This window comes from Trichomycterus rosablanca, chromosome 3 (assembly GCF_030014385.1).
Source record: "Trichomycterus rosablanca isolate fTriRos1 chromosome 3, fTriRos1.hap1, whole genome shotgun sequence".
NCBI classification, from domain to species: Eukaryota; Metazoa; Chordata; class Actinopteri; order Siluriformes; family Trichomycteridae; genus Trichomycterus; species Trichomycterus rosablanca.
In genome coordinates, this window is record NC_085990.1 from 13,845,854 (window position 1) to 13,990,032 (window position 144,179).

A 144,179-nucleotide genomic window follows, 5' to 3' on the forward strand; every position below is an offset into this window, starting at 1 on the left:
CCGATACCGATTCGTAGCCGATCGATCGTCCCATCTCTAGTTATGAACTAGAACATTATCTGTAAGCTGGGCCTGAACACTTTGGGTATGAACTAGAACATCATCTGTGAGCTGGTCCTAAACACTTTGGGTATGAACTAGAACATCATCTGTGAGCTGGTCCTAAACACTTTGGGTATGAACTAGAACATCATCTGTAAGCTGGACCTGCTTGTACAACAGTGTATCAGTCTTGTATCCAAATCAGTGCTTTGCCTCACTCTCTCTTTTAAATAAAAGGGCATGAACCAAGAGAAAGACCTCAAATTTTGTGGAAAGCCCTCACAAAAAGTGGAGACTGTTAAAACTGCAGGTATGAAGGCAACTCTATATTGATGCCCATGAATGAAAGACTGGTATCAGAATCAGAATGATGCGCTGCGGCAACCCCTAAATATGGAAGCAGCAAAAAAGAGAAAAAACTGAAATCCCAAGACTGCCATGAGATATGTTTCACTAACAAGTGTAAAGAACTTTTGACCCCCGGACTGTAAATGTTTGGAAGAATTGATGTGAGGACTCGGCAGCTTGATGAGTAAACATTAACATTTAATGCTGTTGCTTTCCTCTAAATACAGTTGTTTTCCACTCCGATGCATTATCTATTATTCACTACGCATACACTTACACTTGCCGACCGACCTGGGAGCTTTGTTTGCTTTTAGAAACTAAGAGGTTGAATGCTCACAAGTGACAACACGATAGAAGTGGAGGAATGAGAAGATAGCTGCAGATTTTTTTTGTGCTGTACACTGCACCTACTACATTTTTTTAGGAAATCACAGCATGTGTTCACAACAGTGATGGGCATTAATAATCTCTAATTTTTATTTAAAAACCCAGATGGAAAACCAAATAGCATTTAAATAAACAAATGACCAAACTGTTCTCATTAATAATGAATAAACAAAAATTAAGATGGTTTAACATTTATTCTCTATACTGGGAGCTCAGGTAGAACTGTGGTAAAATACTCTAGCCCACTACGACTAGGAATCGACTAGTCAGGCATCTACACAGACATTACTATAATAGTCATTGGGAGGTGCACTTATCAGTGCACTCTCAGTGCAGGTCCCAAGCCCATATAAATATAACAAGGGTTGTGTCAGGAAAGACATCCAGTGTAAAATGTGTAAAAAAGTGTCAAATCAGGTATACAGACCTAAAACTACTGGATGTGGCAACCCATGAATACAGGAGCAGAAAAAAACCCAATAATAATCTGTTTATTACATGCAGCATGTATATGTACTTTTAAACTATGTTTGAATCATTGGGAAAAATGCCTACATTTAACCTTCCAACCCCCAAAGTATTGGTCATTTGCAATATATTACATTTACTTAAATAACTTTTGTGAATCTTGAGTCTGGTTAATGAGTTTTGGATTCACCACAATGTTTTGTTGTTCACTATTGTTCATAATTTCAAGGGTTCACATAAAAACACAATGTTAGACGAGCCTTAATGCTTCCTTCAGGTATTGGGGTGGTATATATTGATACAAAAGTTCTAAAAACATTCTAGACATTGAAACATTCAACAAAGCATTCCACAATAAGAACATGATCCCAACAGTAAAACATGGTGGTGGTAGTACTATGGTGGGAATGCTTGGCTACTTTGGACCCTGAGCAATTCACCATTATTGATAAAACCATTAATTCTGCTCTTTGCCATCTAGAGCTCAAACAGAAGAGCAAGTCCACTCTGAATGGTTCAAAGAAAACAAAATTAAGGTCTTTAGAGTGGCCTAGGCAACATCTGGCCTTAAACCCTATTGAAATGCTGTAGGACCATAAAGCTTTCCCAGAAGAGTGGAGGCTTTATGGCTGTGTTGTGAGAGGAAGGGCTTATTAATAATGCCTATGGTTTTGGAACGGAATGACAAACAATCTCATGGTCAGGTGTTTGTAAATTTTTGGCAATATAGAATATTACTATACAACATAAACGATAACATAATCTGTTATGTTGTATATTAATATATATGACAGTGTATTGTAATGTAGTCTAACCCTGAATAAAATATGATTCAAAAATATAATGATTAACTACACCCATTTTGAACCCGCCCAATTTAAAACCATGAAAAAAATACATACAAAGTAAGAGAGGACGGGAAGAGGACAGAAGACAGGAGAGTAAGAGGGAGTGGGTAATGGAAGATGAGATGCCACTGGGGTATTTTGGCATGGATTGGTGACAGATCATGAGATGATGGGTGCACAGAAATGAAGGCAGAAGTGTGTACTCAGGGTTAAAGAGACGAGGGCATAATCGATGTTTAAAAGGCTTTGTTCCCGTAGGGACACCCCCCTCCTCCTCCATCACGTTCATGTGCACACACTCTTCCACTGTGGTTGCGAGTCTGTCTCTCATTTAGAAGCGAAAGCTATGCCGTCAACCACAATTCCTTATTTTTAAATGATATTAATAAAATGATATTATTATAACTATATTAACTGTATTATCAATATTGTAAGGTCAAGGCTGTTAAGGATGTTGTCTTTGATATTTACTTGTACTGGGGCAGGGGAGGAACAAACTTGGATATATTGTGTTGACGTATTATGTGGCTTTTTCTAATAATCGATATTAAAGTAACGTCAGATCTTCCATGACTTGCCATCCTCCTTATTCTCAACAAGTTTGTTTGAATTATCAGAACTGTTTGGTATCTGCTTAGGTTCCCGTGTTTATGCTAAACCCCAAACATTAAATAATTCTCACTTTTTAACCAAGTGGATCCAGAAGATGTTTTAAGGTCATCAGGGGCTTCAAGTGAAATAAAGTGATATTTTTTTTCTGAAACAGATGTTGAGCTTACTGTATTTATTTATGGATACAGTAATCATTATTATTATTAAGTTAAACAAACATGTTTCACATGTTTCATTGTCTGACTTTCAAACAGTTTGGAGGGCGGAATGGTGGCTAAGTGGGTAGCACTGTCGCCTCACAGCAAGAAGCTCCTGGGTTCGATCCCCAGGATGGGCGGTCCGGGTCCTTTCTGTGTGGAGTTTGCATGTTCCTGTGTGTCTGCGTGGGTTTACTCCGGGTGCTCCGGTTTCCTCCGGTGTTCGATATAACCTTGTGAACTGATGAACCTGATGAACTGATGGAGTGTAATGAGTAACTATCGTTCCTGTCATGAACGTAACCAAAGTATAAAACATGACGTTAAAATCCTAATAAACAAACAAACAAACGAACATTTTGGTGCCAGTAGTGCCTTTTGTGCCAGGCCAATTGCTGAGAGACACCTTTTTTAATTGATTCCCAGTCTTGTTAATTCAGTCAGGTTTCAATTTCTAAAGAAAAACTGCTATGAATTTGGGATTTGGTAAACTCTACACAGCTAGCTGCCCTTGGGATCAAGGTGGAACTAAAATTTGGATGTGCCTTAGAACCATAAGTGCCTTAGACATTAAGTGATATTAAAAAACACTGGAACGCATCCATTGGCTGGTACGGTTCTGAGATCAGTAATCCACAGCCATAAATCTTGTTTTATGGTTGTTTTTGACCAGACAAGTTAATAACTGCTTGCATAACCCTTAGCGTTTTATTTGGAAATGAAGAATAATAAGTACAACATTCCACCGGATCTCCCTTTTGCTTTTATGTTTTTAATCGACATCTGCACTTTTATTTTATGAACATGAAAGCCAGCGACATCTAAAAACTTTTAGCCAAGCAGCGCAAACGCTATTATGCTAAATCCACAGATAAAGAATCATTATTTATTTGTTTAACATTTTCATAAATCACTCTATGGACAAAAGTATTGAGACATGACATCCGTTCTATCTACTTAATTTATGTTTCAGCCACTAACAGGTATAATAAATACATCATATAAAGGTAATTTTTTGCTTCCAACTTGGCAGCTACAGTTTAGGGAAGGCTCCCTCTGCACAAAGCAAGATGTATCATTTATTTATTAGAATTTTTACGTCATGTTTTACACACTTGGTTAAATTCATGACAGAAACGGTAGTTACTGGTTACACATACTTCATCAGTTCACAAGTTTAATGTCAAACAAAGTCGTGGACAATTTTGTATCTCCAATTAACCTCACTTACATGTCTTTGGACTGTGGGAGGAAACCGGAGCTCCCGAAGAAAACCCACTCAGACACGGGGAGAACATGCAAACTCCACACAGAAAAGACACAGACCAGCCCACCAGGGGATCGAACACAGGACCTACCTACTGAGCCACCGTGCCACCTGCAAGATTTATGGAGGCATGAAATAAATCTCCAGTCGCCTGCACAGAGCCCTGACCTTAGCCTCACTGAACAGCTTTGGAATTAACTGGAACATCAAATGAGGCTGTCATGACCTACATCGGTAAATGAATTGGCACAAATTCCCACAGACATAGACAAGTCATGTAAGAAGCCTTCTCAGATGACTGGCTGTTGTTATAGCTAAAAAGATCATATCACTATTAAATGTCTATATTATATTATTAACACTATTTGTTGTTGAAATAGGATGTCCAACAAGTGTCTAAATACTTTTGGCCATATAGTGTTTGGAAGCCAAGCAGAATAAGGAAGAAAGTGCAGTAGATGTTTACAGTCAATACTTTGAGACTAGCTTGAAAGCATTTGGACAGTCAGGTGATATGATGTGACAGTTGTGATGTGATACATGCTGTAAACTGATTAGTCAGTCCGGCCCATGTTTTATTTTCCATTCATTTTATTGTCACGTACCACTGCTCAACCCTAGTCAGGGTCACAGATGATCCAGTATTCCCCAGAATCACTACAGTTAACGCAGCAACACATTCCAGACAGAACGCCAATTAGTAAAAGGTGCATCTGAAACACCAGACCCTAAAGCATGATATATAGATATGTGTAGTGTGGGTAACAAACAGCACCCTCTGTATCTGGGTTCAAACCTTACCTCTGGTTACTGTTAGATCTCTTTCGATGGGCTTCTTTCAGGTACTCGAGTACACACCCTTAACACACACACATTCCAAGATAAAAACAGCCTGCAAATATGTGTGTAGGCCAATAAAAGAGGGTGGCAGAGGAACAGCAGTGAGCTGTGGGTTACACAAAATGCCCCCTAGCAAGTGCTAAAAAGTATGTAATGAATATACATAATTAAAATAACATTCTAGTGATGGCACAGCTGGCAGTGTAGATGCTGCACAACAACATGGGTCCTGGGGACCTTGCACCTTCCAGGTACTCGGGTTTCAATCCACCTCCCAAAAACATGTGGAAGCTGCAGTAATTTACCCCTAGGTGTGAGTAAATGCTATAGATTGGCACAAGACGTAATTCTGCCTTGCACCCAGTGTCTTTGGGTGGGGCAGGACCCTGATCATGATAAAATGGTTATTTAGTTAAGATGTAAGATGCATAAAGGAATCAGTAGTAATTAATTAATTCATGCTTTTTGCAATTACTTAAGTGCAGGGAAAAATGATTCATTTTCCTGATTCATATGTGTGATTCATTTTCCTGAGTGTCCTTGTGTAAAGTCCTGAAAACATGCTGCCAGTTTTAACACTTCTGCCCTAGATGCGCACACACACTCACTCAGATTCAGATCTCTCTCTTTCTCGCTCTCTCACACTCACACACACACGCTGATGGATTGCATAGCAATACTGGCAGGGACAAACCAGTTCAAAGTTCAAAAGGGAATCATGATGTTAGAATACTGGTTTCGCATGCGGGAGGGAGAGGGAGAAAGAGCGAGAAACCGAGAGGGCACACAAAGTTTTAAACGTGTTCTCACATTCCTAACTTGAAGAGGAAAGGGGTAAAAAATAAGTAAAGGGGGAGGGGGGAGGGAGAGAAACGGAGAGAGGATTGGAGGGAGGGGGTTAAGATGGCGCCAGACAACATTTGAATTCCCGGCAGTCGACCACACACACACACACACACACACACACACACACTTTCTAGGATGGTATCCGTTACGTTGAAAGAACACAGGAGTGTATGGTAACTTCCCCTTCGGTGATATTATTAGAATAATGTTCTCATATACCACACACCCTTCACCATCCCAAATGTGCCCTACACACCCTTAACACACACACATTCCCAGATAAAAACAGCCTGCAAATATGCCAAGTGTGTCGGCCCATGAAAGAGGGTGACAGAGGAACAGCAGTGAGCTGTGGGTTACACTAAATGCCCCCTAACAAGTGCAAAATAGTATTCAACTCCACTCATTTAAAAAAATCTGTTGATGGCACGGTTGGCAGTGTAGATGCTGCATAACAACATGGGTCCTTGGGACCTGGGTTTGAACAATGGCTCTGGTCAGTGTATTTCTGTGTCTTTTGTAAGATAAAATAGTGGCTCTAAAAGGACCCTAGGTGAGTAAGTAAGATGCCTTGTAATATATTGGTAACCTATGCCAGGGTGAATTCCTGCCTTGCGCCTAGTGTTTTCGGGTGGTGCTGGACCTACCACAACCCTGACCGGGATGAAAAGGTTAGTGAAAATAAATAAACAAATGAATGAATTTTCCTGAGTATGAACTTGGGCTGTTGATGGGCTTTTTTCACCCTTTGTGAGGTCTATCAGTATGACAATCACAAATGAACTCTACATAAGTCTGAGCTTGGTTTAGCCTATGAGTAAAATAAATGTGGGCAGAAACTACATCTGCACTGCCTAGACCAGGCCAACCTTCTACACAAACTAAAGCACTTGTTAGAAAGGCTACTGGTACACCTATCACATAAAAACAAAGCTGTAAGTTGTACGAGTTGTAAGCGGCTATATCTAAAGGCGATGTTTGTTTATTAGTTACTTTCAAAGGGCTTAATTAATGGAAGGGTTGCAGAAGAAGCTTTAACTGAAAGAATCTGTAAAATCTCACTTGTGGCTTGCTCAAAGATCAGAGTGAAAGTATGAATCTAACAAGCCTGGTAACACTGGTAACATTCCCACTTTGAAATATAGTGGTGGGAGCATCAGGTAACAGGGATAATTTTGAGATGCAGTGACTAGCAGTGACTAGATTAAGATTAAACAATTCTAGAAATACAACATGATGTCAGATATATACAAATCCCAGGCTGGGACACTGTTCGTTTGAAAAAAGAGGTCGAGAGTTAAATATAGTTCAAGATGCTGGTTAACTACAAACCAGCATATATAGGGCGAGAGGCCCCTGTTCGCAGGGAACGTGGCACCCCTAGAACTGTGCGCGCTTTAACACACTGCAGGTGTTACACTGAGTCACTTTCATGACAATCCACACACTCACACAGCACCGTACGCAGCTCTTGCGTTCACCGACAGCAGACTAAATTTCTTTAGTCTAGACGACGGAACCCAAACATGGAAAAGGCAAGAAGCGGAGCCTTCAACAAGGTTATGCCTGTGCAGCACGTGTCCCCTGGGAACCGAGTCTTTCCATGAAAGAAGTGTAATTTGCACGCTGATGCATGTGTGTGTGAAAGAAGTGTGTGAAATGTGTGTGTGTGTGCGCGCGTGTATGGGTGCAAAGCTTTTCCTGGAACAAGTAATGCAGCACAGGCTGGAGTGATTTAAGCTCTACCAGGAATGTAGGAGGTCCATGCTTTGGAGCAAAACAAATTAGTGTGCGTGTGTGTGCGCATGCACCATGTGTTTGCCATGTTTGATGAACCATAAAATGTCTGTTCCATCATTGGTTGTCAATACTAAAGCCATTCCTTTACAATAACAATCACAAAGTTGTATGCCAACGCTTTCGGGAATGTCTGGCCAAGTAAACACAACCTCTGCAGCAAACTGTCCAAAACAAAATAAATACTGCAAACTCATAATGCTCATTCCTGTTCTTTTTTCCCCAAAATGTTAGTATTGTGCTAAGGAATTGTCAGCTGATTTCAATTTCAAAGCATACTAAATTCTGTGACCTGGTGCTAACACTTAACCATGGGTACCTTTAAGCAGCTGACTTATGATTTGAAAATGAAGCTAATTCAGGGGAACTGTGTGAGCAAAGGTAAGTTTTGAAATACCAAGAAAGGCAACACCAAAACCCCATAACAGCCTAGACCTAAAGCAAAGTTAAGCAGACACAGGGTGGTTATGCACAATAAACTGCCTCGATGAGTCATCGGAAGGAAACCTTACAGCGACCTAATCATAAAAGTCATGCAAAAACCCATCTTGCCAACACTTAAACATGATGAATTCGCTAGAACCCACTGCATAAGATGACATCACGTATTTGCTTGTAGAGATATTAACCATGACTTAAAACAGCTCAACATAGCATCACTTTTGAATGCCAGATTTGGGCGTTTAAGTAAGTCCGTAACCTAGAACTGCTCGGCTCAATTGTAAGTCAATGTAAATAAAAGTCTGTCTACCGAATACTTAAACGTTGTTGCTTCGTGTGTTTAAAAGCAAACCAACATTCACTACCTACCAATATCAAACCTGAGCAGCTTTAATTAAAGTCATTTTGGAATCATGGAACCACATGTGGTTTTCAAGCCCCAGTCGGCATACCCTTGCTTTAACATATGGTCCTGTTAATCTATGGCTACAGTGTTTATAATAATAAGTGTGTGCACGTGTTCAGGCGTGAGGCACGTTTGGAGACAATTAACTACCAGTCCTGAGGTAGAAAAAAAAAAAAACTCTCCACCGGGACAGAAATGGCTGATATGGCTAAGTACTTCCATACACAGTTTCACTTAGTTTTGCTTGATCTGAAGTACAAAATCAGCAGTTCGTGTCCCTCCATTGCTTTAGTTCTACAACACACACTCAAAACATTTTGTTTCATTTTCATAAAGCCTGATGATGTGAGACACAGTAGAAATAGAAAAGTGGGACATAAAATTAAAAGCAGGAAAAAAGTGAGCCTTATCAAGAGTGACTTACAATTATGAGCAATTGAGGGTTAAGGGGCTTACTCAGGGACCCAACAGTGGCAACTAGGGAGTGGTGGGGCTTGAACCAGCGACCCTCTGATTACTAGCCCCTGAGCTACCACTGCCAGTGCAACAGTTATGTTTTAATGGTTTGGTACGAATGCCTACTATGATGTCCAATCAGCTTGTGAGTAATAACTAGTACTCAGTCAAAATGCCGGAGGTAAAATGAGTCCCTATTGGCTTGTTTTACGTCCCAAACATTTTGGAGATTATCCAGGTTTTCACGTTTTTACAAATGCTACACAAGAACTAAAGTTTTTTAAGTCTAGAGATGGTTTCTGTCTCTAGTCTTACGCAAAAAGTGGCAGGTAATTTTGTGCATAGTTCCTTTCACCTTCCAGAACCAGGTGTAAAGTATCCACAGCACTGCAGCTGGCAGCAGTCACAAGTTTGCAAATGGTAAATTTACTATTTTATCTCAAGCTTTTTAACAGATTAATAGTATTATTTTCACCAGTTTATGAAGGTTTTTAAACTGTGTAACTAGCAAAATGCTATTAGTTACTGTAAATCAGTAGACATTATTAGACATTTCAGCCACGTTAGGCTGCACCTTCTCACTGCCGTAATGCTTCATTCGACTTCTAGAAATTGTAAGATGGGGCCACAGATTTGCGTCATTTATTGTCCACATTTTTAGACAAAACAACTAAATATGTAAATACTACAGTAATCTCAGATGTCCAACGCAGCACTGGCCCTGAGTCTCTGAGCTATGTTTCTTTGCTTTTGACTGTTTGACGCTCCCCATAAGAGAAAAGTGCAGTACAAAAGCAACCGTGCTGTTCTAAGTACATTCAACCCCAGTCCTCTCCATAAAGCCATTAGCCTACATTGCAGTTTCCACCCTGAAAAAAACCCAAATGTCCAGCTCAGCTGATCTCTGAACTAGGTTACGTCTCATCAAGCCTAACAGTTGATAAAGCTTGATATGTGGATGAAATCACTTGATATACATACAGACAGGTAATAAAAACCATCTGAGTAAGGCATTGGATCAACGCAAGCCACCAAAGCTGTTTCAGTTTTAGCTTTAAAATACTACTGGCTATTCTTCCGAAATATATTCCCTCAGTTGTTTTTTGAAGGGGACAGCAGTGTCAAACATGTTGGTTCAAAATCTACAGTATTTCTATGGGTCAGGATTTGCTGACCGTAAAAGTCATACCATAAAAACTATCATTTTTATACTCACTAAAGAATTTTGTAAACATTATATGGATGAGCTTTAATCCCAGAAGAGCCCACTCCCATCAGAATAATGTTCCATCATAATGACTGTTCAGAAAAAAGCTTTTTAATGACTTTTTTACTCTAAAGTAGACGAGTAGACTCAAACCATGCCAGTAAAATCCCCCCTCTAGCATAACAAAGCCACCAAACTCTCTTACTGCATGGATCAAGCATTTAGCCCTTTTTAGCCTGTTCTCTTGGTGTATGACTCATGTACCAACTCTTTAAGAATAAAGGATGAATTCTGATTATATACAGTGTATCACAAAAGTGAGTACACCCCTCACATTTCTGCAGATATTTAAGTATATCTTTTCATGGGACAACACTGACAAAATGACACTTTGACACAATGAAAAGTAGTCTGTGTGCAGCTTATATAACAGTGTAAATTTATTCTTCCCTCAAAATAACTCAATATACAGCCATTAATGTCTAAACCACCAGCAACAAAAGTGAGTACACCCCTAAAAGACTACACCCCTAAATGTCCAAATTGAGCACTGCTTGTCATTTTCCCTCCAAAATGTCATGTGATTTGTTAGTGTTACTAGGTCTCAGGTGTGCATAGGGAGCAGGTGTGTTCAATTTAGTAGTACAGCTCTCACACTCTCTCATACTGGTCACTGAAAGTTCCAACATGGCACCTCATGGCAAAGAACTCTGAGGATCTTAAAAGACGAATTGTTGCGCTACATGAAGATGGCCAAGGCTACAAGAAGATTGCCAACACCCTGAAACTGAGCTGCAGCACAGTGGCCAAGATCATCCAGCGTTTTAAAAGAGCAGGATCCACTCAGAACAGACCTTGCATGTGGTTGTCCAAAGAAGCTGAGTGCACATGCTCAGCGTCACATCCAACTGCTGTCTTTGAAAGATAGGCGCAGAAGTGCTGTCAGCATTGCTGCAGAGATTGAAAAGGTGGGGGGTCAGCCTGTCAGTGCTCAGACCATACGCCGCACACTACATCAAATTGGTCTGCATGGCTGTCACCCCAGAAGGAAGCCTCTTCTGAAGTCTCTACACAAGAAAGCCCACAAACAGTTTGCTGAAGACATGTCAACAAAGGACATGGATTACTGGAACCATGTCCTATGGTCTGATGAGACCAAGATTAATTTGTTTGGTTCAGATGGTCTCAAGCATGTGTGGCGGCAATCAGGTGAGGAGTACAAAGATAAGTGTGTCATGCCTACAGTCAAGCATGGTGGTGGGAATGCCATGGTCTGGGGCTGCATGAGTGCAGCAGGTGTTGGGGAGTTACATTTCATTGAGGGACACATGAACTCCAATATGTACTGTGAAATACTGAAGCAGAGCATGATCCCCTCCCTCCGGAAACTGGGTCGCAGGGCAGTGTTCCAGCATGATAATGACCCCAAACACACCTTTAAGACGACCACTGCTTTATTGAAGAGGCTGAGGGTAAAGGTGATGGACTGGCCAAGCATGTCTCCAGACCTAAACCCAATAGAACATCTTTGGGGCATCCTCAAGCGGAAGGTGGAGGAGCGCAAAGTCTCGAATATCCGCCAGCTCCGTGATGTCGTCATGGAGGAGTGGAAAAGCATTCCAGTGGCAACCTGTGAAGCTCTGGTAAACTCCATGCCCAGGAGAGTTAAGGCAGTTCTGGGAAATAATGGTGGCCACACAAAATATTGACACTTCAGGAACTTTCACTAAGGGGTGTACTCACTTTTGTTGCCGGTGGTTTAGACATTAATGGCTGTATATTGAGTTATTTTGAGGGAAGAATAAATGTACACTGTTATATAAGCTGCACACAGACTACTTTTCATTGTGTCAAAGTGTCATTTTGTCAGTGTTGTCCCATGAAAAGATATACTTAAATATCTGCAGAAATGTGAGGGGTGTACTCACTTTTGTGATACACTGTATATCACCCCTCCACCACCTCATCATCAGAGATCAGTGACTTCGCTGCTTAATCATCCATTTCTTTTTGTCACTGGGATGGACATTAACATGAAGTTTTATATTTCCCCTATGGTCCACATTTGTGTCAGAAACATACAAAATCATTTCCTTCCTTTTTTATTTGTATCTCAGCATTCACACAGCAGTGATTTTGTCTCACATGGCCAAAATATGTTATACAGTGGTTGCTGCTTGTTGTGTGGTTACACTGGTAACATACAGCTACAGCTAAATCAATAGCCGTTTTCAACACATTTGCAGACGCATCTATGTTCTTTATTTACACAGCCCCCAATATAATAAACACAGCTAAAAGCATGTCCACATGATGACTTGTTTGTTTAAGTTGCCTGCTTCATGCTATTCTTTCCTGTAATGAAAAGAAGGGGTCATGGAGAGTCACTTCATACTGATGTCTGGATTGTTAACAAGGCTAAATAAAAATATATATTTATATTATATACAATGATCAGCCATAACATTAAAACCACGTCCTTGTTTTTACACTCACAGTCCATTTTATCAGCTCCACTTACCATACAAAATAACTTTTAGAACAATTACTGACTGTAGTCCATCTGTTTCTCTGCATGCTTTGTTAGCCTGCTTTCACCCTGTTCTTTAACGATCAGGACCACCACAGAGCAGGTATTATTTGGGTGGTGGATCATTCTCAGCACTGCAGTGACACTGACATGGTGGTGGTGTGTTAGTGTGTGTTGTGCTGGTATGAGTGGATAAGACACAGCAATGCTGATGGAGCAATGCTGAACACCTCAGTGTCACTGCTGGACTGAAAATAGTCCACCAACCAAAAATATCCAGCGCCCGTGGGCAGCGTCATGTGACCAGTGATGAAGGTCTAGAAGATGACCAACTCAAACAGCAGCAAAAGATGAGCGATCGTCTCTGACTTCACTCTATTAGACACTTTTACCTAGTTGGTCCACCTTGTAGATGTAGACAGTGAGTGGACACGGTATTTAAAAACTCCAGCAGCGCTGCTGTGTCTGATCCACTCATACCAGTACAACACACACTAACAAACCACCACCATGTCATTGTCACTGCATTGCTGAGAATGATCCAACACCCAGATAATACCTGCTCTGTGGTGGTCCTGTAGGACCAGGTTAAAAAGGTATGTAGAGAAACTGATGGACTTCAGTTATTGTAGAACTACAAAGTGCTCCTATATGTGAAGTGCAGAAACATATTTATATTACATATTAAGCCAATTTCACATCTATTCGGCTCTAGGCTACAGCAACAGCAGATGACATGACTGACGAAATCCACAATAATCAGTGGTATTACTATAGATGGTTAGATGCACGCTTACATTTACAACACCTTAACCCTTCAGCATGACTGGGCAGGCCATGCTGCTGTAGGCTGAATACATGACTGTTGGAACTATGAGAAATATTTGTATCAAATTACCACAATAAACCTTTAATATAACTGTACAGGCCATGATGCTGTAGACTTAATACATGACTGCATGTAAAAGCAATAGTGGAGAAATGTAAAATGTTTTTTCTATTTCATTTCCATTTCATAAGGTTAGCTGAAATGGTGGTTCAACTGGAAAACATCAGACACAAGGAATCTCTGAAAATACACTGGAGAGGGTGCCAATACATTACGGAGCTTCAGCCCCACAAACAGAGCCAGTCATGTTTATGGTAGAACATACAGCATCATATTGCTCTTCTTATCACTATAATATGTCAAAAGACATCTCCAAATCACCATGTTTCTTAAAATTTAAATCTAATTATAATTAAACATAATTAAAATAAATGTAAAATACTGTACAAGGACGTAATAAAACAAAAAAAACATTAAAACGAAATGTCTCATGTCTCTTGGAATTCGCACTGGCGGAAACCCTAATGTTTGGCATAGAGATGCACTTCAGGGGAGGGAGTTTGACCTTCTGCCCTTGCGTAGTTGGATGTCCAGCACATGACTGGTGAGTGTTTACGTATGTGTGTGTGTGTGTTAGAATGTAGCGTATGGGGAGCATCTACGCAGGGTCATGCAGTCACGGTCACAACACAAATGCATGCGCTCAGTCCCACTCTTTCCACACACACAAGGGTCTCTGTGTCTCCTGATGATCCATAAATGACACCAACACATGCTCGAGCGCTCAGTCCATGCTGCTGTAATGGGCACCCATGCGTGAGCATACCCGCTCTAACACACGCGCTGACCGTGTAACCCCGTCACAGTGCATACACATGCACCCTATTGTTCTCACCAAGGAAAAGTCATCAAAACACTATTCAACAACTGAGGATGTCCTATTAATGTGTAAACTCACAGTGGTATTTCTACTGCTTCTCAAACCTCAAACCCCAAACTTCAACACCAACCGTTATGTTTCACCTCAGCACTCGGAATCATTAGTTTTAACAGTGTAATTTATTAATCTTTTTATCTTTCTATGGAAGTGCTCGTTTTCGGCTGAATCACTTTTCAGTTGTGCACAGTATCTAATCCTGTAGTAGTCTAATCCACAGTAAACAAGTTTGTGGAAACAGTTTATGGAAGGCCGCATCATGTGTCAGCAAGACATGATTTGACAAGTTTGTTGTGAAGGAACTTAAGTGGCCTACACAAAGCCCAGACCTCAACCCGACTGAAGACCTCAGAAATACTTTTCCAACTGAATGGATACCAAATCTTACAGAAACACTTTAAACTGGGGGGACAAACTCCATCTCAGTGCCTTATGCCTAGTTCACACTACACAACTTTTGCCCTGATTTTCGCTCGGCGACTGGTCGGTGCTAGATTTGCCGGCTCAGGAGCAACTCGGCGTTCGCTTGGCGATCGAAACTCGGCTCTTAGTCGCTATGTGTGAACTAATCAACAACTCGACCCGACTGGCTCGCCGAGTGATCGCAGAGCGCAACGAGATTTCTAGCATGTCAGATATCTGATCTGAGTTGCACAACTGGCAATGAGTGCTATGTCGAACAGCCAATGAGAACGCAGGATACAGTGTGAGGGGAAACGCAGGGGAGCAGTTGTAAAAGGTGGGACAGGGGCTTAATATTTATATCAGAATTAGAGATGGGACGATCGATCGACTTTCAATCGATATCGGCCGATTTTCAATCAAAATATGCTATCGACGATCGGACGATATTTCCCAAATGTAGCCGATCCGATCACTTGATATATAAAGATCACGTTAAGTTAACAGCTCAGTGAATTGATCCAGACTTTGCGCTACAAAACACGAACCATCACATCACCATTCATCAACCATCATACAGAAACCATCATGAAAGCTCTTCACGACCTAAAATAACAGAATTAACGTTGTGCATCATACATACGATGCAATTTTGCTGACTGAAATATTTACTTTAAAAAGATAATTCAACCCGGTCACATCTGAGCCGATTCTATCAGCACATTATTCAAACTCGTGTTCAGTTTGGTAACTCGTAAGTGGTTCTTGCTTTTGATGTAAATGAGAACAGAAACGTTACAGAGCCAATCAGAGGCAAAAGTTTATTCATTACCAAATTCGTTAGTTCAGGATCATCTGCTAAACTTTTAGGGTAATCAGAACTTTTAGCTCCACAGACGGAACGAGTCTGACTCGGTGACCGCTCTGTGGTAATAGCGGTTTAATTAAGCTTTTTAATGAAGCTTTTTAATGTAAGAAAGTCACACAAAATGTTCTGTAGTAGCTGGTGTTTATTTAAAACCACAGCATTTATTAATAACAGTAAAAACGGAGAGAGAAACTTACGCGTCACATTCGACTCCTGAATCAGAATCATTTAAAGCGACACTGAACAAAGCGTTTTTTTAAAGAAACACACACACGCTGTTGCTTTCGGTTTATCTTTTAAGTTTTTTTCAGACTAAACTGGATAACATTAAACCTGTGTGTGTGTGTGTATGTGTGTGTGTGTGTGTGGTCAGTTAGACTAATAAGATATGTCTCCTGTGGGTGAAAAAAATAATTGTTTGGATACTTTATTATTTACTGCTGATTTTGCGCTAAAAATTGCATGTCATCCCCATCGAAATCGACTATCGGCCGATTGCCCTGAAAGGAGATCGGAGATCGCAATCGATGCCAAAAAACCCGATCGGTCCATCTCTAATCAGAATACATCGGCACACACACACAAGTTTTACAGTATTTCTGACCTTATCGTTCTCTACAAAACATAACACCAACATTGCAAAAATATTTATTAACCTCCAACTCACTACAGAACAATCCATGCTGTTCGCGTAGCCAGATCCACTCAGATTCATTTATTTTTTCTCTTTGATTTTACGCTGCACATCAGCGCACAAACTTTGATTGCTCGCTACTTGTTGACATGCATGTTTGGACGTGGTATCATTAAACCTTTCGTCATTTCTCAAGTTTGTTTTCGTGACAAAACGTAGTTTGGGAGACCAGAGAAGCTCGTCTGCGATTCCAGTTGGTGACAGATCGTGTAGTGTGAAACCCTCTATCACCATTCAGTCGTGTAGTGTGAAATATACACCGACTGAAAGACTCCCGAGTGCAAGAGATTCAGTCGTGTAGTGTGAACTGTACAGCGACCCGACAAATCAGAAAGTCGTGTAGTGTGAACTTGGCATTAGGGTTGAAAATGGGATGTCAAACAAGCTCATGTTCAGGTATTCACATAGTTTTGGATGTATACTACTCATTTCCAATGGCTACCAAGTAGCTAACACTGAGCCTTTTCACAGGACTGTATTGTATCATCTTTGTAACAAGCTTCGGATAAAAGCATATCCCACATGAATGAATGTGTATGTACTTTAATGTCTTTTTAATCCCGCTCTTCATCAACTTCATAAATGTTCAGTCGATTTCTACATGTCAACACATGTCCCGCTTGGTACAAAAGAGCGGCAGGACGGGACGTCCTTTTGAAAGGACTTTGATGAGAAAAGGCAGTGTGCAAATAAAGCTTACACACGCACTGCTTGTTGAAAGGGTAGATCAGCATGTAAACAGAGTGAGAGGTGAGTGCAGATAGCGAACTGGTTCCATCCAGTGAGGCAGCTGCACAGCATGCTATACAATGCGCTGCAGGTCAGGTTGCGATGAAGCTTTCTAAACAAAACGAGGAGACTCTTTATTCAAAACGAATCATAGGAACAATTACAAACAATTGAAAGACGTATGTATATAATATGTATATAATAGATAGGCCGACTAGATTTTGTGAGGCTGGTACCAAGTGCTGATTCCAAGCTGGAGCACACACACACACACACACACACACAATAATCACCTAATAAAACAAACTAAGTTTAAACTAATTAACAACTAAAACTATTATTTCATCAAACTCACAGCAGGTAGAGAAGTCTCTTAGTTTCATGATTAAATACTACATGCCTTTAGTTAAAGGGTTCATCCTGTAGGGTGAGATCTGACACATTTAGGATTAAACTCTATGCCTTACACATTCTTTTCTGGCTTTTTATTCTTCCAGTAACCATATAATTTTTATTTATTTTTGGGCAGTAGGTATATTTAAAGATTATTTCTAAGACATGATTACTTTAGTGCTGCATTCAAGTGGGTCATAAATTCTCTTTCTAGGAAACACCAATTGCCCAACTGGGAAACTGCACTTGAATTTATATCAAGTGGAGTTTGAGGTGTAACCTCCTGTGTACGGCCAAAAGTATGTTGACTAGAAAAACACACTGGTAGCAATAAACAGTAAACAGCTTTAGCAACAGAACAGGCCCATAAAAAGTGACCTTATTAGGCCTTACGACCAAATCCATGTTTGACTACTTCAACCAATTAGTAACCAACTATGATCAGAGTGTCAAACATTTGCATTACCTTTAACAAACACTGCTGGTTAATTTCACCACATAAAACAACCAAACGCTATGTAGTAATAAGGCTGGCTGCTGTAAGTGTGTTTACATAAACTAAGTGGATATTAAGGGCGGATCACACAGGAAGGAACATTTTATATGTGTCTTTTATTTATTTTATTTATGTCAAATCGCCTAAGAACACGATCTGAAATGATCACAATTGACGGCCAGCTTTCAAATCCTATATTTTTAAACACTGGCAAAGGTTCATTATTAATGACTGTTACAATGTCATCAAATCAATGTGCGTCTGCGGTTTGCTGAAGTTCCTTTAGAACATTGTAACCACAATATATACTTTACATTTTTAAATATGTTTTCACATCACTTTATGATTCTTTAATAATGTGTACATGTATTTTTTGCATTTCAAATTTATATTTTGAACAAAAAACATGCTAATTAAACACAGCTCTGGAATCTGTATATTAAAGACTCCATATATTGGCTAATATAACAGTCAGTAGCAACCTTTGTATTAGATGTTAGAATTTAAGAATTATTATTAGTACAGTATATTTTCATTTTGTCATAAGACCAGTGGAAGTACTGACTCAAACTTAAAACCAAAGCACACTCATCTTGACAGCAGGGCTGAAGAATTTAGCATAACACCTGTGTTGTAACCACATGGTGTATAAGACTGGTGCAGGCTGAAAAGGCTGAATGCTGCTGAGCCAGAATTCAGCACAGCACCCACTTTATATACATGACACTAATTTCAAAAATCCATCTATACTCCTGGAAATTAATTTCCTTAACTGACAGCATTGGTCGAACAATAACTTTGTCAGTTACTGGAAAATGACAATATATCATCTTAAATAACAATCTAAAATAATAAAAGTGCTATACACTTGTTAGTAATTTGCCAATTAACCGTCAGCCAAAATGTCAATCACAACAGGACTGTTAACAACGATTCATGCCACAAGGGCTTTTAATGAAAGCGATGGTGTTTTGTTGTTTACACACATCTTATCAGGATGCACAGGCATCAAGATAACACATTGTTATATCCACTTGTTGCCATGGGAAACTTGCGCTTTCACAGAAAACCCTTTCGCCACAAAAAGACGTCCGACCTATGTTGCTGTGGGTGTTTGAACCTGCAGGTAGGAGCGTGCTCTGATGCGATACTCGAAATCTGACAATAAGCGCGGCCACATCCTCTTCCTAGTACTGTATCACTCTCACACACACTCAGCACCTAAACTTCCTGTGGAACTATCAGGGTCACGATGTGGCCCGCTGAGGCAAAGATCGACAAAACCACAAGGTACTCGTAGTAGCTGGTGGCGGTGATGTATCGCTCACACATGAACACGGCACCGTTTGCAGCTAATCAGCATTAGGTAATGGTACTCTGATTTATTAAAAACTGCTAAAGGTTTCAGAAGGTTTTCAGGCTGAGATGTTTGACTAGTCATTGTGAACCGACCCATTCAAACTAGTAAGCCACGATTTTGTCTGGCAAACAAAAGCACTGACTACACTCTTCACAGTTCACAATGGAAAAATTCATGGCATTTATTATGACTGATTGCGTGAGACTGACTGTGCAGGTAAAATTCACTTAGAATAGCCCTATTAAATAGGTTTTCCTCAACTGTGGCACATTTAACCAAACTGTATCCAAATGTTGTATTTGTAGAAGTGGGATAAAACAGCTACTAAAGTAAATGTCCATTATAAAGTATGTCAGTTTAAGTTGGAGTGGAAACAAAACTAGAAAACTGATTACAGTAATGCTTAATTCTTTCTAGAGTTCATCAGAATTCCACTTGTGAAATTGTAGTCATTTTTAAGGCCGCTATTAACTTTACATAACTGGCAAACCTAGATTTCCCTATTGTTAAGATTCCTACAAGCAAATCACTATTTACAGATGTCACCTAATGGGTTTCTACCGAAAGTCACAGCATTTAGATTACTAACAATCACCCAAGCAAGATCAATAATAACTCAAAAACAAATATCAATATTTTCCCAATGCATGTACTTACAGTTAAGGTAATTGATTTGTATATACCCAATTAAAAAAGCAACGTTAGTAACAAGTCAAACTGTTCTACCAACATCAGTGAAGTGTCAAATCTGTTTCTTTTTCAACTGTTTCAACTTTTTCATCTGTCTGGGTAAACATACCCTTAAACTAACAAATTCTGACACAAATGAACAAATCAGAAAACAAAAGATTAAACAAATTAACAGTGTATTCAACAAATACACAAATCAGAAAATACTTTTACTTTCTCAAATAGTAAAACAGAAATGGAAGGTGCATCTGCATATTAAAGTGGATATTTAGCCAAACAGTCTGTCAAACTTAAACCTACGTAATGGAGAATAAGTCGTAAAGAAGATTTGTAGAATCATAATCAATCACATTGGATATTATTTCAGTTAAAAGCCCACAAATAAAGCACTTAATATGTTTCTATCTCTGCATGTAATTTGTTCATATGTTGTGTGTCTCAGGGTCACCCTACCTTAAAATGAATACCACAGTTCCACACAGGATTTGAAGCCAGCACTAGTGCAACTTTTAGACTGGGAACCCGTATTTACAGTAACTTGGTAGATACATTAACGCCCCAAAGTACCATTCTTGAGGTAAAGGGAATGCTAATGCGAATAACACGAAATCCTAAATAGCTCTCAATGGTGCACTATGTAGTGTGTATAAACCATTATTTTTGTACTGTGTTCATTTATGTGTAGAGCCAATTGGAATTCAGCCAGGGATTCCTAAACATCCCACACACGACACACAAGCCGACAACGTTGGATGTGAACTAGAGAGCCAGTGAACGCACCCTTAATTGTCGACTGGATCCAAAGCGGTGAAATTAAATGAAATTAATAAAGCTGCCGATTATTAGAAGTGACTAAGTTTAAACAAAGACAAAAGTAAACATGTTAAACGTTTTAAAAAGGTCTTCAAGAGATAGAATATAGCAACAATTGGTACGATAAAGTCTGAGGTAAATTAACGGTGGATGTAAGTTGGCTGACGGTTGGAATGTTTTCATTTTGAATGTTTGAATAAAGGGCTCGCGCTCGCTTCACTCATGCGCAGAAGCTGTTCAGTAGCAAAACAACAACATCCAACTATAAAACCACAAAAAATGCATCTGTTTTAGGTCACAAGTGGAAAATGTCCGTTCTCGTCATGTAATCATCTCTTGTGTGTGCTGTGCCTGCATATTTATGGCGGTTCAACAGGTAGACGCGACTGAAAATCGTTACGATGGAATCCGCAGCCTTGTAGCACCAAGCAGACACCAGACAATTCCTAAAATGCTGCAATTTCTAACGGATTGAATAGACAGTGATATACTGTCTATATATGCATATATGCTTTAAGGTAAATAAAAAGTGTAAAGTTCATCGAGGGAGTAAAGTTAGCAGGGTTACAAAGTAGGGCGCCTGCCATTTTACAGTTCATCAAGTTTGCACGAGTGCAAATGTGCATGCATGCCAGCACAGGACAGATGCATTATGCAGATGTGATGCTGAAATGTGGGATATTTAGCCGTAATCTAAGCAAATTCTGGGCGACATGTCATCTACACCAAAAACACTAACTCACATACCAAGACTGGGTAACAGAAAAGTTTGAAATCGGACAAATGTTGCTGTCACAAAGTGTCATGTACTGTGCATGTGGCAAACTTTTGACTGTTTTGGATTTTAAACCATCAAATTATTCTGAACCAAGAAAATGATAAATCCATACATATTTACAAAGGCAAATAGGAATTGTATTAATATAACATTTGTTATTAATTATGTAAGTAACTTCCAGTATTTGCACTTTTGGTGATGCTGCTATGTATTATTAATTAGACTATATTGTAGACACTACTTTAAAATGCTTGTTTTATGAACAAAAATCAAAACATTAGGTCAAATAGGCATCTAAACATTTATATGTATGGTAAACATTAAATATATTGGGATATATGCGTCAACGTAGGTTGTAAAGTTATGTTTTGTTTATTATTCTCAAAAGCAAAAATGCCACAAGTACATGATCATAACTACGTACTGTTTATTAAACGTGTTTTAATAATATTTGTGTCTTTGTTTGCACAGATGAAGCATTAAAATGTTTTTAAAAGTGACATTCGGTTCACAGTTCACTACCCCTCATGCAGTGTTTATTGTCAAACTGCACCAGCAAACTTCCATTTAAACCCAGACACGACTCTTTCTAATGACAGAGTTCCTACTTTAAGCAAGTTAAACTGCTCTAAAGTGTGAAATGACTAGTAATGGATGATTGAATGAATAAACAGTGGAAAACCTACCCGTTTCGCCCGGGGTTTTCATGTCGCCTCTGAGCGTGTCTCGTTCGGCAGAAGTCGGAGAGCAGCCGAGAGAAGCCGAAAACACCCGAAGTAACTAAACTTTGAGTATAATGTTTCACCACAGTAGCAGCGCGGCTGAGTTGACTCTGGATGGTTTTGAACCCAAGCCTGGACTTTAACAGAGTTTAGAGTGTGGAGTAGCTCAGTAGAAGTAAACGGTCGGGCCAAAGCTGGAGTTCTTCGTCCCACGGAGAGATCAATCCCGTCCCACAGAGAGACACAAACCCCGGCGCGGTGAAGCTCCTGCTTCGGTGCTGCACTTGACCGCTTTCTCAAACATTTTCTAACAGCTCGTGCTAGTTTCGTGTCCAACAAGGTGGCCGCCGACTCGCAGTAATTTAGTCAGCTTCCCACTCCCTCTTTCACACTGACTTTTTTCTTCTTCCTCCTCCCTCTATACACGCACACACGCTCACACACTATCTGTCCTCCCCCATTCTCTCTCTCTCTCTCTCTCTCTCTTTCTTTCTTTCTCTCTTTCTCTCGGGTGTCGTGTTTCTGCCGCCCACACGCATGAGGAGGCGGAGGAAAGGGGGCGGGGTCACGCTCAAGAACTCGCCCCTGAGCCACACCCCCTTTTAGGCGTCGTCGCCATGGACACCGCCAGCCCCGTACGCCCGTGGTTGCGTCATCGCATTCGCGTCCTACGGCTCCCGCCGACACGCGGTGCCGTCACGTCCGCCAACGTCAGCAACAAGCGCTTTTATCAAAGTTAGATTACACGCAATTCCCTTTGATCTCCCACTGATTAGGATCATCAGTGGTGTGTGTCATTTAATTACCTGTTTACTGTGAAATGGAAAAAAAACCCGTCATGCATCATGGTAATGCTTCTGATCATATTTTTAAGTCTCTGTTCAGTTAAAAGAATTTAACTGTAATAAATTTCTTCAGATTGCACATATTAAGTTTAATTTTGGCTCTTTTTAATTACCAGAGACTTAAAAGTTTAGATTAACTTTATTGGAAGAGAAGAAAATGCACTTATTGTTTACAACCCCAATTCAGAAAAAGTTGGGACAGAATGGAAAATGCAAATAAAAAAAATAATAAAACAGTGTTCATTACATTTACTTTGACTTTTATTTGATTGCAGACAGTTTGAACCCCAGATATTTTATGTTTTGTCTGCTGAACTTCATTTAATTTGATAATATACCTCCATTCCTGCATTTCAGGCTTGCAACCCCTTCCAAAAAAGTTGGGACGGGGGCAATTTAGGGCTAGTAATTAGGTAAAAAAAAACTAAATAATGATGTGATTCCAAACAGGTGATGTCAACAGGTGATTGTAATCATGGTTTGGTACAAAAGCAGCATCCTGGAATGTCTTTGATGAGCAAAGATGATCAGAGGATCTCCAGTTTGTCAACAAATGTGTGAGAAAATGATTGAAATGTTTAAAAACAATGAACCTCAAAGAAAGATTGGAAGTGATTCTCCCTCTACAGTGCATAATATCATTACACGATTTAAGGAATCGGGAGGATTTTCAGTGCGTAAAGGCCAAAGACGCAAGCTTAAGCTGCACTGCATCAAGAACCGCCAATCAACAATAGCTGATATAACCACATGGGCAAGGGATTACAAGCACTACAATACAGAGTTACATGCACAAATGCCAATTAAAACTTTACTGTGCAAAAAAGAAGCCTTATGTTAACCATGTCCAGAAGCGGCGTCGTCTTCTCTGGGCTCAGAGGCATGTAGGATGGACCATCACACAGTGTTAACGTGTATTGTGGTCAGATGAATCAGCATTCCAGGGTTTTTTTTTTTTGGAAAAAAATAAAATAAAACCTGACACACAAAATTGGTTTGTATCCTCGGTGCCAAAACGTCTTTTAAGTGTGGTGAAAAGTAATGGCAACATTACAAAGTGGTAAATGCTTTACTGTCCCGACTTTTTTTGGAATGTGTTGCAGGCCTGAAATGCAGGAATGAAGGTTTATTAATAAATGAAATGAAGTTGAGCAGATAAAACATGAAATATCTCCGGACATTTGCAATGAAATAAAAGTCAAAGTAAATGTAAGAAACTCTGTGTTTTTTTATTATTTGCATTTTCCATACTGTCCCAACTTCTTCTGATTTGGGGTTGTATAAACACATACACAAATAACCAAAACATCATGCCCACCCTTCTCATATGCTGTAAAACAGCTCTGACTCACAAGAAATAGACTCCACAAGACATTTGATGGAATCCTGTGTTATCTGGTAGCAGGGCATTACCATCAGGTCATTTCACTTCAATACAATACAAGCAATTAAGGGTTACAGGCCTTGCTCAGGGGCAACCAACAGTGGCAGCTTGGCAGTAGCTCAGTAGAAGTAAACGGTCGGCACAGATCAATACTGTCCTACATTGTACACTGTGCCTATTGTAGGTGCTTCGAACAGTGGAAAAAGATAAGGTTGGGAATTACATAGGTAGTGCATGGACCGTCATAAGTGCATCCTGTTGCCGTCTTTTCCACAGGTAAACAATGCGCATGTGCTTGGCCGTCCCCATAATCTTGGAGAAAACAGGGTTTGTCAGACAAGTTGACCTTCAATTTGATCTATTTCTCAGATTTCCAGTTTAGATGCCTGTGTGCCTATTGTAGGTGCTTTGAACAGTGGGCAAAGGTTAGGATGGGAGTTACAGGGGCAGTGCGTAGAACTTAGTGCATGCTGTTGCCGTCTTCTCCGCAGTTAAACAATGCACATGTGCTCGGCCGTCCCCATAATCTTGGAGAAAACAGGGTTTGTCAGACAAGTCGACATTCAGTTTGATCTATTTCTCAGATTTCCAGTTCAGATGCCTGTGTGCCTATTGTAGGTGCTTTAAACAGTAGGCAAAGGTTAGGATGGGAGTTACAGGGGCAGTGGTAGCTCAGAGGTTAAGGTACTGGACTGGTAATCAGAAGGTTGCCAAATCAAGCTTCAAGTTGAGCAAGCAAGGCCCAACTGTTACTTTGGACAAAAGCATCTGCTAAATGCTAAAATAGGGATGTAACTCTTGCTTGCCTATGCAGCCGCATACACAGAATCTTCTGCATTCAGCCCATAAACTACAGATAACTACCATCAGCCCAACATTTAATACATCCCTGACTGTCACATGCATAATTGTAATGAAACAGGATTTGCCATGCACATTTTTCCAGGATGGTGCTAATGTTGTGGCTTATCAGTGTATACACGAAACAATTCATTAATTGTTTTTCTTTGCATATCCAACAGGAAGGTTGGAGTCAACCAATTTACAGCACCTCTGCGGCCAAAGATGATGTTTATTATGTGTGTTTATGTGTTTTGTTGATTAGCTGTGTGGAATGTTATGTAATGTCATTTACCATTAATGCATGTTAGATCATGTTATGCATTTAATTGATTAATGATAGTCTGGGTTTTCTTTCCAATATTAATAAGTGACAACAGTTCAATGTACCTTGTAATTGGCACAGTCAAACTAGCCCTATTGTCATCAGTCATAATCACTAACAGAAATAGAACCTGCATTCCTAGCCTCTGTTTACTTAACTTCGCATGCATTCTTCCAGTACTTCCTTTTTTACCTCCCAGAACTGTGTGGATCGGCTTTTCTAGGTTGCCTCTAGGTGTGAGTGAGTGTAATGCCCTACCATGAACAGGGTGTATTCATGTATATTACATTGTCCATTATGTATTCCTACCCTGAGTTCAAGTGTTTCTGTTTTGGGGACCCACCACTGGACCAGGATCAAGAGAAAATAAATGAACAGAAGTGCAAAAATGACTTTTTTTTATTGCAACACAGAATGGTATCAGTGCTGGTAGTGATGGTGTCATGCAGCTCCAGGGCTCCGCAGACCTGGGTTCAATCCCAGCCTCTGGTTACTGTATGTGTGAAAGTTTTATTCATGTATTCACATGGGTTTCCTTCCACGTCTCAAAAACAGGCCAGTGTGTGGAGGAACTTTTCTAAATCGCTTCAGTGTGTGTGTGTGTGTGTGTGTGTAAGGAAATTATTATAAACATCAGTGCAGTGTCAGTTAATAACATGTATGAAAAGGGTGGCAAGGCATGGTGGCAAAGCTTGTAGAGTGATTGCTACACAGCCCCAGGGTCCTGAAGGCCTGGGTTTGATATTTGCTTAAATTAATGCCCTGATGTGTTGTCCTCTTGTCTGCATGGCGTTTCCTCTGGGTATTTCCAAAATAAATCAGCAGATGGATTAAATAAAACGTTGTAAATAAGATGTAGATAAAACAGCATATTACAGAACTATATACTGTAGTATGTTTGTATTACAGTTATTACATGCGGCAAGGGTTCTTCAAAAACTTTCAGCACTTTTTTTAAAAACTCTATTACAAATTACATCACTTTTCTACATAGTCACCTTCCGATGCATTTTTCCCAGCATTAGCAATAATGTTCTTGGTTGAGTGCGTATAGCCACTGATGCACCTCTGCTTTCACATCATCATCACATGAAAATCTTCTTCCTTTTAAAGCTTTTTTGAGCTTCCAAAAAGGTGGAAATCAGATGGCGCTAAATCCAGACTATGAGCTCGCTCTCAGTCTCTCAGACACGACCAATTACTACTCCTCCCACCCTCACCATTTCCAACCAAAATATAAAAGATCCCTCGTATTTAGCAACAATTGTTTAAGGGTGTAGCCAGAGTCCAATTATTTTAGACTTCAAAGAGGGTGTGAAAAGCATATTTACTTAAGTGATCTAAACCTACAGCAGTTTAAAGATCAATCATTTAACACTCCATCACAAATGATTAATTGGTCACAAATGCATTAATCAATCAAGTTAATCAATCAAATCAACTGTGGCCAGTTGTAGCCCAGCGGTTAAGGTATTGGACTAGAAATCAGAAGGTCACTGGTTCAAACCCCACCACTACTAGGTTGCTGCGGTTGGGCCCTTGAGCAAGGCCCTTAACCCTCAATTGCTCAGACTGTATACTGTCACACTACTGTAAGTCGCTTTGGATAAAGGCGTCTGCTAAATGCCAAAAATGTAAATGTAAAAAATATAAGTTTCTGAAACTTGCTTTTCTGCGACTAATGATTAAAACACATTAAGTTTATATCGGGGGTCAAATAAAATATGCTGGATTAAAATGTGCAGAAACAATGGGTAGAAATGTGTTGTTTGTTAATGCAATTTTTCCTTTTTGTGTGAAGTCTGCATGTTCTCCCTGTGTTTGTGCGGGTTTCCTCCGGGAGCTCTGGTTTCCTCCCACAGTTCAATGACATGCAGTCAGGCCAATTAGAGCTACTAAACTGCCCTATATGTAAATGTGTGTGTGTGTGTGTGTGTGTGTGTGTGTGTGTGCCCTGTGATGGTCTGGCAACCTGTCCGGAGTATTTCCTGCCTTGTGCCCAGTAATTCCGACCCACTGTGACCCTGAATAGGATTTATTTATTGTCTGGTAAAACAGACAATAAATAAATGAATGATTATGATGGACTGTATTTGTGATATTTTGTGCATATAAATAGGGCTAGTTTGAGAGCACCCAACAAGAAGACAGAAAGAAAGTCCAAAGTCACTTTATGCTGAGAGGAATATTTTCCAGATGATTAGATGTAATCCAAAAAGAACCAAAAACAAGTCTGCACTGAATTAGAAGCTGTTAAGAAGTTAAGCAGAGCATTTCTCTTTTTTTGCAGATTTTCAGACAACTCACAAGCAGCTGAAAAAAATATTGTTTATCTGCAAGAGGAACATTCTGTTTTAAACATTCTGTCACAGAAACGAACAGGTTCAGAAATCATTGAAATCTAAAGACTGAATAATACATTTATCCGACAAGTACAGTATATGTAAACATTGTTTTCAGCTGTTACCAAACTAAGAAAACCACTCTCACACATTACCTCCTGTAGGCTATACGGAGCCTAACTGCCAGGTTATGCTAATAAATATTAAACATTAGAAGCTGGTTATTATGAAAAACACAAGGCTGCAGACTCCTGGCAAGACTACAAAGCGGCAGAGCTGATGAAAGTTGAAATCGTTTTCAGGCACTGGTATTAAAATGCCATTGGCCGTTGGCACAAAGAGAGAAGCTAAACCCATTTGTTTAATCCTGTATAATAGGTTTATGGAAGGAACGTGCGAATGGGAGATGGCTGTAAGAACGCATGCTTGTGTGATTCCTGTACGAACATTTAAATGTGATGTTTGCTCAAGCATACACATCCTGTTTCAGTACCAATAACTACAACCATAACAATTCTCTAGTCACACATGGGAGGTGTAGCTTATTTCCTTTTGCAGATGAACTGGTGGCCTTTTCAACCCCAAATAAGATACTCATGACTGAAAATCAATCGCTGAATTTTTAGCGTGTCCAATTTTTACCCAATTGCTTTATGCTTCCTCTCTACTGGAGCTGACCCCCGCCCCGATTGAGCAGAGCGAGACTGTCACACGCCCCCTCTGACATGTGTGCAGTAGCTGACTGCATTTTTTCATCTGCACGAGGTGAGTTCATATGCCGATCAGCTCTGTGCACGGAGAGCCACACCCTGATCAACATTGTTCCTCGACTCTACGCAGACGCCATCAACCAGACAGCAGAGGTCGTAATTTGCTCAGTTATGAGGAACCCGGTCCGGCTCATCCTACCCTATGAACGACAGCCAATCGTTGTTCATGTAGCCGGATGGCAGAGCTGAGATTCAATATGATGTATTCAAAATCCCAGCTCTGGTGTGCTAGTGAGTTTTACTGCTGTGCCACCTGAGCGGCTCGCTAAACATTTTTTGATTATTTAGTTACCCAAAGACCATGCAGGCGGGGGCTATTTCCGCCAAGGTGTGAGAATATAGATTGAGTAACTAGCACTTGGGTGGCACAGCAGTACATTATGCTAGCAGACTACCTCTGAGATCCAGGGTTCGATCCAGGGTTCGAATCTCCAACGTCCGAGGCCCTCAATTGATTGGCAATGTCTAGGATAGGGGTGAATTAAGGCGTCCTCTCTCGGGTGTGTTACTGCACTGAGCCCAGTGATTCCGGGAAAATTGTATCACAACAATGACCAGGGTAAAGCTTAGTAAAACATGAAAATGAAACAAAATGAATGAGTAAATGTTTGAATGAGGCCTTTGCACACCAGAAATTCAATAGACACACAATAGCCCGAGGCAGCTAGAGATCTTAAACACCAAAAAGAGAGAGAGTATTGTAAATATTATTAGACATGTTGTATTCTTGCTCCACTGGCAGAATGATTCGTTTACAATTGATTTAAAAATCCATCAACTGGTTGTACAGGTCCTAATGGCTTGGCACCTGCATAACATTTTAAAACTTATGACAGTAATAAAGTGCCATACAGAACAATCTAAAAGCACAAGAGTAGTAAAGTGGCCTTTTAACTGCTATAATTCATCTGCATAGTTATTCATTCACTGAATTATTCAATCATCCTACACTATATCGCCAAAATCCCATGCAGTTTTTGTTTTCTAATGATTGAGTTCAGGTGTTTTAGCTTCACCTTTTACCAGCAGTTTTTTTGTTGCAATATTTTGGAAATAGCCTCCTCTGTTTCTCTTCTCTGTTCCTGGAAAAAGATGTGCTTTGACCATGCTGGTGGTTTGGTACAGAGAGATACAAAATTGTTCATGACTGTGTTTGACATTAAACTTGTGAACTGATGAACTGTGTTTGTTTATTTGGATTTTAACGTCATGTTTTACACTTTGGTTACATTCATGACAGGAATGGTAGTTACTCATTACACAAGATTCATCAGTTCACAAGTTTAATGTCAAACATGGACAATTTTGGACATGTCATGGACAATTTTGTATCTCCAATTCACCTTACTTGCATGTCTTTGGATTGTGGGAGGAAACCGGAGCTTCCTGGGGAAACCCATGCAGACACAGGGAGAACATGCAAACTCCACACAGAAAGGACCCGGACCGCCCCTCCTAAGGATTGAACTCAGGACCTTCTTGCTGTAAGGCAATAGTGCTACTCACTGAACCATCGTGCCACCTGATTATTCTTGTGTAATGAGTGACTACCTGTCTTGTCATGAATGTAACCAAAGTGTGTAAAATATGACGTTAAAATCCTAATAAATAAATAAATAAACAATATGGGACCGTTCCGTAAACTGACAAGTCTAAAGCAAAACATATGTTGGCAGATATGGGTCATGTTACATCTTGTGTAAGACTAAAACAGCATTCCACAATTAGCTCATCTTATAAATAGCCAAACATGATAGTGTGATTGAATTGGAATGCTGCCATTAATTCTGCTCTCTACCAGGAAATCCTGAGGTTAAATGCATTTATTTTATGCAGCAAAACACTGATCTGAGACACAAGAGCAAGTCCACATCTGAATGGCTTTAAAAAATGAAATAAAGGTTTTGTAGCAAGCTATCCTGATTTAAACCCTTTCTAGATGCTGAGAGTGGAGAGTTAATGGTTAATAGCTCTTCAGTGTGGCAGAATTGAAGCAACTCAGTGAAGAAAAATAAAAGAATTCCTCCACAAAGATGTGAATGTGTTCGGTTGTAGTTGTAGTTGATTTGTACATGGGTGTTGTAGGTGTTACTGAAACTTTTTTCTTTAATACATGAAATAACCATTGAAAACCCATTTTTCTAATTTCCTCATGTTTTCCTTTTTCATTTTTGTAAGAGGATCTGAAACCATTTTCTGTAACAAATATGCAAAAAATAGAGGAAATCAGGAGGGGCGCTAATGCTCTTTTACAGCCCTGCATATACAATAAAATACATCAACACTGCCATCATTCAGACATGTTAGAAAGCATGTTATAGTGTGTATAGTCGGTGCTGTGTTGTGATTGAATTTATGACACTTCAGACAGAAAGCATTTATGAGAGGAAGCCGTCATTGTCGGCTTTATTGCCCTTTTCTTGTTTTTATTTATCTTAGCGAGTGCTGAGAAGTGTGAACGAATAGTTTTGCTAAGAGAGGAAACAGATGATGCACAGACGACAATCTCAACCTAACAGGGCAGTTTGTTTGTAGGAAAATGACTGCACCCACTTCTCCCCTAGGAAAAAAGTGCCAGCTACTGTGATCGACAATTTCCCACGTTAGTGTGGCTCGTAAACACTATCAGCTCCGGCTCAGACAAGCGCTCAGTCAAGCATTTTCCTTTTTTTTTTTACACTTTGTCTCCTGGTCTGTACTGTTCCTTTGTCCAGCACTTTTGCTGACTGGCTGTATCTGTATTTATCTTTTGGTCGTTGTGGTAAAGGACACACTTCAGCAAAGGAAATGTGGTTACTGAGCTAAGAGCAAGAAGAGAAAGTGAAAGCGTAGAAAAGAGTTGGAGTAAGATGTAACTGAAAGGCATGTACAACCCCAAATCAGAAAAAGTTGGCACAGTTTGAAAAATGCAAATAAAATAAAAATGCAGTGTTCCTTACATTTACTTTGACTTTTATTTGATTGCAGACAGTTTGAACCCAAGATATTATATGTTTTGTCTGCTCAGCTTAATTTCATTTAATAATAAACATCCATTCCTGCATTTCAGGCCTGTAACACATTCCAAAAAAGTTGGTACAGGGGCAATTTAGAGTTAGTAACGAGGTGAAAAAACTAAATAATGATGAGTGATTGTAATCATGGTTTTGTACAAACGCAGCATTCAGGAAAGGCTGAGTCTTTGATGAGCAGAGATGATCAGAGGATCACCAGTTTGCCAACAAATGTGTGAGAAAATGATTTAAATGTTTACAAACAATGTACCTCAAAGAAAGATCAGACGGGATTTGCATATTTATCTCTCTACAGTGCATAATATCATTAAACGATTCAAGGAATCAGGAGGAATTTCAGTGTGTAAAGGCCAAGCGCGCAAGCTTAAACTGAATGCCCATGATGCCACTTAAAACTTTACTGTGCAAAAAAGAAGCTTTATGTTAACCATGTCCAGAAGCTGTGTCGACTTCTCTGGGCTTGGAGGTATCTAGGATGGACCATCACACAGTGGAAATGTGTATTGAGGTCAGATGAATCAGCATTCCAGGTCTAGGATCACATGTCTGGAAAAGTATAGACATGCACAGAACATACCTCAAATGTAGATTGATTCATGATTAGGAAGTGGAAGTGGAACAAATGAAGCTAGAACAATCTTATTTAGCAAACTAAAAGAAATAGAATAAAATGGTTACTATAACAACATCTGTCAGTCTGACTGAGATGTAGAAATATAGTGGTGGTCAAATACCATTACAAAAAGGCTTTACAACACAGCAAGAATCAAACCCAGGTCCTCAGGAGCCATGTTGCTTTGTGGCACCTACTCTACCAGCTGTTATACCATACCAACATATAGTAATGCAGTACTTTATGCAAGTTCTCCAAATTTTTCTATTAATCTTCGTAGAAATGCACCTATAGCCACAGTAGTAGAACATAATACAGCTGATGGCCTACCTCACCTCAGCTTACTGTTACACACACACACACACACACACACACACACCTATTCATTCAGGTTGTCACATTCTTAGCACATAAATGAGCTAGTGTTGATGTGAATAGGTGAACGGGTTAAATCTCGTGGCTCACTTGATGACATGATGACCAGGAATTACTGCTACTGGTGTTGGGTGAAATGTGTTTTAAACTTGACCTAGTTGGCTGGTGGAAATTGTTTTTTTTTCAAAAAAATATGTTTAAATCTGCTAGTTATTCTAGAGAGTTCTTTATGCATTTTGGGATTTGGAGACTTTTCCAGGGGCCCAAATGGTTAAACATTTGTAAACATTAAATTATAGATGGGTTTTTATGTTTCTTTTTACTTATGTTTTAACATAAGTCTAGGAGGCCCAGTCCATCAAAAACAGCCCCCAGAAAGTATACCTCCTCCACCAAACTTGTAAATGGAACAGCCTTGTTCAGACAAACAAAATTAACCTTAAAAACAGTCAAGTCAAGCCAACCCCCTGTTGAGCAAGCCAAGGGCAACAAAGGGAAGGAAAAACTTTCTAGTTCTAGTTAGCACTTGAGCTGCTGCAGTTTGAACAAACTGGAATTTGTTTATGGATCTACCAGAGCATCCAGAGAGCAGAGAATTGCAATAATTTAACCGAGAAGTTATCATTAACAGAAAGTATCTTATTTTAGTACTACTAAAATACTAACCATCTTAGTATTCTTGTTTTAGAAATTTTACACAGTTGAAAGAAAGCAACTCTAGTAATAGTACTAATGTGTGCATCAAAGAAGAGGTCTGAATACATTGTGATATCCAAGTTCTTTTACAACTGAGCTGGAAGTCACAGAGAAAACATTAAGGTTATTCTTATGGCCTCGGATCCAACTAGTAATACCTTAGTTATTTCTGAATTAAGAAAAAGAATGTTATACAACATCCAGTCTTTTATGTCATTTACACAATACTCAGTCTTCTAACTATGTTGATGTCATTGGGTTTGGCTGATATATACAGCTGTGTGTAGTCTGCATAACAGTGGAAATTGATTTTTATGAATAATTCCTAATAATTTCCTAATGGTAGCATGTGGAGTGTGAATAATAGAGGTCCCAATTCTGTGCCCTGTTGAACACCATACTTTACTTTTGTAGTTTCTGAGCTTCTATTGTTTACACAAACAAATTGAGCAGTCAGTCTAAGTCTAAGCACGAAGATCTGACATTAACAGATCATTAACTACCTTAATTGGTCTAAATCCTGACTGAAATATTTCTTAAATACTGTTTCTGTGCAGATTTGCACATAATTGTTTTAAATCTGCTTTTTCTAGAATGGTAGAGACAAAAGAAAGGTTTGGATTCCACCCATAATTACACGGCACAAATGGATCAATATTAAAATTTTTAATCAGGGGTTTAACAACTGCACATTTCAACAGTTTAGGTACAGAACCAAGGCTAAGGGATGCATTTATTAAGGTAAGAAAGAGCTCCAGAGTGTCAGGGAGTAAATCCATACATGACGATGACTTTGATGATTTAATCAAAGAGGTTGGTTCAGTTTAGGAGATTGGATTAAAGGAATTTAGTTGGAAAGAATTGTTAAGTAAGTCACTATCAGCATTTCAAATGAATTGCTGCTTAATAGGGTAAGTTAAAGTTTGAAGTTGTATTTTTTCTACACTGTCATTAAGGATTTTAGAAGTCATCTCTAGTACTGTTGAATTGTACTGTATATTTTTATATACTTACTGTTTGGATACTGTCACAAAAATGAATTAAGAATTGTATTTATTATTTTCTATTAAAGATTAAAAATTGGCATCCATAAGTGCATGTTTATCCTCAGTAAGCATCTTTCCATGCTATCTGACACACATTTAATTGACTGTGCTGCTATTTGCATTCCGATTTTCATGCTACTTGTTTTAGAGCATGTGTCTGGTCATTATACCACAGAAAAAAGCTTTTCTCCCTAATCATTTTAACGGGTGCTACATTATCTAAGGTTGTGCGGGATACATAATCTAAGGGTTGGGTTGCCCTGATGGTGACACAGTCATTAATTCTGGTCAGACTGTCAGTGAACGCAGCTGCAGTTGCGGATGTACTAGTGCGCTTAAATTGATGGCAATGTGGTAGGTGACTTTTATTAGTTAAACACAGTTGATATATTAAGAGAGATGTCGGGCAGCTTGGTGGCTTAGTGGGTAGCGCTGTCGCCTCACAGCAAGAAGGTCCTGGGTTTTGCAAGTTTTTCCAGTGTGGATTTCATTCAGAAGCTCTGGTTTTCTCCTACAGTCCAAAGACATGCAAGTGAGGTGAATTGGAGATACAAAATTGTCCATGACTGTGTTTAACATTAAATTTGTGAACTGATAGCTACCTGTTCTGCTATGAATGTAATCAAAGTGTGTAAAACATGACGTTAAATTCCTAATAAATAAATGAATAAGAAAGAGGTCTGAGATTGTCATTTTATGGTAAAACAACCAGGTTGTCTATGTCAATATTAAGAGTTAACATTAAGTCTAAGGTGTTTTATATTTTGAGTGATACCTATGGATTCTAAAATAGACTCAAATGCAATTTTAAGTGAATCATGCTTACTTTCATAATTTACATTTTCAGCATTTAGCAGACGCTTTTATCCAAAGCGACATACAGTACTGTGACAGTATATTGTCTGAGCAATTGAGTGTTAAGGGCCTTGCTCAGGGGCCCAACAGTGTAAAGTCTTTTTGGTTGATAGTGCTAATTCGGAAATTAAATCAACAAATTATTAAAGAATGTTACATCAATAACTAGCATTTCAAATGAGTTTGTTACACAAGTAGTTTTTACAGTAAGGTCTATATATTTGTCATAGATTGTGGCTAATCCTCCTCCATGACTATTAAGATGAGGCTTATGTACATGATGTGCTGCTTTATGAAGATAAGGAAGATATACTTTGTTTGTCATATATACATGTACAGGTGTACAGTACAATAAAATTCTTTCTTTGCATATCCCAGCTTGTTTGGAAGCTGGGGTCAGAGCGCAGGGTCAGCCATCGTACGGCACACCTGGAGCAGATAGGGTTAAGGGCCTTGCTCAAGGACCCAACAGTGAACCGCCAATCTTCCGGTTGATAGTCCAAAGCTCTACCCACTGGGCTACCACTGTCCAGCTAATTCTTATATACTTACTACAGCTAAATACTTAATACTTAAGTATTTATACCTAAATAGTTATTAGGATTAGTCCATGTTTCAGTTAGAATGAAAAAAACAAGTTCTTTATACTTCCATCCTACAGATGTCTTACACCACTGACCTATCCACAAGTTCACAGCTTTAGGTGTTTATAGGCAGTGACTCACAATGTAAGGCTCTAAAAACAATATAAATGTACAGACCGGTTAGAATGACCTGGTACCATTTGTTTCTATATGTTCATTGTGTTTTATTTCCTTTCATTCATATCCAAATGTCAAACAATTCGCAAAAGTTTACTTTAAAACAAGAGTGGCAGCTGTGTGAGGGAGGTGTCTATGGAAACCAATATGGTGTCAAGAATAGAGACGCAAAGACTGAATGACATAGCAGTGCTTTAATTAAATAAAAAGATATAACAGGAATTATTATTTTATATAATATTATAAAATAGGTTTAAATATCAGCTCTGTTTTAACTTAAATAATAAGCAGGGATATCAGACTGTGGTTCATTCTAAAATTATTTTAGATTATTTTATTCCCTTTTCATAACATTGTTAACAGTGACAAGTTAGTGGTAAACTATGCTAGCTGAAGTTTTATGAAGTGTAATTTAGTTACTTTGTTACAGTTTTACATTGGCAATGGAATCTGGTATGAGTCTGGATTGTGCTTAAGGGAAGCGGGCAGCCAGCCGGGGGCTGTTGATGATCTTTGTCATTACAGAACTTGCTTATTTTCAAACTTGGTGTGCCAACTGTCAGGCAATGTACAATACCCCATTGCTTCTAAGTCTCCTTCCATTCACCCTCCCATCACTCTGTCTTTTCCCCCTTATGCCCACATAGCCCTTCCTCCAAGGGTCATGCTTCATGGTTTCATCTTCAACTTATATTTAATGTATTGTGTTTTCACCTGCTGCCCGATGTACACTCTCTCTCTTTCTCTCGCTTTCTTTCTCAGCTGGTTTTCACACATGAGTAATAGGATTACCACATACAGCTCTGAAAAGGACAGGGGCTAGAGAGAGGGAGGAGAAACAGAGGAGGAGGAGGAGGTATGAAGGAAGTGAACGGAGGCGTGAGGCGCTGGGTAACGAAGGGAGCAATTAGAGGCCGGCCGAGAGTTTGCGGGGACATGAAGAAGGTCAGAATAGCATAGATCATGGGCAACGTAAGGGTCATTAAAACCCAGTGTCTGACAGTGTCTATAATACTCAGAGAGCGGGAGAGTGTGAGGTACTGTCTGGCTGCGTGACAGTCGCTATATTAAGCTCAGCATGTGTTGACAGTTTGTCCAGTATCTTGCTAAGGAACAAACTCTTCCTATTGGCACAGCTCACCATTTCCCCTTATAGTCTCTCTCGCTCTCTCTGGCCCGACCGAGCTTCCACCCCTTCATTCCAGAGAGTTTGCCGCTGACAGATTTGGACTTGGCTCAGGAACGGCTGTCCCAATCCCAGAGCCTTCAGGGGTCAGATCTAAGCACTATGCCCTCCCCTACCCAAGATCACCATGGTGATGCCTCTTGCTGGCACTGATGAGATGACATCTGCTTGCCTCTAGTTGCCCTCTTAATGAAAGATAAAATATTGCACCATGGAGAGTTAAACAAGGGCACAAACGCACTACAAAGTGTTGTACTACTTTATAGACTTTTGACATTTAAACCCATTGTAATGTACCATGGACAGTGTACCTGTGTTTGCTGACCTGTTATATGTTGTGTTTTAAGAATATAATTTGACCATAAAGACAAATTGTCTTTTACTTTAAAGTGGCATGTACTATGTAGTGAGTATAGTCAATCTAGCCCTCTTAATATGGGTGAAGAGAAGTCAACAGCTTTACCTTTGACCCAGCACTGTGGTATTCAGAAATCATACAAAGTTATGCAAGAACTTTTTGTTTGTGTTCCAATCAGGACCATCTGAACATGCATGTCTCATATAAGTCTCAATTTACGTTTAAGCCATTAGCAGTGGTGTTATCCAAAGCAACTTACTCTTCTCGTTTATTACAGGCCAAGCAATTAATCAATTAAGGGCCGTGCTCAGAGTCCCAATTCTAAAACTGCCCCCAAAACTGAAGGTCTTTTAAAGTCTTTGGTGATATGCTTTCATTCAGCTACAAGAACAGAAACAATGTTGGATACGATACTATGTTTATAAAAGATTGCTTTACTAAAACAAGTAAAACTCCAAATGGTTGGAGGTACCTAGTGTACCACAGTGCGAGACTGCTGAATTTATGAGAGAATTGATCAGATATACACCGATCAGCCATAACATTAAAACCACCTCCTTGTTTCTACATTCACTGTCCATTTTATCAGTTCCACTTACCAAATAGAAGCACTTTGTAGTTCTACAATTACTGACTGTAGTCCATCTGTTTCTCTGCATACTTTTTAGCCTGCTTTCACCCTGTTCTTCAATGGTCAGGACCCCCACAGGACCACTACAGAGTAGGTATTATTTGGGTGGTGGATCATTCTCAGCACTGCAGTGACACTGACATGGTGGTGGTGTGTTAGTGTGTGTTGTGCCGGTATGAGTGGATCAGACACAGCAGTGCTGCTGGAGTTTTTAAATACCGTGTCCACTCACTGTCCACTCTATTAGACACTCCTACCTAATTGGTCCACCTTGTAGATGTAAAGTCAGAGACGATCGCTCATCTATTGCTGCTGTTTGAGTTGGTCATCTTCTAGACCTTCATCAGTGGTCACAGGACGCTGCCCATGGGGCACTGTTGGCTGGATATTTTTGGTTGGTGGACTATTCTCAGTCCAGCAGTGACAGTGAGGTGTTTAAAAACTCCATCAGAAATTTCTGTCTTATCCACTCATACCAGCACAACACACACTAACACACCACCATGTCAGTGTCACTGTAGTGCTGAGAATGATTCACCACCTAAATAATACCTACTCTGTAGTGGTCCTGGGACAGTCCTGACCATTGAAGAACAGCATGAAAGGGGGCTAACAAAGCATGCAGAGAAACAGATGGACTACAATCAGTAATTGTAGAACTGCAAAGTGCTCCTATATGGTAAGTGGAGCTGATAAAATGGACAGTGAGTGTAGAAACAAAAGGTTATGGCTGATCGGTGTATGAGGGTTCTTCAAAAACTTTCCACACTTTCTAAAATCTATTTATTAAGAATTTCAAAAACAAATGACATCACTTGTATACAGTCACCTTCCAATAAATTTTTCCCAGTGTCGTACCAACTTTTTAATGCCATCAGCAAAAAATGTTTTTGGTTGAGCATGAAAATCTTCTTCCCCTTAAAGCTTCTTTGAGCGTCCAAAAAGGTGGAAATCGGATAGTGATAAATCTGGACTATAAGCTCTCTCTCAGTCTCTCAGACACGACCAACTACTACTCCTCCCGACCTCACCGGTTCCAATGGAAATATACAAGTGCGGAAACTTTTTGAAGATCCCTGGTATTTTTGTGCTGCTGCATGTTAACTGATGCATGCTTCTCGCCTCGTCTGCCTGCCTCATTCCAACTATTGGTAGCATCCTTATTAAGGTTGCAGTTGCCCAAGAAGGCACTGTATGTGAATGTAAGTAGCTATCCAGCTTGTTTAATACACTTCATTGCTGTTTGAGTTTTTGAATTACATTGTGTAAACAGTTACAATTACAGTTTTGCTAAGTATTGCCCCCACAACTGCTGTTTTTGCTCTTTCGGGGAACCCTCCAAATCAAATAATTCGAACCATGCTAACCACTAAAGCCAGGAACTTGCCAATTCGACACAGTCCATCAGAGGACTGCTGGTGGAAATCTGCACACACCAGATCCAAACTGGGCAGTTATTTAAAGCAGTGTTCCCTTGTCAGGTGAGCCATGGCAGTCATGGAAGTAATTAGATATTTAATACTTAATTGTGCTAGGCAGCATTTAGCAGACTTGGGGTAACAAGTTGGGCAAACATATTCAATTTCTGAGCTTAATAACTATGGATTCATAGATTGGTGTAGGCTAAGGGTTACTGGCTTGTAAGAATGGAAAGCTTGTTTGGCAGTTGAGCAGTTACCAACCTAGTGGGTAAGGTACTGGACTAGTAATCGAAAGGTCGCTGGATCAAGCACCACCACTTCCAGGTTGCTACTGTTGAGCACCCTTGAGCAAGGCCCTTAACCATCAATTGCTTAGACAGTATACTGTCACAGTACTGTAAGTCGCTTTGAAGAAAAGTTTCTGCTAAAATGCTGAAAATGTAAATGTATATATTTGGGATTTGAACCTAGGAGCTCTAGCACCTAAAGGCCTCATTTTAACTCATTAACAAATGCACATTCAATGCAAAATGATCTTTGGATTCAATGTAAGATGTTCCAAAAAGTGAAAATTATGTGAAGGAGACCAATCAATGGATAAATGGATTGTTGAGTTTTATAGTATCAAGGACTTACAGCCAGTGATAAAGACACCTGGATCACACCGTGTAGATGTTTAAGACCATATTAACGTGGTGGATGTAGTGTTGGTGCGTGAGGCATGGGATGTGTAAAGGGTGTGCGTGCTGTGGGCGCTCTAGTAGTTTAATGACTCATCTATTGATATGGCCTCTTCAGACGCCCCCGTTGTTTTTGAGTATTCAATGGAGACTGAGAATGAGTCTACGCTTCCATATGCTCGTGATTGGGGCTGTTTTAAATCAACAGGTCTAATATGCGAAAGGAAAGGTGTACAGAGCCTGGATGGTACATATGTTTGGATTCCACATACACGCATAACATGAGTACACCTTTGCCTTCTGGAGTAAAAGATTGACCACCTGTCAGTGCAAAGCAGGCAGCAGTCTGGCAATGGCAGATTGTGAGTGGGAGCAAAAATGACTGACGCATCTTGTGACCGATCAGTAAACAGGTCTCAGCGTGATGCTGAACGATTCAGCAAAGTTAAAGTAACTGTAGATCCCACACATGGAGGAGGCTGCAGAACATAGAAAAAAATAAGTGTGTTGTGCCCTAATCACTGTATATATTCTATATGACCAAAAGTATATGGACACCCCTTCTAGTTGCAAACATATACGTAAAATCAGCTATTTGTAATACATTTATGCATCCAGCTTGTGACAACAATAGGAAAAAGCCCCTTTCTGTTCCAGCATGACTGTGCCCCTGTGTAATGTGAGGGCCTTAAATAAACGTATTTGACCACAATGACCAGGATAAATGTGAGGCATTCAAACCCAACACCATTGTCCCTACTATAAGGCATGATGGTGGTTTTATGCTTTGTGATTGTTTGCTGCTGGTGAAACTAATAAACTACAAATAGTAAAAAAGGAAGATCACCCTTATAACGCTTAAGTATAGGAAGAAAACTGGATGTTCCAGCAGGTCAGTGACCCAAAGACACGACTTAATCACCCAAAAGTGGTTTTGGACGTGCTAAAACAGACTTAAAGTCCTGACCTCAACCGTAAGAGTCAGAGAGACGTGTTTAAAGAGCCAGTTTGTTCATGTCTAACTATGAAAATAGCTAAACAAAAACCACTTAATGGCCAAAAGTTTGTGGACACCTGACCTTGAGCATGAATATGGACCCACCTCAACCATACCCTCTTTGCTATTATAACATCTCTATTCTGGGTGGCACGGTGGCTAAGTGGGTAGCACTGTCGCCTCACAGCAAGAAGGTCCTGGGTTCGATCCCCAGGTGGGGTGGTTCGGGTCCTTTCTGTGTGGAGTTCGCATGTTCTCCCTGTGTCTATGTGGGTTTACTCCGGGTGCTCCGGTTTCCTCCCACAGTCCAAAGACATGCAAGTGAGGTGAACTGGAGACACTAAATTGTCCATGACTGTGTTCGATATAACCTTGTGTGAACTGATGCACCTTGTGTAATGAGTAACTACCGTTCCTGTCATGAATGTAACCAAAAGTGTAAAACATGACGTTAAAATCCTAATAAACAAACATCTCTATTCTTTTAGGAAGGATTTCCACAAGAGTTTAAAGTGTCTCTGAGGACATATGATATTTTACGCTTAACAATTTTACATTGTAGCTACATCTTCTGTTGTTTTACCCCGAGGTGGTTCTGACGGAAACCTGTTCACCCTCTCGAGGTTAAAGACTGCAAGTCGAGACTGCAGTGCCAACAATGCTGCTTCTACTAGATGTGACTTATTTAAAGTATCCTCCATGCCACACAAGAAGGATGGGGGTCCTTGCTGAGTCTAGTTCCTCTCAAGGTTTCTTCCTGTAATTTTAAGGGAGTTGTTTCTTGCCACTGTCGCCCTCGGCTTGCTCAACAGAGGTTTTTGGTCTGTTGTTCCTGGATTCTATAAAGTTGCTTTGAGACAATGTCCATTGTAAAAAGCGCTACATATATAAATTTTACTTGACTTGATATGTTGGAATATGAGGGGAAAAAACTCCAAGATGCCAAGCATTCATGTTGGATAAAGAAAGCCTGGGTCACAATCAACATTCCAATTCATCCTAAAGTTGTTTAATATGGTTGAGGTTATGGCTTTATGCAGGCACTAAAGTTCCTTTACAACTCATTAACCCATGTTCTATGGACCTTGTTTTCGTAAAAGATCTTTCCTAAACTGTTGCCTTAAATTTAGAAGCATATTATTCATCCTATTAGTGACAAATGTGGATAAATGTAATGTATAACTTAAGATTGAACCAAGAACTTTCTATTTCACCACACACCGTGAACATTTACAGTTCATATCTCAGACAGATTAAGGCAGAGGCAAGATCCAAGAACATTACTGTGTGCCTGCATCATGAGGGTGTTTAATTGAGCGAGGTGAACAGAACATGAGGAACACCGACTGCTCAAGACCAGATGTCTCATGACTCAGGCAGACAAAGTGAAGATGGTAAATTAAGGAGGCAGAAAAAAACGGAAAGTGAGCAAAGGAGGGAAACAGGGGGGTGAAATGATGACTAATCGGGCTTTTAACTTGCTCAAGCATTTTGGTGGAAACTCATGTTGCTGTTAGATGTAAGGTTTATCACATACCGTCATCTAGAGGTAAGACATACGTACTGCACACTTTCCCCAAATAAAATTTAAACTTTATGGTATATGATACAGACCTTCAGTGTTTTATTGTTCAAATAATCCACTTCTGGAGGTTCACAGAATCACACCACTTGTCATGGATTATTTCCCCATAACAATAACAAGGATACTGGTTACAAAATCTTCTGTAATCTTCTGTCTGGCTTATTTATTTGGTGTACATCAGGACGAAGATAGCAAATTCAAAATGCAATAGGCATGATAGGACAGTGGGTAGCTCTTTCGCCTCACAGCAAAAAGGACCTGAGTCCGATTTCCCAGCAGAGCGGCCAGGGTTCTTTCTGCATGGAGTTTGCATGTTCTGGATTTCCTCTAGGTGCTCTGATTTCCTCCCACAAGCCAAAACATGCAGTCAGGCCAACTGGAGCTACTAAAACTGTCATAAGTGTCTGTATGTGTGTGTATGTATGCCCTGCAATGGACCGCTGACCTGTCTGCGGTGTTTCCCACCTTTGCCCCAATGAATCAGACCCACTGCAACCCTGACCTTAAAAAAGGATAGATAATAAATGAATGAATGCTTTGTTTACTAGTAATGCAACAGAATTGACATTGAGTGACCGAGTGTATTTTAAAAGGAGACAATGATATATTCATAGTATTCTACCATTTTTATTTTGATGCGTGAAACACTTTCAATTACAAAAATGACTTAAAATAAACAACACTGTACAATGAACAAGCAAGTTCTTTTCTTCTTCATTTTTTTTGGTTTCAGAGATAAATACACTAAAAGGCTAACCTGTCACCATAGGGAAGAGAAGATGGGGGAGAAATCGACTGTCCACATCAAAGGAAAAGACAGAAGGGGCCACACACACACACACTCACACACTTACAAAGACACAAATGAACACACTCCTTGTATCTTTATATGTTCAATTAATTACAGTCAGATGCAAAAGTTTGGACACCCTTGGTCAGGGAAGTTAAAATTCTGCACATTTAAACGCACAGTTTCTTTTTTTATATAAGTTTTTACATTTAGTTTGTATCTTCTAATCAATGTATGTTTCAAATATATAAACACCATCCATCCTGGTAGATGAACAAGAAAATCAACAAAATATAGAATTTGCCCAGGGGTGTCCACACTTATATAAACTGCATATGAATGTAGGTTTCTCAGTCATACACGTGTGCATGTGCATACATATAAATGTACCTATGTACAGGTACACACACACACACACACACACACACACACGGAACAAGGAGCAGATCAGCATCATTTAAAAAAATCACAGACAAATCATAAACATAAAATATTTTATCATCGTCATCATTATCATCATCATAACCTTTACAAGAAGCTACGAGAAATTTTCCCCAATAACAACGAATGAATTAAAAAATATAATTTTTTTAACTCAAAATCATCATCACTGATGATTTGCTTTGGATTGATGAGGCCATCGTTTCACACACTGGGGTTGCTAGGTGAGAAAGAGAAAAGAATCTAGGGTTATCTAGAGCTGCAGAAGAAGATACATTAGTAGTCTTTGGTTTCACTAGAAGAGTTTAAGATATTTGCTCTTTTATCGGTTTTCCTTTGGACTGAAGCTGTTTTTCTACATTAAATACAAAAAAGAGAGGAAGAGAGAGGGATAGGTTACTCAGTTTTCTTTTATCTGTATTGCTTTGCTCTGTTTGGGAAGATAATGTGATGGTAAAGATCATAACCCAGTCTTAAGGGTCACTGTGGGACTGGCAAAATAATTTTTAACTTAAATTATCCAACAATGTGACAAAATCACTTAATCCTTTGGTCATATATATGCTTTCACTATCTTTTACTTACTTTCTGTCTCTCCTGATAATCATTAAAACATAGGAAGGTTTGGTAGCCTTTTGCTAAGCTAACACTATTTCATGATTATTATAGTAAATTTCACTTTTTAGGCAACATTTAATCAAACAGCTAAGAATATGATGTACATGATGTACATCAAGACTCAGGTAGTGAGTAGTAAATTCCTGTTTGTTTTAACACGCAACCTATGTAAACGTTTTACTACTGATAAGTTAGCATTCTAGCCATAAGACATCAATTTAGCAGACGCTTTTATTCAAAACTACTTACAATTGTTACTAAACACATTGTAAGCAACTGATAGTTAAGGGCATTGTTCAGGGGCCCAACAGTGGCAGCTTAGCAGTGGTGGGGACTAGCAATATATTAATCAATAGTCCAATATCTTAACCACTCTCTGTAGTTTAATTAGTTGTTTTACTACTATTACAATTATATAAAGATAGATAGATAGGAATAAGAGTCTCACTTGTTTTTACCTGTCACCAGTGCAAGGTAGTTTACTAGCAGTTAGCTAGCAAGCCAACTTCACATACTGCATACTACGTAGTATGTCAAAAAATTAATGAAACAGTTGGTATTGTCCTTATTTGACATACTACTTACATTTACGCTTGTATGTAGTCTGAGATCGGCCAAAATTATGGTTATTCTGGTTTATTTTAACAAGTTTTGTTGCTCTAGACAAAACAGCATGGCCAGTTCTAAAAATAAAATGTGTATTTTGACTAGGAATGTCCTGATCCATTTTTTGCTCTCAGATCTTATCCAAACAATCGTTGCAATTTTGTAAATTATGTTTATCTGCTAATATTGACAATTAGCCAATATTTAAATATTTAAAGATACAGCTGCATAGTTTAATCTTTAGTTACATTCAGTCGAACTGGACCCAATTCCCAAACATATGCTTAACTTTAACCAGACTGGTTCTACATTTCTAATAGCACAAACAAATGTCTGTCAGCATAACTGAATAAAATTGCCTGTACTGTGTTACTACTGCTCCAAAACATCTGTACTATGTGACTAGCATAAACACGCCAATCCTGCATTACTAGTCTGAACAGGTGGGTTTTTCTCAGTATACGGATATCCATACTGAGACTGTACAAGAGCAAACAGACATCAGTACTACTTTACCAGCATAAACAAATTTCTATACAATATTATTAACACAAACAGATGTACAGATACTACCGGATCAGATCGGGACATGTCTAATTTTGACCTATTTGGCTAGTATTAAATAAATGACTAATGAACCGATGTTAAAAGTGTACCTGTGACAAATGCAGTCTAGCAATGTAATCCAAATTGCATATATCAATACATATTCATAGATTATATTATTTCCAATTGGTGTATATATGTAGAACAGTCATTGTTACAACCGTCTTGACTGATAAATACAAAGGGTGTGTTTGTAACACATGTTGAGTCTTCCAGTGGAGTGTTTGCTTTGGTATCATTCTCTGTTGTTTCACGCCACTGAAAGACCACAAGACACCTTACACACACTCCCACCAATGAAGTTCTGTATACGTTTCAGTTTGGCAGGTTTTCAGGGCAAGCAAGCAAGATAAAAGTTACAGAGTACAGATGACACGGAGAGACACTCGTGCTGACTACTTCCTGTAGCAAAGATGCTTTGTAGGTGTACTTAGGTTGTGCACATCCTCTGGTGTGATTGAATTACTTAGATCTGATGATAATATGAGGTTGTAGACAGGGTCTGAGTCAAAGTCAGTCTCTCTCTGTTAGCATCTCTCCCTCCGGTTAAAAAAGTCACCTAGCAACAACAGTCTCAGCCTCTACCAGTCAGCAGACCCTCTGCACTATTTCCAGCCAGCCAATCAGCCATCATTATATATAATGTGGAATCAGCCAGTCACTGTACGTTTACTTGGCTTCTACTATTCTGTTGTCAGGGTACTGACCTATAGTATCTATATGTACACACAGATGTGAAGATACAGAGGTTCTACTGACTACTGAGGCAGCTTTATGGGCTGAAAGAGGGCCGATCAGCTGAGCTGAGCCGAGGTTAAAAAGACCAGAACGTTTCTTCAGTTTTTCCTCCACAATGTTCATGTTTCATTTCATGTTGGCAGAGCACTGATTACAAGGCTGAGGACAGGCTATGCATTTGACTCATCTCTGATTTGCTCTCATTATGTTCTTATGACTGGAATAAATCCTCAAGTGTCATTCTGAATCATAATTACCAGCTGGGAAATCAGACAAGAGACTTTTTTGTACTGGGACAAGTTGTATGTCCTTGTCCTACAGACATGACTCCCCTTATTTTGCAAATGTACAAATGCTTCACAGTGACGTAATTGTACAGTCAGCACTGAGTCTAATATCAAATACATTAGATTTATTTCACAGTGTCTATTGGAGGCCTTTTTTAATTGGAAATATATAAACTATGTGGCCAAAATAAAGTGGACACCGGACCATAAGCTTGTTGGACGTTCCATTTCACTACCAAGCTGCATATGTGAAAATGGCCAAACTTTTATTTTTTCTTTTAATGTCCAGATTAGTTTGTCCTCATTCTTTTGACAGTACTTATTTAAAATCTTTTCAATTATTTCTGCAGCTGTTATTATTCTGTGACTGAATGATTACATCACCACAAACACAGGGACTTCTTTGCAAGCCAGCGTGTTCCTTCCATGTGTTGCTGTTGACTTGAACAACATAAAAGCAGAAGTAGGGCAGCGGGATATTCCGCTAGCACACCAGTGCCAAGATTCTGAACTCATTGGTTCGAAACTCGGTGTTGCCACCGGTCAGTTTAATTGACAGTGCCTGCAGGGAGGGATGACCGGAATATGTGGGCAGGGTCATCAAACGCTGTGTAAGGACCCTGATTGGCAGATAGAGGCACCTGTGCAGAGTGCATGGGTGGAAAAGGGTTCTGTTAAAGGCTGCGCGCAGGTCAGAGGAGGCATGAGCAGCAATGTATTCTCCTCAACTGCAAAAAATTGGGAATCCACAGCAGTGAAACACAAATTCACTAGGCATAATATATATTATACAGTGACAGCTTCTACTTTATTTTAGACCCTTTCCTGAAGTACACATGACCAACCTAAGAAATATTTTCTCAGCATTAAAGAGTCTGGGTTTCCATTCCTATCTCACAAGAGACCACTGTTCCATGTGTTTTTAATAGGTGAAGAATTTTGTACACCACCAAATGATTCTGCTGTATGTATGTTTTGACCCAATATACTTTCAGATAGCCGCTCATGTGGCACAGCGGTAAAAAGACACGCTGCAACCAGAGCTGGATTCTGAGTACCTCGTATCTAATCCAGCTCTGCCTTACCGGTTCGAAGCTGAGTGGCTGTATAAGCAACGATTGGCCGGTTGCTCAGTTGGGGGGTGGGACAAAGAACCGGATGTGGGTCTCTCTCTGTCAGAATGCGATTACGACCTCTGCCGGCTGATTAGAGGCGCCTGCACAGAGATGAGGAAGAGTGCCCTTAGGGTGTGTCTCTCCGCATGCAACGCTAGGTGGCGCCACACTCATCAATGTGTGGGTGGCAAAAATGCATCCGGCTGCTGCCCATGTTTCGGAGGGGATATGGGTTAGCATTGATCTCCTCGGTCAGGGCAGGGTTCGGCATAGACAGAGAGGAAGCACGATGCAAATTAAACAATTGGATGTGCTAAAAGGGGGAGAAAAGGGGATAAAAATAAAAAAAATACATATATATATATATATATATATATATATATATATACTTTCAGAAACCTCACACTTTGATTCGATTTAGGACAACGAAGTATTCAGTCACAGAAAAGGAACATTTGCAAGAATTATTGAAATTCCAAAATGTCCATAACCTACAGGTTTGATTGCTGGCATTTCTAAGGGGTTAATAAGGAGTCTTGTTTTCAGAAGTATAACTTAACTGAACTGACTAAATCCTGGTTCTTGAAAGTAGACTTAGACTTTTAAACCACAAATAGCATTTCTAAGATGCACATGAATAAAGCATGAGACCTTTGTGACCTTTACCCTGTCCTGTGACCTCGCTCACAGATGCACCATTCCGCATTAAAGCATTCATAAGTTTGGTTTATCGTGAAAGAGAGTGAGGTATTTGAGGAACATTCTTTCTTCTCAACCGGATCAAATGCAGCAAAGAGAAATAAAGCAGAAAGAAAGAAATTGAGCAAAGAGCTAGAGAGAGAAAGATGGAGGTATGATTAGCCTTGCAACGTTTCTTTTCTAGTCTTCCACGGCATTGACTCTTTCTCAACAGGATCCTTCTTTAAGCCTTTTGTCTTTTATCTAATTCCCTCCATCTTTCATCTCTTCCAGTTTTTGGTTTTGTAGCTGTTTAAAGCTTTTGATTCAGGGATCAGAGCAGTGCTGCGTTCAAGATTAACAATCATGCAAACAACAAATGGTTTGTTTTAGGTGAACATCAGAGAAATGTTAGATTGAATTGGGAACAATTACTTAGGATTGTAGTTGTTCTATTAATGGCTTAATTAAGGCCAAGATCAAGAACATTCTTCAAATTTCAATACAGTGCCTTCAAAAACTATTCAGCTTTCTGACTATGTTTTCTTACCTCAGGTTACAAATTTCAGCACACTTTATTGTATTGTAGATTTAATTTTGAATATATATTAGGGCCATTAATCTACGCTTAACTCTCCATAATGACAGTTATTCATAACAATACACACTACCATTCCTATATTGAAACATATGGTGGTGGAGGCATCATGCTGTGTGAACAGGGAGACTGGGAAACCCCATTGCATGACTGTAATGAGACCTGAAGATGGCAGTTCTACAGGCTTCTACAAATGATTAAATAAAGGGTCTGAATAAGAGAATTCAGTTTTTAAAAAACTCTAAAAACATGCTTTCACTTCAGCATGGGTAATTGGGTGTACATAAGTGTTAAAGATGGCATTTGTATCAATTGAAATCAATCCATAACACAATAAAGTGTCCAAAAAGTCAAGGGGGTTGGATACTTTTTGAATCCACTCTGCGTATATAAATGTTTGTAATACTTCAGCAGCACAAACAGCACACTAGTCAATGGATACGACTTAAGAGTATATTTATGGATCAATCATGTCCAACATGACCAGCCCTTTGGATTGGTTTCAAGTAAAAAGCCTTCTCTCTTTTTTTGCATTTTTCCCCCATTACCCTCCCAATCTAGTTGTATCCAATAACTCGATTGCATTACATTTTCTCTGTACTGCTGCTGACTTCCACTCCTGTCTGAGAAGAGCCATGACTAAAACACTTCCCCTTTGACACAGCTTTTCTAACTGCTTCTTTTCATATGCATGAGGTGGGTTAATATGGACATCAGTCTCATGTATGGAGAGTCACACACTTACCCCATTATCTATTGCCTCTATGCAGGCAGCATCAATCAGCCAACAGAAGTTGTAATTGCATCAGTTATGCAAAAACCCAATGCAACCATAGAGTGAATCAAGAACACTGTAAATTAAGTCTTTAAGAGTGCAGATCTGAAAATCACAGAGTGTGAGTAATTTTGTAAATGGGAATGGGTCAGAATTGTGAACTGGTCAAATTTAAAAGTCATATCCAATAAGACCACTGGCTGAAATGTGAAAAAATAAATACAAATCTGTATGATCTGTATGTAAAATATGATTAGTTGGGTGTTGAATACTTTTTGAAGGCACATGAATTTTTTAACTTGAATCTTGGATCTTGAGACCACAAAAGTCAAGACCTGCCCCACAATGAGCTTGTAAAAATTCAGAGTAATATTTGTTGATCGCCAGTATCTAGTACAGTGCTGCTCTTCACCCTGATAGGTCATCCATTCACAGAGCCTGCCCACAGTAGATGGACTGAGGGTTACAGAGACTTCGTCCCGGTGTTGGTCTCTGGTTTTTTATGACCAGCGTTTGCATTATTTATGGATTTGGTTTTGAAAAAGTTGCCTTGGCGAGAAGAATTAAATTTCATTACAATCTGATGCCTCAAGCTAAATGCTAAAAAAAAGCATTTGGGATAAATAAATAAATAAATAAATAAATAAATAAATAAATAAATAAATAAATAAAAGAAACAAATCTTTGTACAAAATTATACGGACGACCACAAAATAGTGGGGTTAAATCCAGATCCAGAAGAGGTAACAGAAACATTCAGTTCTAAAATCAAGTCTGCAGCTTTTTTTTTTACTTTTCACTTTTTTGTCCTATACATAGCAATAAGTAAGCATTGTAACATAGATAATTTACTACAAAATCTATAGAAGTACTAAGTGATCCATTCCATCTAAAAGGTAATGTGAACAAGGTTAATGGGTCCCCTTTCCCAACCTCTAACCACCTACACTCCATCAGCGTTATAGGTGTGCAAAAGTGTAAAGAGAGATTTGATATTTGGTTAAAATTTAAAGCTTTGGCTTGTTATGTTCTACTTTAGATGCATGGTCACAGTATAACCACCTGATGGAGTCTCTAGCACAACTAGGAACAAGGAGGGGACATAAAAAAGGATATAATAATTGAGTACATTTCCCCCCAAACTATAGCACACAAACAACACGAACCAGACAGACGGAAAGAAATCAAAGAGCCAAAGGGAAGAAAAAGAAGATCCCCGACCCCAAAACAAACCAATTACTTCAATGAGGTACTTCATCAAAGCTCCCAAGACCAGGGAGGGTTTAAGTGAAGAAGAGGGTGAAAGCATCTCCAACCATCCCTGAATCCATTCATCTACGAGTCTGTTTATCTGACCACCCATATGACAATCAATGTACTAATCAGTACTGGACATCATCCCTGACCTTTAAGGGCTGGATAAAAAGATGGGGGAGATGTTTCCATTTTTGTCTTATCTGCAGCTTCGTGGCTCCTCTTCCTCAGCTCCTTCCATATTTGGCTTGGAAATATTTTTGGTTTGCTTCTGTGGACTTTGGGTACGCTGTAAAGTTTTGCTTCATGTTCGGGGTGCCAAGGATAAGGGAAACGCCCATTCCTCAAAACATTCAGCAATGTCCAATCCAGGGTTCATTGGAGGCGGGGGTGCAGCCAGGGGAAAGAGCGTTTCCGATGTCCTTTTGCATCACAATGAGAGACCCATGATGCGTTTCGATGAGTCGCTTTGGTTTTCAAGGAGCGGGTGCAGGAGAATGAGGTGAATGGAGTGATGAATGAGAGGAGGAAATGTAATCATGTGTTAAAGTGTTTAATGGAGATGACAGCATTAGGATAGATGTCAGACAATCAGACACAAATAAATATGAACTTTATGACATTCTAAGCCACAACCTGTCACAACTCTTGTTGTTAGCTCAAATAACAACAGTGTAATGATGATGATGAGAATGGTCACATGAAATGGTACAGTTAAATAATGCAAGGCTAAGGTTGTGAACCTTTTGTGGATTTCTGCAATAATTACTTACACAACAATTTCTCTTATAAAATGTGGTCTGATGCGCATACATGTCGTGATGTTAAAACACTTTCAAATTAAATTTTTTTTGCCTTCACTAAATACATCAACTCATCTCACTCAATACAAGTTGAAAAGCATATCTGAACATCTGATCTAATGACATCTTTAGAAGTCAATTGGTCAATGTGAAAATAACATGAGTTTGGAGGTGTGTATTGTAAAGCTACATTGTCCTTTAAAAGGCAAACGAGTCTGAGCCTGGTCTTTCTAAGTAAGGTCAGTTCAAAGCTTGCGATCAATGATTGCATTAAATTATTAATTAAAAAGCTTTACTCTAGAACATTAGTATGGAAAATAATCCAGATTACATGATGTGAAATTTAATAAAGTCTCTTAATAAAAGAGCCAAAGAGCCAAAACTTAACAACAAATGGGTTAAACAGATAGATAGCTGAGGTCAGAGCACAGGGTCAGCCATCGTACGGCACCCCTGGGTTAAGGGTCTTGCTCAAGGGCCCAACAGTGGCTACATGGCAGAGCTGAAGTTCAAACTCTCAACCCTTCAGTTGATAGCCCAAAGCTCTACCCACTAGGCTACCACTGTCCCTAAATAGAAGATAGGTATAGACCTGATGTTGTGGAATGACCTAAAGATAACGCACCTGATAAGCAGCTTAAGGAAACCTTAATGCTGCCATACTAGGTTTTACTAGTAATAAAATAAAATAATATACAAACTTTATTCAGCCATGGAACTGTAAATGAGTTTAATAATGAAATTATTATGTGTTTGTCTATTATTATGACTTGGATGAGGATAAGACCACGATTTTTAAGTAAATAATGCAAAATATCCAAGCAGTTCAGAGTATTTCACAAACCTTTTTAACCAAGCTTAAGATGGAATTGTACATATTCAGTTACTATGACACTGTTAAACAACAACACATTACTAATACTTGGAGATCAACATCTATGAAAGATAAAAAACAGTTAATAATAAAAAAATGACAGAGTGAGATCAAGAACATTGACATGAGGATGTTAAATGAAATGGTGTCATGGAAAATTGCTGGAACATTTGGGTGGGTCTGGTGCTGGTTGCTATTTACAAGTCCACTGGATAAAGCTTTTCCTTCCGTTATTTTTGGTTTTGGTTATTTTTTGGTATACGGGTTTTTGGTTTGGTTGTCACTGTGAGTTTTTTTTTAAAGTTTACCTCTATCACATTTTTGGTTTAAAGTTCTCCAGAGCTCAAGCCAAACTGCTGTTCTGCAGCACACAATCAGTTTTCTTTCATATTTGGCTCAAGGATCATTAAAGATCAGATTAATCCACTTATTTTCTTCCAGTCCCTGCAGTTCGTTTACTTTTTTTTGCTCTCCGGAGAAAGAAAGTGGAACAGTGGTGGCACCACTGAACCCCCTGTGTAGTTTTGTTTGTTTTTTTTGGTTTACATGTAAATCCCTCCACTTGGCTTTGTCTTGTCTTCGCCTGTCTCTTTGTCTCTCCCCTCGTCCACTTTGTAAATTTTTGGCATCATCGGAGTAAGAGAGAACAAGAGAGAGTGCAGAAGTCCAAAATCATCGCAAGTAAGAGGGACAGAGATGCTTTGGTTGAGAGCGGAAGGGTTCAGTTCCTCCTCCTGATCCTGTGATTGGCTTCCTTGAAGTGTCGCTCAATCTTGGCCCTCCACGAGATCGTGTGGGCTGTGTAGCAATTCGCTGGAAGAGCAGGAAGAAGCGGGGCTCGAGCACGGGGAGGGACTCATGCCGCCCACAAACAGTGCTATGCTGGGTTTGTGAATGGCAGGGTTGCCCAATCCGATGGCTGTGCCTGCTGCCATGGGCAACAGTGAAGGGTGGTTAAGAAAGAAGGAAGATGGGAGTCCTGACCAATGTCCTCCGGAACCACCAAGCAACACCTTGCTGGCACCTTCAAGACTGGAAATGGGGGCTTGGCCACCACTGGCTGCCAGGGCTGAAGACAAGTGAGAGAGAAGGAGTGATGAGTAAAATATATAAACTTGAATGGGTAATCAGAATAGCTACACAAGTAAAATAATCACAAACAAAACATTACATTTAATTAATAACCAAAAGTCATCAGACACCTAACATTAAAAACTAATTAATAACATCTAAGGAAATGAACAACACACCACAATGGCACAGACACTAATACACACACACATACATGCACAATGCAAAGCACAGCACAGCAGTCCATGGTTAGGATGAGATGTTCTTAATATTCTATATATACACCTTGGATTGTGGCGATTGGGTTGCTGCCACGCAGGGCTTGGTTCATTCCGGTGTTAACTCCAATCACTGTATTCCTGAGTCGCAAAGGCAAACACAGAATTGCAGATGCACACGCACACGCACACAAACAATAGAAATTGGCAATAGGTAAGAAGAATAGGGTAAAGCATTTAGACACATAGCAAAGAAATGGAAGGCATCAATAATACTTTTTTATAATTGTAAAGCGGAATTGGTTGCTGATCTCTATCAGTATTACTGCAGGACTTTTGTTTATCATTAGGAACAATCCTAATCTAGTGTGGGGGAGCTTTATAGCTTTGGTAATTATAATGTAATTTACAGTATAAAGACACTGGTGAGCCAAAACATTAGAGCTGCTCGCCTGTATACTGTCACAACAGCGCTGAATCACCATGGCATTGATTCTGCAGGACATTCAAAGAGGTCATGTGGTATCTGGTAACTAGATATTACCAGCAGGTTCTTCAAATTCTAGACTTGGCAAAGTGGATTGTCTTTGGCAGTGCATCCGTGGGTAAACAATGCATATGTGCGTGGCTGGCTAACAGGATTTGCCGGACCAGTCGATCTCATCCATTGCACCCATATCCAGTTCAGATGCATGCTTGCCAATTGTAAGCGCTTTCAATGGTAAACAGGAGTAAGCACGGGCTGAAGGGAAGGGACTCCTCATTTTTTGTCCTATTAGATATTGTGTATTATATAGATGATGAGAGTGAAGGCTAAAGATGATGCATTAAGTATTATAAGTATTTGGCTCTGGTGAGAGATTAAAATTGATTGAAAAAATGATTAATAAACCACTGTCCTGTTTATGATGGACTATCTGAGCGGCACAAGTCCAGACTACTGTGCACTGGTTACAGATGTTCAGTTTCATTATTTACTAGCCTGTGTACATAACTTAATATCGTCCACGGTGTGTTTTTTTTTCACTCTTTCACTTATTCCAGTGTGTGTTTACCTTAGATTTGTGGCAAAATCGGTGATGTAGTTAGACACGTCACCGTTCTTGTGACGCCATGAACTGTGAATGAAAAAAAGTGATATGCAAACACATTAACTTTCACTAATGTTCTAAAGATAGCAAGATTATGTTTGAATGAAACCATATTACAATTTAAACACTCCTGCATAGTAGTTTGTGCAACCTTTAACTGTCAACTTATCAGCACTAAGTCTTCTCTTATAATACTTCATCATAATACATAGTGAGATTTCATCTCTTTAGATCCTCCAGGCTTCAAGGTTACACTTTGAGCTCTGTTTTAAATGTTTAGGTCAGGGAACTGGGATCAACAATCCATTTTGGCTAATTTGGACCATTTTGGATCACATGTATGAACTATTTTTATCTCTTGGTAGTGGTAGCCCTATTTTCCTATTTTAATTTCCTGGTACTTCACAGAGTCCATTGGTTTGTGTGTCTTACCTTGTGTTCAGACTTAATGGGGTGTGAGTGGCAGGGACGGGACTGGCATCGCTGCGGGGAGATGGAGTCACAGGTGACGGGGTGGAGCTGGAGGAAGGGCCGGTGGGGGTCAACGGGCAAACAGAGGGCATAGTAGTGGCTGGCAGGAGATGCAGAGAGAAAAAAATCTTTACACTCTCAAACAATAATTGTGGGTTTATTTAACAGATTTGCTGACAAACTTGCTGACGCCTACCTGCTGTGCTGAGACTGGTCACGGCTTGGGGTGGTCCTTGACCTTGCATCTATAGAGAAGGTGAATGAAGAAAAGGATGGAAAAGAAAAAAGCAGGACTATGTTACAAGTTAACAGACTTTTTAGATATAGTTTAGAAAATACTTAGTTGTGTTTTCAGAGGTTTTGCATTCTTGGATGACAACTGCCCCCTACAGACTGGACATATTGGTTTGTTGGATGAGTGGTTGGTAGTGAGCGATCTGACTGCTGAATGTGCTGAATGTAGTACTGTGGTGTTGCTCTAACTGTGATGTGCAAAGCTAAGCTGCTTACTGAATCCTGAAACCTGGATCTTCAAACATACAGATAAGTGCACTGACTGTAATTGACTTTTTCTAGGCAATTATACTGTTCAAAGACTCCAAATCAAGTACATTATAAAGCCAAAAGTATGTGGACACATAAACTTAAGCTTGTTGAACATACCAATAGGCATTAATATGGAGTTTCCCCTTGGAAGTATAAATATAACAGGTTAAGGACAGAGTTATGTTTGCTTATACTGCTTAACCATATCTTCATGGATCTCACTATGTGCACATGGACACAGTCATACTGGAACAAAAACTTGCCTTTCCCAGACTATAATTTAAAAGCATGTCGACATATTTTTGCCCATTTGGTGTAAATACAAGCTTAATGTGCTCTGTTATGTTTGGTTTTTTTGCCCCACTCTCAGAATGCACCCTGCACTGCAATGGATCGGTGCTCTGTCCAGGGCGAATTCCACCCAGTGTTTCCAGATGTTAAATGGTCAGGATTTAAAGATTATTCATCAATTGAACTATTTGTGGTGAATTGAGGCAGTGTTGGTAAAACCATGATTTTTAAAGATATTGTCCCAGTTTATGTGTTCTTTATTCATTGACTGAGTCCGGTGCCACCCAGAAACACTTGGCAACTTATAGCAGAGTACCACTCATTTACTTATTTATACCTGGGGTAATTTAAAACAGCCAATCCACTGTTTGCAGTAAGTGTCTGGAGAAGACCCATCAAAGGACCTTCTCACAGACAGCAACCGGAGGCAAGGATCAAACCTCTGAACCCATGTTGCTGTGTGGCACTAGTTAATGTGCGTGCCAACTTTAGTTTACGTGTATGTATAACAGCAGAAAAGAATACACGTCATGCAGCCAATGAGTTATAAGGAACATTGTCTTTCAGGAGTTGGCAGAGGGGAAACATTTTAAAAGGAAACCTTCTGTAGAAAGAATGTGTTTACAATAGCATGTGACAAAGTGTCATGTGACACTGATGGATCCAATGGACTTATCATATGCTGTGAATGCCCCATGTCGTCATCTCAGTCACTTGCTAATAAATTTGCTCTGTTTAAGTGCTCATTAAGTAAAAACAACTTATAACTACTCTTATGCCATTTTCTGGTTTACATACACACACTTACATACATAGAAGTATGTAAAAATATTTTAAATAAGGCATTTTGTCAGTGACAAACAGTAGCGGCTCCTCACACCCGCAACGCCAGAAATGTGTCACCTGCTAATGTCAACGTAGGGTCAAGCAATGCAAAATAGATCAGCTCACATTCAGGATTGGTAAAGTGTGCACATGCAGGAAGAACCATTACACAGCTGTTAGTGGTGAGCATGAGGGTGTAAGGTGAGGATCAGGCTGGACCGTACCATGTGAGGGCTGTAGCATAGGGTTTTGTGCGAGACAGGCTGGGGTTGACTGGGCAGGGGAGGGGTGGCGCTGGAGGGGTTAATACGTTTCTCTTTCTGCCGGCGGTTGCAGAACCAGACGCGGATCACCTCCTTCTCCATTTTGAGCTGATCGGCGATGAGCAGGATCTCCTCTGAGGTAGGCTTCTGGTTCTAATCATGAAGAAGGTGATGCAAGATTATCAACATGTCAGTGCAAAGGATTTGTAAGACCAATATATTTATGAATATGGAAAATGAGCATATGCATCTGTTTGTATTTAATTATCACAATACAATGCATAAAATCTTTGCATATTTAGGTTTAGTTAGGAAGTAGCAATACGGAAAAGGTAATGGTTTATAACAGTAGACTGTTGTAGTCTAATGTGTAGAGCTTTGGGCTATTGAACAGAATGTTCTGAGTTTCAATCCCTGTGCAGCCAATGTTGGGCCCTTGTGCAATTCTGAATATGAAATGCAGGTTGAATAGTTTTTTTTATGATACTAAGTGTTAATTTTCTTACTGTGTTGAAACTGCGCTCCAGAGCCACACGAACGTTGGTCTCAATGCTGGTGCGTTTCTTGCGGCGACGGGAAGGCAAGCAGTCAAATCCTAGACACGGCGAGGACAGGGAGCTGGGACTCGGCAAGGTGCTGTCCATCGACATGGTTTCTGAATCAAGCAGTAACAGTACATTAGTTTACCAGATACGTCATCTGTAATTAGTACACTTCTAATTTTTAGGTGGTTGTAACATTGACACATCTAGACGCAACAACTGGTAATAACAGAGCAAAAGGCAGTGTTGACAAAACCATGATTTTTAAAGATATTGTCCCAGTTTATGTGTTCTTCATTTACTGGTTGGGTCCGGTGCCACCTGGAAACACTTAGAAATCCATCACACAGTAACACTCATTCACTCATTTACACATAGGGTAATTTAAAACAGCCAATCCACTTTTTACATGTTTTTGAAAGGTGAGAGGAAACCAGAGTATCCAGAGGAGAAAATATGGACCTTTTGATAGACAGCCAAAACCTCTGAACACATTGCTGTGTGGCACTTAGTTAATGTGTGTGCCACCTTTAGTTTACGTGTATGTATAACAGCATAAAAGAATACATGTCATGCAGCCAATGAGCTATAAGAAACATTGTCTTGCAAATTGTAACCTGTAATTAGTACACTTTTACCTTTTAGGTGGTTGTTTGTTTGTTTATTAGGATTTTAATGTCATGTTTTACACTTTGGTTACATTCATGGCAGGAACTGTAGTTACTCATTACACAAGGTTATATCGAAAACAGTCATGGACAATTTTGTATCTCCAATTCACCTCACTTGCATGTCTTTGGACTGTGGAAGGAAACCGGAGCTCCCGGAGTAAACCCATGCAGACACAGGGAGAACATGCAAACTCCACACAGAAAGGACCTGGACCACCCCACCTGGGGATCGAACCCAGGACCTTCTTGCTGTGAGGCGACAGTGCTACCCACTTAGCCACCGTGCCACCCTTAGGTGGTTATAACATTGACACATCTAGACACTACAACCGGTAATGACAGAGCAAAAGCTCTAAATGCCCATTAATTTGCATTTTAATAAACACACTTTTATTGTTTATTAGTTTTTTGTCGTCGTATAGTCTCTCCTCATGATTTTGAGTTGTTTCTATTATATACAGTGTATCACAAAAGTGAGTACACCCCTCACATTTCTGCAAATATTTCATTATATCTTTTCATGGGACAACACTATAGAAATAAAACTTGGATATAACTTAGAGTAGTCAGTGTACAACTTGTATAGCAGTGTAGATTTACTGTCTTCTGAAAATAACTCAACACACAGCCATTAATGTCTAAATGGCTGGCAACATAAGTGAGTACACCCCACAGTGAACATGTCCAAATTGTGCCCAAAGTGTAAATATTTTGTGTGACCACCATTATTATCCAGCACTGCCTTAACCCTCCTGGGCATGGAATTCACCAGAGCTGCACAGGTTGCTACTGGAATCCTCTTCCACTCCTCCATGATGACATCACGGAGCTGGTGGATGTTAGACACCTTGAACTCCTCCACCTTCCACTTGAGGATGCGCCACAGGTGCTCAATTGGGTTTAGTCCATCACCTTTACCTTCAGCTTCCTTAGCAAGGCAGTTGTCATCTTGGAGGTTGTGTTTGGGGTCGTTATCCTGTTGGAAAACTGCCAGAAGGCCCAGTTTTCGAAGGCAGGGGATCATGCTCTGTTTCAGAATGTCACAGTACATGTTGGAATTCATGTTTCCCTCAATGAACTGCAGCTCCCCAGTGCCAGCAACACTCATGCAGCCCAAGACCATGATGCTACCACCACCATGCTTGACTGTAGGCAAGATACAGTTGTCTTGGTACTTCTCACCAGGGCGCCGCCACACATGCTGGACACCATCTGAGCCAAACAAGTTTATCTTGGTCTCGTCAGACCACAGGGCATTCCAGTAATCCATGTTCTTGGACTGCTTGTCTTCAGCAAACTGTTTGCGGGCTTTCTTGAGCGTCAGCTTCCTTCTGGGATGACGACCATGCAGACTGAGTTGATGCAGTGTGCGGCGTATGGTCTGAGCACTGACAGGCTGACCTCCCACGTCTTCAACCTCTGCAGCAATGCTGGCAGCACTCATGTGTCTATTTTTTAAAGCCAACCTCTGGATATGACGCCGAACACGTTGACTCAACTTCTTTGGTCGACCCTGGCGAAGCCTGTTCCGAGTGGAACCTGTCCTGGAAAACCGCTGTATGACCTTGGCCACCATGCTGTAGCTCAGTTTCAGGGTGTTAGCAATCTTCTTATAGCCCAGGCCATCTTTGTGGAGAGCAACAATTCTATTTCTCACATCCTCAGAGAGTTCTTTGCCATGAGGTGCCATGTTGAATATCCAGTGGCCAGTATGAGAGAATTGTACCCAAAACACCAAATTTAACAGCCCTGCTCCCCATTTACACCTGGGACCTTGACACATGACACCAGGCAGGGACAACGACACATTTGGGCACAATTTGGACATGTTCACTGTGGGGTGTACTCACTTATGTTGCCAGCTATTTAGACATTAATGGCTGTGTGTTGAGTTATTTTCAGAAGACAGTAAATCTACACTGCTATACAAGCTGTACACTGACTACTCTAAGTTATATCCAAGTTTCATGTCTATAGTGTTGTCCCATGAAAAGATATAATGAAATATTTGCAGAAATGTAAGGGGTGTACTCACTTTTGTGATACACTATATATACAGTGTATCACAAAAGTGAGTACACCCCTCACATTTCTGCAGATATTTAAGTATATCTTTTCATGGGACAACACTGACAAAATGACACTTTGACACAATGAAAAGTAGTCTGTGTGCAGCTTATATAACAGTGTAAATTTATTCTTCCCTCAAAATAACTCAATATACAGCCATTAATGTCTAAACCACCGGCAACAAAAGTGAGTACACCCCTTAGTGAAAGTTCCTGAAGTGTCAATATTTTGTGTGGCCACCATTATTTCCCATAACTGCCTTAACTCTCCTGGGCATGGAGTTTACCAGAGCTTCACAGGTTGCCACTGGAATGCTTTTCCACTCCTCCATGACGACATCACGGAGCTGGCGGATATTCGAGACTTTGCGCTCCTCCACCTTCCGCTTGAGGATGCCCCAAAAATGTTCTATTGGGTTTAGGTCTGGAGACATGCTTGGCCAGTCCATCACCTTTACCCTCAGCCTCTTCAATAAAGCAGTGGTCGTCTTAGAGGTGTGTTTGGGGTCATTATCATGCTGGAACACTGCCCTGCGACCCAGTTTCCGGAGGGAGGGGATCATGCTCTGCTTCAGTATTTCACAGTACATATTGGAGTTCATGTGTCCCTCAATGAAATGTAACTCCCCAACACCTGCTGCACTCATGCAGCCCCAGACCATGGCATTCCCACCACCATGCTTGACTGTAGGCATGACACACTTATCTTTGTACTCCTCACCTGATTGCCGCCACACATGCTTGAGACCATCTGAACCAAACAAATTAATCTTGGTCTCATCAGACCATAGGACATGGTTCCAGTAATCCATGTCCTTTGTTGACATGTCTTCAGCAAACTGTTTGCGGGCTTTCTTGTGTAGAGACTTCAGAAGAGGCTTCCTTCTGGGGTGACAGCCATGCAGACCAATTTGATGTAGTGTGCGGCGTATGGTCTGAGCACTGACAGGCTGACCCCCCACCGTTTCAATCTCTGCAGCAATGCTGACAGCACTCCTGCGCCTATCTTTCAAACACAGCAGTTGGATGTGACGCTGAGCACGTGCACTCAGCTTCTTTGGACGACCAACGCGAGGTCTGTTCTGAGTGGACCCTGCTCTTTTAAAACGCTGGATGATCTTGGCCACTGTGCTGCAGCTCAGTTTCAGGGTGTTGGCAATCTTCTTGTAGCCTTGGCCATCTTCATGTAGCGCAACAATTCGTCTTTTAAGATCCTCAGAGAGTTCTTTGCCATGAGGTGCCATGTTGGAACTTTCAGTGACCAGTATGAGAGAGTGTGAGAGCTGTACTACTAAATTGAACACACCTGCTCCCTATGCACACCTGAGACCTAGTAACACTAACGGGTGACATGACATTTTGGAGGGAAAATGACAAGCAGTGCTCAATTTGGACATTTAGGGGTGTAGTCTCTTAAGGGTGTACTCACTTTTGTTGCCTGTGGTTTAGACATTAATGGCTGTATATTGAGTTATTTTGAGGGAAGAATAAATTTACACTGTTATATAAGCTGCACACAGACTACTTTTCATTGTGTCAAAGTGTCATTTTGTCAGTGTTGTCCCATGAAAAGATATACTTAAATATCTGCAGAAATGTGAGGGGTGTACTCACTTTTGTGATACACTGTATATATATAGATTTTTTTTTTTTTTTATGAGACAAGAGCATGTAAATCTAGCCTTTACTTTTGGCTGATACTGCAAATTTTACTAGAAATGTTTTACATACATTTAAAATAGGCTAGAAATTTTAGGTAATCATTTTGGTAGGTACAACAGATCCAGAAAGTCACGAGAAACCTACTTAATTATTACAAATTTCATATAAATGTTCTAAAAACACTTTCTTTTGATTGCAGTATGCTAACAACACTTTTGAGGCTACATTTAAAACGCTGGTTGTCCAGAACTGCCTCATATAAACATAGTTTTTGATAAAATGACACTACTTATAATGCATTTTAATGTTCAAATGCATTTTTACAAAAATAAAAAATACCATAATTAATACTACTCGTGTCTCTGTGCTTGTTTTGTGGCTAAAATGGTTCCAAAAGTTTCCTCAAGTCGTTCGGTTTTTAAACCGTCATTCAAACCACAAGAGTGCGTACTACAACCATCAGTTTTACCTATGTTGTGAATGGCGCTATCTAGTGGCTGAAGTGTGAAACTGCATTTCATTGAAATAATGTTGGAAATCTAGCCAGTGCTACTTTTAGTATTTATGCGTGAAATTCAAACGCGCTGTGTTTATAACCTGACTGAAATTAAAGTAGCCCTAAAAAGGCATGAACTCACATATTACTTTAGTCTGTTTCCTCGATTAAAAATGTTTTAGGTTTCTCCACAACCCTTACAGATTTTAAATCACTTAAGACATTGGGTCTCAACCATTTTTCTCTTAGAACCCCCTTGCCAAGGGTTGTGATATTATTCTTATGCTTTCAGCAAGAATGACGAACCGTATTTTCAAAAACATGTTTATTAGCTTTTCTTGCTCATGGGAAATTCAATTAATTCATAATAAAGTAAAATATCATGATATTGCCTGAATTTGGTTGATGTAATGTGTTTAATTGCTAGTTCTTCAGCACCTGGGTCTAATTCAGCGGAATCTGCATCACCCACTAAATCAAAATCATTCGTAGTGTAATATTTGTCCATTCTCAAACACACAATGTAAGCTATAGGTGGTGTAAAATAGATTCATATCACATTACAAGAGATCTCCCGTATGCTAACAGCCTATAGATTTTCCTGTCCCATCACGTGATTATTTTTGCTTACCTCAATAAAATGCAACAGGAGCCCCACAACTAGTGGGCCCTGGCCCCTTGGTTAAGAACTGACTTAGGACATTAACATGAAATAACAATGGTTTGTTACCCTGAGATCTCGTGAACATAATGTTTTCTTATAATAGTGACATATATATTGTGTGATTGGAAGACAATAAATAAAATGTATTGTCAAATAAAATTAAGACAATATAAAAGAAAAATAGAACAATCATTTTATAATTACCAGCATCGTTGAGCCATTTTTCCAGAAGGGGTTTGAGTTTGCACATATTCTTAAAGCTGAGATTCAGGGCTTCAAAGCGGGAGATGGTGGTTTGACTGAAGTCATTTCCATACAGCTTACCCATAGCCAACCCCACATCGCCCTGCAGAGACAGAGGAGGTGGTAGAGAGACGCTGTCATTAATAAACATTATAAATTATTATACATTAATATTAAGAGTAGAAAGTGTGAATGTTCCCTCAGCTTAATGGTTCATACAGTACATGGGTTATGGTGTTACCAAACGTCATACCTCAAAACACCCTTTGGTGCCACCCAGGCATCTACAAGTTATATGGACACATGTAAAGACATTTTAATTGTAACTGCATGCAACATAGTCTGCGGCTCTCCTCATTTGGTAAAATGGGGTGTGTGTGTGCAGCGGCAAGTTACAATTGGAGGGGAACTGGATATGACCAATTTTTTATGTAAAGAATGTAAATCTATTAAGGCTCATGCTGACACCTTGGATATTTCACTAGAAATAATATATGCCACTTCTGAAGTTACTAGAAAGGTTATTATTTATTAATGATTTACTTAAGAAATTAACAAATTATTAACTTCAGAAAGCTCTACAAATTAAAAAGCTCAAATTAAAAAGGTGCAAGTAGATGAAGCCAGCACTAGTAAATTTGAACTCTTTGTTTTAAAGTATAAATAGTTAAGAATTTAATAGTTTCTGTTGTTTAGAGGTAGCACAACATGTAGGAAAGAAAGTTTAGAAACCTTATAGCATTTTTTCTGGACAAAGCTATTAACAATATAACCGTATTTGTACCTGTGTGAAGCCCAGTTTAATTCTCCTCTGTTTGAAGGTGCGAGCAAACTGTTCGAGCTCTTCAAGGTCACTGGGCTCCTCACTGTGAGAGGTCACAGGGGTGACTGTGTTGGCACTGCTTTCCATGACCTTTTCTCTCTGCCACAGACACACAAACCCAATGAAGATCCAATGAATAACAGTTGTAATCAGGAATGTTTAACCACATAATGGAAATAAGTATCTATAAAACCTTACCTTTCTATAGAGATATATTTTGTTTAAAATGAAGTATTTATTAGTTGGACAATGCAACATAGTATTGTAATAGTAATAGTAATGTAATATAGTAATGTAGTATTTAAAAATAGCAGAATAATTGTTCAACCGCTACATATTACTGTTGCTCTTAAAACCTACCTAGGTCTGTATGACTTAAAGTTAGGTTACAACATGATTAAGTCAATTGGAACTCAATACCCATAGAATACTAAGGCATTTTGAGGATTAAATGTTATCCCTTCTGTGGTAAAATTGAGTCTTGGTGATCATTTGACTTTTCAGAGAGGCAGTGATCCCAAGCATAGTTCCAAGTCAACCAAAACGTGGTAAGGAATTTGGTTAGATTAAAAATAAAGCTGTTGTAGCATGAAAACCATCAAAACTTAATGAGCTGGAAGGTTTTGCATGAGAAGAATGAACGACAATTCCACAAGAGGTGACAGAAGCTGCCTAGCACTTACCAAAATCACTTAATAGAGGTTAACGAGGCAAAAGAATGGTCAACCAATTACTGAGGCTGGAGGTTGGTATGTTGACTTTTCAAAATTACTTGGATGTATCAATAAGTTTTCTGATTGCAACTGTTTATATAAATGTTTTACCTGTGCTTGAAGTCCTAGTGTGGTATGTGCAGTGAGGAGACCCCCCTGGTTTTGTTGAGGTAGTGGAATTAGATTTGGTGTTGATAGCAGCCCTGAGGTAAATTAATATACATTTTCATCAAAGTGTTATTAGAGAACAATATTTTAAAGTATATATTTAGGAACTGGTACAATAAAAGGAGCATCAGTTATGATCCCACCTTGCTGCCCTTGCTGGGCCTGTGGCAAAAGGAACTGTGCAGGCGAGGGCAAAGGATGTCCGGGGACAAGAACCAACTGCTGCAGCTGCAACAATTGCTGTAGGTCCTGAGAATGATAGGGTCAAAATGTAAGGGTTAAACTGATTTATACACTTACTTACAACTAGGAAAAATTTTAAATAGCCAGTCCAACTGGTATGTTGGGAGGTGTTAGGAAAGAGAGTTTTGGGGTTCTGAGTTTACCTTTATGCCACCTCCCAAAATCAGGAAAAATGGTAAATCAACTACTGTAAATACCCTGTATGATTGAATAAATCAGTAAGTGTGTTTTTGGACACTAGAAACCAAACCCACCACAACCCTGATCAAGATGAAGCAATTACTATAGATGAAATAAATAAAAGTCATACATGAATACAGATGTGCAACGTATGTCAAAACACTATAATTAGTAAGTATAAAAAGAACAGCACAAGCAGTATCCAAACAGACTGTGTTAGCTGTTACCTGGGCAGTGAACTGGATTGGTTGAGACAAGGAAAGCTGGTGATGAGAGGGTGGGACCGAAGCTGCGTTTTGCTCCTGAGCATTCTTTGATTGGCCCTGCAGCTGGGGCAAAACTGTTTGCTGACTGTTCTGCTGCTGCTGCTGTGCTTGCTGCTGACTGGCTGCATGAGCTGCATGAGATTGCTGCACGGCTGCCGCCAGAAGCTGCGCCTGCTGGAGAAGCAACTGCTGCTGAGCAGGCAAGAGGGCCGTTAGCTGAAGCGAGAAAGGTAAAGAGCAAGAAAATGAGAAACGGAGCAGCAGTAAAAAAAAGAAATCTGGTAAAGGAAAAGAAGCAAAGAACAAAGGCAAAGGCAGGAGCTCTAAACATTTTAGTCCAATACTGGGCTATTATTAATCAAACAATATTTAAATCCAGAAAGCACAAGCACAACCATATGTACAAACCTCAGTAGAAAAAGGTTTGGGATACTATTGAAAATGCTAATAAAATAAATTAGGGTCACAGACATTCAGAGATCTCTCTAGACTCTTGCTCTTTCAATAATATCAATCACTGTAGAGGGTGAAATGACAATAATCCTTGAAATTGCTCATTAAGGAATGGTGTTGATGACCTCTTCTTGCTCATAAAGTACTAGGTCTTTTCTGGCTGTTCCTTTTTTACCAAAACATTGCATGTTCTTTAAAGTTTCTCAAAGCTTAACTGATTAGCTTCAAAACTGTTATTAACAAATAGGTTTAGTCTGGGATTTAGAAAACCTCGATTTAGAGTAGAGGCTCTCAACCTACAGCCTGTGGGCCATCTGGAGTCCCCGGTCAGTGCTGTAGAACAGCGTTTCCCAACCTTTTTTGCACCACGGACCAGTTTCATATAATATATAACTTCACGGACCGGTGGGGAGGGGAGAATTTAATATTATTTAAAAATATTGCTCACAAACAATGTAACATGAGCTTTTTTTCGCTGCAACGAGACACTGCTCCCATTGCTTTTCTAGCAATCTCTAATTATTTATACTTTCTGTGCGGCCCGGCAATAAATATCCCACATTTTCCACTATTATATTTTGAACACACCTTCCCCAAAAATGCTTTCCCATGAAATAAAAGTACATAATTTATTTTTTATTTAATTGATTGTAGACAGGGCGGCACGGTGGCTCGGTGGGTAGCACCTGGGTTTGATCCCCAGGTGGGCCAATCCGGGTCCTTTCTGTGTGGAGTTTGCATGTTCTCCCTGTGTCTCTGTGGGTTTCCTCCGGGAGCTCCAGTTTCCTCCCACAGTCCAAAAACATGCAGTCAGGTTAATTGAAGACACTGAATTGCTGTGTAGGTGAATGGGTGTGTGTATGTGTGTGTGTATGTGTTTCTGCCCTGCAATGGACTGGTCCAGGGTGATACTGTGTGCCTTGTGCCCATTGAAAAAGCTGGGATAAACTCCAGCGGTCCCACCCCCCACTCCCACGACCCTGATTGGATAAGGCGGTTAAGAAAGTGAGTAGGTGAGTGATTGTAAACACCGGTTAGGAATGGGTGTGGCTAAAACACCTAAACTCGATCATTACAACGGTTGTCCACATACTTTTGGTCATATAGTGTACATAGTCCTGTGTTCAACAGCATGAGAGCAGTGCATCTTACCCCTGCCAACTGGCCCCCTGTCAGCATTAGCTGGGGGTGCGGGAGGGTCGTTTGAGAAAGTGTGGTCTGAATAGAAGCTGGAGTCATTTCACCACACTCCTCCATCTTAGCCTGAAAAAATGACAAGATGTTTCTTGAATCCTGAATGTGGGAGAAATTATGAACAAATACTTAGTATACAAACATGAATTTGTACAGTCATTTAAATGCAGTTTGCTGGTACAGATTTATAAATCACTACCTGTGAGGAGTTTAATGTTTTCTCATGTTTATTTGAGTTTTGGGGGGTACTTTGTTATGTCCCATGTCTCAAAAATGTATCTAGGTGTGAATGAGTTATTTTCTTTTTGTTTTGTTTGACAGTGTCGTGTCTAGGAGTGGCTGTAGCAGTATCAAGACAGTGAATCCACATCTGGTCTCTCTTTCTTTAGACTTGGCCAAATGTGTCTATTGAGGGCCCAGCCAGGTTGGTGACACCACTATATCTCATTGATGGGCTTGGTACCTTATTATTTTTATTCTTGTTAGTGTATGTGGTTAGTGGAAACTAAGTGAATATCTGTGTGAGATGTTACACAAAAGACACAAGCAGACACAGTAAACACCAAACATGATGCCATTTACCTTGGTACTGGTGCTGAGCGTTGGCGAGAGTGAAAACGGGATTTTCATTGACTGAATCTGTTAGAGAAAAATAGACAAGCCAGTTAGACAAGCCAGTAAAGTGCATAAACACCGGAAATAAGATGCTATCAAAGGTTTATTTGAAAGATGGTACCTGATGATTAGAGTCTGAACCGTTCCTCTCTGAATCTAAAAAGACAATAATAGATTTTTGCATTATTTCATTTTTTTATTGTCACAATTTGGATATACTTAACCTCTGTCAGTCACACAACACACATGCTAACCGAGAAGGGCCACAAACTTGGCTCTCGGCGGTGAACTGCTATACCACTTGAGTGCCCATAATTTAAATGTACAGTGATACCTTGAAACTCAACGTCAGTTGGTTCTGGGATAGCGTTGTGTTTAAAAGGCGTTGAGTTTTAAGGTATTTTTTTCCCATAAGGATGTATGGAAAACCTGTTAATGTGTTCCATGGTCCTGTGGAGCTGCATATATTTTAGGCTTATGTAAAATACTGGGGTTGTTTTTGACACTGATACACTAGAAATAATGCAAGTATAATATCAAAACACTTAAATACAATTAATAAAATCAAAATCAATAGAAAAAACAATAAAACCTGCACTTTACGTTTACTTCTTTATTGTTTCCTTATGCTTCCTAATTAGTGGAGAGAATTTATGAGTAGTAATAATTAAGAGAGGTTTAGTGTTTCTATGTCGTTCTTTTAATACATTAATTCACATTAAGCCTTTTTTTATGATAAGCGTTTTAGCGTTTTTCTCTCAGAAAAGCTGATTCTTACAATTTCTCAGTACCTCGAGCTGTAACACAAGTTTAAAAGTGAAACAGTAAGGAAAATCCAGATAAACACAGATACATGTGGAGCTTTCAGACTGGATTTGATCGTTATTCCACACAAATGCAGATTCGCACTTGGATGATGATTTACCACACCGCTCAAGCCGAGCACTAAACAAAGCAGCAGTCGCACACATGTTGAGTTTAAGGGAAACGTTGAGTTAAAATGTACAAATGTCTTGAGTTTCAAAGACTTTGAGTTTAGGGGACGTTGAGTTACAAGGTACCACTGTATTAAGAATTTTTTTTACCAGTACTTTTTCATTTCTTCAAGTCTGTGTTTTTAAAACATGTAGAATGTAAAATTACTTCAACTGTTTTATGTTTTATTTTCATGGTACTTTGGTGTTTGAAAATGGCTAAAAAAACCTTTATACAGACACATAGACAAACACACACTGCTTACCTCCTGTGTTTTCCATTGGAGAGTCTGCTGCTGGATTTTCAACCTCTGTTGGCTTTGACATTCTGATGTCTACAAAAGAGAGCAAAAAAGTACATACAGTTATCACAACCATGTAAAGTTCTTAAGCATTAAAAAATAGCACAGTCTTCAGGGACAAAAAATGAAGAAGTATGGCTAAAAACCCTGGAATTTTCCAAAAAAATTCAACTTTCTAAGAGCATGCAAAAGTAAGAGAAGTTCCAAATTAAATGGGGGGAAAAGATTGTTACATCTGAACCCAATGGGAGAAATCATAGTCTCTGAGTTGTGACATTTCAGAAAGTTTGCACTCATTTCAGGCTAAACTGACTCAAAATAGCATGAGATGCTCAAACAAGCTAATTGGGACATACGTATAAGGAAGTAATAAAAATATGCAAAACATAACTGAATAACTGAATAACTGAATATACAACCTGCCCAACAAACGCTTGTGGTGACTTTACATAAGTAATTTGGATGTACATTAACAACAGTATTGTTTCTTTAACAGTATTTTATTTTATTACATTATGGCCTGGGGGCAGCACTGTTGCCAAACAGCAGGGACCTGGGTTTGATTTCCAGGTGGGGTGCTCCGTTTCCATTTTGTGTGGGATTGCATGTTCTCCCCGTGTCTGTGTGGGTTTCCTCAGAGAACTTCGGTTTCCTCCCACAGTCCAAAGACATGCAGTCAGGTTAAATGGAGATATTAAACTTGCCCCAGGAGTGAATGTGTGTGTGTTTGCTCTGTGATGGACTGGCCTTTCGCCCAGTGAATTGTGCCCACCGCAACCCCATAAAGTGGTGGTAAAACATACAATGAATGAATGAATGATTGCAATGCTGGCCAGCAGATTCGTGGCTTACTGTGCCTATGTGATTGGGACTAGTTTAACTGCACTTACAGATAAGTACATGGAACAGTAGTGTATTAGCCAGGGTCAAGATGAAATTCCACATTGTTAAAACAGGTCTGCCATGAATAAACTGCAACTTAAACACACATGATACTGTTCACATTCCTGTGCATGACAGGAATACCTCGGACAAGGTACCAACCCATAGCAGGGGTTCGGCCATTCATTCTTTGCCAAATTTAGCCAATAATGTCTGTGTAGATACCACATATTGTTGTGCCACACAAGCACTCTTTGTCTACAGTCAAGCCAGCTTAATGTTGCCATGGATTTAGAAGGTCCAGTGCTTTTTTAGCCCTGCTGAAAACTGAAACATCACTAAAGTTTCTGAAGTTTGTTAACTGCACATAACAGTTAGTACATGGAACAGTAGTGTATTGGGTCAAGATGAAATTCCACATTGTCAGTTTATGCTGAGAAATAACAGGTCTTCCATGAATAAACTTCAACTTAAACGCACGTGACACTGTCCACAGTCATTGCATTTCTATCAACCACTTTATTTCAGATCAGGGTCGTGGCAGGTCCAGTGTCACTGTTAAACACTGGAAGCAAGACAGGAATTTTCTGGACAGGGTGCCAATCCATAGCAGGGCTTCGGCCATTCATTCTCTTTCAAACCTATCCAATAATGTCTGTGTAGACCTCACAGTCCGCTATGCAACACAAGCACTCTGTTTACAGTCAAGCCAGCTTAAGTTGCCATGGATTTAAAAGGTGCAGTGCTTTTTTAGCCCTGAAACTGAAACATGACTAAAGTTTCTGTTTCTGATTACATTTTGGCTGCAACTATATTTTCTTATATACGTTTTATAATTGAGAAATGCAATATTTTTAACCAAAAATAGTTTACGTGTTTCAAGACTTGTTGTGTGGAACAAATCTGGTTTTATAAAAATTATCCAGTCTGGTTGACCCTGCGCTCTGACCCCAGCTTCTAAACAAGCTAGGCTATGCGAAGAAAAAATGTCGTTATTCTGTACGTCTGAATATGGATATATGACAAATAAAGGCCTTCTATTTTTTTTAAGTAATAGTTGCCTGACCTAGTCCTAAAAGGGCAGGTTTGTTTGTAACATAAACCACTCAACAAAGAAGAAAAGCATGAGCATTTTATGTTCATTTTAAGGAAACACATTTATATTTTAATGCATAATTTGTATTTATTTTTAACACACAGGAATACATTAAATATTGTACATTAAATATTTAAGCGGCATAACTTTTGCATCTGCCACATTTCCTTTCCCATTCAATATGTTAAATTCTGTAAATAAACAGTAACTGTCCAGTTTGTTTGTTTAATAAGATTTGAACGTCATGTTTTACACTTTGGTTACATTCATGACAGGAATGGTAGTTACTCATTACACAAGGTGCATCAGTTCACAAGGTTATATCAAAGACAGTCATGGAGAACTTTGTATCTCCAATTCACCTTACTAGCATGTCTTTGGACTGTGGGAGGAAATCGGAGCACCCAGAGGAAACCCACACAAACACGGGGAGAACATGCAAACTCCACACAGAAAGGACCCGGACTGCCCCACCTAGGGATCGAACACGGGACCTTCTTGCTGTGAGGCGACAGTGCTACCCACTTAGCCACCATGCCACCCAACTGTGCAGTAAAATGTGTTGTGCATGTGTTAGCTATAATTTTCCTTAGAAAATGATACAGTTTGACCAGGGGTGTCCTAACTTTGGTCTAATGCTGTATAGAAAATAAAGAGCACGTTGGGATATAAATACTGTTAGTACTTAATCATTTACAATCAAAAGACACATTCTGTCTTTCACATACACAACTTACTCATAATTTCTCAGACACACTCACTTCCCTTTCGTGAAACACATGCAAATAAGCTCAACGACTGACTAATTATATCGGCCACCTGCATATTAAGCGCACCCCTACTTTCTCTCTTTCAGATTTCTTCCTTGTATTTTGTTCCTGATTTTTAAATTGAACACTATTTGTTTTATACATGGGTCATGTGATGTCTGTATTGTCTATATGTGTGCACAGTAGTGAGTGAAAACAATCTCCTGTCCAGACATAGTTTTATCCAAATCAGATTCAGTTTCATTATTCAGTGTTGCTGAATAAACTAACAGTTTAAAGGCTCTATTTGTGTAGGTGCAAGCCTAATTTGCAGTTTTAACACCGATGTAGCCAATGCACCAACTAGCTGGTTGGACATGTGTCATATGTTTTTTTCTGCTAAATGTTACCAGCACTGGAAGTTTAAAAGGGCGCTAATTGAACTCTTTGTTGTCAGTTGTACTCTCAATCAGATGATGATTTTTGAAATTACACTAAACCAATTCTCATTCTGATTTTTCCATCTAAAAACCCAGTGTCAGTAGAAAGCAGTTTCATATTTTTTGTATGGATAGAGGCATTTAAATGTTTTTAAACATTAGTTAATTATGAAATAGTTATTAAATAGATATCAAAATCCAATTATTTAAAATGTTATTTTTTGTAGCAACATGGTAGCTCTATTAAATTTTCCCATCACAACCCTGATATGAATGTTAATAGTTGCTTGTTGGTTTTACTATTACTCTGTAAATGACCTATGAAATATTACTGTATATCGGTAGCTAAATGAAGAAACATACGGGGTCTTGCTGATGATTTTTGCTGATGATCTTGCTGATAATGTGCTTTTCCAGCAGTATTTTGGACAGGGAGGAAGAGCTGGAGGAAACCCCCAGTGCTGTCCCTTCAGTTCCAAGGCCACATTGCAGAAGTCTGCGCTCTGTGTAGAGTTCTTCCTGAAATTTTTACAATATTTCAAAATTGCATCATATACAGATGCTGATTTTTTGTGTTTAGGTTGCACGAGTGTTGCTGACTCAGTTAAAGGACATTAACAAAAATTCTGTACCTTCTGAGCTATCATCACCCCTAATAAGCAAATGGATTGTACATAAAGGACATGTTTTTGGAATTAAAGGAGTAGTTCATATTAGAAGACAAAACACATGCAGTAAAGGTTTTTACAGCTTTAGTTAACATTATTAAATCATAAACTTAATAAAGCTATATGTTTTACTACATCTCTATCCTGCTGCTTGGGCAGTTTTCAAAAAACTAATGTAAACTGGACACATAATAATGTTTGAGTCAACCGATGAAACTGACAGTTCCTGACAGTTCCTGACAGTTCAGGACAAGCTGTTAACAGTTATTTTCTAGGGGATGCTCAGGTGGCGCAGCAGTAAAACACCAGAGCTGACATCTCAAACTCTCGAGTTGGAATCTCAGCGCTACGCCTATATGGGCTCGTCCAACAGGTAGGGACTGGTGGAGGGGATTTCTCATAATTGCTGCAGTTGCAACCTCTGCTGGATGTTCAATGGCCATTCACAGAGACGAAGATAATGGAGATCGGCGTGACCGTCGATAGGTGATACGACGATATGAACCCGGCTCGTGCAGGTGAAATGAAGCAGTCGGCTGCTGCACACATGTCAGAGGTGGCGTGTGTTCAGTCAGGAGTGGAGGAAGCAAAATGCGATCAAGTAATTGGATACGAGGAAATAATAGTGGACATATTTAATAATTTACACTGAAAGAAAATAAGTATTTAGCCACTTTTGTTTGTGTCATTTTATTTACTCTAATCACCTGACAATTTATGGAGGATTTTAAAAAATGTATTAATGTGTATCAAAAGGACCTCTGAAGAATTGAAAATGTTATGCCAGGGAAAGTGGGTCAAAACCACAATGCCACGAAAAGCTAATTACTTCATACCTTAGATTGCGAGTGGTATCTGAAAACCAACATATCTCTGTTTACGTTTATAAATACAGTACATACTTCTTTCTGTTCATATCAATAAGTACAAAATCAAAATAAAATACACAGTTTGTCTATATTTGAAGTGGATATATAACATTATAATAAGAAATCTCTGGCCATAAATGACACGGCCAACAACCACTTAGAATGCCTTTGACCTCAGGGATGCTTCAGAAAAACTCAATTCATCTCTGCATCTAGAAATACAGGTTACACTGTGCTACACAAAGCAGAAGCTATATATCAACACCATCCAAAAACGTTGGCGACTTCTCTGGGGTCATGCTCGTCTAAGATAAATGGGGGTGAAGTGGAAACGTTTTGTGGTCTGACAAGTCCACATTTCAAAATGTTTTTGGAGTTAGTTTACATGGAGTTCTTTGGGACAAAGGGGAAAAGGGCCATGCTAAATTTTATAAATGATAACAAGGAATTGTCATGTGTTAGTGCATATGTCATGTAAAGGCACCAATAATGCTGAAGGTAACATTGGCATTTGGGACCAACTTAACAGTATAGCCATGCCAACAAGATGCTGTTCTTTATGTCCATCTCTGCTTATTTCAGCAAGACAATGCCAAGCCAAATTCTGCATGTACAAAGCAACAGCATTGCTTTGCAGTAAGAGGATGGGGGTCTATGGTGCATTATGGCGCACAATGTACTGCAACTAAGACCTTAAGGTGTCGAGCAACTAAAGTTTAATGTCCTTAGTTCCTAAAATATTACAGCACTTTGCAAATATGTATAATTTATTATTTATTTATTAGAGTTTTAACGTTGTGTTTTACACACTTTGGTTACATTCATGACAGGACAGGTAGTTAGTCGTTACACAAGATTCATCAGTTCACAAATTTAATGTCAAACACAGTCATGGACAATTTAGTATCTTCAGTTCACCTCACTTGCATGTCTTTGGACTGTGGGAGGATCCCGTAGGAAACCCATGCAGACATGCAAACTCTACACAGAACGGATCTGGACCGCCTGGAAACAAACCCAGGACCTTCTTGCTGAGATTCAACAGTGCTACCCCCTGCAAATATGTGTAATGGTGATATAACACAGCAGCATTAGGTTTATTATTAAGTTTGTAACTAGTGAAGCGTGTGATGCCCTGAGATGGACTGGCATCCTGTCTGTTGTTTCTGCCTTGTAAGACTCTTTGTGACCCTGATACAAATTAAACTACTCTTCTCCAATTATTCCTGATACATGACCACATTCTCAGTACGTTTATGTAATCGAATTAATGATTTTTTCTTCAGTGATCCGTGTAAAACTTATTCTGCTTATAAGTACTTTGTACTTTTAGAATTTGCTAGTAGAATTTACAGCAGTTTCATATGAAGTGATAACAGAGTAGATTAATGATGAAGCGTGTGTATAAATGTCTACTGCATGTCTCTCACTTCCCTCTCTATTTCCCCTCAAGCTGGGTGAGCACAATGTGTTAAACCAAACCCTTACTGTCAGATAGCTATTAATAATCACACATCAACTACACTACATACACAAACACCCACCCACCCACCAACACACACACACACACACACACACACACTCACACACTAGGTGTTATACACGGTGGCTAGTCTGTGTCACTTCTACTTCTATTGTCAATGCTGGCTTATATACATTAATTTGTAACACATAATTCTTTGGGTTTTGCAGATTGCACACAAACCACAAGTCATATTATTATTATCATAACTATAACTATAAGGTACAAATAAATTCTTGTTATATATCACTGTTCCATGAGCTTTGTAACAGGTCCAATCAAATTAGCCTTACTTGTATAGACACAAGAGTCACCAGATAAAGTCCTTCCTAATCACTAATAATGAATTAAGGACGCCATGTGTCAAAGTTAAATAACCACCAAATCATTACTCTATCTTGCTGTGTGTATATTTTTGATCAAGGAGGTAGTGTTTCAATTCTTCAGTACCAGAAAAAGAACACTTGCAGTAAATAAACTCACAAGACTGCTTTAACATCATAACATCATGTGTATGTAACCAATATAAACAGGTGTATGTAAACCTTTGACTTGTAGTACAGAAGAAGGCAGAAGAGAGGAAACTCTCTGTCCTTTTAACACACACACACGTGCACACACACACACACTCTTGTTTAGCTCCTACACACATACACTCGTTCCAACACAGTTTCATAAGTTCCACCTTCTCACATGCACATGTTCCAATACTGTATCATCATACAACCACTGAACAGGTCATCACTCACTCATTCACACGCAACACTTCCACCCGAGCAGGTGAATGAAACTGCCGCTCTGTGTTTCCACGGTCTTAGAACAAACCGGTTAATTTCAGTTTCTTTGGATTGAAGTTGAATATTCTTGTATGATTCAGCATTTTTCTATTTCTTAGCATTGTACCAAGTGCAAACAAAATAATTAAGACAGATTATTATATTATTAACCAACTTAAAGTGTTCCTATAAAATTTAACTTCAGAAAAATTGGGACAGCGCTGGCACAGTACAACAGATATGGTGTGTATTCACAGAAACACTAAGCTGTTTTGTGACTAGAATGTCAGTTGCACTTAGTGGTTTTAATAGACTTAATAGACCACTCCTGTTTAAACCTCAATCTTTAAGTACCACGTTTTCACACATAAGCACACACCACTCACACGTTTATGCAGTGGCCTGGGCTGTGAGCATCCACTGCTTCAATTAATAGTGTGGGTGGGCCTGCTGACAATTGTGGTTTGGTTGTTTATCCATCTCAGAATATGTAAATTACACACTTATATAAAGTGCATAGTACAGACTTTAACACTAGCTAACACTAGCAGTGATGTCTGCACTGTGATTAACTAATAATTCCGCTCATTCTCAACAGGTGTGATGGTTAGATCTATAAAAAAAGACATCATTCTTCCCAGCATGTGTTCATTTCAGCCATGACATATTTATTGATTTTTATAAAGTATTTATTTTGGGGGGAAACTGGCAGATCTTGGAAATGATTTTCAAAATGTCTTTAGACTGGAAACATGTGTACATGATGTATCGATGCGATGAATTACATTGGGCGCTCAAGTGGCGCAGAGGTCTATTATGCTAGCCCACCTGTGATATCAGCCAGCCGACCACGTGTTTACACAGACGTCATTGGATATGTCTGAGGAGTGTGTGGGGGGTGGCACTGGCGCTCTGTCCAGGCAGTCCTGTTCCTATCTGGCACCCAGTGTTTCCTAAAGGAACCGGACCTGCCGTGACCCTTACCCGCATAAAGCTGAAACAGATATTGTGTATTAGATATTTTGGATGGATTCTAAATGATTCCTTTTCATTTCAGTGCATGCTAATTTTTTGAGTTCATCTGAAGCACCACCTGGAGGTGCCAGTGTTTGAAAGCCACTGCTCTAAGCTAAATACTACAACCTGTTACTATAGACCTGCTTTTATGAACTGCCTTACTGCATATTTGTTTTTAAATGACCTTTTTAAAACTAAACTCCAAAAGTTATCCCACCCCTTAAAACGAAACATGATATATTTATTTTAGTCTTTTTGAACACTGACCTTAACTAAGACGAGAGACACCTGCGATTCCTTTGCTGAACATTTTCTGACATGAGCAAGGTTGCCACTCCTGGGTACATTCACTACTTGTTTCAAGATTCATCTATTTGAAAATAATAGCCCTCATTGTGGTTTGGTGGAGTCCTGAAGTTGTAGACATGGCTTTGTAACCATTTGTTCTAAAATTTTGATGTGTTTTTGTTGATTAGGTGAATTAAACCATGTCAGACAAATGTAACCTTGATGAAGTCTCTCCTTTTTCATTTTCATTAAGAAACACACACACACACACACACATTTGTGATTGAGTTACATTTTGATACAGAAATGCTGTTTTTTTTGCATGTGTTATTTTCCCTCTTTCTGTAAATCTTGTGACTTATACTGGCAGAATTAGATTTGTGACAGATGGATTTATTAATCGATCAATCAACTCAGTTTATTAACAGTCTTAACTGTGCCTGTCAGCTCAAGTCAAGACTTTAAGTCAAACAATAGGATTAAGCAGCTTATTTTATTGGGTTTGAGCCTTCATAAAGATTTTTAAATTTTCTTCTTGCCGTGGTTTAGCACCCTCTAGGTCCTAAACCATGGGTGCATTAACGTTCCACTGACCAGGTTAATGAAGCTGAATTAATGATGTTGAGTGTAAACTGACTGTTGAAGTAATACATTTCAATAAATAAATACATTAATTTAATGTATTAAATTATTCATATTCACAATAAGTTGGATGATTTATTCTGATAATTATGCTCGCTTTATTTTATATCATGTTTTAGTTTACCACAGCATCCTATTAAAGCCTAGTTGACATTAATCACTGATAATTACACAGTAAACAAGCTTCATACCAACCTAAACAAACAAAAAACAGTTTGGTTACTCAAATGTGCCAACATTTCTCAATTATGCATTAGAAGCTCCTTGAACATGAGTTTTAAAGATCCACTGATGCTTGTTCCTAATCACATGGATGAAGCCTAAGCAGGAAGTTTTTACTTACATCTGGAAAATAGGAGAATATGCCACAAAGATTCTACACCACCAAATTATTATTATTAATATTATTATTACACACACTGAAAACGCTGAAAATGTTTTAATGACTTTAGTTTGGTAAATGAATCTTTATGACTGATATCAGCAAGCTAAAAGTTAAAAAATGGTACAAATAGAAAACTAAAAAATGTTTTATTTGTCCAGAAAGCTGCAACTAGGGGGAAAACAAGTACTCAACCACTATTGTTTTTACTAAATATACATCCAGTGCCTTATCTATATAGATTTACACACATTTATATCTTTTGTATTTATAAATATAAATAAACATATGCATATAATAACAGTAGAAAGACAGTGTACTAACACTAGAAATGAAATACTGTAAGAAAGTAAGTACAAAGCTGTTGTTGACAATAAAAAACTTCACTTTTTCTAGAATTGAAAGCCACTTTTAAACTATTTGAACCATCAAACTATCTTCAATTTTCCATTGTTTTGTGTTATGATGGGTTTTGATGGACTCACAATTTTACCTGTGCTTTTTTTCAGTAGAGGTGTTTAGGAACGGAGATGATTGTGGTGCCATTTATTCCTTATCCTACACTGTGTAACTATTGTTTCCACTGGTTTCTGGTCAGCCTGCAACTTTATTTAAGTAATTTTTGGTTCTTTTGTACTTTTCTTTTTATTATGTTGTAAAATATTGTGTAGCAAATCTAACTGGTTATGATTTTACTTATGTAGTAGTGAGCCAGTTGTCTCTGCAGCTTTTTAAATGTAAGTATTATTAAATATTTTAGTCCTTTCAAAATTTATGAAGCTCTTTAACAGTCATTATTATTTCCCAGTCATTAAAAGTACCGTTTGCAGAATATTTTTAGGCACTCAGGTTCAAGTCTCACTGGTGCTATTGACTGACCAGGCATTTACGCAGACATGATGATGATGGATTGGCACCCTGTCCAGGGCATTCCTGTTGTGCGCCCAGTGTTCCCTGTGTAAACCAGGAACCACCACAACCCTGAGCAGTATAAAGTTGTTAATGGAATGAAAAATAGAAATGGTATTTTTATTATATTTAATTTGCAGCATTAAAACATAGAACATGATTTGTTTCTTTTTTGCTATTTATTTTTTAAATACACCTTTATTCATTTGAGTAGATAAACTGATTTATTTGCCAAATCTGGCCAAACATTGATTAATGTATAAAATATGAATGAATATTTTAGGTTTTCTAAGGTAACACAGAACATGTTTTAAGTCAACAACGTCAAAACCTTACATACATTTGCCTATATGATAATCCAAGCAATCTTAATTGTATTCCAAAAACCTTAAAACCAAGTCTGTTATGCATTACAAGCTGCTGGAACACAAGTTTTAAATATCTACTGAAGTTTGTTTCAGATCACATGGACAAAGCGTTAGCAAGAACAGGGACTTCTTTCATGCATATGAAAGATAGGGGGATAAGCCACAGAGAATTTACACCACCAAATTATTATTATTATTATCATTATTAGGAGTAGAAATGGTAGTATTATTAATAATGATAATAACAACAAATTAGGAAACTGATTATTACGTTTAACACCACTCTGTAGGAAATATGGTCATGCAAGCAACTCTTGAACACAAAATTTGTTCAGCACAGATTAATTTACAGGTTGGTAGCACAGATTCAGTAAGATTTATAAACTGTCCTGGTTTGGCATTGATTCTTGATATTTGAGTTTAGAATCTTACTATTGATCTTGGTAAGCTCTTTGATTTAGCAGTGTCAAAATGTTACTGTAGCTTTAATAAACAAGATGTACTAGGACACTTTGCTGTTATTATTTTGTCCACTGTGTCCATTGTCTAATATTTTTGCATATTTAGAAAGTACGTTAGATTTTCAGTATCTCTCTGAATAGTTTGTTTAATATTTGTCCTAAAAACCTGGCAACCACAAAGGAAGGATCAAGGTCACATACCTGGCAACCACAAAGGGGAGTAATCCATGGCAGCTACAGGCCCTGTCTTGGTCATACTGATACTGATGTGTCTCTGTCTCGTTTTCTTTTTCTCTCTTGCTTTCACTCATTCATATACAGCCCTCTCTGACTCTCAGTCAATGCGTGGCTGATAACAAACTGAGGGGAGGAAGAAATTGCTCCCCACTCCTTACTCCTCCCACCTTCCCTCCTTTCTTCACCACCTCTACGCAGTGCCCTCCCACACCTCCTCCCCCTGCCTGCCCACTTCCTGAACTGAGGTGCACACTTTCAACTCTACACTGAATCTTGTGAGTCTAAAGTCAATGAATGTATGAAACATTTCACCTTAATGCACACTTTGCCATAACACACACTTTACTTCAAGAGAGGAAGAGGCACAGAAGCAAGTGCACAAGCACCCGGCGGGTGAGTAACAGAGCATAGCAGGAAGTAAACAAGTGCAGAACTGGGGGCAGTGTTAGTGTTGGCTCTGAGGAGAAGAACGCGGGGGACGAAGGGTTCGAGAGTGGGACGGCCACGCTGACGAGAGAGATGAAAGGATAAACAGATAAAGAGATAGAGGTGGAGAACGTTTGTCACTGGAAAGTGTTGAGGCTGCTGGAAAGAGTCACTCACAGGTCGTGCGGTGAAACGCTCACTCACCCGTACACACACTCTCTTACACGCTGGATCTCCGCTGTGTATCACTTATCAGGTCGGGCATGATACCACACACTACAGACCTCATGTAAACAGCAAAGATGAGGAGTTCCATTTTTAAGTGTTCCATTTTTAACTTTGACTTTCCGTTCTGAGACATGACACACCAGGACGTGACCCATCAGAAAAAGTTCAGAGAGAAGATGATAAATAAGCCTTTTGAAGCAAGTACACGAGATGGACAAAATGATGGAAACCTGTAACAGTACATTAATTTGAAGCAACTTAGAAGAACCAGGAACCATACCTGGTCTCCAAATCAGATTTAGTACTTCTAGTTCTTTGTGGGTTAAAGGATTAAAGAGCTACTCTACAGTCTGTAATTCAGAACCTCTTTTCAAGTTTCAATCGTGTTTAAATCTGCTGAAGCTATGACAGGTGCTCGACTTCATGTTGATGTCTTCAATCAGTTTAGCAATATGTATGAGCACATTATCTGCCTGGAATATAGGAACATCATCAGAAAAGAGTGAAATGGTCCTGTTTTTGTAGTACTAGGGTTAGGAAGTGATAGGAAGTTCATTGATTCAAGACGCACTACCACCAAGCTGCCACTATTGGACTTTAAAAAAAAAAAAAGGCCCTTTAGCATCAATTGCTTGGGTTAATCCTGTCAAACTTGCTAAATGCATAATTGTAAATTGCCTTATATTTCTTGATGTTTGTGACCATGCAAATTAATTACCTTTAAATCACATTAAAAATGGACGTGATTAATCCTACTAATTGGTTTACTATACATAGTTCACAACTGGGAGCAGACATCAGGATTTGAAGGCTTCCTTTTGCATTCTTCAAACATAAATCTGCCCAGCTGCAGCAAAGTTGGCTCATTATGCATTATTACTTTTTTATTGTTTATGGATAAAAATCATGTGCTTTTTACTTACTTATTCTCTAAGTTATACATCTAAGTGCATTGACTGAATGGGTAAAAAAGTGACAACCCTGCCTTGAATTTCAGCTTTGTGAAGACTGAGCTTTCATTTGTGACCACTGTTCTATTTTCTGATGGCTTTGTTTACTGTTAATTAACAATTAATATAACAGTACTGTAGTTGTTACTTACGCACATTAAAAAACGCTCTGTTTGAATGAATAATACTATGTTTCTGTTATTTTGTCCACAGCTTTTACTTGTTTGGCAGCCGTTACTCCGCTGGCAAGACTTATAAGATTTTGGAGTGTGACTGTGCTCGTTCAGTCAATAGAACATTTGGCAGGCACCAGACAAGCATGCCTGCCTCACGATCAATTCATCCTAAAGTATAATAAAGTTTCTTCCCATGAAACTTGTTAAATCATGTCTAACGGACATGCTGAAATAGGAAAGGCCTTCCCCAACCTGCTGCCACAAAGTTGGAATAGTAAAAATAACTACAAATATGTATAAAATTTGATGTATGAATAATTAAAGCAGATTACAGCATTGATTCTTTTGGCTAAAAGTTAAGCTTTATTTTTTATTCTTTAAACGTTATGTGATGTAGGAACTGGCCCATGTTCTTTGTAACGTGCAGTCAAACTAGCCCTATTTAAACTGGCAAAGAAACAGCTCCAGTTACACTCAATCACTAATGAGGAATTAGGAGGATTAGGTTAGAAAACTCACAATAAAAGGCTATTTTTTAACAAATAATGTAATAATTCAAATGATATTTCCGTGTGTGCTTCATAGTGTTTTATTTCTATAATTGTTTTTTTTAAGTCGTTGCACATCAAATTTGTCTTGTTGGAAAATAGAGTGGTTTATTTTTGGTTGTTTAAGTTTCATTGAATGACTAATAAATGAATTCTTAATTGGGATTTTGTTTATGAAACAACCTTGATACAGTATCTATTAACATTTTGATGAAGGTTGGTGTTTTAATTTTAATTAATTGTTTAAAATGTAATAAATTCACATATAATAAATGTCATGTATGTAAAACAAATATAATACTATTGCTCTTATTTATACTGTGTGTACAGAATGAAGTGGAAACACACTGTTCAGTTGAAGTGTACTGTAGTATTTGACGCTACAGACTGGATGTTGGATGTTGGATGCAGGATGGAGGCAGTGCTGTATGTGGATCAGATGGTGGCAGCAGTGGATAACCTTCCATGCATTACTATAACAAAATCCCTGCTAATCTCAGACTTTACCAGCTCAATAAATCAGAACAGATTTCCTCAAATTCTCACTTACACACAACGCAGAACCATTTATTGATATATTTGCAGTGTTTGTTTAATGATGTACAGTATGTACCATATACAGTATGTGTTATACAGTATATTACTGTAGATGTAATCGTAGCAGTGCCTATAGTTTACCCTAAGAATAGTCCCCAAAATGCACTTTTTATTATGGTTTTATTTTATACATATATTTTTATATAAAAATTGTACTTAATTAATTACTTATTTAATACATTACTTTTGGGATTCTCCAACTTGATAAACTTAAAATAATTTTCATTACATTTTCATCCACCGCTTTATCCTGGTCAGTGTTACGGCATGTCCAGTTCCACTGGGAACACTCAGGACAAGGCGCCAGTACATCCCAGGGCTTCGACCACCAAAGGACACATACAATCATGTCTGTGTAAATGCTCGACCAGCCGACAGCACCAGTAAAATTCAAACCTTGGATCTAAACGGTGGTGAACTATAGGGTAATAGAGCATTGTACCACCCGAGTTTCCCCTTTAACAAAGAAAAATGTATAGCTACTAACAATAATAATAATTGTAATTACAGTAATATAAGATTTTTTTTTAGTTTTTTAACGTTTTCCGATCATTAGACTCAGGGCCGGCGCTAGGGGGGGGCTGAGGGGGGCATTGCCCCCCCAAATTGTGTCTTTGCCCCCCCAAGCACAATGCAAGCAACGGCTATTTTTAAAATTATCTCTGAACCAATCACAAAAAGGCATTTTGTTTTACAGTGTGAAGATATTTCCTTGCTTATTCCTGATTGGCTCTTTGAGTCATATAAAAATCGGCAGACTGCCCCAAACAGTTCAGTTCGGCAGTATATGTTCTGTTAGTGTGAGCGAGAGGCAGGTATACTGGTAAACACTTTTTTTTTACAGAATTAGTATTCTTTTGTTTTCTTTATATTTTAATTTCCCAATAATATAAATATTCTCACTCATTCCTATTTCCACGTTTGAATATTCTCAGTCTGTGTGTAGGTACATTTGTCAGCTTTGACTTAAATTTGTATTAAAGCCTTTCAGGAAATAGAGTTGTTCTATTAGTAATGGCAATTTAATTAAGGGGGCGTATTAAAATGAAATACAATTAGATAATCTTTTTTCTCCATTTACATAATCAACATGTATTTTTTAATCATTGGGTTTTAAGTTTAAGTTCGAAAACATGCATTTTTATTTCTTTACCTCATACATCACTTTAAGCCAGTATCAATAGCTTGGCTGTCATCATTCATGCACAAATCAAGCCTTGAATATATTTCTGGCTTCAAAAACATGACTATCAACATGCCCCCTCATTAGGTTTTACTGCCCCCCCCAAGCAAAGCAGTCCAGAACCGGGGCTGATTAGACTATATATTTTATATATAGTGTAAAACGTTATATGTTTCAGTTTTTAAGCTTAATTGTGCCATATAAATATATAATGTTTAATAACAGTTATAACAGTAAAGAATGGTAGGTATATATCCATCTATATATATAAATAGATCATGTTTAATAACAGCTATAACAGTAAAGGATGGTAGGTACTGTATATATCCATCTATATATATATATAAATAAAAGCTGTATATATATGTGTGTGTATATATATATACTCACACAAACACACACACATATAAAAGATGGTAGATTATATTATTATTACTGTTCTGTTGTCATTGTTAGTAATAAAAATAATAATAACATTTAATAATTTTTTACCATTGTATCTTAAGTTATATGATCTTTTACAATATTAAATATCAATAGTATTAAGAGTTATAATGATACAAGAATAATTAACTATAAGTAATGCAATAAATTCTAAATTATTAAATAAGAAATGATTTTTTTTCTAAAAATTATTAAAAATACTTAAACTACAACAACAACAATAATAATAATAATAATTGTATTAATTAAATCAATAAATAGATTTGCATTATTTGAATGCATACACATTTCTCACATTTCTTATGTGCCATCAAACCTTTCAGCTTTGTCTTTAATTAGACTGGCTTTTTGATATTGCTTCTATTGTGTGTGTGTGTGTGTGTGTGTGTGGGGGGGGGGGGGGGGGGGGGGGGGGGGCGTACATGTCGAGTTCACGGTCAGCAGACAAACTCTGTGTCTGGCATTGAGCCGCAGGGGTTGTGAGGTTAAAGGTCATGACCTGAGACATTAGGCTCGTGGACGGGCAGCCCAGGGGTCAGGGAAGGGTGTGGCCACGTATGTCGACATGATTTGAGGGGGGTCAGTGTGTTACCTTGACAACAAAAACGTCTCCTCAGCCCATGTCAGGCTTGAGGATCACATTGGAGACAGAGTGTGTTTGTGTGGGTTTATTAGTGAGAAGGACTCATGGAAACTTTTTTTAAGTTTCTTCTCACTTCTTTTCTCTTTTTTTGTCCTTTAGCTTTCTCCTTTTATTTTGGCTTATTTCTCATCCAATTCACACTACTTTTTATGTTCTCCTCTACTCTTCTCATCTTGTCCTTTTATATCATTCATTACTTTTTTTGTATTCTTATATCTTTTATTGTTCCTTTCATATTTCCTTCAGTCTGTTCTAGTTCTCTCTTCTCCTATTTTTTCATTCTTTGCTCACTTCTCTGCCATAATGTATCTGTTCTTTTTTCAGGTAGCTTTTCCATTCTGCTTTTATCTCCTCCTTTCTAATTCTTGTCTCTTGCTATTATACGTATTATTTCCAACCCATCCTGTTACCCCTAATTTCTTTTCTCTTCTTGTCTTCTGTTTTATTCGAGGTTTGAATCCAGGTCCCCAAGACTCCAAGGGCTGTACAGCACCTACACCTGTGCTTTGGTCCCACCTTATATATTTTGTCCTCTGCTTTTACTCCTTCCTAAGGGCACAGCAACATAAGTTCAAGAGAGCATGATTTGATTCTTACTGTAAGAAGTTGGGCTTGTTGTTTTGTGTTTTCCTGGGTTTCTTTAAGACTTCTTTTTTTCCACCTCCCCAAAACATGCAAAGGGAAACTGGCTGATCTAAATCTGTTTTAGGTAAGTGTGAGTGAATTAGTGAGTGTTTGCTGGCTAGGATGTATTCCTGCCTTGTGCGCAGGATAAAGCGGTTTATGATTTTTGCTTTTTTTCCCCATCACTTTTCTAACCTCTCGTTTCCTCTCTGGTTTTTCGTCCTGTTCTGTCATTTTTTCTCATTGTCTTCCTCTACGTTTTTTTTTTGTCTCTAATTTTCTACCCATTTTTCCTTCCATATTTTCATTACCCTCCCCCATTTGTCCTACCCAGTTTTCTTGTCCACTTTTTATCCTCTTTCCTCATCTTTATTTTTCTCTCCTTATTCCTCATCCCAGGCTCTCCTCATTTATCTGATCAGCCGTCTGTCTTACGGGAGGGGGGTGAACGGGCCTCGAGAGAGCCATCAATCCTCATGCTGTCACCGTTCAACATGGCCTTTATGCCAGTGTGTGTTCATGTTTGAAGGCTGAAGCTATGGATGATAACTATTTCTCACTGCATGGATCCAGACACACTCGGCCAGCCGTTGGTGTGTAACGTTACTAACGACATGTGTTTTGTTTTTGCAGTCTGATTCTTAAAAATAATTGTAGACAAAGAAAGGTTGGAATGATTACAAGCTTCGTGTTAAATGTTTTGTTTTATATAAAATGTTGAGCCCAATGTGGCTTTTATTTCTCTTTGTTAGGGCCTTTTAACACTCGCAATCTGCTGGTCAGCAGAAGTGTGACATCACTGGACATTTCTCCGCACTCTGATTGGAACGGTTGCCTAGCAACAGTAGCTAAAGGTCTCTAGTGTCTATGTGTGTGTGGTGAAGTCAAAAATGTACATACAGTTGTAATGGACATGGCAGATTTTAATGATTCATTAAACTGTTCTTCAGGTTTATTGTGAATTTTCTTGAGATTAGACTAAATGAACAATTAGATTATCAATTTTCTGGTATTGTTAAGGTTGGTAGTAATTAAGTTTGTGCCCTCCTGATAGCTTGTTAACAACTAAAACTAGCAATGTGCCAATATAAATATGACTGCATTCATTCTAAAAACAGTGGTCTCTTGCCAAGGTTGTACAAAAGACCCTGAACTTTCACTTCATACTAAAAGAAGGTTTATCTGGATGGACAAATGTAATCGAGGAACCACCAAAAACAGTTCTGCATTGAATCAGAAGCTGCTGGAACGATGGATAATACTGTCAAAAGTCAAGCTAGAAAAAAGACTGCCACACAAAGAAAAGAACCTCAGATCCAAAAGCAGCACTTTAAAGCTCTACTGAAGTCTGTTGTTGATTACATGAACAGAAAAAGTAGAAGCAGGGGCATCTTTTTATGAATATCTAGAAAGCTTTCCTTTCAGGAGACAATTCCTACCCAATTTTGGCAGAAGAAGCCACAAAGTTAAATTACTCTATACTTTCTACTGTTTCTCAGAATTAATAATGTAATTTGCTGTATGTATATTTTTTCATACAACAAAAGGATAAAAAATCTAAGCAATTTATAGATTTTTTGTACAAGCCTGATTTGACATAAAGTACATGTCCCTTCAAGCAGAGGTAAATTTTAAATGTAACTGTATATACTTGTACATACACTGATCAGCCATAACAATAAAACCACCTCCTTGTTTCTACACTCACTGTCCATTTTATCAGCTCCACTTACCATATAAAGCACTTTGTAGTTCTACAATTACTGACTGTTGTCCATCTGTTTCTCTCATGCTTTGTTAGCCCCCTTTCATGTTGTTCTTCAATGGTCAGGACCCCCACAGGACCACTACAGAGCAGGTATTATTTGGGTGGTGGATCATTCTCAGCACTGCCGTGACACTGACATGGTGGTGATGTGTTAGTGTGTGTTGTGCTGGTATGAGTGGATCAGACACAGCAGCGCTGCTGGAGTTTTTAAATACCATGTCCACTCACTGTCCACTGTATTAGACACACCCACCTAGTTGGTCCACCCTGTAGATGTAAAGTCATCAGACCTTCATCAGTGGTCACAGGACGCTGCCCAGGGGGCGCTGTTGGCTGGATATGTAAATTTGGTTGGTGGATTATTCTCAGTCCAACAGAGACAGTGAGGTGTTTAAAAACTCCAGCAGCGCTGCTGTGTCTGATCCACTCATATCAGCACAACACACACTAACACACCCCCACCATGTCAGTGTCACTGCAGTGCTGAGAATGATCCACCACCCAAATTATATCTGCTCTTTAGTGATCCTGGGAGAGTCCTGACCATTAAAGAACAACAAGAAAGGGGGCTAACAAAGTATGTAGAGAAACAGATTGACTACAGTCAGTAATTGTAGAACTACAAAGTGCTTCTATATGGTAAGTGGAGCTGATAAAATGGACAGTGAGTGTAGAAACAAGGAGGTGGTTTTAATGTTATGGCTGATCGGTGTATATGAGTATGTACAGAATATAATCAAAAGTATATGGATGGGTACCATGAGCATGTTAAACATCATATTCCAAAACCATTGAAATGAACATGGAGTTGGCTTAGCTAAGTGTGGCTTAAACACCTGAAGCTTTTACTTAAGAGGTGTCTCATATAGTGTAAGAGGGCGGTGGCAGCTCGGTGGTTAAGGTACTGGACTAGTAATCATAAAGTTGCTGGTTCAAGCCCCACCATTGCCAAGTTGTCACTGTTGGGCTCCTGAGCAAGGCCCTTAACCTCAATTGCTCAAATTGTATATAGTGATAATTGTAAGTCACTTTGTGATTTTAGTGATAATTCTGTATCTCCAGAATTACAGGCAAAAAAAGAATTATGTCTGTTCTAGTTAAAGCTGCCATATTGATTCTTGGGAGGGGAAACATAATGACATCATTGGTCCAGCAGTCTCCTTTTTTCTTCTGATAAACGGTTTTGGAATTACACCCCCTTTCCTGTTAATAAAATTAGCCAAATTTGACAGTTCCTCTTTAACCACAAAGAAGTGTCGGTGTGTCTATATAATTATCATGTTCCAAATAGCAAGATGGTATACGGCTGATCAGTTTGTAATGTGTGCATGGGGGAAGTATGCTGCATAAAGGTTGTGGGTGCGAGTGTGCATACGTAACACAATTTTGGTTTTCTTATTGCATTTGGTGGAGTGTGTGTATATGTGAGCGTGCTTGTGAGTGTGTGCACCTGGGGAATAGGAGGTTATTGTTTCTGACACAGTGGCTCATATTTCTTTATCGATCGATTTCTCTGACTCCCTACACGACAATAATCACACACACACACACACACACACACACACACACACACACACACGTATACACAGACGCACACTCATGCAGCCGCCTCGATCACCGCTATTATTACTGCACTGAGAGTTTGAAAAGAAATGAGAATTGAGGAAAGATTCAGAATCAAAGGAGAGAAGAAAGAAACATGAAGCAAATCAAAAGGACAAACCTGACTGATGAAAAAGGAAATCTGTACGTATCAGGAATATCGAGCCTTTTTTGTTTGTGGTGTATGAGATACTTGACCATACACAATTTCTCAAGGATAACCTTAAAGTTTCAAAAACACCACACAGAAGCCTCCCAAATAGCTAGCATGCTCTTCAAGAAATGACTGAAACATCACGATACTAAATGTCACCTTGACCTGGTCATTTTGGCTTATTACCAAAGACTTGCTGTGGTTTTTCTCAATCCAATCTATGATGTATGTATATTACTGGTTACATTTAGGTCCTTAAAAGTCCACAGGACCACATATGTATCCGGACAAGTGCGCAACAAGATTTTCCAGCATGCTCTAAAACTTCTGATAAAAAAAGAAGCTAGCAAATCACTCCCAACAAACTCCAGATGACTTCAAATCAGTAGGAACAAGAGTTACAAGAGTTCCTACAACCTTTAAAACATCCTCTGCTAAAAAGGTTGCACAGATACGCATCCAACATCTTCACAAAACCATTTGGACAAATTCATTCAATTAAATATTTAGCTAAAACAAATGTCAAGTTTGGAGAAATAGCCATACTGACATATGAAAATAATAAATCGTGATATGGGGCTGTTTTTTGGGAATGGGACTGGAACATGTCATTGAAAGCAAACAAATAAAGCAATGCTGCAGCACATATTAAAAAAACACAAGGTTGTGAAATACTAGTATTTCTCTTACTATGTATAAACATCACTATCAGGAATAGTGTCCCAAAACAGCTTATTATAATAAGCTTTATTATTTTTGGCAGGGCTACATCTGAGAGCTATGATACATAAAAGACAGCTAAGAAAATGTAACATGTTTTGATATGTCAATTCCTGCCTTTTGCCCAATGAATGAGCTCCACCACAACCTTACATACAACAAATCTGTGGTAAAACAGACAATGAAAGAACAAACGAGTAAATGAATTGCCTTTTATCATATTTCTACATCTTGACCAGCCAATTGATGCTTAAAACCAACTAATACAGTGAAAGATTGATACTGGTATGCAATGGACAGCAGTGAAAATCAACAAATGTTTGCTTGATTGGACATTTTAAAGAACCAGCTGCACCCAATGGTGAAAGCATATTCTTGATAATGTTTACATAATTCAGAATAATAATGCTTCCATGATAAAAAAATGGAATAGAACCAAGCACCTGTCATGGTTTCACCATTCAGGTGGAGCAGCAGTAAAACACTAGCAAACTTGTCTGTTCGAAACTCAGCTCTGCTATCCGGCTGGGCTGGGCGGCTATATGAACAACGTTTGGCTGTTGTTCATACAGGGAGGAAAAAGCTGGATAGGGACCTCATAACTGATGCAGTTACGACCTCTGCTGGCTGATTGATGGTGCCTGCACAGGGCGAGAGAGGTGAGGGATAATGCGTTGATCAGGGTGTAGTTCTTTGTGCACAAAGCTGATTGGCATATGAACTCACCTCATGCAGGTGAAAAAATGCAGTCGGCTTCTGCACACATGTCGGAGGGGTCTCGCTCTCCTCAATCAGGGTGGGGGTCAGCACCAGTAGAGAGGAAGCATTATGCATTTGGGTAAAAATTGGATGCGGAAAAGGGGAGAAAATGCCTTAAAAAAAATTAGACCCACCACAAGCTTGAGTACAAAAAATCGGTGGTAAAACAGACATCTTGAGAGATTGTTGATTGTTAGAAGCCGAATGATGCTTAAAACCAACTAATACAGTGAAGGATGTATAATGGTATAGACAGCTGTGAAAATCAACAAATGTTTGCTTGATTGGACGTTTTAAAGAACCAGCTGCACCCTATAGTGCAAGCATATTCTTGATAATGTGTCCTAGTCCTTATAAGCACCTTACATTAATATATTATTAAGTTTTCTGATATATAGTCCACCCCCTGTATTTCCAAACTGTATCGGACAACGTTGACACACCGCAGAAGATCATATAAGTAGAACACAGAACAGACCTGAAGAAGACGGAGTGAGGATAGAAAGATGTGGGCATTAGGTCAGACTGTTACAGAGCAATAAAAGAGGAGAATTAAAGGAGAGATGAAGGATTCAGCCCATCTTTTTCCAATAAAGAGAAGAATGAGAGATTGCACCAGAGAGAGAGGGAGAGGGCAGGGGCGTCATAATGGATAGGCTAGGTTACGGCAATTCAGATCCCGACAGGGGCCAATAAAGGTGGTTAATTTATATTTGTTGCATATGAGTCTGAGCTTTATTTAATTATGACCAACTTCCTTCTTACATCCTCTTATGGCTGAATCTTTTCAGACACTTGACTTGTTGTACATTCTACTAAAAAACACAAATATTAATATAAATATAAAGCTGGCTTCACCTCCACTCCTCTAGAAAGGTTTCCCAAACTTGTGTCTGTGAATATTCCAGTTCATTAGTGGAGTTACTGCACAACAAACTTATTAAACCGTGTATTTTTGAACAGGAACACAGTGATCCTGGGGCAGGAAAGGGTTCTTCCCCAAAGTTCTTCATTTCAATATATTTATCACCTAATCATGAGCTTCCAGTTTCAAAATACAAATGTCATTCCATCATTTTACCTATAACAGGAGCCACTCTTCTGAGAAGGCATCTCACAAGACTAAAAAAAAATATGTCTGTGGGAATTTGTGCTCATTCATTCATAAAAAAAAGTATGGCTGGACACTGATGTTGGTCAAGAAAGCCTCAATTGATGTTCCAGTTCATTCCAAAGCTGTTCAGTGAGGCTGAGCTTTGTGCACAGGAAGAGGAACAGGAAGGGGCCTTCCCTAAACTGCTGCTGAAGGTGGAAGCATATTATTCCCTTTATATAAGTGATTTATTACATCTGTTAGCAAGTGTTGTGGCTGAAACACAAGAATTTAGTAATTACAAGGCATGTCCCAATACTTTTGTCCATGTAGTGCACACACACACACACACACAAACTGCCATCTTGATCCAGATCACAATTATTCTGATTGGTCCTTTCTTTCCAGAGTGATTCATTAAACCTGTGACCTCTCTTTCACTCTTTCACTCTCCACCTTTTGGCCTTCTTCTCCTCCTCCCTCCCTACCCGCATCTATATTCCTCGTCTACCTCATCCGCTATCCCCCATAATCCTTTTCTCCCTCACGTCCCGTTTTCTTATTTTATCACCCCATTCTCGCTTCTTTCCCTCAATCTATCTCACTTCTCTTTGTATCTGTTGCCACATCTCTCCATCTTTTAAATCATCTGTCCATTCGGTTTGTTTGGTCTCAGCACCACGGCCCTCATGCTGCACCCGCACTGTTTGGGATAATGACTAAAATAAGACTTTCCTCCACTTTTATTCATTCCCATTCTTTTGGGTGCCGAGCCGTATCAAACCCTGTTTGGAGAATGCTCCCCGGACTTGCAGAAGAGAGAGAAAAGAGTGAGAGACAAAGAAAGATGCATAAGAGAGAGAGAGGGGAGAGGAGTACAAATTTGGGTGGGAGGGAGGGGTATAACAGCGCTAGATGAAGCGGGTATGTGGGGGAGGGGTTCGGAAATGGCTAGCGGAACAGCTTTTCACCTCTCTCTCTCTCTCCCTCTCTCTCTCTCTCTCTGCTTTGTATTCTGTAGAGATGACAGGGGAAAGCTTTATTGCTCTGAGTTGGTATCGATCGGGGCCCCGGGCAGGGGGGTGCACACAGACGCCCATCAGGAGCACTTTCTCAACGACTGCTCCCTAAAAGCATTATTGTGCCCTCTCTTACGCTTTCTTTTTTTCTCTTACATCATATATTAATACATAATCATGCCCTTTACTACAGAAGCCCAGAAAAATATGCTTCTTATTCATGAAAACAAACAGAGAGAAAAAAAAAAGGCAGGAGCTGATAACAGTGTTTAGTTAGAGGAAAATAATCGACTGCGATGTACACAAAGAGGTGCAGCAAAAGTCCATATTATTTTCTTTTTATATCTTAATTACTTGTACATACATAAACTATTGTGGTACATCCATGAAACATGTTAACAATGTATTTTATATTGCTTTTAATTAATTTATATTTGTTGAAATTTGTGCAGTTATTTATAGTTATTCATCATCTGGAAGGTGGAAAGTCCTTGTTTATAAACCTAGAAAGCTTATATGTTACTTACACCAATCAGCCATAACATTAGTCCATTTGTTTCTCTGCATACTTTTTTAGCCTGCTTTCACCCTGTTCTTCAATGGTCATGACCCACACAGGACCACCACAGAGCAGGTATTATTTAGGTGGTGGATGATTCTCAGCACTACAGTGACACTGACATGGTGGTGGTGTGTTTGTGTGTTGTGCTCGTATGAGTGGATAAGACACAGCAGCGCTGCTGGAGTTTTAAAATGCCGTGTCCACTCACTGTCCACTCTATTAGACACTTTTACCTAGTTGGTCCACCTTGTAGATGTAAAGTAAGAGACGATCGCTCATATTGCTGCTGTTTTAGTTGGTCATCTTTAAAATCTTCATCAGTGGTAACAGGACGCTGCCCACGGGGCGCTATTGGCTGGATATTTTTGGTTGGTGGACTATTCTTAGACCAGCAGTGACAGTGAGGTGTTTAAAAACTCCATCAGCAATGCTGTGTCTGATCCACTCATACCAGAACAACACACACTAGCAGACCACCACCATGTCAGCGAGACTGCAGTGCTGAGAATGATCCTGACATTGAAGAACAGCATGAAAGGGGGCTAACAAAGCATGAAGAGAAACAGATGGACTACAGTCAGTAATTGTAGAACTACAAAGTGCTCTTATATGGTAAGTGGAGCTGTTCAATGGACAGTGTGTGTAGAAACAAGGAGGTGGTTTTAATGTTATGGCTGATTAGTGTATGCTACTTATTTTGCTTTTAAAAGAGACCATGGTCAGGATTAGATTGTGTTATTTTTAGTCAGGCATTGTGGTTCAGTTAGCAATTTAGCATTACTTAGCATTCAGCCATACCTAACTATTGGTTTTACAAAATGTATTAATGCAATTTAATGTACCAAAATAACTTAGGGAACCAAATTAGGTCACAAGTTGAAGCTGGTTAGCACAAGCTTTACCCGTCTGAGCTGCTGTTAGCAAACAAAGCTACCTTGGCTATCTTATACACAATAAAAAATACAACCATAAAAGATATTTACACATTCAAACAAATCTTCACTGACTATCACTGTGTTGGACCATTTTATCAAACAATTTGTAATCATGTTGATAATATTATAATAAATTTGTGTACAATTGTGGATAAACATGTATCAACATTTAGCAGCAGCTCCTCAGGAGAAACCTGAGTGCAGTTGTGCTATTGTGGTTCATGCATTTTATTCACAGTAAAAGCTAGTATTTTTTGTTTATTCTCTGTATTTATTTAGTAAATCTTGTGTACAATAAGCAGTGTGACCGTTACTTATAGAATATTGGTTGGGCAGTTAAAATAAATAAAGAATTTTTATTAGCGTGGTCAACTTTTGTGTTCAATACAAGTACATTTCTTTATTCGTTTTACTCTTGTCTGTACTCCATCCTATACTTCCATATCTCCCATCTTTATAAGAGCACATACAATCATCTTCTGTCAAATGGAAGCTAGACGAGTGAGCGCAGATGTAATTTAACAAGCGTCTCAGTCTCTTTAATAGACACACCGTATAAAACCTATACACAAGTGTATACAAACACTAACAAAGAACTCACATATACAGTGTATAGCGCTGCTGGACTTGAAAATAAAAACTGACCCTGTGGGTCCAATGTGTGTGTGTGTGTGTGTGTGTTTTTTCTTGTGTGTGCTAAATATCCCATTGGGACACTCTCCTGCTGTTGCACCCCAGAGTGAGGCCCATCATCCATAATTCCTTCTAAGCCTGAACGCAATCACTGATTTTTAAGCTTTTGCTGCAGGCCAGATGCACAACTAAGCATACCCACCCAACAACCCCCGTCCAAAATTACCTCCACTACACCTGCACATCTACACACACATATGGGTTTCCAGTCTATCCAGTCTATATAATTACTCATTGAAAGACATGTCTCAGCAATCACTAGTTTACTGTTCTATGGAAAAGGGCCACCATATGACCACTACTGACCAGACATTATTTGTGGTGGACCATTTTCAGTACAGCAAAACAAAAAACCAGTGTATTGTTGGTATAAATGCATCAGACATATTAGCATATTTCTGTGGATTATATTTTATTGTATAGGCAGCAGGAGCAACAAAGGATCTTTGGTTTGATTCTTGCCCCAGGTCACAGACTGTACAGAGGTTGACATGTCTGTGTGGGTTCCTTCAGATACTTATATCAGCTTCCACCTCCCAAAACATGCAGATTGGCTTCTCTGTGTCTGTGAGTAATGAAGTGTATTGCGTTTGTGCCTAGTGTTTTTGGTTGGTGCGTGGTTGACCCTGTTTATAATATATATATAACAGAACTGACTATGCTGTACTTGGTATTAATTAAAGAGACAGCCTTGTTACTCGTACATATTACAAGAATGAAAAAGTTACAAATTGTCTCATACATGTAACATGATGTGTTTCAGCCAGGTTACAGGGATGACAGTTGAGTTTGATTACAGAGGTGACCCTACGATCATTCATGTAACATGAATGTCTGTGTTGCAGTTGAGTTTGATTACAGAGGTGACCTCATGATCATTCATGTAACATGAATGCCTATGTTGCAGTTGAGTTTGATGACAGAGGTGACCTTATGATCATTCATTTAGCATAAATGGCTGTGTTGCAGTTGAGTTTGATTACAGAGATGACCTTACGATCATTCATGTCACATGAATGGCTGTGTTGCAGTTGAGTTTGATTACAGAGGTGACCTTACGATAATTCATGTAACATGAATGTCTGTGTTGTAGATTAACTCAATTACAGAAATTACCTTTCAATCATGCATGTAACACAAATGACTGTGTTGTCCCTAACAGTAACACGAATTACTGTTTTGCATATGTCCTTACTCATCATACATGTAACTGGAATGAATGAATGTGTAAGCCAGGGTCTTAGCCTGCAGTCTCAAGGCCCATGCCTCAGCACCAACAGTGGGCGTGGGAGCAATCGAAGAGCCTAAACTGTAACATGAACGTGCACAATGTTTACACATGTGAGTCGATTGCTCCCACGCCAATCGATGGGGAAAGAGAGAGCAGGTTATCTTTTGTCATTAAAACTAAGGGAATCCCAGACTGGTGTGGAGGTGGTGGTGGTGGTGGGGGGGGGGGGGGGGGGGGGGGTTGTAGGGGGGGCAGAAGTTCATTGATGAAAAAACAGAGTCAGTCAGTGACAGAGAGACTGAGGAAGAGAGAAAGGGTGGCAATGACCAGGGAGCAGACAATTATCTGTATTGATTAAAGTGAGGCAGCACATTGAAGAACTGAGCAAACTATGAGTGGATCAATAGAGAGAGAGGACGAGAGTTGCTGTGGAAGAAAAGCGCTGGTCAACAGAAAAAGATAGAAAGAAGTCGAAAAAGGGAAAGAAACATGGGAGGAAGGAGGTTGATTATTATGTCTCATGATCAAGTAGTTGAAGGAAAACATGATTTATTGAGATACATAATTAATTCTAAGAGAACACCCCATAATATCAGCGTGGCCTTGATGTTCATGCATGTAACATGAATGTTATAGATGTCCTTACATATCACACAGTCAATGTATCAGTAATGACTGTGCTGCCAAAAATCATCAAACATGTAACAGGATTGTTTTCAGTAGTGTTTCAATTAGCCAGAATTACAGGAATGACCCTGTAGGTCATATATGTAACAGGAATGAGTGTGACGTAGATGCCCTCGCTCATCATTCAGATAACATCTAATGTTCTGCTGTTATACACCCTAATTAAATATACAACCTTGCTGATCATACATGTTACAGGAATGACTGTGTTGTAGTTGGTTATAAATACAAAAAAAACCACATGGTACTAAACCCTGTTTATTAAAACAAACATGCTGATCATACATGTAACAGGAATGATAATTGGTTGCCAACTTTGCTGATACTACATATAACATACATCATAACATACATTGCTAATCATACATGTAAAAATAAATGACTGTGTTCCAATAGACCCTGTTGTAGGCCTATTTGACAGGGACTATGCAGGCTAATTACAGAGATGACAATGCTGATTATATATGTTACACATATGTTATTGTAGAATGCAGAAGCCCAGGCTAATCATACATGTAACACAAATTGTGTTGCAACAGACCATAATTGCAGAGACAATCTCACTGATTATGCATGTAACAGGAATGACCTTGTTAATCATACATGTAATAATAATAATGTGAGTGTTAAACATTCCCTGTTTGGCTGGATGACTCTGCTGATCATACTTAACATACATTACAAACATACTGATGCTACGTCTATATAGTATCCGTGTGTTTGTTTGTCTGTAAGTGTGTGTGTGTGTGTGTGTGTATGTGGAAGTTCATGCCGCAGGCCCTTTACCACTCCTCCCTACAAAAGAGCGTATCGGCAAGACAAAAGCATCAAAGAGGAGTATCAACATGAGGCCTGTATCGACACAGCCCGTAGACCCTCTGTCCCTCAGCTATTAATCCCTTCTCAGACGAACTTGACCCTCCTACACACCCACACACACCTCTTCCGCTCCCCTAAGGAGTAGAATGCATATCTACAGACAGCAATGCCCGTTGCCTAGTAACTGTGACCCTCATGCCAGCAACAGCGAAATCATAAGTCTTGTTATAGTGACTGACCTTACATGTACCGCCGGTCAGAACATGACATGTAGATAGGTGGACAGATATAGTTCAGGTCAAAAGTTTACATATACTAGTAAGGGATATGTTTGTCGTGCCAGTCTTGGGGTTTAAACAATTTGTGCAATTTCTTGGAATACAGGTATTTGTCCAACAAAAACGTTTATAAAAAACGTCATTGTCAGTGATAATGACTGACTACACCTGGTGACTCTTTGTGTCAATATAAATATATAAACAGTGGTTTCTTTTCATCTTTTCAGGGTCTGGAATAAACCTAAACTGTAAACTGTGACCTTTTTGGGATGATCAGATGTGATCCAAAAATTTAAAAAGCAAAGAACAGGTCTGACACAAATTAAAAGCAGCTGGAGCATGGTGACTTTGTCCACAGTTGAACAAGCTTTATTTCTTCATGGTTAAGACACTGTTTCAAACTTAAGCTAACCTTGAAGGTGCTGATTGTGGATAAGAAGTTTCTTTCTTGCTTGGGCAGCTGCCAAGCCCACACATTTTTACTAGTGAGGTTATAACACTACTTAAATCATCTGTAACTAGTTTTAGAAAGCAGGTAATATTGATATTAATATAATATAACATAACTATATTAATATAATTTATTCATCTGCAGTAACCACTGCTTCATGGTTGCACTGGATTCTAGGTCACCTAGAAACACTGAGAGCACGGTGTGAATACTCTCTGGATAGGACGTCAATCCATTTCAGAACACAACATTATTGTCCATATTCACTCACTTACACCTATGTGGGATTCATAACTGCCACTTCAACTCCTGCTTGTTTTTGGAAGGAAGGAGGAAATTAAAGTACCTGGAGAAAATCCATCTGAGACAATAACAGTGACTTAAGGAGCAGAACCTAATCAGGTTCACAGCACTTTAAGTGTAACATGGCTCATTTGCTCAATGAATTCATCAGTGAGTCACAGTAAGAGTCGTGTCCTTCGGCAGAGGATACACAGAGGTTCAAATGGTTGATGTATCAGTTTCTCCTGATTAACAATCATCTGCATCTTGTGAGTGTTAATTTGCTCCAGGTGAAAGTTCTTCTATGTATCACGGTTCTCGCTCTCAGATTAGCCAGCTCCTCTGTCTGGCAAACCTGATTTTTTCTGAAATTGTTGTGCCAGGCAGCTTGGTCTTGTCTGGTTTTCTGCTGCATCTTTCTGGGAACTTACCCAGTGAACACACCCAGTGAAGAAAAAAGTCAAAACACACAGACCAACTTTAAGGGACATAATTCCTTGCCAAAAAACATATAACTCATAACTGATCGCTGACTGCAGCTGGTGACTTTTTGGTGCCAATAAAGTCAGGTCTATTTTGTACATGGAACAGTGGTCTCCCAAACTCTCGCCTCATGCTATGTGTGGTAAGTGACATTTTTTTCAGATGATCAGATGACCACTGAAAATCATTCTGCTATAAATGAGAAGCTGCTTAAACCCTTGTTCACAGTCAAGCAAGCTTTACATCTTCATGGACTTAGAGGCTTCCATACTGGAAAGAAGCTCCTGCTCCACAATTAGAACCTTATAGCTTGACTTGAGGTTTGTTGTTGACCACAGGCTGTTGGACAAAGAAAAACTGTAGCTTGATTGACTGTGAACAGTGTTATCCATATTCCAGTAGTTTTTAATTCATGGTCGACCTGTTGTTCGCTATTTCTTGGGTCACATGCCACAAAGCTAAATGTCATTAATACACCAATCCATTGCAGGGCACCACACTCTTACGACACATGGAGAAAATTCCTTATAAACAGTAACTGAGGGCAAGGTTCCAACCTGACTGGCATTGCCAGGATTCTCACCTAGAAGTTTTTTTGAGTTCAAACTATGTAGTCACAGAAAAATAGCAGCTGCAAAAAATACAGAACAGATCTCTCTGTCCTCTACCTGCTCTCTTTTTCTGACCAGCATCTGATCGTGATACGTAGCATGACTTTAGCTGGCCATCAGGTTTCAGTCACCGAAATCCAGGTGTAAATAGTGTTTTTCACAGTTGTAAAAGAGGAAGCATGGCTCGATTCTCATCGAAGACCCACTACTGGAGTTTTCACTCACTCTGTGTTCTCACTCACAGCTTTCACGGGTACGCCAGCACCCAGAGCACATCAAAATCCATAGCCACTAGAGACGGACTGTGTGTCCGTCTCAAGGGAATGATGGATAGATGATGGTGAACTGCAGGCAGCCTGAGCTGTCTTTTGAAACATTGTCTGTTTCTCCAACTGTATGACTGTGTAAGATGTCTTCTCCTGGGATGAAGGGATAGATGATGAGATGGTATGAAAGTAATGAACACTTCTGCAAAAATTATGTGGACACACATCCTAATTATGAGTCTAATTGTTTTTGGCATGCTTACTGCTAAAGGGTGTTTAAATCATGTATATGAAATAAATATAAAAACATGTCTCAACTCCTTCACAAATGCTCTTTTGACTGAATAGGCACAAATTCCTACAAACAAACTCCAAAATCTGATGGAACTGTCATAGTTGCAAGAAGGGGCCAACTTCATATTAATGCCCACTGTTTCAAACATATTGTCAGGTATTTACATACTTTTGGCCATATGGTGTATCATATATGTATAGATGAAAAGTGGATAAAAACCCTAATCTTAGTTAAATAATTAAGAAAAACATATTTTGAAAATGCAAGTGTGTGAATTAGTATACATTAACAAGGCATAACATTATGACCACTGACAGGTGAAGTGAATAACACTGATTATCTTTTCATCACAGTACCTGTTAGTGGGTGGGATACAGCAGCAAGTGAACATTTTATCCTCAAATTGATGTGTTAGAAGCAGGAAAAATGGGCGAGCGTAAGGATTTCAGCGAGTTTGACAAGGGCCAAACTGTGATGGCTAGACGACTGGGTCAAAGCATGTCCAAAACTGCAGCTCTTGTGGGGTGTTCCCAGTCTGCAGTGGTCAGTATCTGTCAAAAGTGGTCCAAGGAAGGAACAGTGGTAAACCGGCGACAGGGTCATGGGCGGCCAAGGCTCATTAATGCACGTGGGGAGCGAAGTCCAACAGATGAGCTACTGTAGCTCAAATTGCTGAAGAAGTTAATGCTGGTTCTGATAGAAAGGTGTCAGAATACACAGTGCGTCGCAGTTGCAGGGCTGTTTTGGCAGCAAAAGGGGGACCAAAACAATATTAGGAAGGTGATCATAATGTTATGCCTAATCGGTGTAGCTGGAAAACACTAAGGTACTAATCTGATGCTGATTTTGCACTATAGTCACTGTGGTGAGAAGGAGACTACGACAAAGAGGAAGATGCTGACATCAAGAACAGAATCCTCAGCTAAAAGCCCAAAATAATAAAGACTCTTACATTTATCTTATAATGCTGTTGTGTTCAGCTCGTACAGAATGTACATTTTTCATTTCATTTTTATTTCATTTTCACCAACCACTTTATTTAGGTCAGGGTTGCAGGTCTGGTCCCACCAGGAAACATTGGACACAAGGCAGGAATACCCTGAACAAGGTGCCAATCAATCACCCTTATCCCAATAGACACAGTCAATCATTGACAGACAGCCAAATTAGAGAACTAATACAATCCAGGCAGTTTAGGGTTAAGGACCTTATCCAACAGAGGCTAATAAAAATGGCAGTGGTCGGAACCAGCGAACCAGCATCTGATTACTAGTCCAGTACCTTAGCCACTGAGCTACCACTGACCTATATTAATTATTAAAGGATCACTCCAATAATAAAATGCTGTCACTGTAGATAAGTTTATTTATATTAATTGTAGCTGTTTTTTTTACACATCGTGTCTTTATTTGGAATGTTCAAAACCAGCACCTCAGTAACAGCATACTAAGCTGCATCAAAGACTGAATAAAGGGAAAAATAAGTGCATGGAAAATACGCCATGAGAGAAAGCTGGTAGAGGGAAAAGCAGATTTCAGGTGTGTAAATATGAACGGGTGACCCCACAGGTTCCCTCCTCTAGCCCTTGGGAACGGGTGCCTTGGAAACAGTCGCTAAGGGAACAGACGACTGGGAGATAGTGAGAGAGAGAGAAAGAGAGAGAAAGAGAGAGAGAGAAAGGGAGAAAGAGAATAAAAAGAAAATAAGCTTGAGTTCGGATGAGCTAGGATTAGACAGACAGTAAAAGTGTATAAAAGAGATAAAATAGAGAACAGAAGTATAGTGACTAAACCCATAAATCTCTTTTCATCTAATAACAATAACAAATCCTGGTCATTAATATTGGATAGCGTGAGCTAGCGTTGCAACAAGATGAAGGGTAACATTACATTATTAAAGAGGTATGAACATCTCTGTGTGTTGCATTCACACACATATAAACACGACCAAAATTGAGGTTGGGAATGACAAATGGCCAGATATATTACAACAATCTGGCCTTAAATTTAATAAATTCCTCCTCTGCTGATACAAGAACACAACCCTGCAATGCCTAAAGGAGTATGATCATATACCATTCAAGCATTAGAAGCAATTTTTATACCGCTAACTTTACAGCATGCACGGACAACACTTTTTTTCTAACTTCATATCTATATTATGTATCATCTACTTCATGTAATCTGTCATTTTAGAGTTATATCACTATATTTTAATGCCTTTGTGTGGCCCTTGTGGACTTTTAAGAACACATCTTTTTTTACCTCAAGACTTAAATCTTAAAGCCTGAAATCTGGTATCCCACAATACTACTGTGCTTAAGTGGATATTTTAGTTCTGTCTCACCCCTATTTATAACTACTAAAGCAACTAATCTAATAAAGTAAGGTGGCACATATTGCTCGGCACAAATGGGCACAATGTCTATGGTTATATGATAATATAATGCATCACTGCACATAAACTGATCAGCCATAACATTAAAACCACCTCCTTGTATCTACAGGGGTTGGACAAAATAACTGAAACACCTGGTTTTAGACCACAATAATTTATTAGTATGGTGTAGGGCCTCCTTTTGCGGCCAATACAGCGTCAATTCGTCTTGGAAATGACATATACAAGTCCTGCACAGTGGTCAGAGGGATTTTAAGCCATTCTTCTTGCAGGATAGTGGCCAGGTCACTACGTGATGCTGGTGGAGGAAAACGTTTCCTGACTCGCTTCTCCAAAACACCCCAAAGTGGCTCAATAATATTTAGATCTGGTGACTGTGCTGGCCATGGGAGATGTTCAACTTCACTTTCATGTTCATCAAACCAATCTTTTACCAGTCTTGCTGTCTGTATTGGTGCATTGTCATCCTGTTACACGGCACCGCCATTGGATGCACATGGTCCTCCAGAATGGTTCGGTAGTCCTTGGCAGTGACGCGCCCATCTAGCACAAGTATTGGGCCAAGGGAATGCCATGATATGGCAGCCCAAACCATCACTGATCCACCCCCATGCTTCACTCTGGGCATGCAACAGTCTGGGTGGTACGCTTCTTTGGGGCTTCTCCACACCGTAACTCTCCCGGATGTGGGGAAAACAGTAAAGGTGGACTCATCAGAGAACAATACATGTTTCACATTGTCCACAGCCCAAGATTTGCGCTCCTTGCACCATTGAAACCGACGTTTGGCATTGGCACGAGTGACCAAAGGTTTGGCTATAGCAGCCCGGCCGTGTATATTGACCCTGTGGAGCTCCCGACGGACAGTTCTGGTGGAAACAGGAGAGTTGAGGTGCACATTTAATTCTGCCGTGATTTGGGCAGCCGTGGTTTTATGTTTTTTGGATACAATCCGGGTTAGCACCCGAACATCCCTTTCAGACAGCTTCCTCTTGCGTCCACAGTTAATCCTGTTGGATGTGGTTTGTCCTTCTTGGTGGTATGCTGACATTACCCTGGATACCGTGGCTCTTGATACATCACAAAGACTTGCTGTCTTGGTCACAGATGCGCCAGCAAGACGTGCACCAACAATTTGTCCTCTTTTGAACTCTGGTATGTCACCCATAATGTTGTGTGCATTGCAATATTTTGAGCAAAACTGTGCTCTTACCCTGCTAATTGAACCTTCACACTCTGCTCTTACTGGTGCAATGTGCAATTAATGAAGATTGGCCACCAGACTGGTCCAATTTAGCCATGAAACCTCCCACACTAAAATGACAGGTGTTTCAGTTATTTTGTCCAACCCCTGTACACTCATTGTCCATTTTATCAGCTCCACTTACCATATAGAAGCACTTTGTAGTTCTACAATTACTGACTGTAGTCCATCTGTTTCTCTGCATGCTTTGTTAGCCCCCTTTCATGCTGTTCTTCAATGGTCAGGACTCTCCCAGGACCACTACAGAGCAGGTATTATTTGGGTGGTGGATCATTCTCAGCACTGCAGTGACACTGACATGGTGGTGGTGTGTTAGTGTGTGTTGTGCTGGTATCAGACACAGTAGTGCTGCTGGAGTTTTTTTAAACACCTCACTGTCATTGCTGGACTGAGAATAGTCCACCAACCAAAAATATCCAGCCAACAGCGCCCTGTGGGCAGCGTCCTATGACCATTGATGAAGGTCTAGAATATGACCAACTCAAACAGCAGCAGTAGATGAGCGATCGTCTCTGTGGACACAGTATTTAAAAACTCTAGCAGCACTGCTGTGTCTGATCCACTCATACCAGCACAACACAAACTAACACACCACCACCATGTCAGTGTAACTGCAGGGCTGGGAATGATCCATCACCTAAATAATACCTGCTCTGTAGTGGTCCTGTGGGGGTCCTGACCATTGAAGAACAGGGTGAAACCAGGCTAAAAAAGTATGTAGAGAAACAGATGGACTACAGTCAGTAATTGTAGAACTACAAAGTGCTTCTATATGGGAAGTGGAGCTGATAAAATGGACATTGAGTGTAAAAACAAAGAGGTGGTTTTAATGTTATGGCTGATCAGTTTTGACTGAATGGGCATAAATTCCTACTAATGAACTCCAAAATCTAATGGAAACCCCTCCTAGAAGAGTAAAGACTGTCATAGTTGCAAGAAGGGGCCAACTTCATATTAATGCCCAATGTTTCTAAATAGGATGTGTAATGTATTTTCAGGTGTTTACATACTTTTGGCCATATGGTGTATCATATATGGTGAAAAGTGAATGGAAATCCAAGTCTTAGTCAAGTTATTATAAAGAGTTGTGCCCACCAGACAAATACTGCTGCGATTCACCTGGCCCAGGCTAACAGTTGAACTAGCTGGGCAATAATATTACGACAAAGCACCACAGCAAAGCCTAATGACTCATGGGCAGCCAACACGCTAGTTTCAAAAACCAGTCCAGCCTCCTTGACTGAACAAGCAAAACAGATCTAACAAGAACTCAAAGAACACAGGGCTGCTGTTATAGCATTAGTGAGCAACAGTGCTTTATGATCTGTTCGAAAGCTTTAATGAAAGTAAGTATTTTGCCCTCTTATATTACAGATTTGAATGTAAATAAATGCACATGCACAAATTCACATTTTCATCTAAATTCTATAGAGCAACCAGACTCTGAGACAAGCATCTTCTGCTCCATCATTCATGAGACTTTCTGAATATCGGGAAGTAAGAGTGGTGCGACAAAAAGACAAGCTGCTCAGAAAACAAGAAGATAAAATAAAGAGCTTCTAAAGGTCATTAGAGTTGGTATCTTAAATCCCTTGATGCCAGATGTCCTGATGTCCTCCGGAGCATAAAGGAACCATATTTAGAGCTGAAGCCAGGATGTTTCAGTAAGACTGGGCAAAATTACAGCCCGACCGGTTGAGCTTAAAACCTAGAGCTTTTAGAAATGGAATGCATGGTTTAAATTGCTAGAGTACAGTGAAGTGTTTTTACTTTGTGAGTGTTTTGGGGAGCCAGTGTTTGGCTTAACACAGCCAGCTCCTACAAAAGACCACACATATACCTACCGCAAGCATGTATGTGCAGGTGTATTGAAGGACGTGGGATGTAGCGCTGTGATATTGTGTGTAAATGCTAGCCTAACCCCCCTCACTTGCTCTCTCTACCCCATCTTTAACCTTGGCCCCTGGTGCCGCAGCCCACAGTAATGAAGTCTCCCTCCTTTCTTCCTTCCCTCCCCCTTGTCCTCTGGCCCCGGCTGTTGTCCATCGTTCCGCTCATTCATAGTAAACACTATTGATTTTTTGGCTTGGGGAGTAAAAAAGCCATGAATTTTAATGTCGCTATCTGTCCCTCGCTTTGCCTCCGTCTGAGCCCCCAACCTTTCTCACTTTTCCTCTATCTTCTTATTCCTGCTTCCTTCGTCTCTCTGGAGGAAAGTGAAAGATCGGAAGGTGAGTTGGCGCGTGTGTGGGTAAGATAAACTAAGTATGGGCACATGAATATGTGACTAGATGGTGGATATGTGAGAGGGATTTTCAGCTTTTCTGATTCCTTTTCATTCAGGTTAAATGCTGTCAAAGCTGGGATGATCATATAAATATGGTATAAAATGTTTTAACCATTTCAGCCATAATCCACTATGTATAGACTTCATATTATCTTCACTCAATAGCACACACAATCCTTCTAACACCACCAGAACTGTAATTTACGTGTGCACCATTCTCAAACATGCTTATTACCCCCCACTAAACCATTAAACGTAACTCACCTTCGCAGCTGCCTATTGTATAGATGTGGGTAGTAACATGCAATTTTTACACAGTTATATTAACTTAAACTGTTGGGGAGAAAGAAAGTAACACATTTATGAATGTGAAAGACATTTAGGATTTGGCATGAGTGTTAAAAATAGTATATTCTGTGAATAATAAATGAATTAATTATCAGACATCAGAAGACATCAGATCATTCGATAAAAAAGCTAGATTTCATTCTTTCACCATATTTATCCTGGTGTGTTTAGTTAAATATCTGTTAATTATTGCACAAATAAGATCAGGTGGCTTCAGAATTTTAGCACATTTTAACACATCTGTACACACACCAGGTATTTCATTAGGCACACCAATATGATATGTATGGTCACTGAGTATTTCATAAGCCATACCTACTATACAGATGAACTTTGTGGGTGTAGAATAACTAAACATAGCCTGTGTACAATTGATCACTTTTTGGGCTCCATGTATGAATCAAAAGGGACCCCCATAGGACCCCCACTGACCAGATGATGTCTGGGTGGTGGACCTTTCTCAGTAATGCAGTGACACTAAGATGGTATGACATGGTAATGTGTGTTGTATTGGTATGAGCGTATCAGGTGCATCAGTGTTGTTGTGGCTTTCATTTGATCAATTGGATATAGGGGTTATAGGCTACAGTCAGTCATTGTATACCTGCAAAGTATATGTGCTTTAAATTTTATGAACCAGTTTGTATGCAGAAATGACTCTGGCTATATGTTTTTTCAAAGTCAATTCACTGCTCTTACATTTGTAGCTCTGAGTGCTTTTATTTTTTTATTGTAGTCAATGAGGCAGTATTTGAATATACTGTTACTTTCTATTTGGAGCAGTACCTTTGTTTAGGCAACTATTTTTTTAATGAAACGCTACATTAGCTGGAGTAACGGTTTTGCAGCTCTATCTATCCCCGCCCCTGTGTTTATTCCAAATAAAACAGGAAAGGACTGTTTATCGTATTTTCCTCAAAGGTTCAGCTTCTCTTGCATCCTTCGTCTTTCAACCTCCTTACTACGCTCCCTCCATCTCTCTCTGCGTATTGATTTTGCTATAAGCAGTGTCAGGGCTATGACAGGCCAGCAGAGAGGAACACAAGCCGAGCTCATTAACGGCCAATGAACACACGCACACAAGCCCGCACACACACACACACACACATCTCTTTAGAATCCCTCATCAGGACTAGAAGGACAAGAAGACAAAGCAAGAGGAGTTAATAAGAGATGCTTTTTAAATACAATGTGGTGTACTAAAACAATCATAATCTAACACCTTTACACAACACAAGCTTTTTTTAAACAGTTTTAAATGGCTGTAGGGTTGGATGGAAATGTTAGAAGCTAAACTACAATGACCAATTCACCATGCCTCTCATTTTTAAAGGAATTTGTGATCAAATGTACATTATATGGCTCTAATTATTAAATGTAGATGTTTTAGCTTCACCCATAGCTAACAGGTGGATAAAATTAAAGAAATAAAATAAATGCTATGTGGCAACAGTTTAAGGAAGGGCCTTTCCTGTTCCGAGGTTGTGATGTGCTTTATATGTGAGAACTCCAGTAACCTGCACAAACCCTGACCTCTACCCCACTCAATACCTTTACGATAAACAGTGAACCAAGTCTTCTTGTCCAACACGCTGTCAACCAGATGGACACAAATTCCCACAGACACACTGTAACATCATATAGAAAGCCTTTACAGTTAAGTGACACTGACATGGTGGTGGTGTGTTAGTGTGTGTTGTGCTGGTATGAGTGGATAAGACACAGCAATACTGATGGAGTTTTTAAACACCTCACTGTCACTGCTGAACTGAGAATAGTCCACCAACCAAAAATATCCAGCCAACAGCGCCCCATGGGCAGCATCCTGTGACCACTGATGAAGGTCTAGAAGATGACCAACTCAAACAGCAGCAATAGATAAGCGATCGTCTTTGACTTTACATATACAAGGTGGACCGACTAGGTAGGAGTGTCTAATAGAGTGGACACTCTATTAGAGCAGCACTGCTGTGTCTGATCCACTCATACCAACACAACACACACTAACACACCACCACCATGTCAGTGTCACTGCAGTGCTGAGAATCATTCACCACCTAAATAATACCTGCTCTGTGATGGTCCTTTGGGGGTCCTGAACATTGAAGAACAGCATGAAAGGGGGCTCAATAAGTATATAGAGAAACAGATGGACTACAGTGCTTCTATATGGTAAGTGGAACTGATAAAATGGACAGTGAGTGTAGAAACAAGGAGGTGGTTTTAATGTTATGGCTGATCAGTGTATTATCATGATAAAAAGTTGCATTATTAGAGCTGTATTTGAATGCAATTTAGGTAGACAGATATTCTAAGGTTTAAACGCCATGAAATGATGTCATTTTTGCTGCATTATTTGTAAAATAATTGAACTAGAGTGCAGCTATAGACTTTAATTTACTACCAAAGTCAGACACCCAATCAGGTCTTGGCTGATGAACTACATTTGTGCTTTGTATTGCAATATTACAAAAAAATTGATAACATATGTAATTCCAGCTGTCATCCACAAAGTCTGTCTGTAATAAAGCCTATTGCTAAAACTCTAATATCAGTTAATAGTACTCTGCGGTACCACAGGCTTTTTCTTTTTTTTCCTCACCCCTCCTCCCTCTAGGCCTATCCTAATTTGATTAATGATTATTCCCGTCACTCAAGGCAGCATGTGGCCAATTACGAGAAATAAGGGGATGGGGGACATTTCTAAAACGGCTTTTGTAGGAACTGTTTTATGTGACAAGTTTATATCCATTCCCGAGCTTCAATATTGCTTCAACTTCACTTGCTTCTTTATATTAGACGCCAGGCACTCAGGGATTAGTGGTTTTACAGTGTGGCGGTCCAACTGAAATGTTGCATCAGAGGGTAGAAATGGAGAGGCAGGTGAAAGAACGGGAACATGGGAATAAAAAAGAGCAAAACAAAGGAACTTGAAAGAGAAGGAAGGAGGAGAGACAAGGAGCGTCAAACAGTCATGACAAGACGGGGGTAAAGTAGGAGAGAAGCCGATCAGCCCACCCTTGCTTAGTATACTCTCGCAACCACTCATATGCTCTCTTATTTAGGCAAAAAACAACATTTTAGTGATGCATTTAGTGATGCAACCACAAACCACTAGAACAGCTTCAAAGAATTTCATTGAATGGATGAAACACCATAATTTTCTTTTTCTCATCTTGTTTTGATGATGGCAGTGGAGAGTGATGTCATATATTGTCATAAAATATTATTTAAGTACTTAATAGAATATAATTTACATCATGTCACACTCTTATACCATTTAAAGTGTGCCTACTTGTGCTTAATGGATAGGGGCATTGTCATTCTGGAAGAGCAAATTTCCACCAGGGTAAGGTTTAATCTTTTTGATTAGCTGATTAGTCAATTATTTAGCAATTATTTAGTAACAGAAAAGGAAACGGCACGGTTGAAGAAATTCTAATAAATTGTAATAGAAAAAAACTCTATTAAGACATTGATTTTTCTTACAAGTGTATTTAGATTTGAACTTTAACTGAATGCTGTACTTCAAACAATAAATATTTTTTTTTTACATTTTAGGTAAGATGACAGCTGCCTAAATGTATTTCTTGGTCAAAATAGCAATAAACAGCACAACAGTCACTTAAAAAATCTAGACTAGGACCCAGATTCTGGGGTGAGCGGGTGACCCTGCTCCTCATAAATCGCATCAGTTTAAATGAAATGAAAAGAAGCCCTGCACCAGAAAATTGATGATTCCAATAAATGGCTGGGTTTTATTACACATGCTTCGTTATCTAAATGCACACTATCACCCCCAGAAATAGAAAGAAAACAAACGAGGCATGTGTTCGTGTTTATCTACCGAAGCAAAAAAAGAGAGACTCCTGAACAATCACAGCAGCATCATATATATCTTTCAATTCAATCCTCTGCTCCAATATTTCTATCCCTCCATCACCAAAATAACATTCCATTCACTCATTCATATAGCTGTCTTCCTACCACCACCTTAATATCTGAATCCAATATATCAACTCATCCAAATGGTATAATTCAGGCTGTGCCGTCTTTCAGTCAGTTTAATATAGGGATCCATTTATTCATATGTTTATCTAGCTTTCTATCAACTATCCAGCAAGTCTTACATTATTCCAATCACAACCACATGCATACAGATATTCAATGCATGTAGCAGTACCTCTACTAGCCCTTATTTTTTTCCATACCCTGCCATATTACACGCTAGGGTAGAAAAGTACTAATAGATGTTTTTTTTCCAAATGTGTTAAATGCTGCCTAATATATGAGGATGGGGAAGATACGAGGTTCCTCATACACCGATCAGGCATAATATTAAAACCATCTCCTTGTTTCTACACTCACTGTCCATTTCATCAGCTCCACTTGATAGTTCTACAATTACTGACTGTAGTCCATCTATTTCTCTAAATACTTTTTTTAGCCTGCTTTCACCCTGTTCTTCAATGGTCAGCACTCTCCCAGGGCCACCACAGAGTAGGGATTATTTGGGTGGTGGATAATTCTCAGCACTGCAGTGACACTGACATGGTGGTGGTGTGTTAGTGTGTGTTGTGCTGGTATGAGTGGATGAGATTCAGCAGCGCTGCTGAAGTTTTTAAAGACCTCACTGTCACTGCAGGACTGAGAATAGTCCCTCATTCAAAAACATCCAGCCAACAGCGCCCCGTGGGCAGCATCCTGTGACCACTGATGAAGGTCTAGAAGAATTCAAACAGCAGCAATAGATGAGCAATCGTCTCTGACTTTACATCTACAAGGTGGACAAACTACGTAGGAGTGTCTAATAGAGTGGACAGTGAGTGGACACGGTATTTAAAAACTCCAGTAGTGCTGCTGTGTCTGATCCACTCATACCAGCACAACACACACTAACACACCACCACCATGTCATTGTCACTGCAGTCCTGAGAATCATCCACCACCTAAATAATACCTGCTCTGTGGTGGTTCTGTGGTGGTCCTGACCATTGAAGAACAGAATGAAAGCAGGTTAAAAAGATATGTAGAGAAACGGATGGACTACAGTCAGTAATTGTAGAACTACAAAGTGCTTCTATATGGTACAGTAAGTGGAGCTGATAAAATAAACAGTGATTGTAGAAACAAGGAGGTAGTTTTAATGTTATGGCTGATCAGTGTACCTTTCGTTGCTGTGGAGTTTTGGAAATCTTACTCATGTTCTCTAAAGACCTACTGGACTCCATCTACAAATGCTATTGCTGTAGATCATCGTGATTAAGATAAGTGAAAATGCGAAGGCCAATGTCAGTCCTCACTGGGTGAAACTCAATACCTATCAGTGCTGCTAATAAGCCAAGGGAGTTCATCACTATTAGAAGTCCATTAGAGAAGGCCGGCTCTCTTAGCACTGCTGGAGATTATGTAGGTATGGATGGGACGTCACCGGTTTTAATTATATAGCAAAGAGCACAAAAATTACAGTCTCTTTAAAAAGTCCCAGGAGTGAAAGCCTGGGCTGCATGCTAACCTGAATACTGCAGTTTACATACAGTATAATGGGATCTTAAACTGAGGCCTGTGGGCCATTTGCATCCACGTGTGAATAAGCAGCCTTCATTTCTGCACTTAAGTTCTATAAATATGAAAAATGTTTGCACCTCACAAGATTAGCAAGATTAGCTCAACCAAAAACAATGCATGCAAAATAGGTAGTTTAAGTTTGAAAACTTCTGAGTTAGTCAGACATACTGCGATGAGTGTTGGACTTCTCACCATACAAAATCATTTTGCTTTGTTTTTAGTTTCCAAATTAGATTCATTATTCCTCCTCCACTCTTGCATTGCAAGTGACTGCATTATCACATTTTATTTAAAACTTGAACAAATACCGAAGCTCATCAGATAATGCTTGGCCTCACTGTGTCAGAATAAGGGTGTCCTGTCGGCTGTAAAAGTGTGCTGGCTACTGTCACACTAAGCAAAGAGGGGTTAAAGTAATAAAGCATGCAGTATTGACATCTTTCTTGTGTTTATTGATTTTGCATTATGCTACTAACAAGCAGCTGAAAGTTGTCATTGACAAGCATTTTAACCCTGGAACTCCCTTGATGTGCCGACAATCAATGCTCAATCTTGATTTCCCTCTCTTTAAACAGAAGGTCAAATCATTTAGTCCTCATTTCACTTTAGTTTATTTGGTTCTGAATGATCACTACGGTCTATAACAATGGTCACAACAAGGTCTAAGTTCATATGAAATAATTTACAGATCAGACAGATTCTATCTGACATTGACAACATTACAACAGAAATTTTCTAATCAGGTTTAGAAGTAGTACTCAAATCACACATTTCTAATATTTATCAATGCAGCATCCGTGTAGAAAACAGAATAAGAATTAATACATCAATCCAAATATTAGTGAACAAGATTTCCCAACATGTTAACAAATATGATGAAAATAAGGTCTGTCAAAGCTATTAAAAATGGCATGAACTTTTTAATTAATACAATTCTTAATATAGTTTTACATGGTCAAAAAATAAACATTATGAGTAATGCTAAAATATAACTTTCATAATTTTGTAACAAATAGTTTTGTTTTATACTTGTCTTTATTCACCAGATTGGTTCCTATTGCCTTTAAACAACACAGTTCTATTGTGGGTCCTATAAAATACCATCTAAAGAGAAACACTAATGAAGAGTTCGGGTGGCGCAACAGTCTATTAAACTAGACTAGCCCACCGCTGCAGAGATTCGGATTTGACACTCTTGCTATCGGCTGGCCGGACATCTACACAGACATTACATTACATTTACATTTTCAGCATTTAGCAGACGCTTTTATCCAAAGCGACTTACACAATCAGCAGAACACGATGAGCAATTGAGGGTTAAGGGCCTTGCTCAGGGACCCAACAGTGGCAACTTGGTGGTGGCGGGGCTTGAACCGGCAACCTTCTGTTTACTAGTCCAGTACCTTAACCACTGAGCTATCACTGGCCATGAATGGCTTTGTCTGGAGAGGGGGATGGCCGAAGCTCTGTGATGGATTGGCATCCTATCCAAGGTATTCCTACCTTGCAACCAGCGTGTCCCGGTGGAACCGGACCCTGTCGCATCCCTAACCAGGATAAAGTGGCTAAGGAAATGAGCAATGCTTTGTTCTTTTTATATTAGGAATACCTGTACATGGCCAGATTTAGAAAATGGCATTATTGGTTTATAAGAATGACCAATGTCATCATTGTGTCTATCTCGATCAGGGGGTGAACTTATATTGTACGTACATTGTACTCCCTGAATTGGCTTGGTTTGTACTACCATGATGATTTCTGTGGGTTGGGTTTTTGCATGTTCCAGTGAAATCACTGATCCAGTTTAATTGTTTTTTACAAGTCATGAATGTCAGATATTTTTAAACAAATGTACATGTAACAGTGTTCACTTTTACCTTATTCTAAGAAGAGTGAAAATGTCAGAATTATCAAATGCTATTCAAGAACTGCAGAAAAACTTTCAAATTTGTACAAGTTTAATGTTTGTTTGTTTTTAACAAAGTAATATGTTTCACAATTACCAGTAAAATCACATAAACCCCTAGACAGCTGAGACACACAGGTCCCAGACAAGTGCGTGTAATTTATTGATTTGATGTATGGAGCCATTTAGGGTTTTGTTGTGACGCATGCGCATTAGTGTGGTAGTATTCATTTTAGACTCTCATTGTTCACCCTGTCACCCACTGATACTCTCTCCTCTCGTTACATAGACTTTTTCTTCCGTTTTCATTTCAAGGGTCGATAAACATCACCTTCTTCACTCTCCTATCTTCAGGTAAAGAAATGCTAAATAGTTTATGGTGAATGTCTGACAGAAACAAACATCGTTTTAACAGTAAAACACTCTTATAGAGGCCATTTTAATCTACATGGTCCATGTGTAGAATGTTCTCATGTAGTCCCTAAACAAAACCACGTTTTCAAGTAGCCTAATTAACCCACTACATTTCCAGTAAATTTATTTTTTGCTTCTTGTATTTTATCAACATACATGTTCAAACAAACTCTTAATTTACTCTCATTTTAAGGTACTTTGCCGAACGCTAAATTCTGTTTACTTCGCTAGTGTGGATAAACAGTATGACAAAGGAATCAATTCTCTGATTCCAGTCATGAAGAAGTGAGTCGACTCCAAAACACCGTGATTCGTTTTAAGTTAGCTTGTAATATATGGCATCACATCTCGCAAAACTTAATAAAAACATATTAAAATTAGACAACATTTATTTTGCTTCGTTATCAAACGCCAAATGTTGTTTTAAACGTTTGTGTAGGCCAATAGTATGACAGGGAATCGATTCTCCTATTTTAAACGTTGTGAATTGAGTCGACTCCACAACTTTTTATTCGACTCCAGTATCGCACCAATATGAACTAAATATTTAGTAAAACTATTTAAAATTCAAATTTTCTCACACATTCGCAAATACAATTACATCTGCCACATTACAGTCAGGTTGGTAAAAAGCATGTGCACCAATTTGTGTTTATTCAGTGTTGATTTAATACCTACAGTGCATATGTGTTTGACTGGTATGGCAGTTTTCCATCTTGTAGTCTTGTTAAAATAGCCTATTGTTAAATTATTGCAAATACCCTTTTTTTAATTGTTAGCTTTATATTAAACTTATTATTTAAGAAAAGCAGAAAAACTGTTTCCAGAACAGACTCTGCGGGACATGGTTGTGGGTCATTTTTAGAAAACAAATAGGCAGCATATAATGTAAACTACAGATTCAAGCAATGGTGTCTGAAACAGCATCAGTCTGTATTCTGATAGCACACGTTCAGAGTGTAAGAGAGTTGGGGATTGGAGAAAACCACAATCCCACTTACAAAACACAGAAGCACAACTGAAAACAAGAAATATGAACTTGTAGCTTAACTTGGTAACAGAACTGGTCAATATGATGCTGATGTGATTATAAAGTACGTACTTTACTTAATGTTCACATTAATCACCGTTTCAACAATGAAAAAATGTGGACATGTAAGATGTTTAACAACTTTTCATCTTTTATCCCAATTCCTGCCAAAATAAAACCTGAAACGTATAACTTTCAACATGACACAACAAATAATGTGTAATGAAATGTATTCAAACATAATGGGGTTCATTTTATTGAAAGTGGACACAAGTTTTCAGGCAAATAGTAAAATTATTGTAAATAAGATATGAAAAGAAGGCAGACACAACTGTGCAGTCATCAAAACAGCATTTAAAAACCCTGCTGTGACTCAGTAATTTCATAATATACAAATACGCAACATGTAATGTAAATTACACATTACAAGTAATTGGAAACACAAACAGGATAAACACCAGCCTGTTATTTAATGCTACTGTAATACATTTATATCCAGCTGAACTGTAAAGCTTATATACGTCTTAGTTCCATAATCTTGTACTGCAAATGTGATTACAAAATAAAGCAGTGACACAGTGGAGTTCTTAGAAACGCATCACTACAATCTGTTATATACATTGTGAACCACTATGCTTTGAATTCTTGATTCTTTCTAAGGGTGCATCTCCAGATCACCAGTCTTTTTTTTCTACGGTCAGTACAGGTGCATTATAGGTGCAATACGAAAGCTAAATGTTAAGCAAAATGTTTCTTGCAAATAAGTGCAATCCCATTCAGACCAACGTCAAAGGGAGACAATCTGACACCTCCATGCTCCATGCCTCAAACCATCCCGTCTTTACTCGACTCTTATGACTAGTTGATGGTCCTTAAACGAATCCAATACAACGCATTCTCAACAACACACCACAATCCGTGTATGGTTTCAATAAGCGACTAAAGTCATCCGGTACAGGTTCCGATTCAGCATGAAATCAAATCCACCATCTATCCGTGCAAAATAACAGATAGAAAGAAGATCGCGTGTCTTATTTTGCCTTCTCTGTTCTCCCACTCTGCTCCTATACTGCCTCTCTCCATCCTTTCTCCAGACTCTTACTGTGTGCGCCGCGATCCGCCGGCCCAGGAATCGATCTCCGCAGGATCGATATCGCGGCATGAATATTCCCGGGCCAGCGCGCCACACTTTAGTCCGGGAGAGACGGTCGAAGAGGCAGAGCGGAGCAAACAGAGGAGACGCGCGGACTCCACGGAAAGGGGAAAAGAAGGAGATTAAATACCGAAATTGAACCACGGATATGCTTTTTTCTTTGGACAGCAGTTTGATGTATAGGAAACGAACCTTGCTGTATGTTTTGCGCGCGTTTGTCTTGCACATATGTTACGGACGCATCAGGGATAAAAACCTTTATGGACAGAAAAGCACATCGTGGGCAGTGCGTGTGTGAGTGTGTATGCGAGGAGGGGAAGCTTACCGGAAAGCGAGCGCGCAGCCGGTGGGGACTTGAGGCGCCAGGCGCGCAGCTCGGACGCCGTTCTGGGCAGCACAAACGGCAGCGGCAAAGGGACAAACATGATCGTCGTCCGCCTTCTGGATTCTTCTTTTTTTTGTTTGTTGGAGCTTTGGTTTCTTCTTCGAGGTGCTGTCTTTCTTCGTGGGCGAATTCTAGTCGTAGTTGTGATAGGATTTTTCGGGATTCACCGCTTGGTCTGAGTTTGGCTGGGTAGGGGATCTCTTTGGCATTGTAGACCGGGCTTATCGGTTATAGAAAATGCGTGCCGCTCTTTGGCATATTATTATTTGTATTTTTAATTTTATTTGTAATGCATTCAGGTAATGTAAAGCTTAATAATACACGCCACTCAGACACGCACACAGGCGGACAGACTGGGTTGCCTTATGCCTTTTAATTCTCACTGATGCTCTTACATTACTGCTACACTAACGCTGAGCATCACTCGTTATAACGTGTTCTTCCCTGTAAATAACTTATTTCTTTAATTTGGGTTCAGTTATTTACTCTCTCACCAGCTTTCGGCGTTACTTTGGTTTCGCTGTAAAGAATATACACTAAATTATTTGCTTTTATTTAAAGACAATCGTACGTCCGTAACCTATAAATAAACCTTTGTTTATTGTGTTATTCAGACCTTTGGTGCGTTTTCATTTATTTGGTCTTTAGCTATAGCTCTTTTTTTTTTTTTAAATAGTAGCTATATTGCTGCTCAATAGCACAGCCAAATGCTATTAAAATTCGCCACGGTTGTTTGTCTAATCTATGTATCTATATAAATATATAAAGCAAAAACATCAATAATAAGGCAACATATGTACTCGCAGGCGCTTCGCCCCTCCCACCGCCGCTCTGTCACACTCCGCTAATTAAAACGCAATCAATCGATAATAAAAAATAAATAACAGGAAATAAGCAAATAAATACAATCCCAACATCGGGAACAACACTAAAGCGCTTCCTGCGTGGCCCGGCTTTATTTGAAAGATCACTTGCCTATTTGCCCGTCCGTCCGCCTGCGTGTTTTGTTGTCTGTCCCCGTTATGCGGGAACCCCAATGCTTCACTCCAGAATGAAGGCGCGCTCTGCTGCCGCGCTGCCCGCCCGCCGCTACAATTCACCCACACATCAGCGCCACCTCACCCTCCTCCATCCTCCCCCACCCCCTCCACCCCTCCCTCTGTCCTCCCTCCTTCTACCCCCCATCTCTCCCTCTCTCCCTCTCTCTCTCTCTCTCTCTCTCTGTAGCCCAGCTGCTCCACATTGATTCCATGGCTTCCTCATGGCGTCAATAACGTGATGATTGACACTGTAATGACACACGCCTCATCACAACCACATAAAGCCATATGTCTAAGCAGACAATACTTCCTGACATACTATTTAGTATAGCAGTAAGATTTGAATATTTGAACTATGCAGACAAAAAAAGAATTACTTGTCTAACCATTTCCACATACAGAACTGATAGAATGCCTTTATTTGTCATATATACTGTACATATACAGGTGTACAGTATAACAAAATTCAGTCTTCGCATATCCTAGCATGTTTTTTTGGAAGTTGGGGTCAGAGCGCAGGGTCAGCCATTGTACGGCACCCCTGGAGCAGACAGGGTTATTAAGGGCCTCGCTCAAGGGCCCAACAGTGGCTGCATGGCAGAGCTGGAAAGCCCTACCCACTAGGCTACCACTGTCCCACTGATGCAACCTGAAATCAGAATTACAATCAACTAGAAGTGTTAATTTTTAAATTAGAGATTAGTTGATTAAATTAAGACCAAAAAGTAAATAGAAGCCAACACTGAAACATCATTATTTATTTATGATATAATTTATTTTATATTTTTTTTTTTTTTTTTTTTTTTTTATTATATAAATATTTATTATTATTATAAATATTATTATATTTATTAATTTTATTAATTTATTTTATATTATAATTTATGATATAAATTATTTATTTATTTATATCATCATTATTTATTATAGCTAAACTCGGAGGTTAACATTTACTAATAATATCACTGTGTGACAATCAGAACATAAGTATATTTTCATGTTTAAAAAACTTGAACTTTAAGTTCTTTTATATGGTTATTTTAGGCAAAAATTGACAAAATCTTCTAGAACAAATAAGCTAAATATACAGCATCCAAAACAATTATTTTTGTGGTTACAAGAGTAAAAACAACTTCTACAACTCCCCAAAAATGTCTGCCATGAACTAAAAGCTGTACCCTGATTGAACTCGGGTGACTGTGTTCAGTCAAACAAACTTCACATTGGCTTGAAGGCCCTGCTCCTAATTGTTCTTTGTTCATGTAATTAGTAATAAAGCTATTCGAGCAGGTGCTTCTTTTTGTCTCATCTTCTATTTGCCATGGTGATGTAAAGCTTGCTTAATTGTAGACAATGTTCCATGTGCAGCTTCTAAATTGATGTATGCATTTTATTATAGTCTGTGCAAGAAAACCAACAAAAAATCAATTGATTTTGAAGCAGAACTCGAGTTGGTGACTCAAGTTCATATTGCACAAATAGTTTTTAGACTTGACAGCAACCTCTTTAGGTGACTATTGTGCTTACTTTGTACACTTTAAATAAAGTGTAGCCTTTTGGTATGCGTTAAATTGTTAATACTTACTATTATTACAGTAAGTATTAAGTAACCTAGCACTAACAAACTTGTAGGCCTTGCATGGAATGGTGTCAACTGCTTTGTGTCAACTGCTAATGGTGGTATTTTAACAGGACCCTAAAAGTTGCTAAGCAGAGTCAATCACGGTTTTCTTCTGCTCTATTGTTTTGTTGATTTTTGGCTTTATTGGATTTTAAGGAAAAGTAGCCAACTGGTATAAATCAATGTGTATGGTTGTTTAATAATGTTCATGAGCAGCAATAGATGAAGACCATTAGGCGTGGGCCGATGTGATGCAGTCTGTATTATATATAGCTGGGCTATATTGCTAAGTTGTGTCACCTCAGTGCATGCACTGTTTTGCTTGTACTGATGTGTGGAGAATTGCTTCATGTATTGTTTGTGATGATTTGCTTTATGTGTGATTTTTTTACTGTACTGTAGATTGGAAAATCTGGCCACTTAGCCATAATTTCTAGCCGACTAGCAACATTTCACCATACAAATCTTTTCAGTCTCCTTACCCTAAGCTTATCCTGGCTAAACACGATAACTATACTCCTAATGTTCATCTGCATGTTCAAAAAATTCAGACACACCTACTGACATTGTTTACGTTCTTAAGCAAGTTATACAAACATGTAACCAACAATCATTTGTTTTCACTTTACACAACAAAGATGATATTGCAATCAGAGATTATCATGTTTTTGTGAGTAAAAATGTAAGAAAATGTGTAGGATTTGAACAAAGAAAAAGAAAAAAAAAGGACTTACTGTAAAAACACTGTAATTGTTTGGAAACCTGGGACAATGTTTGTAGTGGTGAAGGTAAGATTTTTCATCTTTGCATACTCACACATGAGCTGCTCAACAGTTGTTGTGAATTGCACTTAATAATTTAGTATTTTTGTAGTGTAGTATTATTGTTTTAATTTACATTTACTATGGTTTAATTTTTTGGAATTGGGTTTCTATGACTTAATATCAGGTCTGCTGTATGTATATTTTATACATATTTTTTAATTATGGGGGTCAAAACAAATAGTTTGTCACAATTCTAGTTGATTTAAACTTTTTACTTATTGCCCTAATTGTAGCTATGAACATTTTCAGGCGAGTGGCGATTGAAGTATTGACACAGAAGTGACACAGAAGTCATTTACATGACACAATTTAGAGACAGTTACATTTGTCTCTAAAAAAAATCTAGGGGTGCCAATAACATTTAAAAATGACAACAGGGATCTGTTCATGGGGTCTAAGATTGTTAATTAAACCTAGAACAAAACAATTTAAATCTTAACAGAAATGTCCATGGGCATCCATTGACTTGAAACAAGTTACCTTGATATGGCACAGACATACCCAGTGGAAATATGCCCCCTGTCTAGTTGGGAGAATAAATATGTAAATATATGTTTAGTATACTTAACTTTAATGTGCTGTAAACAACCACAATGGTAATCTCTTTAAATTTCTCAACCAGACAAAAATACTTTAACCTTTGCTAAAATCTAGATGTCCTATTAACACGCAGGCAGAGACAAAAATGCCAGTGACACGGACTACCTGTGACCAATCAATTGATCAAACCCCAATTCATCACATGACATGATTTAGAACATTGCTTGCCACCACTCACTTACACGGAAGATTACTGTCAATATAGATTTTTAAATAGAAAAATCTATAGGCTAAACACTGCAGTCGATGGAGGAAATCGATTGCACCAGGCTGAATTCAGCTTACTCTGCTCAGGCCTGCCAGGGGCTTAAAAAAAGGAAAAAAATCTTTCTCTATTTACTTTAATGATTAACTAAAATCCTTTACAAGGGCCATGAATGGGGTAATTTTGGATTTTCCCAACAGGTGCATGAAATTATTGAGTGTACAGTAGGGAAAAATAAGCTCTTCTCTAGTGAACTTCATCAAAAGCACTAAAGTGATGAAGAGTGGAAGTGACTACTTAGGTTCCCAGCATGGTGACGGCTCTTGAAAAGCCTGCAATTTGTTTTGGCCTACAATTTTCTGTTCATATGTCATTAAAGAGTCATTTACAAAGGTGTATTTTTAGTTTTTGAAGTGGAAGAGTGACGCTTAACCTCTCACACATGTGAAAAAATGACAGCTGACTGAAAGAATAAACTTAGTCACTATTTATTTGTTAATGTGTAGGTGGAAAACTGTGGCGCTATTATTGTTAGTACCCATTATTATATGCTGACATTATTATTGTCAGTATAGTACCATGTACTGGCCAAGACCTCTCTTGTCTTTTGTTCCTATGGTGTCTTTTAGTCCTGTCCCTTCACTTTTGTAGGTCCATAAATGTACATAGTATATCTTCTACGTCCTTGTATTTAAAATGCTGTTTTTGTCTGCACTGTGTATGCTCTATTGTTTGTGCTTTCTTCTGTGTTGCACCCTGGCCCTGGAGAAACATTGTTTTGTTTCAATATGTACTTGTACGTAGCTGAAATTACAATAAAAACTCTTGAACTTGAATTTGCTAATGCTCACAAAATGATTTAATTAAAGATCTCATTTTTTGAAGGAGGTTAATTGTGGAAAATGCATTTTCATGTTTATTATTGCGCTTATAGCAGTTAGTTACTTGTTACCAGTGACCAAGCATACATAATCATTAACATTACTGTGACAAAACATTCATAAATAAATAAGTGGACAATCATAATTAAAAATGTTACCAGACTGTCAGCAAAATCAATCTGTTGACATCCAGAGAGATAGTGTAATAGAGTGGCTGTGTATGAACCTCACATTTGAGTTCAGTGTGACAAAAATGAAAAGGACTGGTCTACTGATTACGGAAAACTGATAATTACAGATTATCCTTCACTGGTGCATACAGGGCAGACATCAAGAGATTGGTAAATGCCTGAATGCTTAACCCCAGGTAAAAGGGAGTCTGGTGGCTCTTTTGTGCTGTGGAAGCATAATTTGTGTACATTTGACCCACTAGAGAGAGAGAGAGTAACACAATTATTCCGACTGATCACCTGATCAATACAAGGAAACAAATATCCTGATGAGAGTTGTCTCTTTTACAGTGATAGTGTGTATGGATGGTTATTGATGGTTATAGGCTTTGCTCAAAGGTCCAACAGTGGCAGCTTGGTGCATACTTACAAACTTATTTAACCTTTAAATGCATCAAATGAAATATTATTATAGAGGGTGGATGAAACGGGTAATATTTGCCAACATTTCCTTCCAGCATGACTTTGGGTTTGTTCGAAAACCTAGTGAGCTCTCTACATAAACAGCATTTTACGTCATCCTACGCGCGCTCCCGAGAAGAAGGCTGTTCAAATTCTTAGATGCCTTAAAATGCTGCCTAGTAAGGTATCTTAAATTTGATCTGTATTTTAACTGAATAATGAGGGAGCGTCCGATGCTTCATTAGTGGTGAAGGCAATCCCAGCATTCAGTGCGGCACAAAAAATATGGCGGACGAATGCGTAACAACGAACGGAGTTCTTTTCAAATGTAAATAAATTCTCATTGATTTTTTATTTGTATACACGTGTACAAGTGACATTTATTTGCATATTCGGGCTTGTCGGTGACAATTTAACTGTTTTTGGTACACAGAGGGAGATGTTAGTTGACATCCTAGCGCGTTGTGCCACAATGTAATGTAATTGTTGTCTAAGTAGCGCGTCCGAATAAGATAAGATAAGATAAGATAAGATAAGATAGCCTTTTATTATCCCACAGGGGGAAATTTGTAGTGTTACAGCAGCTTTCAAGAATACAAAAAAATAGAAAATTACAAAGTGTTTTCACATATGTACACATATATTAAAAAGTACAAATATGTAAAAGTTACAAAAATATAAACAGTATTTATGAAGGAAGTTAACCAAATATTGCACAGTTATTAAAAAGTATTGCACAAAGTACAGCAGGTACAGCAGGTATTGCACTGAATAACCTAACTTATAAGTCGATGACTTATTAGAATCCTCTCTACTTAGGCAGCTGCCTATGTAGGCAGTAGACAGCAAGGTAGCTCACTAGGTTTTCCAGCAGACCCTATGTAGCTCTGCACAAAGGCCATAAAAACAGAGTTTAATGACTTTGGTGTTGGGTTGAGTGGAACTGCTGAACTACTTTGGGATAGACTGGATCGTCCCAAAGACATCACTTGCCAGCGAGCCAGGCTATTTCATGCGATATTACTACGATGAATGGGCGCAAATTCCCACTGATACCTTTTTTAAAATATTGTGGAAAGAAGTTCTGTGTGAAGGTTAAAATGTGGTAAAACAGCACTACTGTAGTAATACTATGGTAAAACTGTAAGAATTTACATTCATTTAATAATCATTACAGCAACTGTTCCATTTGAGTAAATGATTGGAAGTCATATTTCTTTCCCAAAAATGATGAATGGGCTTAGTGGCTGTCATACAAGGCAGAAACCCCTGCTTCTTGGGATATATCTGAATAGGCAGGGATTTATTTTTAGCATATGGGCTTTCTTTTTGACCTTGCAAAGAGACCATTGTTTCATATACTTTTTAATGGGCATAATCAACCAGCCTTTTTGTATGGGCACAGAGAAGATTAGCTGTAGCCAATCATGATAACTAACGAGGAAATCAGAGGACTACATGTATATTTTGTCGCAGGGTATGGCACACTTGCCATTTATTGCAGGGTATGGCACACTTACACATTTATTCACCCAAACCAAGGCTCAATTTAGAGTTGTCAATTTGCCAAATTTTACCAAACATGTTTTTGGAAGGTAGTATACGAGTACCCTCAAGAAATCCTTGTGGACTGTAAAAGAATGTGAAGTATTTCACAAATGGTAACCACAGGTGAAGATGAAACCCAAGTCTTTACAATCCACATTGCCTTTGTGTACAGACTTTATTAAATTTTATTCGTCTAATTTGGCTGAAGTATACCATTAACTAAAGCTAGACCATGCATTAAGCAAATTCCTAACTTGTGGATAAATCCAAGGTGCATGGCGACGCTAGCGTGGGGGTTTTGCGCTGCTCCCGGATCTTGCAGACTTAAGCTTGATCCTTATATCCGGTCCCTAACTGTGAGGGGTTTGGCATGTTGGCTACATCTTTGCACTTTTTTCCCTCCCACCTCTCAAAAACATAAAGAAGGTGAATAATTTGGTTGCTTCTAGGTGTGAGTTTGCGTGTTATCGGTTGAGTCTGTGGTGCCCTGTGCCACATGCCCAGTGTTTCTTGGTGACCCTAATCAATATATATATATATATACGTGCTAATACTATTATGTTAAATAAAAGAATAAAAGTTGACTATCAAATTTAACATTGTTTGCAAAAGAGTACATTTTCGAGGCACATAATTTGGTTTGACACATTTCTTACATCCACATAGATAAGAAGGGTAGAACTGAAGGAAAAGTGACCAGTTGTCCCTCACATGTCCCCTTTTATGGGCAGGGTAACTGCCTGTGAGGGCCTTCCTCCTCCCTCCCTCTTTTGTGCACGGCTCTCAGACAAAAGCAATTATTTCTGGTAGAGTCTAAGTGTGGTGGTGTGCTGAGAAAAGGAGAGGAAAAAGGGATAGAAAGTGTGAGATTGAAGGAGAGGAAAATAAGACGATATGGTAGGATGTGGAGCTAACGCATCATCTCATTCTTTTTCTTATTTCTCATCTTCCTCCTCTTCATCTGATATCCCAGCGTAAAACACATGAAGCAAAACCAACACCCAAACAGGCTGAATGTCCAATATAGATTAAATGTGAATGGTTTAAAAATCTGTATTATACTAAATGCCATTAAAAAAATTAGTTGGCTATTTCCATTATTTTTCTTTGAATTGAATAAATAAAAATGAATTAAATAAATTTGCAATACATTATTCTACAATACATCATGTTATAAGAAAAGCTATAATAAACATTTAAGTTTTTTGCATATACCAATATAACCAAATATTAAGAGTAAATAAGCTACATTTCATGTCTTCTCTTGTTGCAGCAATAGCAGACTTTAAGCTTTGTCCCTAAATTCCGACATTATGTGGAACAAAAAAAAGCATTTACTTTGGTATGATTACAAAAAAGTATTGGCAGTTATTGTATTATTGAAGAAAAAAGACCTCTATTGACATGTGCAGTGCAGTGATGAGATTAGAAGCACTTCAATACATGTTGAAAAATGGTAATTAGTGACTCGTGGTTCAGGGTGAATAGACTGATAACCATTCTTCTTGTGGAACACCTCCACTGTACCAGACTTATCTGAACACATAATACAGTTCCATTCTCATTTCAGAACCACATAGTCATTTTATTATGGTTTTTGCCCATTCCTGACACCTGGGTAAAAGAGTACGAAAAATGCCTGTATGGTTTTAAAACAGTACTACAGAACAGTACTACAGAATACTTATTCTGTAGTACCGTACTACTTATTCAGTACTACAGAATTAGGGCGGCACGGTGACTCAGTAGCAAGAAGGTCCTGGGTTCAATCCCCAGGTGGGAAGGTACCGGGTCCTTTCTGTGTGAAGTTTGCATGTTCTCTCTGTGTCTGCGTGGGTTTCCTCTGGTTACCTGGCACAGTACAAGGACGTGCAAGTGAGGTGAATTGGTGATACTAAATTGTCCACGACTGTGTTTGACATTAAATTTGTGAGCTGATGAATATTGTGTAACGAGTAACTACCAGTTTCTGTCATGAATGTAACCAAAGTGTAAAACATGACGTTAAAATCCTAAAAAATAAATAAATACTACAGAATAAAATTGTGTGTCACAATTATTGCCCGCAGGAGTTAGCAAGGATGAAATGAAACCATAGAAACATTAAAGTTCATCTGACATTTACAAAAAAGAACATGATCCTCATGCTTTTTGAAATGATGTTCCATGGACAGACCAATCAAAATTGGGACATTCTGGAAAAGGAAAATGCAATCACAACCTTGTATTGTATACTAATGAAACTAATAACAACTCACATGAGTGGTATAGTGTGATAGTATAGGGATGCTTCTGGAAGATATGAAGGTGTAAATTCTTAAATCAGAAAATGTGTGCAGAGAACATAAGGTCATCTGTCTATAAGCTGAGGCATAATTGGGTTATGCAGCATGACAATGATTTAAAACTCAAAAGCACTCAAAAACTTCACATTTGAATGGCTGACGTTTGAGTGGTCAGATTAATGTCCTGACCTGAACTGAATTGAAATGCTGTGACTAGATGGCCATGAAAACCCAGCACTCATTTACTGTAAAGCATTTCTGCAGAAAAAGGTGGTTTTAAAATAAAACTTTGCTTTACAAGGTCTTTTACTTAGGCTACTTGTGTATAAGATCATATTTTGTTTAATGGTCAGAAATTCAGTGTAACAAATAGGCAATCAGTAAGGGGCCAGTACAGAGCATTCTATTGTTAGAATGTGATCCCTGCCTGATTGATGGGTGGCGTATGTTATTAATGACCATCATACTTTGGCAGCTGCAGAAATTTGCAAGTTCACAGAATTATAAATGACCATTGCATGAAAAGCACATTATTCAGACACATATGTAGTGCAGCAGCTGGTGTTCTATCTGTGATTTATATGACGAATGAAAGAACAGGCCGTAATGTGTGAATAAAGAATAGAGTGGAAGGCCCTAAGAACGTGTGTGTGTGTGTGTGTGTGGTTATTGAATAGCGATGACATGTTGACAAAAGAGTGGATAAAATTAAATTCATCAATAACATGGCTGTCAGTAACAGTGAAGCTTTCTACCACTGTGGTACATTGGAATTGACATCATCATTCTGTCTTTCACTCTACCAGCACACACACAACCATTAGACTTGAGCTTTGTCAATTCAGACACCACCGTCTGTCTCATTGTGATGGAAGAATTCTCCTACACACCTACAGTCTCCTGAACACATAAAGCCTTCGAAAATGTATTATTCTTACGACTACTGAAACTAGACACTGACTCATGTACCAAACACTCGGCTTAAATAATCTATATTATAGTGGATTTGAATTCTCAAGAAAATAGAAAAAATATTGTCATCTACCAGGATCTATGAATCTATTTTAATTAACCCCAATGAGGTGTGGCCGAAACACCAAAATCTCATCTTAGGGGGGGTTTACATACTATTCGTCATATAGATTTTGTGTGGTCTGCACAGGGCCCCATTTTACACCCAGAGCCAGGCTTTCTCATCCAACATCAGTGCCGGATGTTTCTTTCAGGTTGACCAGCTTGAGCCAGCCTGTTTTGCATCCATAGCCACACCAAAACTATCAAACCAGAGCAGCCTGACCAGCTAAAAACTGGTTACCAACTGGAGGGAAATTTGCTTCAGCTGTGCCACCAACCTGGCAACCAAAAGACAAAATTGGCCGTGTCTGTAGGTGGGAGGTACACAATAATGCTCTGTGAATAAAAAGCAACTGGTTATAAAGGCACGTGTGTTGGAGGGGGTGCGTGACCAGAGCTCTGTGGTGCAAGTTGAAGAGGATTGCAATAGGCATGGGGGAGTGAAAATTACTAGACTGGGATAAAAAAAAATTTTGCTAGCCTGTTAGCCTGTAGCTCTCGTCAGTTAGTGAGAATTGTGAAAATGATGAAAGCTTGGGGGAAATGTAGTAAGTAGATAAATGTTAATATTGCAGCTCACATGTTAATGAAAATTGCAATCTTTGGAATGGAGTAATGGACTAATGTAGCTATCAAGTAAATGACCTCACCCTAATTGTAGCTTCAGTGCAAAAGTGAATAAATAAAACATTAGACATCAAACAAGTCATGATAGATTGACTATGGATGGAATGGGGTGGAAAAAGTAGAACTTTAACGGAATTGAAAATGTCCTTTCGTGATCTGAGTAAGCAACCAAATAAAAAACTGAATATTCACTAGTGAGAATATATGCACAAGGGAAGAGTCCACATTAGATAGATGGATCTATTGAGGCAGGCCTACATATGTATGAGTGAATAGTATGAATAAGTTCTGTATGCAGGCACTCCAGGTCTGTTCATTCCCCAGTGTGTTACACTCATGCATATAAACATATTCAGACAAATGAAACCAGTCATGCCAGTTAAATTTTCCATTCCAACTCTAAAAATGATACATTTGAGTTATGGCGATAGGGTCCTGTGTGTGTTTGAGCATTTATGAATGTTTAGAAGTGCAGCCTTGCAGGTATGAGCATTACGACACCCATTACAGTCCTACACACGTTTATTCATGTAGGAATGTAAAGGAATCAGTAATAAAGAACAAGCATATAAACACCATTAATGCAAACTTACAAATAATATACAATGTCACATATACAGACACATTGTAGGATCAGTGATTTGCATTTTGTGTGTGTGTCTACGCAATCCTGAATACATTTTTTTGCATCAAAATGAAATTTATTATAAATACAAACACAAACACTGTTAAACGATAGCAAAAGGTATGCACAAAGAGGGTTTCACTGTATAGTTTGTGAAAGAATGCCTAGATGTTTACCTCTGCCACTGTGTTTTTATGGACAGAAATGCACAATGCTTTTTAAAAAAAATGTACTGCACAATAAAAAGTGTGGTGGAAGATGAATCATGTTTGTAACTGCTTTGCTGTCTCAGGACCTGAACAGCTTTTAATGCTTTAAGACTGTATTAATATATTTTACATGGGCATATCAGATCACCTGACGCTTAATAGAAAAGGCTTTTCATGCATGAAGTCTCAGAAGGGTCTAAAGTTCCTGGAGCTATAAAAAGCATAATTGCTTCTAAAGGTGGTTCTACTAGTTATTAAATGAAAGGCTTCATATATGATACTGGTTTTAGCCTGGACAGTAAATAGATAGAATGTTTATCTGTAAATTATGCCTTGAATTAAAGATCATGTTAATACAGTGGGGTCAAAAAGTATTTAGTCAGCCACTGATTGTGCAGGTTCTCCTACTTAGAAAGATGAGAGAGGTCTGTAATTTTCATCATAGGTACACTTCAACTATGAGAGACAAAATGAGAAAAAAAAATCCAGGAAATCACATTGTAGGATTTGTAAATAAGTATTTGGTCAATAACAAACAAGCAAGATTTCTGGCTCTCACAGACCTGTAACTTCTTCTTTAAGAAGCTCTTCTGTCCTCCACTCGTTACCTGTATTAATGGCACCTGTTTGACCTCGTTATCTGTATAAAAGACACCTGTCCACAGCCTCAAACAGCCAGACTCCAAACTCAACCATGGCCAAGACCAAAGAGCTGTTGAAGGACACCAGGAAGAAAATTGTAGACCTGCACCAGGCTGGGAAGAGTAAATCTACAATAGGCAAGCAGGTTGGTGTGAATAAATCAACTGTGGGAACAATTGTAAGAAAATGGAAGACATACAAGACCATTGATAATCTCCCTTGGGGTCAAGATCTCATCCCGTGCGGTCAAAATGATCATGAGAACGGTGAGCAAAAATCCCAGAACTACAAGGAGGGACCTGATGAATGACCTGCAGAGAGCTGGGACCAAAGTAACAAAGGCTACCATCAGTAACACACTACGCCGAGAGGGACTCAAATCCTGCAGTGCCAGGCGTGTCCCCCTGCTTAAGCCAGTACATGTCCAGAAGAGGATTGGGAGAATATCATGCGGTCAGATGAAACCAAAATGGAACTTTTTGGTAAAAACTCAACTCGTCGTGTTTGGAGGAAGAAGAAAAACCCAAGAACACCATACCTACTGTGAAGCATGGGGTGGAAACATCATGCTTTGGGGCTGTTTTTCTGCAAAGGGGACAGGACGACTGATCCGTGTTAAGGGAAGAATGAACCTCATGTATCGTGAGATTTTAAGCCAAAACCTCCTTCCATCAGTGAGAGCATTGAAGATGGAACGTGGCTGGGTCTTCCAGCATGACAATGATCCCAAACACACCGCTCGGGCAACGAAGGAGTGGCTCCGTAAAAAGCATTTCAAGGTCCTGGAGTGGCCTAGCCAGTCTCCAGACCTCAACCCCATAAAAAATTTGTGGAGTCCGTGTTGCCCAGCGACAGCCCCAAAACATCACTGCTCTAGAGGAGATCTGCATGGAGGAATGGGCCAAAATACCAGCCACAGTGTGTGCAAACCTGGTGAAGACTTACAGGAAACGTTTGACCTCTGTCATTGCCAACAAAGGTTATGTTACAAAGTATTGAGTTGAACTTTTTTTATTGACCAAATACTTACTGTATTTTTCACCATAATTTACAAATAAATTCTTTAAAAATCCTACAATGTGATTTCCTGGATTTTTTTCTTCTCATTTTGTCTCTCATAGTTGAAGTGTACCTATGATGAAAATTACAGACCTCTCTCATCTTTCTAAGTAGGAGAACTTGCACAATCAGTGGCTGACTAAATACTTTTTGGCCTCACTGTACATATGATGAAATATTAGGGTATTTTATTTATACACTTACCAAGCACCTTTTCAGGCACACCTATCGGATACATACAGCAATTGCTACTTTTATAAGCTATACCTACCATACAGATGAACTTTATGGCTATGTAACTACTGACTGTTGCTTTATCTAGTTTGTCACCACCTTTTTCCAATTTGTTAACCAGGGGACCTCCATAAGACCCCCAGTGACCAGATAAAATTTGGGTGGTGGACTGTTCTCCACAGTGCAATGACAGTAACATAGTAATAACATGGGCACCCAGGTGGCGCAGCGGGATATTCCGCTAGCACACCAGCACCGAGTTTCTAAACTCCTCGGTTCGAAACTCGGTGTTGCCACCGGTCGGCTGGGCGCCATCTGGCGGGCATAATTGGCCACCGTATCTGCAGGGTGGGGGCCGGACTACTGTATATGTGGGTGGTCTTCATACGCTGTGTAAGGACCCTAATTGGTGGAAGAGACGACTGTGCAGAATTCAGGGGCGAGAGGAGGAGGGCTGTACACGTGTCAGAAGAGGCGTGTACAGCGATGTGCTCTCCTTGGATACAATCTGGTATCTCTCAGCAGCGGAAGACAAAATTGAGTGCGCTAAATCGGGAGGAAAATGGGGCGAAAATGCATAAAAAACAACATAGTAATAACATGGTTGTCTATGTTGTTCTAGTATGAGTGTTTCAGGTGCAGCAGTGTTGTTGGGATTTTAAATACGATTTGATCATACTGGTTCCTTTATTAGGAACACATACCTTGTTAGCACCTGTTGTGGTGTACAGTTAATGTCTAAAACTATTTTTCTGTGCAGTGTGTCTATCACAAAGTGATCACACTATGATCTTGTCGCCATTATATTTTATGTTGGAGCACACACTGTTTAAAAATCTTGACATACTGTATCTACTGCATCCGACGTGATACATTTATACAATATAAAACACTCTGTTGTCAATGCAGTGCTCAGAATAATCCAGTCATCTAATCAGTGAGTGTCCCTATTCATTAATAAATGACAGTATCTGTATGGTGGTGTAGCTTACAATAAATCGATAAATAAATATATATGGTGTACACCAAAATGAGAACCTAAATGCTATAGTGTCTATGCATGACAGGAAACATTAAACCAAACTGAAATCTTTTGTTTCCTTTAGTTAGCTGCATTTAGTGTTAATGGTGTTTTTCCCCATGGGAGCCGGCAAAATGTCCCCACAATGACAAAATCTATCATTGCTGGGACATTTGGTCCATGTGAGGACAGTAAAACGGGATGCACACATACGGACGCGCACTTTATCACTGCTGCTTCTGCTGTCTTTGCCTGTAGTTGGGAGTAAGGGAAGCAGATCCATCTAAAGCCTTTGTTCTTTCCTCACTCGTCTTTTTTATTAGTTTTTATTAACTCCCATCGCTGCTCTATTTCTCTCTCTCTGTCAGTGCTCTCAATAATCAATGCTGATATATTGCCAATATCTCTGCCGGTCCCAGTGTCATCCCTCACTGCTTTTCTTTATTGTGTGAGATTGGGCTGATATTAATGGCATTATAGATATTTATTCATTGTCTTTATCATAATCTGTAGAATGTGTGTAGGGTAAAAGCTACTACAGTCTCTTTCATAATTCACTTTCATAAAACACTTATTTCCTACCTTCACTCCAGATCTTTCTGTTTTTTTTTTTCGTCTCAGGATCTGAAATAAGTTTATGAGAATTTTCAAATGAACTGAGGGGAATTTCAAATAACTACAAATTGTTATTTACAAAATTGTTTTAAGCACAATCAGTTATAGTATCATAATTAATTCATTTTAAAATCGTGCATAGCTCCTTTCTTTCTTAGGTCTATCTGTACAGTAGACTTTTCAAACAACATACACCGATCAGCCATAACATTAAAATCAGCTCCACTTATCATATAGAAGCACTTTGTAGTTCTACAATTACTGACTGTAGTCCATCTGTTTCTCTGCATACTTTTTTTAACCTCCTTTCACCCTGTTCGTCAATGGGGAGTATGTATTATTTAGGTGGTGGGTCATTCTCAGCACTGCAGTGATTCTGACATGGGGGTGGTGTGTTAGTGTGTGTTGTGCTGGTATGAGTGGATCAGATACAGCAGCACTGCTGGAGTTTTTAAACACCTCACTGTCACTGCTGGACAGAGAATAGTAACCAAAAATATCCAGCCAACAGCGCCCTGTGGGCAGCATCCTGTGACCACTGATGAAGGTCTCGAAGATGACCAACTCAAACAGCAGCAATAGATGAGCGATTATCTCTGTCTTTACATCTACAAGGTGGACCAACTAGGTAGGAGTGTCTAATAGAGTGGACAGTGAGTGGACGCACATTGCCTGATACATGGATATGAGACCATTTTAATGGCACTAAAAAACCATAAGCTTAATACACTCATTGTAAAAATATGAAGACATTTTCTGGTAAATGGCTCTTCTAAACTTTAAAATGACCTAGAAGGGCATTCATTAAAATAGTTGATCACAGGAAAAAAGCTTATCCTTGTTCACAGAATGACTAAAATAACATGAAAGCCAAAAAGCAAATTTAATTCATTTAAAACAGACTTGATTTTAAATGGCCATGCACAATATAAATCTCATGAATCTCAAACCTTACTTTTAAAGTCAAGGCTCTAGGACTGTACTGAACCACAGTGAAAGCTATTACTTTCATCCATGATGAACAGCCCACTCAAAAATACCACATAACAAAGACACAAGGCAAATACGTATGTGTGGCTAGCAACCACTCGCTCACTTTCTTAACCGCTTATCCAATTAGGGTCGCAGGGGGGTGCTGGAGCCTATCCCAGCTTTTCAATGGGCGCAGGGCACACAGTAACACCCTGGACGGGGCGTCAGTCCATTGCAGGGCAGACACACATACACACACACCTATTCACCTGTAGGGCAATTCAGTATATCCAGTTAACCTGACTGCATGTTTTTGGACTGTGGGAGGAAACCGGAGCTCCCGGAGGAAACCCACGCAGACACAGGGAGAACATGCAAACTCCACACAGAAAGGACCAGGACCGCCCGACCTGGGGATCGAACCCAGGACCTTCCTGCTGTGAGGTGACAGTGCTACCCACCGAGCCCACTGGTAACCAAATGAAACAAAAAGACCTGGATGAGCCTTTTTTTATTTTTTTACTTTATCTCCCCAATCTAGTCATGTCCAATTTTTATTGCATGTTGTAAAGACAAAGGCGCATTCATAACAATTTAGGGATCTAACACTGAAGAAGCATGTTACCTGATAAGAGATATTAGACCATTTCAAAGCACTAAATAAACCCAGAAGCTTAGTACAATTCATTATAAAATATTAAGAAATTGTCTGAAAATACAGCCCCGCTACCTAGGTAAACGGCTTTTCTAAAGTTGGAAATCAACTGGAATGGCACTTATTAGAATACCTGCTTACAGAAAAAAAGCTTAACCCGAACCAAAAAGGCTAAATGGAGAATTTTAGCTTAAATTCCAAGTGATATGTGTGATGTATGCTTTTCCCACTGTAAAATCTGGTGGTGGTTGCATCATGATATGGGAATGCTTTTTAGAAGCAGGGACAGGCAGTCAGAATTGCTAGGAAAAAAATCCTGCTCCTCTCTGTCGGAAAGCCTAAGCTAGGAAATAAATTTGTTTTTCAGCGCACTGCCAAAAGCACACTGCAGTGATTTAAAAAGAAGAAAATTGATGTGTTTGAGTGACCCACTCAAGTCCTGATCTTATCCCTATCAGATATTTACAGTATGGCAAGTCCATCACGCTTGTGCAGTTTTTAGTTTTTTATCAATCATTATTCTCGTAAGTAGAAGCCATTATTGGTTTTGTTTCTTTTGCTATTTGTCTACTAAAAATTACAAAACACACACCATTTAAATCGAAACAACCAAACATTTTGTGGCAATCAAATGTAAAAAGGGGGTGTAATAGCGGATGAAAACTGAAAAGTGCAAAACAAAAAAGTTAACATAATGCAAACAACCATAACCATCACAGTTAAATCCAACAGAGCACAAACTCTCTGATTGGACAAATCAATCACACATTCATTACCTACACTTCTCCTACAGAGGGGATTTAGAAAAGAAAGCTGCAACATCATGTACAAGGCCTAAAGCAACACCCCCCTAAAACCCCATTCCCTGCCCCCCAGCCCCAAGGCCTCCAGACAGTAATCTACACCTCCCTTCCTCATCACTTCTCGTATCGATTTCCTCTCCCTCCCTCCGCCTCCCTCTCTCTCTGGGACACAGCAGGCAGTACCAGCTCATTGGTCAGCACGGCCAAAGTGGGATCCGACCACAATAGGAGAATGGCCACATAGCGCCAACAGGATGGGTAAAAATAAAAAATAAAAAAATTAAATGACAGGGCAGTGAGAGACAGGTGAGAGAGGGTCTGAAAACAGGAGGACAGGTCAGCAAAGGGGATAGTGGCCAAATATCAGAAAAAAGAAAACCAATGTTGCAGTATGTTACAATGCAATAATCTGTCATCCCATGAAGCAAGACTGCCAGAATTCTTGTAACAGTACTGTTGTATGAACAATACTAAAAAAAATCTCACACCTGCAAATTTGTAACAATTTGCACATTTATTTTCTCATGCTATTTTTCAAAAAACGATTTTTCCTGATGACGTGTGAGGTGCATACACAGCCTGCCTAGAAACACTGGATACAAGGTGAAAATACATCTCTTACTGGGTGCCAATCACAGGGCATCACACACTTGCTCATTGACTCACCTAGAGGCAGTTTAGAGTAGCCAATCTATTTGTGGGCATGTTTTTCATTTGTTTGTTTGGGTTTTGTTTTTTTCTTGGGGGGTGGGGGGGTATTTGTGGAAAAAATAGAGTAAGACATGGGAGGAACATACAGAACTCACAAACAATGGCTGGAAGTCAAGATTGGCCCAAGATTTACTTTATGCTGGAGCTGTGTGGGACCCACGCACATGCTATGCCATTATGCCTTACACTGCTGTGTCGTGTCAGAATTTAAAATCAAAAGTCAGATTAAGTGGTAGACTTATTAACTTGAAAATCACAGCAAGTTGGTCATCTTTAGTAATTTAACCCCCAAAATGACTGCATTGCATTGTGGGATAGCTCTGACCATATTCACTACATACGTACATATACACACGTAGACTATGATTCTTACTATGATTCTTACTAATCATAAACCTAACCGATGGCACAGAACCATTGTAAGAGCTATTAGTTTCCATTGAGGGATCTTGTAACAGTGGTGAATCTATCCTAGAGTGGACAGCCTGGCCTGCTCTAATATCTCCAAGGCTTAGTAAAAATCAGAATGAAGATGTTTCTAGTCAGAGTTAACATTAGTGTTTAGGACTCCACAGTACAAATGAGACAAGGCTACAGAGTATTGCTAACCAAGTGAAATCACAACAACCTGACTAATGCCTAAACCTTTCAGGATAATGTTCAATGAACAGTAGAATCAGCAGGACAACAGTGGTCTATTTATATATGGCTATGAAAGCCAGTTTAGTCCATTTAAATCTCACTCATGTTAAATCTTGCTATTAAAGTCAAGGCTCTAGGACTGCACCGAACTACAGTAAAAGCTATTACTTCTAGCCATGAGATGACAGTCTTGACTCCACAGTACAAAGACACAAGGCTAGCAAGATGAAAACCACTGCTAACCAAATGATGAAAAAAAATTGGATGATATCCAAACATTTTGTGATAATGTTTTATAGACAGATTTAAAAAAATAATAATTTTCCTTTTATACAACATATTTTTTTTTTTTTACTGCAAATTGTTTTCCTCTACCTCTTGCATCATCTCATTTTGGCGGCAGGACGGCCACAGTTAAAGCTAGACCTTTCTTAGTAACCGGCCAATGCTGAAGTCTCACAGAGAGTTATGCTAATCTCACCACACTTGAGCCAGTGCCTCAGCCAGATACCGAGATAGCATATTGCAGTGGCACAAGGGAGGAACCCTAGTCCGACCTTCCCACCTTTGGACATGGCCAGTTGTGTCTAATGGACACCTGGCCACTGCTAAAATTCTAGCATTTATTGTTATTATTATTATTTCTGGACAACAAGGGTCTCAATATATCTTCTCATAGAATATAATTTTGTCCTAACTTGAACCTAAAGCCTTGGAACAGGTAGTTTAAAACCCAGAAACTGAACAGTGTGTCTGATTTCAAACAAATCTGCATGCTAAAGCGACATGAAAACTATGGAAGCATGGTAAGTAAACCTCTTTTATAACAGGGGTAATATAGATGTTGAATAACTTAATTCCTCTTTTAAAAGGTGATCCTACCAAATGTGCTGTGCTTCTATTGTACAATGTGGTTGCATGTGTGATTGTATGTTTTTTCTTTAAAGTGAAATCATCCATTGTCAACATTCAGGTTGAACCATCTAGCCATGGGGAGGTGCACCTGTAAGAGCACTCTCAATATTGATAAAAACTGTACCAAATCAGGTATGCAAAACTGAATAATCTGCTAAGGCCACTTCTAAATACTGGAGCACCTAAAAAGTCTGTGATGCCTTCATCAGACCTTTTTTCAAGTGCTCGTGTTTAAATGATGAGTCTAAACTCAAAATGATGACTATTTAAAATAATATTCATTTTTACTGTTGAACATGCAGGATTTCCTATTTTTGGCTCAAAGCTAGACCTAATGACTGAGTAATTGAAACAAGTGAGCAAAAAGAAAAGAACAAACAGCAAATTATACTAATATAAATAATCATAGTTTTTTTCTTTTGTTTTTTGAAAATGTGAAAACAAACACAAATATGTAATATTTCCGAGTTCTACATCTGTTCTGCGTCAACACCAGAGAAAATCATTATACCAACACCGAAGATGTGTTGGAAAAGATCTCCAACATAGAGCCGTTCACACAATTTCTCTGCTAAGGTCTGTGTCTTTTCATCAAGACTAACCCTCGGCTTTGTCCAAGCAGCCAGCAAATGAAGAAAACACTCTTTCTCTCCGCTATATCAGCTCCTTTCTCGCTGCCTTTCATTCTGTCCATTTCTTTTCCTCTGCATTGTACACACTACCTTTCTAACAGACCATGTATGCCAGATTGCCACAGTAAGAAATTCACTATTATTATGCATCAGCTTGTCTCTCTGAGAAGTCATTCATTCATTTAAGAACCATAAACATAAACTATGCGCTCTGACAGGACTGCTGGAGTGTGAGAGAGAAGGAGAAAGAGATTTAAAGCCTGGACCAATGGGAATTTCAAAAATCAGTCTACTTAGGACTATAAAATCAATGGGCCCTAATCGAGCTGCCAATTTCTGCAGTCCAAACAGTATAAAGCCTGAGAAATAAATGTTGAAAAATGGCCCATTTAGATTACACAAAGAGAAAGAGAACAAGAAACAAATAATTGAAATTAAAAGGTACGATGTGAAACCTAGTAAAACATAATGAATTTTTCAACCAACAGTACAGTGTAAAGTGTGGTAATAAATTAGTGCTTTGCAGCAGTGCCTCTAGAAGAAGTGAATTAGCTATCAGTCAAACTACCTTTTTCAGTAACAAGGTCATAATGCTGTTATTGTTTTAATTCAAAAGCTTGTACATAGTAAGACTATTTTATAAACTCAGTAGCTAATTAAATTCCTAAAACTGACATTATTCATTTCATATTCCTAAAGTGTAAAATCTCTGCACTATCTTTGTAATTGTATGTAAATTACAGCGGTACCTTGAAACTCAGCGTCAATTGGTTCTGGAAGTGGTGTTGAGTTTTAGGGTATTTTTTCCCTTAGGTATGTATGGAAAACCTGTTAATGTGTTCCATGGTCCTGTGGAACTGCATATATTTTAGTCTGATGGAAAATAATGGGGTTGTTAATGGCACTTATACACTAAAAATAACACAAGTATAATATAAGAAAACACTGAAATATAATAAAAACAGTTAAAATCAATACAAAATACAAGAAAACCAGCACTTCATGTTCACTTCTTTATTGTTTTCTTATGCTTCTTAATTAGTTGAAAGAACTTAGAGCAGTAATAATTAAGAGAGGTTAAGTGTTTCTATGTCGTTATTTTAATACATTAAGTCACATTAAGCTTTTTTCAACGATAAGATTTTTAGACTCTCCCAGAAAAGCTGATTCTCACAATTTCTGACTGGATTTAATGGTTATTTCACACAAATGATTTGTCTCATAGTCGCACTTTGACAACGTTTTGCCACTCAAGCCGAGAGCTGAACAAAGCGACGGTCGCACACACGTTGAGTTTAGGGGAAACGTTGAGTTTAAGGGTACAAATTTATTGACAAAGAGTGTTGAGTTACAAGCTACCACTGTACTACCCAGTGTTTTTTTTACATGTACTGACTTGAATGGTTGGGAATCAGCCCCTTAAAGAGTCAGTTTACTGATTCCAGACAATTTTGAAGCCAATTTTGATATTGATTCCTCACATAAAAAATAAACCAGTTTGTGGAACACAGCATGAACTAATTTAGAGCTAATTAGCTTTATAAAAGTGCATCTCTGAAGCATGAATGTTTAAAAAATAGATACAAGAGATCAAAGTTACTTTAACACAGTTCAGATTAAAATTAAAACATTGGCTTCAAAGGTGTCAGAGGAGAGATGCGCTAACCAACTGCCTTTCTCAGTTGATGATGATGTTATGCAAGTGGCAGGGTTGCATATGGGAATTGGATACCACCAAATCTTTAAAGTGGCTTGCAAAAATTCCTAAAATAAACAAACCTTTGACCTTAGGTATATACAATTTTGATAGGAAATCCTTATTTTGGGCTGTTTTAATACAGGATGAGCGTAGTAAATGATTTACCTTCCACATATTACAGTTTAAATAAAACATTTCAATAGATGTTTGAAATATCCTGTGTACTAAAGTATATTAAGATCAAAGTTACTTTAACAGTTTGGTTCAGATAAAAAAAAAATTAAAACATGTACATATACTATTATTAGTGCACTAATTTGGTATACTAATTAGGATGGGAACCTTTTACATTTTTAGGGGTTACGGTAAGCTGCACGCTAATTAACTGTACATGTTCTTTGCTTAGTAAAAAAAAGTAGAACAATATAGTTTCAATGATAAAATAATAACATTAAAAAAGAGTTAAACATTTATTTCATATTTCATATTTATTTCATCATTATATTTTGATGGGACGCTTGTCGGTTATCGGTTAACTGTCAGCTAATGAGTTTTCAGTTAAAAGAAATTGGATCTCTTTTTAAAGAATAACTAATAATGATAGTTATCTGCAGAAAGCAAAATTTGAATCCCTATTTGCTGTAAAAAAAAACATATAAAAAGAAGCATTTTTATCATGCTTATTAAATGGAAATACTAGGCATTAACCACTTACAATGTTAGGTTTTCCCCAATAGCGAGAAATTACATTACCTACATGTCTACTTGTCTCTGAGCTTGATAAAAACATTAAATAGATAAACTGTACTGACAGCTAGATTCCAATGGGGATTTCCCAATTGACTGAAGAGGTTGGAATGCAGGGGCTAATTTGGGGTCAATCAATCAATACATTTCTTTCTTTTTCTTTACTTAGCAGAAGGCAAGTCAATACTGGAGTCAATAGTTCCGTCACACTGTCTGAATTACACAACAAACAACTAATCACTTGTTCAGACAGTCCACCGCGGCACTTCTTAACCTATTGACTAGGAGGATGCGGTCACACACCCTTGACACTTGGAGGACCCATGAGTGTAAATTGTGGATGTATTTAACCTTATACTTGTTTTAATCAATAAGTCAAGTCATAATGAAGAGAATCTAAACCTGATGAACAGGTGGTAAAGAAAACGTTAGACCGTTCTGTTAAAAGTAACACAAAGTGTGTAGTTTATAACCAGACACATAAACATATTTTACCACATCTGGTAAAAGTCAAGTCAAATTTATTTGTATAGCGATTTTTACATTGGACATTGTCTCAAAGCAACTTCAACTACAAAATCAAGGGCAAGTCTTATACACTAGTTTACCATCCTGGTCGGGTACTTAACAGACACAATTGGCTATGTCTAAAAAAGGGAGGCTAGATTGGTATTCATGTCCTTACCACTACAACAGTGACTTCTACTGTCAAGGTGTTAGAGGAATACAGAGGTGTTAGCTTGGTCCTCCATACATCTGCCAGCTGGAGGAGACTTTTGCTACCCTTCAGCCCTTTCAGACAGCTATTAAAATGGCTGGGTGCTCAACAGACGCAAGTGGCCTTGTCTGATGGAGTGATGCAAGGATTGGGGATCACCTCCTTGCTGCTGCAACAGAAACTCCTACTGCCTGGCTAAGGTGCCAGTACAATTGGGACACAGAAAGCATAGCATGTTCTTTTGTGTTAAAGCCCAGTGGCTTCAAAGGTGTCGGAGGAGAGATGCGCTAACCGGCAGAATTCTCAGTTGATGATGTTATGCAGTGGCAGGGTTGCATAGGGGAATTGGGTACCTCCAAATTTGGATGCAAAACTTAGCGGTTTTAAAATTGCTTGCAAATATTCTTAAAATAAACAAACCTCTGACCTTAAGTGTATATCATTTTGATGGAAAATCGTTATTTTGGGCTTTTTCAATACAGGATGAGCGTAGTAAATTATTTACCTTACACATACTACTATTTAAATAAGACATATCAAGTGCATTTTGAAAGGCATTGTAAAGCACACCACTAATGCCAGATAATCACTCAAAATTAAGGCTACTTTCTAAATAAATTCTTACAAAATAGATGTTTGAAATATTCTGTGTAGTAAAGTATAATAAAGTATACTATTTTTACAGAGATATGTGAGATCGCCTAGAGAGGAAAAGTAGTAAAAACGGAGATAACAGAAGGCCCGAGTGAGGCTGAGGCTTCACAGGTGATACTGTGTCTGCATCCCCTTGCTTTCATCCCTCTCCCCTGAAAGCTTTTTGTTTTCGGCGCTCTGCTGCCTTTATACTGTACTTTTCACCCAAAGTATTTTATTTGACCTTCTTTGTGTAAAGACAAAATTCTTAAAATAGGCTGAGATGGAACTGACAAAACAACCACAAGATATACAGTATTTCCACGAACACTTTTTTTTTTTTTTTCACCTTCATTTTCTC

At 39.0% G+C, this 144,179-nt stretch overlaps 2 protein-coding genes across 2 annotated transcripts in view; both read right to left on the reverse strand.

Moving 5' to 3' along the window:
* The window catches only part of erfl3 (Ets2 repressor factor like 3), an 87,216-nt gene extending 64,272 nt beyond the window's left edge, over positions 1–22,944 (reverse strand). The window contains exon 1 of the mRNA XM_062992740.1: positions 22,368–22,944. Coding sequence (XP_062848810.1) covers positions 22,368–22,389 — 22 coding nt within the window. The 5' untranslated portion in view covers positions 22,390–22,944. The remainder of the gene's footprint in view (positions 1–22,367) is intronic.
* A 30,935-nt stretch (positions 22,945–53,879) lies between these two features.
* On the reverse strand, positions 53,880–118,989 carry pou2f2b (POU class 2 homeobox 2b). Its single transcript, XM_062991867.1, has 17 exons — positions 118,890–118,989; positions 70,329–70,397; positions 69,210–69,244; positions 69,056–69,112; positions 68,432–68,542; positions 66,788–67,042; positions 66,281–66,386; positions 66,081–66,172; positions 65,218–65,355; positions 64,395–64,536; positions 58,593–58,741; positions 58,048–58,239; positions 56,358–56,406; positions 56,123–56,261; positions 55,655–55,717; positions 54,667–54,740; positions 53,880–54,379 (listed from the first exon to the last, which is right to left on the reverse strand). The coding sequence occupies exons 1-17, from the start codon at positions 118,987–118,989 to the stop codon at positions 54,078–54,080; spliced, it is 2,073 nt and encodes a 690-aa protein (XP_062847937.1). The 3' UTR covers positions 53,880–54,077.
* Positions 118,990–144,179: the final 25,190 nt, after the last annotated feature.

Bases quoted from the DNA above. Each gene is read 5' to 3' on its own strand.
- pou2f2b (XM_062991867.1), bottom strand. From the start codon at position 118,989: ATGTTTGTCCCTTTGCCGCTGCCGTTTGTGCTGCCCAGAACGGCGTCC. The intron at 70,398-118,889 runs GTAAGCTTCCCC...TCTCTTTTGTAG, and splicing joins GGCTGCGCGCTCGCTTTCCG to ACATCAGAATGTCAAAGCCA. The intron at 68,543-69,055 runs GTAAATGGCATC...TCATTTTTTCAG, and splicing joins CGCTCAGCACCAGTACCAAG to GCTAAGATGGAGGAGTGTGG.